This window comes from Quercus lobata, chromosome 5, assembly GCF_001633185.2.
Source record: "Quercus lobata isolate SW786 chromosome 5, ValleyOak3.0 Primary Assembly, whole genome shotgun sequence".
Taxonomy (NCBI): domain Eukaryota; kingdom Viridiplantae; phylum Streptophyta; class Magnoliopsida; order Fagales; family Fagaceae; genus Quercus; species Quercus lobata.
The window spans coordinates 33,641,817-33,774,401 of NC_044908.1; the positions used below are offsets into that span (position 1 = coordinate 33,641,817).

The following is a 132,585-nucleotide window of genomic DNA, read 5'->3' on the forward strand; positions in this document are numbered from 1 at the left end:
ACAAATCTTTAAGCATGCTAACCCAATTGTCATTATTTTCCTGCAATAATGAAAAGTTATACATTCAGTAGATACCACATTTAAAAATCAAGCTACAATGTTAATGACCAGTCACCAGAGCAGTCTTAGAAGATATGACAAATAAACCAAAAAAATTCACTAGCCACTAAAACATCTCCAGGTATTACTAATATCAATGCCTCCAATAACTTCCAAAATATGCAAATCAAGATATTTGTATTTAATTCTCTAAGATTAGTATTTGATTGCTGTTCTAAGAATCTTTTGCCTTTCCAATTTCGAATTTTTTATTTGAAACTATCAATCAAACACCAAAGACAAACGTCAAACATTGAAAAAATAATTAGAACTCAACTTCATCAAGGTGAACAGAGAAATCAATGTCCATTTGCTGTTAATTTTCCTTTGTACCTCTTCCACGTAAAACTCAAATGCTTCTCACTCTCTCTTCAAAACTGGATAGCCAGCTTCAAAGGGTACTATCAATAGTTACCAATTTACATTATCACCAACTACCTGCTACTCTACAAGGATCCCATCATCCTTAAGAAGCAATCGTACTATCAATAATTACAAAGAAAGCACTAGAACTAAATTATCACAAATAATGCCAGTGTTCCTCCCTACGTATATGATCAAAAATTATAAGTGGCCTTATATAACTAGCAATTATTTTTTATACATAAATGAATTTGATAAGATTAAGACATGGTGTTACTACAACACAGTGATCCACACACTTAGACAGTGAAGGGTTTGTTCTTTTCTTGCTTTTCCTACTGATGCGATGTCAAAATGGTTTCTTAGGAGTCTATCAGCTTTGTGGTTTATCAGACCAATTAACCAAAATTGGCGCCCAAATCAGAATCAACAAAGGAAAATTCTAACAAACCTCAAAATAACACAAACCTAGAAACTAGAATTGAAAACCCAAATCAAAACTAACCAAAGTAATAATAACACAGGCCCATTAACCAAAATTGACACCCAAATCAGAATCAACAAAGAAAAGCTCTACCAAACCTCAAAATAACACAAACCCAGCACTAGAATTGGAAACCCATATCAAAACTAACCAAAGCAATAATAACATAGACCCATTAACCAAAATTGACACCCAAGTCAGAGAAAAACTATACCAGCCTCAAAATAACACAAACCCAGCAACTAGAATTGAAAACCTATAATGAGATTTAGTTGATACATACCAACGAATCACTTTAGTTCCAGCCAACCAATATGTGAAAATAGAGTGAGAGAGAGAGAGAGTTCAGAGAGTTGGATTCGATAACTCAAACAACCTAAGCGAGAGAGAAGGAAAGAGAGAGAGAAAGAGAAGAAAAGAGAACGTCATAGGAAATCTAGGAGCTAGTGAGTTTTGGGGTTTTCTTGTGGGAGTTCTTAAGTCTGAAACAGGGGAAAAATAAAAGAGAAAAAGAAATAAACGGAGAGGTAAACTGCCGTTTCAGTGTTAAGTAAGTGGACAAGTGTTTAAATTTTAAAAGGGGTACCTAAGGTACTGCACCTAAGTTTTGCCCTATATATATATATATATATATATCTATGAACCATTGATTTCATGCATTCTATTATTATTAGTTATAACTAATCTATGAAATTTTCTAGTAAAACTAAATTCAAACTAAATACATTGGAGGGCAAATTCCTCTAATTCATGCAACCAACAAATGCCACTAGTTCAAAATTTATATTATCACTTACAAACCTAGTAGTTCCTAGGTGTATTTCTTGTATGATTTATGCTTTATATATATGTAGATTCTATAGTGTTAATTTCTATGTTTTATATGCTACTAAAGTCTCCATTTTCAATGTATCAAATTATCAATGCCTACGATTTTTATGTTAATGAAGATAGCTTTTCTTTAGTATCCTATTTGATATGGGAGATAAAATTATGGCCCATTAACATTTTAATTGAAGAAAAGTTTAAATTTCTAAGATTGTAATTATAATAAGGTGAAACTATGAAAAAAAATAGTAACTAATATACATTTTTGCTTTTGAAGAATATGGCTTTTTAATCATATACATGGTCACTCTCTTGGAATTTGAGCAAGAAGTAAAAGACTTCTTAGACTTGGAAATCTATAGATCTTTAATCAAATTACTTGATCAAACAAAAAGAAAAACTAAGAAATATAGAAGAGAGAAAGAGAGATAAGGAGAATGAGGAAAGAATCACATATATATGTAGATAAAGATGCCAGTTGTAATGGTGGTGTAGATGAGGAGATTGAGGCAAGAACCACATATATATGTAGATAAAGATGTTGGTTGTAATGGTGGTGTAATTTTTTGCTTTTGAAGAAGAAAAGTACAGGGGAAAAACAAATTTATTTCATTGTCAACAGCAAAGTAAGCAAAGTAAGCCAGAGTCCAGGAAATATATATATATATATATATTTTTTTTTTTAACGTAGGAGCAAAAATTTGAAACTTTTTAGAATTTTTATAAAATTAAATATTGTAAGAGTAGTGCTACTGACGCAAACTTTCACAAAAATTTTACAACAAAATCTTGGTGGCAAGTTGTTAAAGGTAGGTAAAAAGGTGATGTCAATTGTGGGAAACCTGTAAAATCTTGCCCCATAACTTTTATTGTGAAAATATTGTGAAAGTAGTATTAAGATGATTATATTCAAATTTATTTCAGTTGAGTTTAAATAAAATTTAGAATCAGGAGGTTCAAATTTTTGTTTTAAGGGGTCAAAACAAATTTTTTTTTAAAAAAAAATTGGTCAAGTCAGGGGTTCATTTGAACCCCCTAACCTGAACATAACACGGCCCTATTTATTCATTGTCATATTGGGGCTTTCTTAAAATTATCTAATTTAATTAAATTCATGCTTCAAGTAGTTGGGTCATGAGACCTTGACCTAAAATTGTCCACACCAATTTGATTTATTTTTGTTCAAAAGTGGCGGAAGGTGTCAACTAGGTAAGTTATAACTACAAGGTTTTAATCGATATTTTTATTAATTTAAGTAGTGGGGGTTTTCTTTTTTCTTTTTTAATGTTTTTCTTATGAGATTGATGGTTCTAATACGAATTTTAACTCCCTGATTACTGGCTTGAACTCTTAATTGAGCAGGGAGAAAGAAAATATGTGATTCATTTATGTTAAGCTTATTGGGTTGATCTATTATTGACAGTTTATTACTTTTAGTTTACAATGTCATTATTTTTCTTCCTTTTTGAAAATGTATGTCTTTAATAACTGATTATGATTATGATGAACTGACTCAATGCACAATTTCGGTAGGCAACTGCTTGAAGATTGATTCAGGAAGATGGCTTGCAAAATGCTGAAGGATGATGTGTTCAACAATATAAGAAGAAAATGGATGAATTTTTGTGTGAAAGAGTGTTAAGTTTTCTTCTCATGAACTTGTTTTTGGTTTTTCCATTTGACCATTCCGTCTTTTTGTTTTTCATTTTACTTTTTTTTTTCATTTTACTTTTTTGCCAGTCGTGAATTGTATTGTATTTGTTTGTGTTTTTTCTTCTCATGCAATCAGAATTTTCTTTTTCTTTTTCTTTTTGCTTTACTCACATATGACATTTGTTTTTATTTTTTTAGTTATTAAGATTATGTTTGGTAACTGTTTTTTCCCCATCATTTTCTATTTTAAAAAACAATTTTCTATTTTTAAGTCTAAAAAATTTGTTTGGTAACCCAAAATAGACTGAAAACAAAAATTGTTCTCAAAACTCAATTTGTGAAAAAAACTGAAAACATACAAAAGACTGTTTTCAATTTCAAAATTTCAAAATTTAATGAAAACTCACATTTAATTTAATAAATCTATCTTATTTAATGAGTTAGCATAAGAGTTCAAATCTTAGTCACAACATATTTTAATATTTTTTTATTTATTTTTTTCTTCAAAAAACTATCTTTTTAATTTTAACTAACCAAACATGTTTTTGATTTCAAAAATACAAGAAAATTGTTTTTTCTTTATATTTCCAAAAACAAGTTTTTGAAAATAGAAAATAAAAATTGTTACCAAGCATAACATAAGATTTTTTTTCATAATCTCATACATGACATGTTATATGATGATGATATTAAGAATATATTAATTGATAACTTGATGAAAAAAAAATACTATGTGACGAATACTTAAGAATATTTATTTTGTAATATATACACACACACATATATATATATATATATATATATATAATTTTCTCTATAATTCCAAAATCGTATGCAGATTAGACCAATACAAAAATATTTTGTTCCAATGGACATACCAAAACTTTCAGTGAAACAAAATTGACAACTTTAATAAGTAGTTATATAGTGGGAGATATGTGAGTAGTGCTCCCAATTAGTTAGTTTGTTAGAGTCTAAGTGATTACTGATTAGTTACTAGTTGGTCTCTACATTGGTCACGACATTGCAAAGAACTATTCTATAAGTACCTATAACTAGTGCAATGCTGGCATATAAGAAAATTAATCCAAATTTCCTTACCTTCTCTCTAAATTCTTTCCCTCATCTACTTTCAACATTCTTTGAGGGTGACTAAAACCAGTTCAATCTTAAGTATTTCATCTTCCATTGCCATCATTGTCTAAACACTTAACACCAAGGATGTCAATACCGTACCGGAGGCCGTACCGGTTTGGCTACCGGTACGATATATTTCGGATACCGGTCAACACCGGTGTACCGTTTCGGGTTTACCGCTATTTTTTATATTTATAAAAAAATATATATATATATATATATATATTATAATTGTAGGAGCTTAAGAATTCTTGCCTTTGGCTTTGACCAAACTAGTGGTACTCTTCATCCATTGGTTCATGCCTTATAAGGCATGAAGAGGAAAGCTTTCCTTCCAATGTGGGACAAGGGAATTCAAGCCAAAGGCAAGGTTAGGTCAAGCCAAAAATACCAAAGCCAAAGGCAAGAATTCTTAAGCTCCTACAATAATAAATATAAAAGTTTACCATAAAACATTTCCTCAATTCAAAACTAATTATTCATGGTTTTAAACTTTAGTATCAATTAAAAGGGAAAAAAAATAAAATAGAAAGCTTAAAAGTTACCATTGCATACTAAAAAAACAAATAATACTAATAAGTTAATGCAAATAAGTTACCATTCTTTCCTAACAAAAATTCAAAAATTACAAAACTTAAAAAAAAAAAAAAAAGAATTTCTGTACCGACCGGTATTGCCCGGTACGGCCGGTATTTTTACCGGTACGAAACGTAGGGGTTAACCGTACCGGATCACCAGCCGGTACGGTATATTCTGGCCGTACCGACCGGTACGGTACGGTATCAACAACACTGCTTAACACCTCAAATCGCCTAGAGTTATTGGTTTATATTTATTTGACTCTATGGGATCTACTCTATAGTCTAAGAGCATTCACATTTGTGGTACGAGAAAATTTAACTTTCAGCACCCAAAATAATTATTTTATTTATTTTAACATCTCATTTAATAATATACCATATTTCTCATTTCTTAATTTAACACATTACCTATTAAAATAATATAAACACCAATTGATAGAATATAAAATATAAACCCACAAAAATGTTGCCGCAACCACCACAACAACCACCGCAACTCTAATTAATTGCATTAAGTCATTGAGGATCAAGATCATAAGATAAATTTCAAACTGCTACAAAAAGAATTTTTGTGATTCAATGTGTCAAGCGATATAGTTAGAGATTGAAATTGAATTACACAAAATAAACTCAATTATGCTGTCTATCCAAGAAATTAATTTTGATATTCTAGATTATTCTTATAGCAAACCAACCCTCAATTGTGACTTGTATAAGAATGAAAAATTAGTCCTAATCTAGATGAGAGAAGGGGAGACTACCAAAACCCTTGAGAGAGAAATCTTGTAACCCCCACACCTTTATTCTTTCCAAATTGACTTGCCCTAGAAAGAAGATTCCATCCAAACCGTGGCTCATCCTTAAGTGTGTTGGATTGCTATTGGAAACCAAAAAGACAACCATCAAATCTTTTAGTGCCATTGAAGAGTTCAAGAGATCGAATTTACAGTTGGCAATCAACTTGAAAACCAGGAAGCTATTGAAGAGAAGCAATTGATGCAACATGTCGTAGCAGGAGCGAGGAGTTGTATCTTCGGATACAAGTACCTTACTCATATGGGAGGTTTTGTAAGTAGCATTGTATAACAACCATCTTTATTGTAGATTCGGCATGCTGGCGTGGTCTCAAAGTGTTTTCCCCGTAGCGGATTTTCTCTTCATCAACATATAGTTTGTTAACATGTGTGAGTTGTGGGTGTTAGCTGGTTTATTGCCTTATTCATCTTGATTATGAATTTGGTTAAATAACAATTTGAACTTTTTGGATAAGTAGATAAAAATCAGTAGTAAGTAGTGATAGTGGTCTAATCACGATTTTTCATTACCCTAAAGAAACTCATTAACATAACTCATAAGTAAATAATTTTTTTTTTTTTTTTATCAAAAAGCTAATCCAATGGTAATAGCACATGGGGAAGCGTTGGGGGATGTATGCACTTGCACCCAATGGTGGTATGGTTTGAAAAAGAAAATTGTTTCCCTCCAACACATTTTAGGATTTGTGAAAGTTGTTTCCCTCAGCCGTAAGAGGAATATACGCTTATCCTGGGCACATGGCACAATATATAAATTGTGCCCTCGACTAGGTATTTTGCATATTTAGAATTTTTTAGATAAAAAAATTTATTAACTATTTCTTTTAATAATTCAATAGTTGGGGCAAGGGGATTTGAACCAAGAGAAGTTTTTGTTGAAAATACTAAGAGATGCCAATTAATTGATTTACAAGGTTCTTGGCAATATATTAATTAACTTTAATTTGAATCTCCTTCTCAAAAAAAAAAAAAAAAAAAAAAAAAAAATTTAATTTGAATCTTAAGCATTTATGATCTTGAAGGTAAGCCTTCCCAAGATTCTAATGGAATTAATTACCACAATTTATCATCTACTGATTCTACCAAGTCTGTGCCAGGCCAACAACAAAGGGTGTTAATATTTGATAAGACTCGTGAACATGACACGAAGTAAGCAGGTCAATGTTTAGGTTTAATGGGTTGGTATTCGATTTGGGTCAACAAGAACAAACATGTTTAATAAGCAGGCCAATTCATGTTTGACATGTGAAACTAGCTTGAGCCAATCTAACCCATTTAATTAAATGTAAATTTTACTAATGTGCCCTTCAATATCTATGGTTGTAATTATATTTTAAATATTGCTGACATTATTTGATTTTTTTTTTTTGGTTGATAATTTGATAGTTACAATGGAAATGAGGGGATTTGAACAATAAATGTCTCCGTTAAAAACATCAAGAGATGTCAACTAATTGAGTTACAAGGCCCTTGACAATTTTGTTTGAAATCTAGTCGTATAAATTATACATTATATAAAATATGAGAATTGCTAACAGGTTAATACATGACTTATTCATTGAATGGATCGTGCTCATGCAAAGTCGTGTCAACCCTAACATGATTTGTTTATTAAATAGGTCATGTGAGTCATGTCATGTCAACCTATTTAATAAACATGTTGTGTAAAGATCGAGTGATTCTGACATGATTAATAAATTTATCATGTTTGTATTGACCTATAAAATCGAATACTCAAAAAATCCTCACATGTGAACAGGAATTGCAATCGTTACCAAAAAAAAAAAAAACAATAAAATTATGTGAAAAAGAGGGAGAAAATGGGCATTTGCCCCTTTCACCAAAACTTTTCAACAAAATGCCTCATATCTGAAACTAATTAGGGAAATGCCCATGTTTTGAAACTCGATTTTCTAAAAATTGAATTTCAATTTAAAACTCGATTTTTGGACAATCGAGTTATAGCAAACTGAAAAATTAAAAAAAAAAAAAAATCTGCAACTCGAGTTCCATGTAAAGTACTCTAGTTCCATGAACTCGAGTACCATGTGAAGTACTCGAGTTCATGGAACTCGAGTTCCTTGAAAAAATTCAAGTGGAACTCGAGTTCCATGAACTCGAGTATTTTACATGGTACTCGAGTTCATGAAACTTGAGTTCCAAAAAAAAAAAAAAAAAATTCCTAAGTCCATGTTTACTATAACTCAATGTTCCAAAAATCGAGTTTCAAAACAAAGGCATTTCCTTAAATAGTTTTAGACATAGGACATTTTGCTAAAAATTTTGTGAAAAATGGATAAAAGCCCATTTTGGCCTGAAAAAGACGAAGGTAAATTAGTTGATGAAAGGGAAAACAAATATTAGGAAATACTGACTTCTTCTTCTTACAAAATAAATATATAAATACAATTTCTTGTATACACACCTGTGAAATAATGACTAATCATGAATTCGAAAAGTTAAAAAATACTATTTTTTTTGGAAAAAAAATATATATATATATACTCATGACTGGACCGGCTCAAAACAGTTTATCATTATGTAGGGAAAGATTGTTGTTGCTATTTAATTTTCAGCAACTTGCGTTCACAAATGTAACTGATGATATAGATGGTTCAATTCCTTATTATCAAAAATAATTGGCCACTCAAATTCTTCCATATGAAATGAAGAAATCATATGGAAGAATTGAGCATCATAATTCATGGTGATTCAAATGATCATAAAGAAAAAGTAACCGAATACTTATCATTATATACCCACTATCCAAGTGAGAAAATGATTTTTTTCAATTCCCACCTAAAGTCTCTTTTTTTCCTCTATCAGATTCAATTATGCGCTCAGTAGAAAGGTCCTACACTATATGTTTGTTTGTCCGTTTTTATAGAATTTGAAGAAAATGGTCTCATGCTTTGGCCTCATCAAATTGAAAATTTGAAACTCGTCTTCTAGACCCACAATGTGCAAAAAAGCTTACCCACTTGCGTTTACTGTTAAACATACGGACCGACCTTTGTTTCCTTTTTGTCACACCTAACACTCTATGGTATGATTCTCCAAAAAAAAAAAAAAAAAAAAAAAACACTCTATGGTATGTGCAAACTTTAATCAAAACCCATGCATTCCTTGCTTAACACTAGAATATCTTCATGAATACATTTTCCAGTAAAATTGGCCAAACCTTTTCAAATTTTAATTTTTCAAGCAATTACAATCCCAAATTGTGAAATGCTAATTTTAAGAGACTAATGTGAAAGTACATGGCTTGAACATGTTCTGATGTCTAATATATAATTTTAATTTTGTTTTGAAATCACTTCTATTATTATTACTTTTTCCTTCTATGCCAAAACACACACGCTATGTACGGGTTGGCACCCACCACATACATAGGAGGGACCGCCCTTCACTATCTATGGCAAGGAAATAATATTTGATTGGTTATCAGAAATAGCAAAAGCAAAAAGAAGAGGATACTCCACCACTTAGCCTCCTGCTATGCCCTTAAAAGTCTAGTTTAGTCTCTCTCTCTCTCTCTCTGTGGAAAATACATTTCCAAAAATATTTTCACTGGATTAATTCTCTGTCCTCCCGACTAAATTCTCTCTCTTTCACTCTCATTTGCGATCATTATAATAACACATGTACACTAACTATTTTGACCATCTAATCTATAAAAAAGTGTGTTCGTAATAGTAAAAAGACATTACGTACACAATTAAGATACTTCTACCAAACCCATCATGGATAGAAACCTTGTTTAACTATAGGCAAATAATTGTTGCACATAAACTGTTACACAGTATTAAATTCACCTTATTTTTGAACTAAACTGTGATTTAAAATCATAATTTTAAACTATATAACCGTGACTTTAAGTCATATTTTTAGTTCAAAAATGAGTATATGTAAAACTTTTTTACGCATTAATTTATGTGTAATAAATACAACCCTTAATCATATTAAACAACAATTAAGTGAAGTGAAACCATCTTTTATGCATTAATTTGTGTGTAATAAATACAACCCTTAATCATATTAGACTAACTTTGATGTTGAAGTTGTCAGTTATACACGATAAATTATCAATAATCCAACTTTAACAAGTAATATTATATATGAGTTGCTTTATTGGTGATTGACTGATTGTCATGACTCATCTCTTTCACAATGTGCTTCTCCATTCATACTGGGAAATTGATCATTGTGGGATTAGAGCAACCATATCAGTTCGGGTAAATTTTTTGTCTATTTTACGAGAAAAATTTTACTTTTTCTATTTTACACATCCACTTTTACAAAACATCTATATCAGTTTATCTATTCTACATATCCATTCAATAAAATATTCATTCTTTTTACATTTTTTATTATTTCCTTCTCCTCCTCTCTAGAACCCTCTCACAGACCTAACACAAACCCAAAATCACCGACACCTAGCCATCAGCCACCCAACCACCACCATCAAACCTAGCCACCCACCCACCACCATCAACCCACAATCATCAACCACCATCACCCCACAGAAAATCCAAATAGAAATTCCAAACAGTAAATCCAAACCCCATAGAAAATCGAGACCCCTAAACCCCATCATCAACGACTCTCATTGTCTCGATCCTCGGCGAAGCTGGAGTTCGAGACCTCGGCGAAGCTGGAGTTCGAGACCTCGGCCCCACACAAAAACCCCATGGCACCGATGGAGGCGTTGGAGCTGTCCAAGTAGTAACGAGCTTCGCCCTCCATGTCCGATCAATTCTCCGTCACCGTCTCGTTTCCAAACGAATTGTTGGATCGGAGAGGCTAATTGGTGTTCCTAACTCACTCGCCAGCCAAACTCACCGATCGAACTCAATCCGTGGCGTGCGAGATCTCCGCCGAGCTATCGTCGTCTTCGTCTTCGAAGCCTGAGATTTTGAAGAAGAAGGAGAAGCTAATCGGCTTTGCAGAGTTGAGATGAGAGAAAAAAAGAGTTGTGATGAAATGAGAAAGAGAGAGTTGAGATGAGAGTCAGATGTAGGAGAGAGAAGAAATTATTAAAATAGTAAATACACGAGCTACATTGTGCACGGTCACTGTAGTATTTGTATAATTATACACAACTTTACACCTATTGATGTGGGTGTTTTTTTGGCCAAAATGTGTAAAAGTAATTGAACACTTATCATGACTTTTGCGTTTCCATAAAGAGTCTTATATATTTTCCCTTTCTGTAATTAATTTATTTCTTCCATATCAATCGACATTCTCTCCTACGATTATTTGCAGAGATCCTATTTAGATGTTTGGTGATAGTTTATATCTATTCCCATGTATGTGATCTATAAAAATTTATTTATTTAGGAATAAAATTTTCTTCCACATCAGGGAAAAACAATGACAGCCAAGTTCCTATAAAAAAAAATAAAAAATAATAATAACCAAATGAAGTTTCCTTAATTTAGAAAACTCAAATAACTATCCAAGTCATAATAAGAATTTGAGACAATTACGTACCCAGCAATCTTTACTTGACACAAATTCTATCAAGCCTTCTTCATTTCACAATAATTCCACCTTAATAAGAGGAAAATTTCCCTGAACAAGATAATCAGTCTCCATAAATAAATCCATGCTCTTGTGCACTTTATCAAACTAATTGCAAACTTGTAATAAATATTATCTTCTCATAAATTCCATTGATCTGCCGTACCAATATAATTATATAACTATCACACCAAATGTCATCCATCTTAATGAGCCAAGCTTTGATTAGACATTGTTGGGCCACAATCTAATCTTATTTGAAGTAAGATCTTTAACAAATAACTTTATCCTGTCCTCAAAAATATTATAATCAAAATTACCGTGCCAAGATCTCAAACTCATAAAAACATATTAATCACTAACAAAAGCACTAAGATTTACATGAAATCCCATTAGGAATAAATCTTAGAACCAACCTTTTGAACGAATTCATTATAATAATAAAATAAGTTACAAAATCTTCTCAATTTATTTTCAATTTTTAAGGTAGCATTAGATATGTTAAATATTAGCATTGATGTGTATATTATGTTGTATATGTTAGAGTAGATGCAGAAAAGGAAGTATAGAATAAGAACATTAGAACATGAGAGTTATGTGGTACAGCCTTGACGGCTTATATCCAAGGAGAAAACCCTTAAAAATTACATCTCTATTATATGAGAATGTAGTACGAAGTATGTATTACAATGAACCATAACATTAGTATATATAGTAGACTAAACTCTAGACTTCTAGTACAAGTAGGAGATGTGTCTTTTACAAAAAGTAGGTGGGCTTTGGCCTATTACATTGTTCTAATATGTTTAATATATTTCTAACAAAGTACAATATTACATCCTTTATAGGAATTAATGCAACTCTCTTGAGATCTATCTCGTTATATATTACAATTCTCTTTGCTTACAATAAACACATAAAAAAATTAAAAAGAGAAAAAAAAAAAAAGATGCTTGTAGAATTGTCTTTGCCATGATCGATAGAAAATGAATATGAGATATTGACAGCTTAATTCTCTTCGTGGAATTTTTGTTTTCTTTGGTCCAAGTTGTAGAACGATTAGTTCAATGAGAAAGAAAGTGGTAGAACTATTAGTTTGATAAGAAAGAGATGCCTAAGATCACAGAAAACATGTGGTAAACTATGACGGGGATCAAAGTAGACAGGTCAATTTGGATTATCGCTAGGTCGCCTGGTATATACCATTCAATCTCAATTATTTATGTAACTAGTCCTTATGATTGATGGCTATATTTATGTCTGTTTTCATTTCTTTACTTCCCCCTACGTTACGTTGTCTCTAGACCGTACAGTAGCTTCCGCTTTAGCACATTGGCAATTCTTGATAGACCGTACAGTAGCTAAGGTGCTAGTGTTTTTTGTTAACGAAATTGATATATTTCTACTAGTCAGCGATTCATGAATTTGTTTTGATTCTTTGTGATGAAGCCGAAACTTGACCTCGTCAGTATGCTCCTTGTTAGTATCGATGGACGATCTCTGGTACCTGCTATTAAGAAAAGAAAGAAAAGGGAGGCTTTCACCGGCATGATGCCAACTGAGAATACTCTGATGCTAAAGTTAGCTTATCAATTCTCAAAAGAAGTTTCTCACAATTATCTCTCTAATTTTTTTTATGTCCCTTTTACCTGGGTTGCATTCCCTTTTTATAGCTTACTTCGTGTTGGTGTAATTGTATCTGTTAATGCTCCTCTGGGCGTTTTTCTCCTGAAGGAAACGCGACATCAATTGACCTTGAAGATTGTATTTAAGACCTATCGGATGACCGTTAGGTCATCATTGCTTTTGTAACTGTTCCGACTCAATTATTTCTTGTCAATTGTCTTGATAGCATTTATTTACGCTTTCAATGTATGCAGACCTATCTTCATGTACACTGACGAGGTCTTGCCCCTGCACCCGTCCTTGACTTGGATGTAACTAAGGTCGTCTATTGCCTAGACGACCTAAGTTTAATACTCGTCAGTTGCCCCTCCATTCTGTGGTCGTCATGAACTTGGACGATCTCATAAATGTGATTAGACATGATGATTCGTATCTTCTCGGTTCCTAAAATTTTGGCTCTCATCTTAAATGCGAAAGGACTAGCCCCCAGGAAATGAACAAGTGTAGGTCTTTTGTTCGTGGCATGTGTGTAATTTCCTTGATTTTTGCTTGCCTTAATTCCATTTTTCCTTTTTAGAAAAATCATTCCTCTTCCTCTGCCCTATTTGTTTTGGACTTTAGAATGCTGAGAAATCTCCATACTTTGAATTTTCCTGGTAAGGCCTCTTTTCCATATGCTTTGATGGTTGGTTTTGAATTCGTTAGCCAAGAGTGCCCCTCAGTTTCATTCTTCTTTGCTAGGTTAGGGGTTTTCTTAGAATACTCTTTTGGTCGCTGTCCCCAAGCGGGTTTATTTGCGTCTCGTTTTTCTGCTTTTAGGCTCGTTTGCTTTTTCTCTATCCTTTGATTTGGCAATCTCTGATAAGACACCATTCTAAGATGGCTAGCATTGAGTATAAGGCAGACGACGTTAGGTCTAGTGAATTGGAGACGGGATTGTCTTCTAGTGCAAATTCTTTGAGTAGGGCAGTTGACACCACTGCTTCAAAGTTGCCTTCGTCTTCATCTTCATGCCCTTTGCATGCTTTTTTCTGAGTCTTGTTCCTTTAAAAAGAGTCACCTAAAGGGTTTTAGGAAAAGGTTTCAATTTCCTAAGGTTACCTCTATTAAATTACCTCGCTTGGGTGAGAAAGCTTGCAACTTTGCCCACGGGGAGGTGTGCTTTTACAAGGCTAACTTTCTGTGTGGCCTTCATTTCCCCGGCCATCCATTTATTACGCAACTTTTGAATGAATTTCAAATTTCCCCTGGTCAACTTGTCCCTAACACTTGGAGGATGATCATTAGTTGTGTGTCCATCTGGATGTTTGCTTGCGATGGGGAATTGATAACTTTGAATGAATTCTTATTTTTGTACCACTTGAAAGCTTCTACCCACTGTGGTTATTTTGGACTTTTACCTTGGGATAGGAAATCTAGGGTTGTTAGAGGTTTTCCTTCATCCTTTGGGAAACCCTGTCTGACGATTTATGGGGGGGAATTCCCAAGATTACTATGAAAATGGAAAGTCCTAGCACTTGATGCGTATTTCCATTATCCTTTTTTTGTCTCTATTTAACATCTTGATTACTTGTCTAACGAAGTTCTTCTTCTGACTCTTCACAACTCTTGATCGTCCTGACATGGAAGATAAACATTGCCACCGAGTTCGTGCTACCCTTGCCTATGCTTGTGAAATAGAGGATTTCGACGATTTCGTTGATCCTTGTCATCTATTCGACTGTTGTTTAGGTCCCGAACCTTCAAAGTATGTCTTGGAGAAAATCCGCCGAGAAGAGAAAAGTAAGATCATCCATCCTTCACTTCTTTTTTTTTTTTTTTTTTTTTTTTTTTTTTTTTGTCTAATTGGGAATTGCTTCTCTCTCTTTCTTTCCCCCCCTTTTTTTTAGCAGAAATGGCCACCAAATACAACAAAGACAAGTATGCCCGCATTAAAAACTTGAAAAACAAACCTCTAGCCAACTTGACTTCTGACTCGAAGAAAAGAAAGCTAAGTGACGAGAAAGCTGATACCGCTGCTCTTCCACCTGTTCATACCGCCCCTTCTTCTCCAACCCCGTCTCTGGAAGTGACTGCCTTTACCCCTCCACTTACTCATGCAAAAGGTAAAAGCAAAGTTGGGATAAGCGTATAGGATGACCCTGCTATAGCTTTGGGCCGCGCACACAACGTGATTACCAACGATGAACTGAAGGGTTTATCGTCCATTCCCTCCCATAAGCTTGTCAGTCGACATATCCATAAGTTGGTGCAGGTATGTAATTTTGTTCTTCCAACATCTCTTCTTGGATTTGTCTGTACGTGTGGGTGCACATATTGTCCTCCCTTATCTACTTGTTTCAATTAGGTCCTTAGGGAGTCATTGCGTATCACAATTGATTATTTGAACGTGGAGGAGAACGTCGTAGTGGCTACATCGAAAGCAGAATCCGTTGAGGTTGAATGCTCCTAGCTGAAGAAAGATCTAATTGCTGCCATGAATGAGAGGAATGATGCAAACCAGAAAATAAAGGAGCTTATTGAGGCCTTGCATGTAGAAAAGGCTCTAGTCGTTCAGAAGGATGAAGAGATTCAGGCTGCTCTCCTAAAGACTAATGAAGAGAGAGATAAGATCATCCAGAGGTTTAAGCAGTCGAAGGAATTTTCAAATCTTTAGTTCATGCAGTACTTTAAAGGGCTCGAGCTTCTATGCCGGTGGACAATGAAGCGCCACAGTTTGGCCATGGACTTTTCTGGTTTGGAATTTGAGAAGATTGACACGGAGATTATTGAAGATGAAGCAAAGGAGCAAGAAGAAGTTGAGTCTGGTGCCATGGAGAAGGAACCTGCTACGAACAAGGCTGTTGAAGGAAAAGATGTTGATGAATCTACCGTTCTTCCTTCATAAATTTTTTCTCCTTTTATTTTATTTTGAGAACAATGGGTTCCCATTTTTCAACAAACATTGGTTGCCTCCTCATTTTAAGGCTTTTATCTTGGACAACTCTTTTTTAACTTGTCACTCTGTTCATGCTATAACTTGATGCTTATCTTCATGAATTAAACTTTATCACCTAGTTTATGAGCTGGCCTTAGCTGAGTCTTTTGTTCTCGTAATTTAACTTCGCCATTCATATTGACGGAGTCTTTTTTGAGTTGGAATCTTTACTTCGTCATCTGTATTTGATGAAACTTTTATTCTTGTGATTTGAATTCAACATTTTTTATCACTTAACTTGGATTTTGACCTCATCTTTTATATTGACGAAGCCTTTATCCTTGTGATTTAAACTTGATGTTTTTATCACTTAACTTGGATTTTGATATCGTCATTTGTATTGATGAAGCCTTTATCCTTGTGATTTAAACTTATCATTTTTATCACATAAATTGGACTTTTAACCTCGTCATTTATATTGACGAAGCTTTTATCCTTGTGATTTAAACTTATCGTTTTTATCACGTAAATTGGATTTTTAACCTCGTCATTTATATTGACAAAGCCTTTATCCTTGTTTGTGATTTAAACTCGACGTTTTTATCACGTAAATTGGACTTTTAACCTCGTCATTTATATTGATGAAGCCTTTATCCTTGTTTGTGATTTAAACTTGACGTTTTTATCACGTAAATTGGACTTTTAACCTCATCATTTATATTGATGAAGCCTTTATCCTTGTTTGTGATTTAAACTTAACGTTTTTATCACTTGATCATTATTTGGACTCATCAAGGTTTCTATCATGACCTCTACGCTTTGGACTTTCCTTTTGAAATAAAATAGAATTTCTCCTTGGGGTGTTTGTCATGAAAAGAAATAGCTTCTGCTAATGCTTCGTCTATTTTATTCATCCTTGTTATAAAGAGGGGTTACAAGGGTAATACTTCTTGGAAACACAAAAGGTGCTGAAAATAAAGTACTGAAAAAAGGATAAATGCATAAAAACAATGAAATTGATGTCCCACTTATCTGTGGATGAATAAACAAGATGTTCCAAACCCTGGAACTTATTAGGGTTGAGAATCCGCTCCCTCATTGATAATACTTTTTAAGGTGCTCTACATTCCATGGACGAGGCAAAGGTTTCCCATTTGTGTCCTCTAAATAGTAGCTTCCTCTCCTTGAATAACGGATGACCTTGTATAGGCCTTCCCAATTGGGGCCCAATTTCCCTTCGTTTGGATCTTTGGTAGCCTGTGAAACTTTCCGTAGAAACATATCTCCAGGATTAAAGCACTTCAACTTGACCCTTTAGTTATAGTACTTCGTCATCCTCTCCTGATACAAGGCCATTCTTTGGGCTATGTCGTCTCTAACCTCGGGTAAATAATCCAGAGCTAGTTTGAGGCCCTCGTCATTACTTTGCTCATCATAACATACCCTTCTAAGGCTTGACATTCCAACTTCCACAGGAACTACTGCCTCAGTTCCAAACGCCATCTTAAAGGGCGTCTCGCCTGTTGGAGTCCTTATCGTCGTTCTGTAAGCCCACAACACTCCTGGGAGCTCATTAGGCCATGCCCCTTTTGCCCCCTCAAGTGTAACTTTGATCAATTTGAGCAAAGTCCGATTTGTGACTTCTATCTGGCCATTGCTTGTGGATGACCGGGTGAAGAATAGCAGTTCCTTATTCCCAGCTCCTTGTAGAAATCCCTAAACTTGTGGCTGTCAAACTGTCATCCACTGTTGGAGATGATGACTTGTGGAATTCCAAATCAACAAACAAGGTTTTTCCACATGAAGTGTTGTATCTTGGCCTCCGTTATAACTGCCAAATGTGTGCTTCCACCCACTTTGTGAAATAATCAATAGCAACGACTATAAATTTTACCTACTTCTTACCAGGGGGTAGGGAGCCCATTATGTCGATTCCTCACATGGAGAATGGCCATGGTGAGGTGTGTAAAGTTGTTATTTACAACTATGTGTTTTGTTGGCTTATATTCCATGCCAAATTTGATTGTAAATTTATTCAATCTTTTGTACCTTATATTTATTGTGGGATTTGATTGTAAGGGTTGTGTTATAGAGAAAGAGTGTGAAGACTCAAACAATTGAAGACTGAAGAGTTTTCACAGGTAGCTCACGACTAAGCATCTAGCGAATTGACTCATGTGACTTGCACATGCTGGAATACGAAGAGTCAGGCCAGGATGGAGACAGTTGTGTTTCACGAGTATCTCGTGGGTAAGGCCTTCCCGCGAGACACCCGCGAGACATTCTATTTTGCCAGAATATCCATTCTAATACACAATTTATGTGCCTACAGTATTTATACCCACATTACCCACAAATGTTAAGGAATGATTTTGAGAGAAAACCCTAGCCGAACACCTTGAGAGTTAGAGATCTTAATACCCACAATCCTCTACACATTTGCTTGTGGAATTTCCTCAACTCCTATCTCTCCATTTCCATACCATTGAGAGGTTGATAACTCAAACACTTACCACACCCTTTCAGAGTGTCAAGTGAAGTTTTGGTGTTGTTGGGAAGTATTGGAAGAAGCCAAGGATAGCAGATGCAACATGGAGCTTGTTGCGGGATTCGGAGAACTAGACAAGACACGGTTCCGAGAAGCCTTGTTGGAGTAGGAGCTTGGAGGGCTTAGGTACATCAGGTAGATTAGGCTTGGAAGGTCTCTTGCTAACCCATGTATTCCAACTAATTGTCTAGTGGATCGATTTCCGCTTGGAGGGCGGCAAAGAGGTTTTTAGCCGAGTTCTTCGGTTTCCTTTTCGATAACACATCGGTGTGTTATCTTGTATTTGCATCTTTCTTCCCTACTCTTTTACATTCAATTTTACTACTGTGTTGCTTTGATTATGGATTAGGTAGCTTGTTTGTTTATCCGCTCGCATTTTCACTATTTCGCACTTAGTATTAAGTTAGTGTAAAATCAATCGAGCCGTAACTTTAATTTGGGCGTCTAAACAGCTTTTGTGTTTTTAACACATTTTCGAGCATTCAATTGGTATCAGAGCAGGTACACTCGTTGTGGTTTAAATACCTGAGTGTGATCCTTGAACCTGTTTGAGATGGATCAGTCTTAATCTTTAAATGTTGCACCATATTTTGATGATAGTAATTATTCCTTTTGGAAAGTTTGAATGAGGGAATTCTTATGTTCAATTGAGATACTATTTGGGATGCAGTAGAAGTAGGATGGACTAGGTCGGAGGCCGCTAAATCCACTTAGGATAGAGCAGCACTTGCGGCAACTAACGCTAATAGTAAAGCTTTGAATTCAATTTTTTGTGGTGTTTCTCCAGATGAGTTTCACAGGATTTCTCACATAACAGTAGCCAAGGAAGCTTTGGAGATATTGGAGACCACCTATGAAGGAACAAAGAAAGTGAAGGACACAAAGCTATAGATGTCAACCACCAAATTTGAGGAGCTGAAAATGAGTGAGGACGAGTCATTTGACTCCTTCTATAGTAAGCTGAATGAAGTGGTTCTTGGCAAGTTCAACTTGGGTGAGAAAACGGAGGACTCAAAGACAGTGAGGAAAATCCTTCGATCATTGCCGAAGAGCTTCTGAGCAAAAGTCATAGCTATAAAGATTTGGATGAGATCAAAATCCAAGAGCTCATTGGATCTCTCCAAACGTATGAGCTGGGATTGCCTTCTCATAAGTCGAGTAAATCTCTTGCTCTTAAAACCATCATTGAAAGAATGGATGATTCCTCCGAAGAAGATGGAGTGGAGAAGGATGTAGCATTTCTTGCAAAGAACTTCAGAAAATTTCTGAAGATGAAGAACAGTGGGAAACCATTCAGCGGAGGGAAGTTTTCATTCTCCAAAGGTGATAGGAAGGAGTTTAAGAAGAAAGATGGAAAGGATTCACAATCTCCTCAAGGCATTGTGTGTTATGAATGCAATGGCCATGGACATCTCAAGAAGGAGTGTCCCAACTATCTAAGAGTGAAGGGTAAGGCGTATGCCACAACACTTAGTGATTCAGATTCTTCCAATTTTGATTTTGAAGAGAGCTATGATGGAGAAGGGAACTACTCCGCTTATATGACTATTGCTCATATGGAGTCCTCGGAGGACTTGAATTTGCTAGTGGAAGAGCTCGGTGAATATAGTGAAGTGGAGTCAATGGGAGTAGTAGAAGAATCTGATGCTGAAGAAGATGAAAGTGCAATTGTTCTTCAAGAAAACTACAATTCCGTACTTGAGAAGTTAGGAGAATATACAAGGGTGGCCAAGGCAATAGTTAAAAAGATGAAGAAGGTAGAAGAGGACTATAGAAGTCTCCTAGTACGATATAAGGAGGCCAAATGTGAAATAGAAACGCTGAATGAAGAGCTGACTGAAGCCTACTCAAAGATAAAATTCCTTGAGCTTGAGGTGGTTCAAGCCAATGCTAAAGTAGAGCGAGTCTCCTCCAAGAAGCTTGATGAAGTCCTCTCTCATCAAAAACCTTTCTTCGACAAAACCGGATTGGGATATATTGGAGAGAGTAGTTCGGCTGTCAATATATCCAAAGAAGTTAAGTTTGTGAAAGCCAAAGAACCAAAAGAAGTTGTCACTACTGTTGAGAAAGTAAAGGTGGAGAAAAATAGAAGCATGGCTAACCAATGAGTGTTGAATAAGCCTCGGAATCAATTAGTGGTCAGGTCTGAAGCCAAAGGGAAATCACTTCCAAAATCACAAAGAGGTCCAAGAATTCAACATTTCTATCATCATTGTGGACTTCAAGGACATACCAGACCAAATTGTCATAAGCTGAGGGCATTGAAGAGTGCAAGTGATCAAAGGTCAAAAGGACTTAGAAATGACAAAAGGACTTAGAAATGACAAAAGGAATTGGGCTGTTAAGCAATCAAAAGGTTGAGATGGTGATTCCGGTGTGATGGATATGATGAAAATGATTGATGCATTCACCACTTGTTTGGCAAGCTTCTCCAGCAGGTTTGAAGGTCACAACATTCGTACCCAATCCTATAGGGATATCACCCCAAACGCACGTGCTGTGTGGGTGAAAAGGGGTACTCATGCATAAGCATTACAACATGTCCATGCATTAATACTTTCGATGTTTAAGGACATATGTTCATGCATCACGACATGTATAATTTACTTTGTGTCATTTGCTTTTGGTTTATACCATGTTTCTTTTACAAGCTTTTGCTTTGTTCTTGTTTTTGTCGATCTTCTTTTCTTGTTCTGTTTTTGAGTGTATTCAAAAATTCAAAAACTCATAAAAATTGAAAAATCTTCAAAAAGTTTGATCACTTGTATTGTGTATATCACATATGAGTTTGGCTTAGTACCTTCGTACTAATGGTGTAGTGCATTTACGAGCTTAGCTTATTTTGTATGCACATCTATCTGTGTGGAAGAAATCTTGAAAACTATGTGTGATTGTTGTAAATAGATCTTCAATCTTGTCATGAATGATTGGTCAATAGTCTTGATGGTCTTGATACATGCATAGACTTGCGCCTATATCTCTTTCCACTTTATTTTTATGTTTTTGCAATAGAGCTCACCAAATGTAAATCTCAAAGTGAAAAAGGGATATTGAGCTGCAAAAGCCTGTTGCACATACTAGTATTTGACTAGGAAAAAGGGAAAGCAACTTTTGTTTTGAAATGTAAGGTGCTCAAAAAGCCAAAGGCTAATTCTCAATGTTGAAATATCAAAAATTTCAAGCACCGATCTCAAAAAGAGATGTATTATCCAAAAAGGATCAAATGTCATGATTTATGCAGAAGCTGTTAAGTGTAGTTGGAATGAGGTGTAATAAATAAGATGTGTAATAAGGGTTTGTATGTGTACAATAAGAGGGTGCTGGTGTTGGGGTGTAGAGCAGGCTGTGATGCAAGGCTGTGTAGGTTGGGATGCAGCAGTGATGCAGTAGCAGTGAGCAGTGATGCAACAGGAGTATACGTGCCTAAGGTTCACATGTGAGATACATTAGAGTTGGTTATTAACTGTGCAAATCAGTTAGAGTTAGTTAGGGACTGATGGGTCTTGACAGTTGTCTTAATGTTGTATAAGAGACTAGTGAGTTGTATATTGGACAACTAAGCAAATTGTATTCTTCAATGAAACTTTTTCTTTTCTTTTCTGTTATCTTCTCTCTCTATCTTGAAGGCCTAGCTGACCTCGAATCTAGCTACACATAAATCCACCAATGCAATCCTAACAAGTGGTATCAGAGCATCGTTCTTGTTGCCATGACTGAGACTTGTGCCGCTGCCATGAATACAGTGAATGAAGCTATTGCTTCTCTTCGAACTACCTCTGACCACCATAATAAGGACATCCAAGAAATACAAAAGATTCAGAGCATTCATACCAGAACTCTGAACGAAATGAATCAGAACATCAATGTGATCTTGCAAAAGCTTAATTCCATAGAGGGAAATCAACATTCACCTCAGAGAAATGTGCAACCGAATTCAATTCCCAATTCTTCAACCTTGTCACTCGCCAAATCTGTGAAGTTGGATTTTCCTCGATTTTCTGGTGTTGATTCGACCAGCTGGGTTTACAAGGCTAATCAGTATTTTGGTTACTATCAAACTCCAAGTGTAGAAAAACTAATGATAGCTTCTTTCCACATGGAATTGGAGGCATTGATATGGTTCCAAGAAGCAGAGGAAGTTGGGATATTTTCTGATTGGGAATCCATGGTGCAGGCTTTACATGAAAGATTTGGATCAACGGCTTATGATGATCCTATGGAGGTATTAACAAGGCTGAGGCAGACCACCACAGTAGCCTTGTATAAAGCAGAGTTTGAAGCAATATCAAACAGGATCAAAGGGCTTTCTCCAATGCACAAGCTAAGCTGCTTCTTGAGTGGGTTGAAAGATGAGATACGTTTGCCAGTAAGAATGCTTAGTCCTCAATCCTTGAATGCAGCATTTGGATTGGCTAAAATACAAGAAGAATATGTGATGAGTTGCAGAAGGAATATGAAGAATCAACAAGATTCAGGTAAGAACTCTATCTTAGGTTTGCCTAAAAGTAATGGTGTGGTAGAAACTAAGTCTAGTATACCCATTAAGAGAATAACTCCTGCACAGATGGATGAAAGGAGGAAAAATGGACTTTGTTACAATTGTGATGAGAAATGGGGGCCTGGACATAAATGTAGGAATGCTAGACTCTTTATTTTGGAAGGAATTGAATTGGTTCCTAATGGTGATAATTTTGGTGTGAGGATATCAGAATTGGATGAGGATGTGAATGGTGGGGTGGTTCATAAAATGGATAAGGGTGTTCAATCTAATCAGGATGAGGAGGTAGAGATTACTTTGTATGCTATTACAGGAACACCTACACCTGGCACAATGAGGGTGAAGGGAAGAGTAAATGGAGATAGGTTAGTGATTTTGATAGACACGGGTAGCACTCACAATTTTTTGGATGCATCCTGGATCAGTAGCTTACAACTAAGGGTAGATGTTACAAAGGTGTTGGAGGTCAAAGTAGCTAATGGTGAAATTGTTAAAACTCAAGGACTTTGTAGTGAGGTACCTGTGATAGTCCAAGGAGTGAAATTTTGTATCAACTTTCATGTTTTGGCATTAGGTGGCTGTGATGCAGTTTTAGGCACTCAATGGTTAAGTACCTTAGGTGAAATCCAATGGAATTTTAAGTTGTTGACTATGAGTTTTTGGTATAGGAATCAGCAGGTTTTGTTGCAAGGTCTAAACTCCAATTCAGATTCTTCTTTTGTGGATGGCAAGAAATTCTTCAATGCTTTAGTGAAGAGAGGGTTATTGTTAAAGATTGATGGGGTAGACTCAACTGATGTAGTAAGTAAACTTCCTGCTGAGGTGGAAACACTATTGCAAGAGTTTAGCCAAGTCTTTGAGACTCCTACTGAATTACCTCCACTGAGGGGTCATGAGCATTCTATTACCCTTAAGGAAGGTGCCCAGCCGGTATGCCAAAGGCCCTATAGATACCCATTTTATCAAAAAAATGAAATAGAAAAAATTGTGAAGGAGCTTCTGTCAGTTGGTTCAATTAGAGACAGCAATAGTCCATTTGCTTCACCTTTTTTGTTGGTTAGGAAAGCTGATGGCTCATGGAGAATGTGCATTGATTATAGGGCATTGAACTCTATCACTGTCAAGGATAAGTTTCCTATCCCTATTATTGATGAGTTGTTGGATGAATTGCATGGGGCTGTTATTTTCTCTAAGCTAGACTTGAGGTCTGGGTACCACCAAATCAGAATGAAGGATGAAGATATATCCAAGACAGCTTTTAGGACACATGAGGGTCACTATGAGTTCTTGGTAATGCCTTTTGGCTTAACCAATGCTCCTTCCACCTTCCAATCCTTAATGAATCAGGTATTTAAGCCTTTCTTAAGGAGATTTGTCCTAGTTTTCTTTGATGACATCTTGGTTTATAGCAAATCTGTGTTTGAACATGTCATCCACCTTAGGAATGTTTTAGAACTTTTGGCTACTCATCATTTATATGCTAAAAGGTCTAAATGTATGTTTGCTTGTTCAAAAGTGGAGTATTTGGGACATGTAATTACTGTTGAGGGAGTACACACAGACCCAAAAAAGGTGGCTGCTATGCAGCAGTAGGCTATTCCTAAAAATATCAAGTCTTTAAGGGGGTTTTTGGGTCTCATTGGCTATTACAGAAAGTTTGTTAAGGGGTATGGGACTATTGCAGCTCCTTTGACTGCTTTATTAAAGAAGGATTCTTTTTGTTGGTCCAAAGAAGCTGATTTGGCTTTTCAACAACTTAAAGAGGCTATGATTACCCCACCTGTCTTGGCTTTGCCAGATTTTGAGAAGCCTTTTGTGGTGGGGTGTGATGCTTCTGGGAGGGGAGTAGGTGATGTCTTGATGCAACAGGGAAGGGCTATTGCTTATCATAGCCAAGCACTTAAGGGAAAGAACTTGGCCTTGTCCACATATAAGAAGGAACTCTTAGCCTTGGTGATTGCTATGAAGAGATGGAGAGCTTATTTGGTGGGCAGACCCTTCACTATCAAGACTGATCAACAAAGCCTAAAGTACTTGCTGGAACAAAAAATTGGAACTCCTGCTCAACAGAAGTGGTTTACTAAGTTGTTGGGTTATAATTTTGTGGTGGAATATAAGAAGGGCAAGGATAATTTGGTAGCTGATGCTTTATCCAGGAAGGTTGAGTTTGAAGACACTGATATTGATGGTGAGGGGGGAGTTTTATGCATGATTTCATTTCCAACTCCTGCTTGGCTGACTGACCTCAAGGCTAGCTATGCCACTAACCAGCTAGTTCAGAGTATTTTTCAAGCTTCTCAATTGGGGAAGGAAGTTCCTAAGGGGTTCTCAATACAAAATGGACTTCTATTGCATAAAGGGAGAATTTATTTGGGGTCCTGTGATGCCTTAAAATATACTGTTCTGCAACAAGTCCATAATAGTCCTTTAGGGGGGCATTCCGGATTCCTTAAGACCTTGCATAGAGTGAAGAAGGATTTCTCTTGGCCTGGTTTGAGGGAAGATGTAAGGAAGCATGTGAGGGAATGTGATGTTTGCCAAAGACTAAAGGCTGAGACTTGTAATATAGCTGGTTTGTTGCAGCCCCTACCTGTACCTGAGAAGCCTTGGTTGGATGTGAGCATGGATTTTGTTGAGGGTCTTCCAAAGTCTCAGTCTAAGAATGTGGTTTTGGTTGTAGTGGATAGGCTGACTAAATTTGTTCATTTTGTTCCATTGTCACACCCTTATGCTGCTACTAAAGTAGCTACCCTATACCTGCATTATGTATTCAAGTTACATGGAATGCCAGCCTCAATTGTGAGTGACAGGGACCCTGTGTTTACCTCACACTTTTGGCAGGAATTGATGAGATTGCAGGGGGTGCAGCTAACCATGTCCACGGCTTACCACCCTCAATCAGATGGGTAGAATGAAGTGGTTAATAAGAGCTTGGAGCACTATTTGAGAGCATTTGCAGCTGACAGACCCCACTCTTGGGTTGACTGGCTTCCCTTGGTAGAATTTTGGTTCAATACCAATTTCCATACATCTACCAAATTAACCCCTTTTGAAGCCTTATTTGGTTATCCTCCTCCAAGGTTATTGGACTATATACCAGGCACTACTAAGGTTGAACGTGTGGAGGTGCATTTGAAGACCAAACAGCAGCTACTGACATTACTGAAGCAGAACTTAAGGGTAGCTTAGGAAAGAATGAAGGTCAATGCTGACAGGCATAGGACTGAAAGAAACTTTGCTGAGGGTGATTGGGTGTATTTAAGGCTACAACCTTACAAGCAAAGGTCATTGAGGCAGAGCAAGATGGGGAAATTGTCTCCTAGGTATTATGGACCCTTCCAAATCTTAAAAAAAATTGGTCAGGTGTCTTACAAGTTAGACTTACCATCAGATTCCAAGTTGCATTCCACGTTTCATGTTTCATGTCTAAAAGAAAAATTGAGTCAGCATGTGGCAACCATTCCTACTCTTCCAGCTGTAGATGCAGAGGGCATCTTGAATCCTGAACCCATTACTGTGTTGCAGGAGAGGTCCCATCAGTTGAGGAATAGGACTGTGACTTAAGTCTTAATTCAGTGGCAAGGGGAAGGTGTGGAAAATGCTACTTAGGAGAATTTATACCAGCTGCAGCAACAATATCCTCACCTTGTGGGCAAGCTGTTTTAATGGGGGGGGGGTATTGTTAAGTGTAGTTGGAATGAGGTGTAATAAATAAGATGTGTAATAAGGGTTTGTATGTGTACAATAAGAGGGTGCTGGTGTTGGGGTGCAGAGCAGGCTGTGACGCAAGGCTGTGTAGGTTGGGATGCAGCAGTGATGCAGGATGTAATGCAGCAGTGATGCAGCAGCAGTGAGCAGTGATGCAGTAGGAGTATACGTGCCTAAGGTTCACATGTGAGATACATTAGAGTTGGTTATTAACTGTGCAAATCAGTTAGAGTTAGTTAGGGACTGATGGGTCTTGATAGTTGTCTTAGTGTTGTATAAGAGACTAGTGAGTTGTATATTGGACAACTAAGCAAATTGTATTCTTCAATGAAACTTTTCCTTTTCTTTTCTGTTATCTTCTCTCTCTATCTTGGAGGCCTAGTTGACCTCGAATCCAGCTACACATAAATCCACCAATGCAATCCTAACAGAAGCCAAATGAAAAGCTTCTAAGATTTGTAATCAATTTGTGGGAGGTCATATATGTTCATTTCTATAATTGAGATAGACCACTTAACTTAGTGCTAGTTGTGTATGACTTGATTGAATTGATCATTGAAACTTCACTCTGGTCTAAAGACTATTTCACACTTGATACTCACCCACAACACACAAGACTTTGATTCATTTAATGCTTATCTCATTTGTGTGATTGTACATGTTCAAATGTGATGTGTATGCTCAAGTAATTACTGATCAAACCCAAAAAGATTTTTGAGTGTTTATTTGTTTTTGAAAGTGATTTTATACTTTCGTGTTTTTAGTTTTTGTTCAAAATGCATTTTTGTGTTTTTCTTCAAAAACTAGTTCAGAGGTTGTTTTACGAGAAGCTCGCGACTTAGAGATTCTCGCGAAAAGTGCTTAAGGGAAATAATTTTGTTGTCATTTCACATAGAGACTCTCGCTACTGTCTTGCGAGCATTTCACGACTAACAGCTTCTCACGAAATGTTTTTAGGCCAAAACTGTATTTTTCCAAATTCAGACAGAAGCTATCACGACTGTCTCACGACTGATTCACGACTTAAAGCTTCTTGCGAAAGGTTTTAAGCTTTAGTGGCCATTCTCGTAACTGTCTCACTATTGCCTAACCCGCGAAAAACATGTGTTTTCAATTTTTATGTAACAGATGTGACAGTTTTTCAAATACTTAGACTTTCCCTCACACTGCCTCTCTTCGAACCCTTCTCAACCCAAAATCAGTTTTCACTTAAACCCCATCATTTTCAAGCAAAAATCTCTGCAAAAACACTTCAAGGTATGTTTTTCTAAACATTGCTTTCATTTTTGTCTTAAATTTTGCAGATTTTAGCTTAGGGTTTTAAAAATTGGGGGTTTTTTTCGAAAAAGGGTTGGGGTTCTCAATTTTGTGAAATTTTTCCAAAATCTTTGATTAGGCTGAGTCCCATTTGGTATTTGTGTATCTATGTTGGCCCCATGTGGCAATTTAGCATGTATTGAGGCAAGTTTTCACCATGTTCATGCATTATTCATAATTGGATTGCATTGTTGCATGTTAAGTGTTTGACAGAATGTTCAAGTGACATTTCTGTGTTGAATTGGACTCAACTAAGTTCCAATGTTTGGTTTTAGCCTTAATTGATCATGTTTACCTTGTTTTGGTCATTGTTTATGTGTTTTTCACACTTTGCCCATTTTGTGCTTTAATGCCATGCCATGCCATGCACACACTAGGCACACTCCTAGGCCCCTCTGGGCACACCTCATGCATCTCATGCTGCATCCTTATGCATTAGCACATGCACAACTTCTTAAATTCATGCATTGTGTCTATGTTTAGCTGCTTATCTGTCTTAGCATGTTGTTTTGAGTTGGTTATGCTCTGTTTTTAGGTTGTTTTACCTTTGATTTGGACAAACTTGAATCTAATCAAGTTTTGTGTTCAGTTTTTGTGTTTTTGCACTTGTTTTTGTTCTCTGTTCCCTATGCAGATGTCTCTAACCAAACATTCTGCAACCAAGAAGTCATCCAAAGATGCACGCACTGATTTGGATAACTTCAAGTCTACTGAGGCCAATATAAAATACAATGACTGCTACAAGAGAGCAACCATTATTATGGAGAGGGTGGTCCAGCTAGAAACCCTTGAGGACACTTTCATTCCTGAGGTGTTCAAAGAAAGGACTTGGACCAAGCTATTGAACCCGGTTGGGGTTGTCTACTCAGAGATCATAAGAGAATTTTTCTCAAATGCTACTATGGAAGGAGACCATATAGATTGCTGGGTGAGGCATAAAGAATTTGTGATTACAAGGGATAGCATTCAAGAATTTTTGGAGATTCGTCCTCCCTCTCAGCCAATCTCAGTCCATTATGAAGATAGATTGGGATCGACTAAGGAGATGGTGAAACTACTTGGTGGTACATCAAAGAAATCATCCATGAATACAATCCCATTTTCACCGGAGATGAGGGCTTTGGCATATGTGATGATCCATAACTTGTACCCGGTCACCAACCTCACTATGTTGTCTGCTCCAAGGACAAGATTTTTGTTCAATTTGTTTACTCACAAGGAGATTGACATCTATGGTCACATCTTCTATATATTGAAGAAGAGCATTGAAAAGCAAAATTCCAGAACAATTATGCCTTTTCCCTCACTGATTATGGGACTACTTGCTAAGGCAAAGCTAAAACTTCTGAGTGGTCTCACTGTGGTTCAGAGGGACTATCCTATTGGTGCACACACAGTCACTAGGATCACAACTCACATCAAGGGCTTTAAAACAGGTGTGCATACGATACCACATGATCTTGTTGAGGACGAGGGTGGAGATACAGAGAAGGAGGTTGATAGATTCACTTCTGCTCTAGAGACTTCAGCATAACCATCCTCTTCTGCACCAACACGAGGACCAGACAGACTTGATCGCCTCCTGGATAAAGTGGATCAGATGTTTATCGTGCTTACCTCCCATGTGCAGCACACCGTGGACCAATTTGCCTATGTTCAGGGCCAGATCACTGCTTTGTCCTCACAGATTGATGATTTATCCATACCGCAAGGATCAGATTCAGAGTTCGATCATTTCTAGCCTCTTTGGCCATTCTGGTCAAAAAGGGGGAGAAATTTTAGAGGGGGAGCATAGGTTTAGGCTTAGAAACATTGGTTCACAGGTGGAATACCTTTGCTTATTTTAGTATTTATGATTGCTGGTTTATAGTTTTTACTTCTTTTGTTTAAAGCTTAAATACTCTGTTTTTAATTTCAATTTATATTCAAAATTTGTGTTTATCTCTATGCCTTGTAGCATTTCTTTTGTACTTTTAAGATATTGCTGATATGTCTTAAGTACCTCACTCTTGTACCCTAGTAGGACCTTGTATCCTAGATGCAAATACTTCGTGTATTTTGCATTGATTAAGTGTTGGACATGCAATTGATCCTTGGGATTGTTCTTAATTGCATTGCGTGTCCGGATGAGCATTACTTGCTAAATGTTCATTGTAGTCATTCTTTAATAATTGTTTTTGTATGATCAAGATATGCTTACATGTTTTATAGTGTTTACAAATTTGATCGCACTTTACTTGCTCATGTACGTACCTTGTGTTCAACTTGTCATAAGCTTAATAAAAGTTTTGTTTGTGTGCAAGTGTTTCAGGTATATACGTGCAAGTGCTTCACAACTTCTAGATTAGGTGTGAGTAAGTTTTGCCATTGTTCCCAAACTCACATTTAAGTCTAGAGTCTGTTTTAAGGGTTTTGTCACAGAATAGCCAAAGGAGGAGATTGTAAAGTTGTTATTTACAACTATGTGTTTTGTTGGCTTATATTTCGTGCCAAATTTGATTGTAAATTTATTCAATCTTTTGTACCCTCTATTTATTGTGGGGTTTGATTGTAAGGGTTGTGTGATAGAGAGAGAGCGTGTGAAGACTCAAGCAATTGAAGACTGAAGAGGTTTCATGGGTAGCTTGCGACTAAGCATCCCGCGAAGTGACTCATGTGACTTGCACATGCTGGAATGCGAAGAGTCAAGCTAGGATGGAGACAGCTGTGTATTGCTAGTATCTCACGGGTAAGGCCTTCTCGTGAGACACTCGCGAGACATTCTGTTTTGCCAGACTGTCCATTCTGATACACACTTTTTGTGCCTACACTATTTATACCCACATTACCCACAAATGTTAAGGAGTGCTTCTGAGAGAAAACCCTAGCCAAACACCTTGAGAGTTAGAGATTGTAATACCCACAATCCTCTACACATTTGCTTGTGGAATTTCCTCAACTCCTACCTCTCCATTTCCATACCATTGAGAGGTTGATAGCCCAAACACTTACCACACCCTTTCAGAGTGTCAAGTGAAGTTTTGGTGCTGCTGGGAAGCATTGAAAGAAGCCAAGGATGGCAAATGCAACATGGAGCTTGTTACGAGATCTAGAGAACTAGACAAGACACGGTTCTGAGAAGCCTTGTTGGAATAAGAGCTTGGAGTGCTTAGGTACATCGGATAGATTAGGCTTGGAAGGTCTCTTACTAACCCATGTATCCCAACTGATTGTCTAATGGATCAATTTCCACTTGGAGGGAGGCGAAGAGGTTTTTCTCTGAGTTCTTCGGTTTCCTCTTCGATAACACATCGGCGTGTTATCTTCTGTTTGTGAAAGTTCAATAAATGCATAAAACACTATGAACATTTAGACCCCTAATTTACAAATTACCAATTTATATTTAATATCAAACAATTAATGTGCGGAATATGAACATAAGCTTAATATAGAATAAATAAACAATCTAAACCAAATAAAATCACATCCACAGTAGAAATTAAATGGAAAAAATTAAGGGAAGAGAGAGGCAAATACAAGGACAACACAACGATGTGTTATCGAAGAGGAAACTGAAGCCCTCAACGTAAAACCTCTCCGCCGCCCTCCAAGCGGTAAATAATCTACTAAAGAATGTAGTTGGGATACATGAATAGTAGAAGACCCTCTAAGCCTAATCTACCCAATGTACCTAAGCCGTCCAAGCTCCTATTCCAACAAGGTTCCGTCAAACCTATTTCTTCTTTAACTTACCAGATTCCACTACTTGACCATAGCATCTACCAATATGAAATTGGTCCCTTCTTAACTGCTTCCCAAAGAACCAAACAGCCTTCTCATAGATATGGGTATGGTGAGAAAAGGTTTTGGTAATGTACCTTTCAAGGATTTAACAATGGAGAGGAAAAGAGTAGAGGAATTTGAAGAGTCTCTATGTGAAGATTATGGATAAGTCAATCTTGGTTTTCTCTAGGGTTTCTCTCTCAAAATTCTCTCTAGAAGCTCTCTACATTTCGTGGGTATAAAGGTCTATATATAGTAGGGTGAGAAGAAATGTGAAAAGTCAGTTTTTCCCAAATAGGGTGGTCTGGCGACTTGGCCTTGCGACTGGGCTGAGTCGCGAGTTCAAGCCGCGAGCTAATGGCCTGGCTAGCCTGGGACTTTTGTCTTATAGTGCAATAGCTGGCATGACTCTTTAGCTCCCCTACATGCTTCACACGTGTGCCAGCTTTGGTGGCTTGCCAGTCGTGAGTCACTTGCGAGTCTGGCCGCGAGTCTCAGCATCCTTGCACAATCTTGAGCATTTCTTCACACTCTCTCAGTCACTACCCTTACATGATTCCCACCTAAATATAGGGTTACTAATTGCTAAAATACAAGTAAATTTGGTACGGAATAAAGCCAACAAGATGGTTGATAAAATTCAAACTTACAATTTGCATCTTTCTTCCCTACTCTTTTACATTCCATTTTGCTGCTGTGTTGCTTTGATTATGGATTAGAGTAACTTGTTTGTTCATCCACTCACATTTACACTATTCCGCACTTAGTATTAAGTTAGTGTAAAATCAATCAAGTTGTAACTTTAATTTGGGGGTCTAAACAGCTCTTATGTTTTCAATGCATTTTCGAGCATTCAAGGTGATACTAGTCAAGTGCTCTATTGGGACATTTTGCATATTTCCAAACTGTTGGCACTTATCGTACCTCTAAACGACCTGAGCTGTATCTTTCTGCATAGTTAGCCAGAAATATCTTACATGAACAACTTGCCCAACGAGTGATCGTGGTCTAGAGTGATTTCCGCATACCCCTTCGTGGATTTCCCTTAGCACATACTCAGCATCTTCTGGATCGAGACACTTCAAGTAAGGTTGTGAGACTCCCCTCTTGTGAAGCTCGTCATTCAAGATGGTAAATCTAAATGTCCTAGCTTTGACTTTTCTGGCTTCTGCAGGATTTGCAAGGAGGTTACCATCCTTGATGTATGTGATTATTGGATCCACCCAGCTTTCTCCTAATTGGACGTAACTCATGCCAAACCCCTCAATGCTCGAGAGGCATTGCACTACAATGTGCAATCCAGGTCTTCATTCATTGGTGTCCGATGATGCCAGCTTAGCAAATTCGTCCGCTTCAGAATTTTCCTCCCAGGGTACCTGAGTAATCTTGACATCACCAAAGTTAGAAATTAACTGATTGGTCAATGCTAAGTACCTCTTCATCTTGTCCTCTTTGGCCTCGTATTCATTGCTCATCTGCCCTGTCACGAGTTTTGAATCAAAGTTCAGTTTCAAGTTTCTCACGCCTAGGGCTTTTGCAACCCTCAAGCCTGTCAAGAATGCTTCATACTCTACTTCATTATTCATTGCTAGGAACTGAAGCTTGACCCCATATCTGAGGACGTCTTTCTCAGGGGATAAAAGAATCATTCTTACTTCGCCTATGCCTGATGCTGATGACCTGTTTGTATACACTATCTAGTAATCTGTTTCTGGATCTTGATCGGCCATAGTGAATTCGGTCACAAAATCCGCCAATGCCTGGCCCTTAATCGCCGTTCTAGGCCGATAATCAACGTCGAATTGACTTAATTCCACTGCCCACTAGACCATTCTCTTTGTTGTGTCTGTTCTACCCATCGCCTTTTATAAAGGTTGGTCCATCATGACTAATATCGTGTATGCCTGAAAATAGGGACGAAGCTTCCTTGACGTGACAACTACGCAAAGGCTAACTTCTCTATTCTTGGGTATCTTGCTTCTATGCCCTAGAAAGCCTAACTAGTGTAATAAACTGGCTTTTGGATCCTGAGCTCTTCACGGATCAGTGCCGAGCTCACAGCTATTTGGGAAACGACTAAATATAGGAATAAATATTCTCCTACAATAGAAGAGCTTAGGAGGGGTGGTCTAGGTAGGTAGTCTTTGAGGGCCTAGAAGGCTTCTTCTCATTCATTCGTCCATTGGAAAGCTTGCTTCATTGTTTTGAAACATGGAAGGCATTTATCGGTGGCTCTAGAGATGAACTTGTTTAAAGCTGCGACTCGTCCCGTTAGCCTCTGTACTTCCTTCACATTTCTTGGGGAAGTCATGTCCAGTATAGCTTTGACTTTCTCCAGATTAGCCTCTATGCCTCGTTGTGAAACCATAAATCCCAAGAACTTGCTTGATGAGACCCCGAATACACATTTTGCTAGGTTTAACCTCATCTGATACTCCCTCAATTTATTAAAAGTCTCTTTGAGGTCATCCAAGTGTAATTATGCTTTCCTGCTCTTCACAAGCATGTCGTCCACATAGACTTCCATTCAGTCCAATCTGCTTGCTAAACATCTAATTCAACAACCACTGATAAGTCGTCCCTGCATTCTTCAGGCCAAATGGCATAACCTTGTAGCAGTATAACCCCTGGCTAGTAATAAAGGTTGTTTTCTCCTAGTCCTTCTCATTCATGCGGATTTGGTTGTAGCCTGAAAGTGCATCCATAAAGGTCAATAGCTCATGGCCTGCTGTTGAATCCACTAGCTGGTCAATCCTAGGAAGTAGAAAGCTATCCTTCGGGCAAGCATGATTGAGGTCTGTAAAGTCAACACACATGTGCCATTTCCCATTGGACTTCTTCACCATGACGATATTGGCTAGCCATTTAGGCTAGTATACTTCCCTAATGAACCCAGCTGTCAAAAGCTTCTCCACCTCTTCCACAATAGCTTTTTTCCTTTCAGGAGAAAAAACTCGTTGCTTGTGCTGGACGGGCTTTCTAGTAGGATCGACATTCAACTTGTGTTCTATCACTTTGTTGTCTATGCGTGGCATGTCTTCGTGAGTCCAGGCAAAAATATCCAGATTCTGCTTCAGGAACTTCACGATCTTGCCCTTCAGGTCTGAGTCAAGTCCTGCTCCCACCTTTGTTACTTTGGTAGCGTCTCCTTTTACTAGGCTCACATCTTCCAGCTCTTAAGTAGGTTTCCTTGGTTCTTCTTCCACCACCCAAGCATGGTTTTCTCTTGAAGCTAATATAGCTTGGTAACACTCTTTGGCCAAAAGCTGATCCCCGCATATTTGCCCTATCCCATATGGGGTTGGAAACTTCACTTTCAGGCAATAAGTTTACAGCCTTAAGCTAATTCAATGTAAGTCATTCCAGGATGACATTATAGAACGATGGACAATTGACGATCAGGAAATCAACCTAATTTGTTACATGGGCTGGATGTGTTCCAGCTGTGACGGACAATGAGACAATTCCTCTTAGATAAATTCTATCTTCACTGAAACTGACTAGTAGGGAATTGAAAGGTCTAAACTTCTTTAGATCCAACCTCAACTGTTGGTAGGCCATCATGTACATTATGTTTGTGGAACTTCCATTACCAACCAATACTCTTCTTATTTTGAAACCTTCAATCTCCAGCATAATGACGAGTGGATCATCGTGGGGTTGCTTAATCCCACTTGCATCTCATTCGAAAAATGTGATATCGTCATTCTCTAATCGTCGATACTTTGGAGATGGATGTTTGATGTGAACACTGTTGAGTTGCCTATAATAATTCTTCTTCAAAGACTTGTACGAGCCTCCTGACACAGGTCCCCATGTTATCATTTGGATTTCTCCCATGGCTTGCTTTGGATGATCTCGTCTGTCATCCTTGACATCGTCATGGGGTTTGTCATCAGCCTTTGCTCAGGGGTGGTGGTCCCTCTTGATGAACTTTTGGAGTTTTCCCCGTTGAATCAGTTCTTCTATTTGTTCTTTCAGATCGCGTCATTCACCTGTGTAATGGCCGTGATCCTTATGAAAACGGTAGTACTTCTTCGGGTCACGCTTCCTAAAGGACGTGCTTAACCACTTATGCCATTTTAGCCCTAGTTCATCCTTAATCTGCATCAGGATTTTGTCTGTAGGCATCACTAATGGGGTGAAGTTCATTTTCTTCTTCGAAGTGTTAGAACTGCTCTTGCTAGTTTTGGTCACTGAATATGAATCCTTACGATCCTTCTTTTTACCATAAGAGTCACCAAGTTCTTCCTTCTTCCTTTTTCTTGTTAGCCCTTGCGCAGTAAAGGCATCCTCTCTGTTCATATACTTCTGGGCTTTGAACAGGAGATTCGTCATAGAGGTTGGCAGCATCTTTCCCAACGAAAAGATGAGATCGAGGTTATTAAGCCCAGCTTGGAAGGTTGTCATTATCACATGGTCGTCAGCTTTGTTAATCTTCAACATGGCCTTATTGAAATGTTTTACATAATCCTTTAAGCTTTCCCCTTCTTGCTGCCTTATTGTTAACAAGTAAGAGATTGGCCTCTTTTGACACTGTCCTCCAATGAAATGGCGAATAAATGAGTTGCTGAGCTGTAAAAATTGCTATGGAAGATACTAGCAACTTACTAAACCACACCCTAGCAGCCCCTCTGAGGGTGGCAAGGAAAGATCTACAGATAAGTTCGTCCAGGGTCTATTGGAGGTTCAAGATAGTCTTGAAGCCCCCTATATGGTCAACAGGATCCTTCGTGCCATCATAGAACTCCAGTTATGGCAAACGAAACTTTGGAGGCAAAGTGTCATAACCTAAACTTGTACTTCAGGATTTAAAGCATGACTGGTATTTTAATATCAAGTTTACCTCAATACTATCATGAACCAACCTAAATTGAAGGTGCTTATCAAAAAATTGTTTCTTGAATTCCTACTTATTTTCTTGCATAAAAACCACAATATACAAAAAATGATAAAAACCTTGAACTTCATTTCGTGTGAACTGGGAAAGATTACCACTTGGTAGAAACTTAAGGTATTGTAAATATTACATAGCTAAACGTTTAGCAAAACTCTTATTACAAACCTAACCCCAAAGACATACAACTAGGGTTCAAAACAAACTAAGATACTGAATTATATTTGTGCTCAAGAATCAAGTATATCTTGATTCCTCCTATACAACAAAAGAGCTAAACTACTATACAACAAAAAACTAACTATACATTCTAACAAACGAGAATCAAGAAATCCTTGCCACCTCTAACACTCTCCCTGCTTTCAAGAAGAATCTGTGCACTAAAATATAATAGGGTGAGCTGCGAAACCCAGTAAGGTTTTAAGTTCCATGGGCCTTTAATAAGAATACATGTAAATCAAATACTTTATGGATAAGCTAGCTTGGATAAAATAACCTTCCTACTATTTATATTGTTCTGAAAATAACTTATGGACTTTCAGATAAAAATAGTTCATTTTCCTTTCATATAATAATAAAAGGACATAATAAGGAACTTAAATATAATTTAGTTTTCTTATCTTTGAAAAGACTGTAAAATACTTTATCATAAACTTCTCATCAGACTTATAACACATTCAACATACCTTTCTTATCATCGTACTTTTCTTAAAATTTCCAAATAGCTTACTAGCTCATTTATAATACATATTAGTTAATTCAATTGTAAGTCTGTCACAATTTTGGGAGGCTTCCAGCACAGAGTGACAGGCATCCAGCATTCCCCACAATGCTAGGTAATTCCGAAATCATATCATAATACATATTTTCAACCATGGGGGTAAGTTGATATCCTCCACAAGTTGGCTGTTACCAACAAGGGCGGGTACAACAAAACCAATCCCACTTATAATGGCCAAACAGAATCTCCATGGAAATACCGGTATTATAACCCCTACTAGCTTAGTTCAGATCATAACAATGGAATAACTGAAAACTATATTTTTCTGATAACTTTTGCTTTTACATAAATGTTTCACAACAGTAGCATATCCACTTCATTCTTAAATATTGTGTTCGTGATATGAACAATAGCATCGATATGCTAAAATTATTATGTACATAAAACTGAACAACTCACAAACACATATTTTACTTAAATCATACTTATATGTAATATCTCTAGTTAAAAGCTTTAATGCATAATACTTTTCTAAATAATCTTTCTACTTATCAAAAGCACATGTCACAAATCCCTTACCTAGAAACAGTAGACGCGAGAGAGTTGTACAAAAGGAGCTCAAGTGTCCGTGTTCTTGTTCTTGTCACCTAAATGAAAAATCAAAACTTATTACTGACCAACTTTTCCTAATATATAAACTTATACCTCAATTACAACCTAACTCTCAAACTCAAGAAAATCCTTACTTCCCATCACACAAGATTCCCCAAAGCACATGATACAATCATCAAACACATTATGTACCCAAACCATAGAGAAACCAAGGCATAAAATTTATATATGATCCAAACATACCAAAGGATAGTCATATTAAATTATAACTCAAAACATTCACCCTAGCTTCAAAATTAAATCCACAAAGTCAGAGTTATCCTACACTGTTTACTGCTCATTTCAGCAGCAAAAGCCCCATTTGTAAAATACAAATGGGCTGCCCACACACATCCAAATGTCATGAAAATTTGCAGAACTACTCCCCATATGTTCAGTATATACCATAAAAATTTCGGAGCCAAAGAATAAAACCATGATTTATTAAAAATCATACAAGACAATGTGTTCAAATCTGTCCTGACAGAAATTCATGCAACTAAGAAATTAAACCATTATTTTTATACTCATCCAAAAGCTGTGAGACCACTTCCATAACAACCATGTGTGTCTTAAAATTCATAAAAACTACTTCTAACATCCTAATTCACAGAATATGATTTAATACATATTTTTCTTTTTGCAAATACCAAATCTGTCACAGTGACAGCTTTAGCACATGTTCTTGCTAAAATCATCAACAATTAGCAATTGGCCTTCATTTCATTTGGTTATTTTTATACCTATACTACACATAATAAAATACCTTAATAAGCATCCAATAGACCACAATATCATCAACTTTCAAATTACTAAAACAGAATCACAAGTTCAGCTTCTAAAATCAGAACAGAGGATAAAGAACTGAAACTCAAGCAAATCATTACGCCATTAAAATACCCATAACAGAAAATAAACATATATACTTACCCACAACTGAAGCTAGACTTTAATAAGAGTTTGATTTCTTATTATAGAGAGATATCTATGATTTTTTGGTGAAAGAGTGAGGGCTGATGGTGAGATGGTGCTGTCGTGTAAGAAGGGAAGAAGAAAGAAGAAAAGAAAGAAGCAAATGAAAGATGAATAAAGATGTTTCTGGTTTAGCAAAGAAGATAAGGCAAATTGACTTTGGGGTGGGGGGATACGTGTAATGCTAGGGAAAGAAAATATCACACACCCTTTTTCATTTTTTGGCATTTATACTTTTCACCCCCTTATAAGCTTATATTTCTAGAAAGGCCCAAATAATAATATAACTTCACATATAAGCCCTTACCTTTATAAACTTCTTACCTTAAGGGGACTTTTTTTTTTTTTTTTCCATTTATACTGGGACCTGAAGCCGCGTTTACCAAAACGCAACTCTAGACATGGGCTCAAGCTGCATTTAATAAACGTGACTACAGGAAATCATTTAAAAATATTTATATATATCGACTGGGCCTATAGAAAACGCAGCCATAAGCCTTCACAATGAATGCCGTTGGAAAGCGTTTAAATGCGGCTACATATATAGGATATAGCTGCATTACTAGCAACGCGGCTCAAGTTCTAAAGCTTTAGCCGCATTTATATGAAACACGACTATAAGGTGGCTATATAGCCACGTTTTTTTATAAATGCAGCTAAAAAAAAAAAAACGCGGCTATAGGCCGCCTTTTTTGTAGTAGATATGCTACTTTGAAATTAATCCTAAATTTCACTATTTAAGAGAACCAAAGAATTTAGAATTTGGTTTTTGAAATTATACTAGTTTTTAAGAGCATGTGAATATCTATAACTTATTTTAGGAAATGACATGTGAAGTGCATGGATATAATATAACTTTATAGTACATTTTAAAGGAATTAAGGACATATGAAGTCAAGTGTGATTTACCTCAAATTTTTTTTTATAAAAAGAGATCAATTTAAATTGAATCCCATGTAAATTCTCGGGCAAAATAGACAATAAAGTAAACAGTTTTTTTGGGGGGGGGGGGGGAAGAGGAATTTTCCTGACTTGATTGTGTGGTCCATCCATGGTTTTAAAAACCGGACCAAAAACCAGGTACCAGTTCGTCTGGTAAAACTGCCCAAGGTCCGGTTCATTGATCGGTTCGGTTTTTAAAACCAAGGGTCCATCAGCTTAATGAAGATTTTTTTTGAAAAAGAAAAATTTGTTTTTGGAAAATGAGGGTTTTAATAAAAATATCATGATTTTTTTTTGAGGGATTAAAAAAAAAAAATAAATAAAACTCATGAACTTTTTGTGGAAAAATTTCCTAAAGGGATTTTAATAAAAATTTCATGAGGTTTGGATGGAAAATTTCCCTTAGTGATTTTTACTAGAAAATCTATAGGGGTTTTGAAAATGAGACTTTATGGATCTATTTTTTGGAAAGCTCTTTTGAAAACAATGGAAACACTTTTTTCTTCTGGTGGAAACCATTTTGGAAAAAAAAAATTGAAATCACTTTTTTTTGAAAATTTTATTGAAATTATTGCAAACAATGCTTAGGGTTATAAATTTACAATGTTAGCTAGCAAGCATGTGAAAACTTTTTATTTAAGGACAAGTATATATATATAACCGCATGAACAGTAGTAATATAATCCCAACAGCATTATGTTCTCCAAATAGTACAAGCATAGATTTAATGAAATATACATCACCATGTTCATATAGTCATATTATTCAATTACATGCTTCAAGGACAAAATACATGAGGTAGACATCAAAATGGGTAAGGACAGAATGTAGATTGGCCATGCAACAATGAAGCCATGCAAGAGTAGGTAGATGTGAGATTTCAAGCATAAATTTAAGCAAGCATCATCAAGTTATATCCATGTAATCAAACATCAATCATCAATCATGTGATTTAACCAATAATCAAAGGAATTGAAATGGGTGTACTACTTATCAAAAAGGGGTAAAGCATATAAAGCAAAGTAGGATAAAAACATAGCATTATGAACATATTCATTGTACAGCGGCATTGCTTGATCTCCTCTATAAGGAGATTCAAGCTTTAAATTCCTTTCTTCTTCTTTTTTGGTAACAATTGAATTATGATTTCATATAAAAAAATATATAAATAATCACAAAATTGAGTTTCCTGCCAAAGATGGTACTGTTGTTGCAACTAAAGTCCCCATATAGCACACGGAGATGTTTCTCAAAAAAAGAGAGCACACGAAGATAACAACCAAAAAACCAAAGAGAAAATCCGTTATACTATTTTTTTGATGAGTACCCCACAACTAATTTTTGCACTCTCATTTCTTTTCTTTTTTTTTCAATTCATTTATTCATCTAAAATTTTTGGATGAATTGCAAACTACATCCCTAAAGTTTGGAAGTGTTTAGATTTTACATACTAAAATTTTAGAATTTGGATTTTACCCCCTAAATTTTGAACTAACCACATCCCATGTTGGGTTTTATTTTTTTTTTTTTTAAACCTATAACCCACAATTTTTTTTTTTTTTTTTTTTTTTAAGAAACAAACATTAGATAGAGGGAATGTGATTTATAAGTTCTAATACAAAGATGTTTTCTTTTTTGATAAGTAATAAGATATATTGATATCAAAAAGGAAACATCCTAGTACACAGGGAGTGAACAAGGGGACAAGAAATCAAAAACAAAAATTGCAAGAATCTAGGAAAACAAAAAAAGAAGGGAAAGATTTGTTTTGCAAAGCAAACAACCAATCCAACAAAAGTCATGACAATAGGAACAATTGCAACTATAATAATCATGATAATAAACATTAGATTCAAAAGTTGAACCATTATATATATAACCCTTAATCAACAGAATTCCTAATCATTCTCAAATTACAATCAAATCAAATCCCATGATATGAGATTAAAAGAAAAAGACTTCAATTTCCATATGTATCCAAATATTAGAAATTTAAGGCCTATTATGGAAAATTCCCAATCTAGAAAAAATCCTATTTAATTAAAAGTGACATTTGAAATTGGCATCATCATCAGACACCAGTTTCCAAGCCATATATGATATATCATCAAGTGAGAGTTCCAAGGAATCGCATAATTTGAGAAAACAACACTTGTACTTGTAAGTCTAAAAATCACTTAATTTAGGGTAAATAAGCCGTTAACAATAGATTAACTTGAAATTAATACAAAATTTACTTTCACCTTGCAAATTATTGTTCCAAACCAGTGATTAAGGACCTGAACTCCCTATTCAAAAAAAAGGACTTGAACTCCATATCAGAACCCTCAATTTCACAAAAAAAAAAAAAAACAAAAAAAAAAAACATTGAAAACCCAAAATGGCCTAACTACCAATCCCACTACCGAACTACTAACAAAACTTTTCTTAACTTTACCCTTTTTTTTTTTTTTTTTTTTTGTCACTTGACCCTATTATGCCCAACTACCAGTCAACAAAGAACAAACAAACAGTCAAACAAATATTCTCTAATCTGAGTAATCTCTACAAACTCTACTCTCTCTCTCTATCTCTCTTATCTGTATAATAAAAGAGAGAGAGAGAGTCACAAACACAAAGCGACAAAGAGTCACAAAGCCAAAAAGCCAAAAAAAAAAACACCACAGGCAACACAAATTCAATTCACAATCACCAACATCAATTCATCACTCATTAGTAAAAACACAAACACCACAAGTCCACAAGCATAGATTGTTAGATTCTGAGATTCACAAACATTTTATTAGGTTTTGAAGGAAAGGATAGATTACATACCTGTGAACTGTGAAGGCTGGAACAACGAAGCTGGGTTGGGTAGATCGAGCAATCGGTGGCAGTGGCAAGATGGGTCTCGCGTGGGCGACGGCGACAGCTGAGACTCTCGCGTGATGATGGTGGCGTCGGTGTGGGTATTGGGTAGCAAGATGGGTCTCACAAGCGTGGGCGTGAGCGGCAGTGTCATGGCTTGGGTCTCTCTCTCTGACTCTGAGTACTCTATCTCACTATCTCGCCCCTCACTTTCCTAAGTTTCCTTTCTTTTTTCCTTCATTTTTCACTCTCTCGATTAGGTTTTGCCATTTTGGACTGCTGAGTTTTCTCTTTCTTTTTTCTTTTCTTTTTTTTGATTTACATGGGTCATGGGCTCTTGCCTCCTGGGCCGGCCGGCTGGGCTAGGAATTCATGATTTTTGGGAGGGGGCCCGAGCTTTGTTTCTTTTTTTTTTTTTTGGGAAAACTTTAACTTCCTAAAATTTTTCTTTTTGGGCCTGGGCTCCCTTAGGCCCCCACCTGGGTCCGTCTAAGTCTGTACCTCAATCTGTATCATGGAAGGAAAGGCAGAAAGGGTAATGCAGGACGGTATATTCTCTTTAGGCTTGGCAGGTTATTCAAACTTGCTTTTTCTGCCAATTTGTCTCCTATCTATTATTTCCACTAATAATAGATAAGGGGGGTAGGGGGGCATGGCCTTTCTACCTTTTGAAAATTGTTACTTAGGGTGCTATTATATATATATATATATATATATATATATAATGTTGAGCTTAAAAGTTATGATTATGCCAAGTGATCTTACCAAAATATAGAATTTTTTTTTTTAATTTTAATAAAATATAGATATAATTTTTCTTCTCCGATAATTTCTAAGTTGATAAAAATATAAATTTGATTATAATCCAAATTTTATTTTAATTTGGTTACAATCCAAATTCTTCATCTAATCCTTTTATTCCTTTATTACAAAATCTTAATTAAAAATAATTAAAAAAAAAAAAAAAACAACAACAACAACATACTTGATACTACATGTGCAGAAATTTTTTCAGATTTTTATAAAAAAATAGATATAATTTTTCTTCTCCGATAATTTCTAAGTTGATAAATAGAGATATTTTTTATGTTCTTATATTTTTGTTCTATAATTATTGTAAGGACTAAAATTGTATTGATCCCAAAACCGAATTGGGCTCAAACGATAACGGCCCAAACAATAAATTTGTAGAGCGTGGATAGAAGAGCTAGATTTATCCCAAAAGAAAAATGATTTAAACTTAACGATTCAAGATGATGTGACACAAACAAGATTATCGAATTTTTCCTCGGAACAAACGAAGTTATTATATTTGATATGGTTGTCTTCAAGAAGTAAATTGTATATGAGCTTCCGTCACGCTTTCAGTGCATTCTTCCTGGATATATACTACAATCTTCAAGTCATCCTTACCACACACGTGAATGTTAGATTAAGGGGACTCCTTCCTGTCCCATCCAACACTTCTTGGGATCATTAACCAGTAGTTCTAAGGCAGTTTGATCACAGTTCAGGCATCATTTCCACATTAATGCAGCCAGAAAGTTGGTTGAAAGGAATTAATGCGGAGGCTGCAGCCTTTGAAGATATTTGTCGGCATTTTTACTCTTATCCCTAGTCCAATGTCCTACCCTTAGCTGTGACGTAACCCCGTACTAAGTCCGTGATGATTCGCCCAAACATGCTTAACTGCGGAGTTCCGATGGGATCCGGTGCATTAGTGTTGGTATGATCGCACCTATCAGCATAAGCGCATTAAATTCTTATAAAGGATCCGAATACAGCGACGCACTCTAACCTCGGGCTGGTGCAACCCGAGCGGATTTCGAGATTGCCGCCACCAAAATTAGCACCCAAAACGAGATCGGCGATTCATATTTTTCGCCTGGGGCAAACTAGGCCTACGAAGCGACCATTGGTGGACCGAAGCAAATGATATCCCTAACGAAAAAAAAGAATCCGAAGAAAAATAGAGGGGTGCAACACGAGGACTTCCCAGGAGGTCACCCATCCTAGTACTACTCTCACCCAAACACACTTAACTGCGGAGTTCTGATGGGATCCGGTGCATTAGTGTTGGTATGATCGCACCTATCAGCATAAGCACGTTAAATTCTTATGAAGGATCCGAATGCAGCGACGCACTTTAACCCGAGGGGATTTTGAGATCGTCGCCACCGAAATTAGCACCAAAAAGGAGATCGGCGGTTGGTATTTTTCGCCTGAGGAAGACTAAGCCTACGAAGCGAGCGTTGGTGGACCGACGCAAACGATAAGCCCAACGGCAAAAATGAATCCAAAGAAAAAGAGAGGGGTGCAACACGAGGATTTCCCACGAGGTCACCCATCCTACTACTACTCTCGCCCAAACACGCTTAACTGCGGAGTTCTGATTCGATCTGGTGCATTAGTGTTGGTATGATCGCACCGATCAACATAAGCGCATTATATACTTATAAAGGATCTGAATGCAGCGACGCACTCTAACCTCGGGGTGGTGCAACCCGAGGGGATTTGGAGATCGCCGCCACCGAAATTAGCACCCAAAACGAGATCGGCGGCGAGTATTTTTCGCCAGGGGCAGACTAAGCCTACGAAGCGAGCGTTGGTGGACCGCGCAAATGATAAGCCCAACGGCAAAAAAGAATCCGATGAAAAAGAGAGCGGTGTAACACGAGGACTTCCCAGGAGGTCACCCATCCTAGTACTACTCTCACCCAAACACGCTTAACTGCGGAGTTCTGATGGGATCCGGTGCATTAGTGTTGGTATGATCGCACCTATCGACATAAGCGCGTTAAATTCTTATGAAGGATCCGAATGCAGCGACGCACTTTAACCCGCAAAAATGAATCCAAAGAAAAAGAGAGGGGTGCAACACGAGGATTTCCCCCGAGGTCACCCATCCTACTACTACTCTCGCCCAAACACGCTTAACTGCGGAGTTCTGATTCGATCTGGTGCATTAGTGTTGGTATGATCGCACCGATCAGCATAAGCGCAATAAATACTAATAAAGGATTTGAATGCAGCGACGCACTCTAACCCCGGGGTGGTGCAACCCGAGGAGATTTGGAGATCGCTGCCACCGAAATTAGCACCCAAAACGAGATCGGCGACTCGTATTTTTCGCCAGGGGCAGACTAAGCCTATGAAGCGAGCTTTGGTGGACCGACGCAAATGATAAGCCCAACGGCAAAAAAGAATCCGATGAAAAAGAGAACGGTGTAACACGAGGACTTCCCAGGAGGTCACCCATCCTAGTACTACTCTCGCCCAAACACGCTTAACTGCGGAGTTCTAATGGGATCCAGTGCATTAGTGTTGTTTTGATCGCGCCCATCAACATAAGCGCATTAAATTCTTATAAACGATCCGAATGCAGCGACGCACTCTAACCCAGGGTGGTACAACCCGAGGGGATTTCGAGATCGACGCCACCGAAATTAGCACCCAAAACGAGATTGGCGGCTTGTATTTTTTGCCTGGGGTAGACTAAGCCTATGAAGCGAGCGTTGGTGGACCGACGCAAATGATAAGCCTAATGGCAAAAAAGAATCTGAAGAAAAAGAGAGCGTTGCAGCACGAGGACATCCCAGGAGGCCACCCATCCTAGTATTACTCTTGCCCAAACACACTTAACTACGAAATTCTGATGGGATCCGGCGCATTAGTGTTGGTATGATCGCACCCATTAGCATAAGTGCGTTAAAGTCTTATAAAGGATCCGAATGCGACGACGCAATCTAACCCCGGTGTGGTGCAACCCGAGGGGATTTCGAGATCGCAGCCACCGAAATTAGCACCTAAAAAGAAATCGGCGGCACGTATTTTTCGCCTGGGGTAGACTAAGCCTACGAAGCGACCGTTGGTGGACCAACGTAAACAATAAGCCCAACGGCAAAAAAGAATTCGAAGAAAAAGAGAGGGGTGCAACACGAGGACTTCCCAGGAGGTCACCCATCCTAGTACTACTCTCGCCCAAACACGCTTAACTGCGGAGTTCTAATCGGATCCGGTGCTTTAGTGTTGGTGTGATCACACCCATCAGCATAAGCGCGTCAAATTCTTATAAAGGAAACGAATGCATCAACGCACTTTAACCCCGGCGTGGTGCAACCTGAGGGGATTTCGAGATTGCCGCCACCGATATTAGCACCCAGAACGAGATTAGTGGCTCGTATTTTTCGCCTAGGGCAGACTAAGCCTACGAAGCGAGCGTTGGTGGACCGATGCAAACGACAAGCCCAACGGCAAAAAAGAATCCGAAGAAAAAGAGAGGGGTGCAACACGAGGACTTCCCAGGAGGTCACCAATCCTAGGACAACACTCACCCAAACACGCTTAACTACGAAATTCTGATGGGATCCGGTGCATTAGTGTTGGTATGATCACACCCATCAACACAAGCGCGTTAAACTCTTATAAAGGATCCGAATGTGGCGCCGCACTCTAACCCCGGGGTGGTGCAACCCGAGGGGATTTCGAGATCGCAGCCACCGAAATTGGTACCCAAAACGAGATCGGCGGCTCGTATTTTTCGCCTGGGGCAGACTAAGCCTACGAAGCGACTGTTGGTGGATCGACACAAACGATAAGACCAACGGCAAAAAAAGAAAGCGAAGAAAAAGAGAGGGGTGCAACACGAGGACTTCCTAGGAGGTCACCCATTCTAGTACAACTCTCGCCCAAACACGCTTAACTACAGAATTCTGATGGGATCCGGTGCATTAGTGTTGGTATGATCTCGCCCATCAGCATAAGCGCATTAAATTCTTATGAAGGATCCGAATGCAGTGATGCACACTAACCAAAAGGGATTTAGAGATTGCAGCCACCGAAATTAGCACTCAAAACGAGATCGACGGCTCGTATTTTTCGCCTGGGGCGGACTAAGCCAACGAAGCGAGCGTTGGTGGACCGACGCAAACGATATATCTAACACAAAAAAGAATCCGAAGAAAAAAGTGGGGTGCAACACGAGGACATCCCAGGAGGTCACCCATCCTAGTACTACTCTCGCCCAAACACAGTTAACTACGAAATTCTGATGGGATCCAGTGCATTAGTGTTGGCATGATCGCACCCATCAGCATAAGCGCGTTAAACTCTTGTAAAGGATCCGAATGCGACGACGCACTCTAACCCCGTGGTGGTGCAACCTGAGGGGATTTCGAGATTGCCGCAACCGATATTAGCACCCAGAACGAGATCGGTGGCTCGTATTTTTCGCCTAGGGCAAACTAAGCCTACGAAGCGAGCGTTGTTGGACCGATGCAAACGATAAGCCCAACGGCAAAAAAGAATCCGAAGAAAAAGTGAGGGGTGTAACCCGAGGACTTCCCAGGAGGTCACCCATCTTAGTACTACTCTCGCCGAAACACGCTTAACTACCGAGTTCTAATGGGATCCAGTGCATTAGTGTTGGTGTGATCGCACCCATTAGCATAAGCGCGTTAAATTTTGATAAAGGATCTGAATGCATCGCCGCAGTCTAACCACGGGGTGGCGGAACCCGAGGGGATTTCGAGATTGCCGCCACCGATATTAACACCCAAAACGAGATCGGCTGCTCGTATTTTTCACCTGGGGCAGACAAAGCCTACGAAGCGAGCGTTGGTGGAACGACGCAAACGATAAGCCAAACGGCAAAAAAGAGTCTGAAGAAAAAGAGAGGGGTGCAACACAAGGACTTCCCAGTAGGTCACCCATCCTAGTACTAATCCCGCCCAAACACGCTGAACTGCAGAGTTCTGAACGGATCTGGTGCATTAGTGTTGGAATGATCGCACCTATCAGCATAAGTGCGTTAACTACATATTAGGGATCTGAATGCGGCGACGCACTCTAACCCCGGGGTGGAGCAACCCGAGGGGATTTCGAGATCGCCACCAATGAAATTAGCACCCAAAATGAGATCGGTGGCTCGTATTTTTCGCCTAGGGCAGACTAAGCCTACGAAGTGAGCGTTGGTGGACCGATGGAAACGATAAAACCAACAGCAAAAAAGAATCCTAAGAAATAGAGAAGGGTGCAACATGAGGAATTCCCAGTAGGTCAACCATCCTAGTACTACTCTCGCCCAAACACGCTTAACAGCAGAGTTCTGATGGGATTCGGTGCATTAGTGTTGGTATGATCGCACCCATTAGCGTAAACGCGTTAAATTCTTATGAAGGATCTGAATGCAGCGATGCACTCTAACCAGATGGGATTTCGAGGTCGCTACCACCGATATTATCACCTAAACGAGATATATGCACTTGCATTTTTCTCCTGGGGAAGACTAAGCCTACAAAGCGAGCGTTGGTGGACCGACGCAAACGATAAACCCAAGGGCAAAAAAGAATCTGAAGAAAAAGAGTGGGGTGCAACACGAGGACTCCCCAGGAGGTCACCCATCCTAGTACTAATCCCACCTGAACACGCTTAATTGCGGAGTTCTGATGGGATCCGGTGCATTAGTGTTGGTATGATCGCACCCATCAGCATAAGCGCGTTAAATTCTTATGAAGGATCCGAATGCAGCAATGCACCCTAACCCGAGGGGATTTCGAGATTGCTGCCACCGGTATTATCACCGAAAACGAGATCGGAGGCTCGTATTTTTCACCTGGGGAAGACTAAGCCTACGAAGCGAGCGTTGGTGGACCGACGCAAATGATAAGCCCAGCGGCAAAAAAGAATCCGAAGAAAAGGAGAGGGGTGAACACGAGGACTTCCCAGTAGGTCACCCATCCTAGTTGTAATCCCGCCCAAACACGCTTAACTGCAGAGTTCTGAACGGATCCGGTGCATTAGTGTTGGTATGATCGCACCCATCAGCATAAGCGCCTTAAATTCTTATGAAGGATCCGAGTGCAGCGATGCACTCTAACCCGAAGGGATTTCGAGATCGCTGCCACCGATATTAGCACCCAAAACGAGATCGGCGGCTCGTATTTTTCTCCTGGGGCAGACAAAGCCTACGAAGCGAGCGTTGGTGGATCGACGCAAACGATAAGCCCAACGGCAAAAAAGAATCTGAAGAAAAAGAGAGGGGTGCAACACGAGGACTTCCCAGTAGGTCACCCATCCTAGTACTAATCCTGCCCAAACATGCTTAACTGCAGACTTCTGAATGGATCCAGTGCATTAGTGTTGGAATGATCGCACCTATCAGCATAAGTGCGTTAACTACATATTAGGGATCTGAATGCGGCGACGCACTCTAACCCCGGGGTGGAGCAACCCGAGGGGATTTCGAGATCGCCACCAATGAAATTAGCACCCAAAATGAGATCGGTGGCTCGTATTTTTCGCCTAGGGCAGACTAAGCCTACGAAGTGAGCGTTGGTGGACCGATGGAAACGATAAAACCAACAGCAAAAAAGAATCCTAAGAAATAGAGAAGGGTGCAACATGAGGAATTCCCAGTAGGTCAACCATCCTAGTACTACTCTCGCCCAAACACGCTTAACAGCAGAGTTCTGATGGGATTCGGTGCATTAGTGTTGGTATGATCGCACCCATTAGCATAAACGCGTTAAATTCTTATGAAGGATCTGAATGCAGCGATGCACTCTAACCAGATGGGATTTCGAGGTCGCTACCACCGATATTATCACCTAAAACGAGATATATGCACTCACATTTTTCTCCTGGGGAAGACTAAGCCTACAAAGCGAGCGTTGGTGGACCGACGCAAACGATAAACCCAAGGGCAAAAAAGAATCTGAAGAAAAAGAGTGGGGTGCAACACGAGGACTCCCCAGGAGGTCACCCATCCTAGTACTAATCCCACCTGAACACGCTTAATTGCGGAGTTCTGATGGGATCCGGTGCATTAGTGTTGGTATGATCGCACCCATCAGCATAAGCGCGTTAAATTCTTATGAAGGATCCGAATGCAGCAATGCACCCTAACCCGAGGGGATTTCGAGATTGCTGCCACCGGTATTATCACCGAAAACGAGATCGGTGGCTCGTATTTTTCACCTGGGGAAGACTAAGCCTACGAAGCGAGCGCTGGTGGACCGACGCAAATGATAAGCCCAGCGGCAAAAAAGAATCCGAAGAAAAGGAGAGGGGTGAAGACGAGGACTTCCCAGTAGGTCACCCATCCTAGTTGTAATCCCGCCCAAACACGCTTAACTGCAGAGTTCTGAACGGATCCGGTGCATTAGTGTTGGTATGATCGCACCCATCAGCATAAGCGCCTTAAATTCTTATGAAGGATCCGAATGCAGCGATGCACTCTAACCCGAAGGGATTTCGAGATCGCTGCCACCGATATTAGCACCCAAAACGAGATCGGCGGCTCGTATTTTTCTCCTGGGGCAGACAAAGCCTACGAAGCGAGCGTTGGTGGATCGACGCAAACGATAAGCCCAACGGCAAAAAAGAATCTGAAGAAAAAGAGAGGGGTGCAACACGAGGACTTCCCAGTAGGTCACCCATCCTAGTACTAATCCTGCCCAAACATGCTTAACTGCAGACTTCTGAATGGATCCAGTGCATTAGTGTTGGAATGATCGCACCTATCAGCATAAGCGCGTTAACTACATATTAAGGATCTGAATGCGGCGACGCACTCTAACCCCGGGGTGGAGCAAACTGAGGGGATTTCGAGATCACCACCATTGAAATTAGCACCCAAAACGAGATCGGCGGCTCGTATTTTTCGCCTGGGGCAGACTAGGCCTACGAAGCGAGCGTTGGTGGACCGATGGAAAAGATAAAACCAACAGCAAAAAAGAATCCTAAGAAATAGAGAGGGGTGCAACACGAGGAATTCCCAGTAGGTCAACCATCCTAGTACTACTCTCGCCAAAACACGCTTAACTGAGGAGTTCTGATGGGATCCGGTGCATTAATGTTGGTATAATCGCACCCATTAGCATAAGCGCGTTAAATTCTTATGAAGGATCTGAATGCAGCGATGCACTCTAACCAGATGGGATTTCGAGGTCGCTGCCACAGATATTATCACCTAAAACGAGATATATGCACTCGCATTTTTCTCCTGGGGAAGACTAAGCCTACGAAGCGAGTGTTGGTGGACCGACGCAAACGATAAACCCAAGGGCAAAAAAGAATCTGAAGAAAAAGAGTGGGGTGCAACATGAGGACTCCCTAGGAGGTCACCCATCCTAGTACTAATCCCACCCAAACACGCTTAATTGCGGAGTTTTGATGGGATTCGGTGCATTAGTGTTGGTATGATCGGACCCATCAGCATAAGCGCGTTAAATTCTTATGAAGGATCCAAATGTAGCGATGCACTCTAATCCGAGGGGATTTCGAGATCGCTGCCACTGGTATTATCACTCAAAACGAGATCGGAGGCTCGTATTTTTCGCCTGGGGAAGACTAAGCCAACGAAGCGAGCGTTGGTGGACCAACGCAAATGATAAGCCCAGCGGCAAAAAAGAATCCGAAGAAAAGGAGAGGGGTGAACACGAGGACCTCGCAGTAGGTCACCCATCCTAGTTGTAATCCCGCCCAAACACTCTTAACTGTAGAGTTCTGAACGGATCCGGTGCATTAGTGTTGGTATGATCGCACCCATCAGCATAAGCGCGTTAAATTCTTATGAAGGATCCGAATGCAGCGATGCACTCTAACTCGAAGGGATTTCGAGATCGCTGCCACCGATATTAGCACCCAAAACGAGATCGGGGGCTCGTATTTTTCTCCTGGGGCAGACAAAGCCTACGAAGCGAGCGTTGGTGGACCAACAAAAACGATAAGCCCAACGGCAAAAAAGAATCCGAAGAAAAAGAGAGGGGTGCAACACGAGGAGTTCCCAGTAGGTCACCCATCCTAGTACTAATCCCGCCCAAACACGCTTAACTATAGAGTTCTGAACGGATCTGGTGCATTAGTGTTGGAATGATCGCACCTATCAGCATAAGCGAGTTAACTACATATAAAAGATCTGAATGCAGCAACTCACTCTAACCCCGGGGTGGAGCAACCCGAGGGGATTTCGAGAAAGCCACCAATGAAATTAGCACCCAAAACGTGATCGGCAGCTCGTATTTTTCGTTTGGGCCAGACTAAGTCTACGAAGCGAGCGTTGGTGGACCGGTGCAAACGATAAGCCCAACAGCAAAAAAGAATCTGAAGAAATAGAGAGGGGTGCAACACGAGGAATTTCCAGGAGGTCAACCATCCTAGTATTACTCTCGCCCAAACACGCTTAACTGCGGAGTTCTGATGGGATCCTGTGCATTAGTGTTGGTATGATCGCACCCATCAGCATAAGCGCGTTAAATTCTTATGAAGGATCCGAATGCAGCAATGCACTCTAACCCGAGGGGATTTTGAGATCGTTGCCACCGATATTATCGCCCAAAATGAGATATACGCACTCGTACTTTTCGCATGGGGAAGACTAAGCCTACGAAGCAAGCGTTGGTGGACCGACGCAAACATTAAACCCAAGGGCAAAAAAGAATCCAAAGAAAAAGAGTGGGGTGCAACACGAGGACTCCCCAGGAGGTCACCCATCCTAGTATTAATCCCACCCAAACACGCTTAACTGCGGAGTTCTGATGGGATCCGATGCATTAGTGTTGGTATGATCGCACCTATCAGCAAAAGCGCGTTAAATTCTTATGAAGGATCCGAATACAGTGATGCACTCTAACCCGAGGGGATTTTGAGATCGTTGCCACCAATATTATCACCCAAAAGGAGATCGGCGGCTCGTATTTTTCGCCAGGGGCAGACTAAGCCTACGAAGCGAGCGTTAGTGGAACGACGCAAATGATAAGTCCAATGGCAAAAAAGAATTCGATGAAAAAGAGAGCGGTGCAACCCGAGGACATCCCAGGAGGTCACCCATCCTAGCACTACTCTCGCCCAAACACGCTTAACTGCGGAGTTCTAATGGGATCCGGTGCATTAGTGTTGTTATGATCGCGCCAATCAGCATAAGCGAGTTAAATTCCTATAAAGGATCTGAATGCATCGATGCACTCTACCCCCGGGGTCGTGCAACTTGAGGGGATTTCGAGATTGCCGCCACTGAAATTAGCACCCAAAACGAGATCGACGACTCTAATTTTTCGCCTGGAGCAGACAAAGCCTACGAAGCGAGCGTTAGTGGACCGTCGCAAACGATAAGCCCAATAGCGAAAAAGAATCCGATGAAAAAGAGAGGGGTGCAACATGAGGACTTCCATGGAGGTCACCATCCTAGTACTACTCTCGCCCAAAAACGCTTAAATGCGGAGTTCTAGTAGGATCTGGTGCATTAGTGTTGGTATGATCGCACCGATCAGCATAAGCGCGTTAAATTCATGTAAAGGATCCGAATGCAGACACGCACTCCAACCTCGGGGTGGTGCAACCCGAGGGGATTTGGAGATCGCCGCCACTGAAATTAGCACAAAAAACGAGATCGGCGGCTCTTATTTTTCTCCTGGAGCAGACAAAGCCTACGAAGCGAGCGTTGGTGTACCGTCGCAAACGATAAGCCCAATAGCAAAAAAGAATCCAAAGAAAAAGCGAGGGGTGCAACACGAGGACTTCCCAGGAGGTCGCCAATCCTAGTACTACTCTCGCCAAAACACGCTTCACTGCGGAATTCTGATGGGATCTGGTGCATTAGTATTGGTATGATCGCACCCATCAACATAAGCGCGCTAAATTCTTAGGAAGGATCTGAATGCAGCAATGCACTCTAACCCGAGGGGATTTCGAGATTGCCGCCACTGAAATTAGCACTCAAAACGAGATCGGCGGCTCGTATTTTTTGCCTGGGGTGGACTAAGCCAACGAAGCGAGCGTTGGTGGACCGACGCAAACGATAAGCCCAACGCCAAAAATGAATCCAAAGAAAAAGAGAGGGGTGCAACACGAGGACTTCCAAGGAGGTCGCCAATCCTAGTACTACTCTCGCCCAAACATGCTTAACTACGGAATTCTGATGGGATCCGGTGCATTAGTATTGGTATGATCACACCAATAAGCACAAGCGCGTTAAATTCTTATAAAGGATCCGAATGCGGCGCTGCACTCTAACCCCCGGGCGGTGCAACCTGAGGGGATTTCTAGATCGCCACCACCGAAATTTGCAGCCAAAACGAGATCGGCGGCTCGTATGTTTCGCCTGGGGCTGATAACGCCTATGAAGCAAGCATTGGTAGACCGACGCAAACGATACGTCCAAGAACATAAAAGAATCTGAACAAAAAGAGTGGGGTGGAACACGAGGACTTCCCATGAGGTCTCCCATCATAGTTCTACTCCCGCCAAAAGACGCTTAACTGTGGAGTTCTAGTGGGATCCGATGCGTTAGTGTTGTTATGATCGCACCCATCAGCATAAGCGGGTTATATTTTGATAAAGGATCCGAATGCATCGACGCACTCTAACCCTGCGGTGGTGCAATCTGACGGGATTTCGAGTTTGCCGCAACCAATATTAACACCCAGAACAAGATCGGCGGCTCGCATTTTTCGCCTGGGGCAGACAAGGCTACGAAGCGAGCTTTGGTGGACCGACGCAAACGATAAGCCCAACGGCAAAAAAGAATCCGATGAAAAAGAGATGGGTGCAACACGAGGACTACCCAGGAGATTACCCATCCTAGTACAACTCTTGCCCAAACACGCTTAACTGTGGAGTTCCAACGGGATCCGGTACATTAGTGTTGGTATGATTGCACCCATCAGCATAAGCGCGTTAAATTCTTATAAAGGATCCGAATGCAGCGACGCACTCTAACCCCCGGGTGGTGCAACCCGAGGGGATTTCTAGATCGCCACCACTGAAATTAGAAGCCAAAATGAGATCGGCGGCTCGTATTTCTCACCTGGGGCTGACTAAGCCTATGAAGCGAGGTTTGGTGGACCGACGCAAACGATAAGCCCAACGACATAAAAGAATCCGAAGAAAAAGAGTGGGGTGGAACACGAGGACTTCCCAGGAGGTCACCAATCCTAGTACTACTCTCGCCCAAACACGCTTAACTACGGAATTCTGATGGGATCTGGTGCATTAGTGTTGGTATGATCACACCCATCAGCACAAGCGTGTTAAATTTTTATAAAGGATCCGAACCCGGCGCCGCACTCTAACCCCGGGGTGGTGAAACCCGAAGGGATTTCGAGATCGCAGCCACCGAAATTGGCACCCAAAACGAGATCGGCGGCTCGTATTTTTCGCCTGGGGCAAACTAAGCCTACGAAGCGACTGTTGGTGGACCGACGTAAACGATAAGCCCAGTGGCAAAAAAGAAAGCAAAGAAAAAGAGAGGGGTGCAACACAAGGACTTCCCAGGATGTCACCCATCCTAGCATAACTCTTGCCCAAAAACACTTAACTGCAGCGTTCCGACGGGATCCGATGCATTAGTGTTGGCATGATTTCACCCATCAGCATAAGCGCGTTAAATTCTTATAAAAGATCCGAATGCAGCGACGCACTCTAATCCCCGGGCGGTGCAACCTGAGGGGATTTCTAGATCGCCACCACCGAAATTTGCAGCCAAAACGAGATCGGCGGCTCGTATTTTTCGCCTGGGGCTGATAAAGCCTATGAAGCGAGCATTGGTGGACCGACGCAAACGATACGTCCAAGAACATAAAAGAATCTGAAGAAAAAGAGTGGGGTGGAACACGAGGACTTCCCACGAGGTCTCCCATCATAGTTCTACTACCGCCAAAAGACGCTTAACTGCGGAGTTCTAGTGGGATCCGATGCGTTAGTGTTGTTATGATCGCACCCATCAGCATAAGCGGGTTATATTCTGATAAAGGATCCGAATGCATCGACGCACTATAACCCTGCGGTGGTGCAACCCGACGGGATTTCGAGTTTGCCGCAACCAATATTAACACCCAGAACAAGATCGGTGACTCGCATTTTTCGCCTGGGGCAGACAAGGCCTACGAAGCGAGCTTTGGTGGACCGACGCAAACGATAAGCCCAACGGCAAAAAAGAATCAGATGAAAAAGAGATGGGTGCAACACGAGGACTACCCAGGAGGTTACCCATCCTAGTACAACTCTTGCCCAAACACGCTTAACTGTGGAGTTCCGACGGGATCCGGTACATTAGTGTTGGTATGATTGCACCCATCAGCATAAGCGCGTTAAATTCTTATAAAGGATCCGAATGCAGCGACGCACTCTAACCCCCGGGTGGTGCAACCCGAGGGGATTTCTAGATTGCCACCACTGAAATTAGAAGCCAAAATGAGATCGGCGGCTCGTATTTCTCACCTGGGGCTGACTAAGCCTATGAAGCGAGGTTTGGTGGACCGACGCAAACGATAAGCCCAACGACATAAAAGAATCCGAAGAAAAAGAGTGGGGTGGAACACGAGGACTTCCCAAGAGGTCACCAATCCTAGTACTACTCTCGCCCAAACACGCTTAACTACGAAATTCTGATGGGATCTGGTGCATTAGTGTTGGTATGATCACACCCATCAGCACAAGCGTGTTAAATTTTTATAAAAGATTTGAACCCGGCGCCGCACTCTAACCCCGGGGTGGTGAAACCCGAAGGGATTTCGAGATCGCAGCCACCGAAATTGGCACCCAAAACGAGATCGGCGGCTCGTATTTTTCGCCTGGGGCAAACTAAGCCTACGAAGCGACTATTGGTGGATCGACGCAAACGATAAGCCCAGTGGTAAAAAAGAAAGCAAAGAAAAAGAGAGGGGTGCAACACGAGGACTTCCCAGGATGTCACCCATCCTAGCATAACTCTTGCCCAAAAACGCTTAACTGCAGCGTTCCGACGGGATCCGATGCATTAGTGTTGGCATGATTTCACCCATCAGCATAAGCGCGTTAAATTCTTATAAAGGATCCGAATGCAGCGACGCACTCTAATCCCCGGGCGGTGCAACCTGAGGGGATTTCTAGATCACCGCCACCGAAATTTGCAGCCAAAACGAGATCGGCGGCTCGTATTTTTCGCCTGGGGCTGATAAAGCCTATGAAGCGAGCATTGGTGGACCGACGCAAACGATACGTCCAAGAACATAAAAGAATCTAAAGAAAAAGAGTGGGGTGGAACACGAGGACTTCCCATGAGGTCTCCCATCATAGTTCTACTACCGCCAAAAGACGCTTAACTGCGGAGTTTTAGTGGGATCCGATGCGTTAGTGTTGTTATGATCGCACCCATCAGCATAAGCGGGTTATATTCTGATAAAGGATCCGAATGCATCGACGCACTCTAACCCTGTGGTGGTGCAACCCGACGGGATTTCGAGTTTGCCGCAACCAATATTAGCACCCCAAACAAGAACGGCGGCTCTTATTTGTCGCCTGGGGTAGACTAAGCCTGTGAAGTGAGCGTTGGTGGACCGACGCAAACGATAAGCCCAACGGCAAAAAAGAATCCGATGAAAAAGAGATGGGTGCAACACGAGGACTTCCCAGGAGGTTACCCATCCTAGTACAACTCTTGCCCAAACACGCTTAACTGCGAAGTTCTAATGGGATCCGATGCGTTAGTGTTGGTATGATCGCAGCCATCGGAATTAGTGCGTTAAATTCTTATAAAGGATCCGAATGCAGCGACGCATTCTAAAGCTGGGGTGGTGCAACCCGAGGGGATTTCGAGATCGCCGCCACCGATATTATCACCCAAAACGAGATCGGCGGCTCATATTTTTCGCCAGGGGCAGACTAAGCCTACGAAGCGAGTGTTGGGGGACCGACGCAAACGATAAACCCAACGGCAAAAAAGAATCCGAAGAAAAACAGAGGGGTGCAATACAAGGACTTCCCAGGAGGTCACCCATCCTAGTACTACTCCCGCCGAAAGATGCTTAACTGCGGAGTTTTAGTGGGATCCAATGCGTAAGTGTTGGTATGATCGCACCTATCAGCATAAGCGGGTTATATTCAGATAAAGCATCCGACTGCATCGACGCACTCTAACCCCGGGGTGGTGCAACCCGACGGGATTTCGAGTTTGCCGCAACCAATATTAACACCCAGAACGGGAACGGCGGCTCACATTTTTCGCCTAGGACAGACAAGGCCTACGAAGCGAGATTTGGGGGACCGACGCAAACGATAAGCCCAACGGCAAAAACGAATCCGATTAAAAAGAGATGGGTGCAACACGAGGACTACCCAGGAGGTTACCCATCCTAGTACAACTCTTGCCCAAACACGCTTAATTGTGGAGTTCCGACGGGATCCGGTGCATTAGTGTTGGTATGATTGCACCCATCAGCATAAGCGCGTTAAATTCTTATAAAGGATCCAAATGCAGTGACGCACTCCAACCCCCGGGTGGTGCAACCCGAGGGGATTTCAAGATCGCCGCCACTGAAATTAGAAGCCAAAACGAGATCGGTGGCTCGTATTTCTCGCCTGGGGTTAACTAAGCCTATGAAGCGAGCATTGGTGGACTGACGCAAACGATAAGCCCTACGACATGTAAGAATCCGAAGAAAAATAGTGGGGTGGAACACGAGGACTTCCCAGGAGGTCACCCATCCTAGTACTACTCCTGCCCAAAGACGCTTAACTGCGGAGTTTTAGTGGGATCTGATGCGTAAGTGTTGGTATGATCCCACCTATCAGCATAAGCAGGTTATATTCAGATAAAGGATCCGAATGCATCGACGCACTCTAACCCCGGGGTGGTGCAACCCGACGGGATTTCGAGTTTGCCGCAACCAATATTAACACCCAGATCGAGATCGGTGGCTCACATTTTTCGCCTAGGGCAGACAAGGCCTACGAAGCGAGCTTTGGGGGACCGATGCAAACGATAAGCCCAACGGCAAAAAAGAATCCGATTAAAAAGAGATGAGTGCAACACGAGGACTACCAGGAGGTTACCCATCCTAGTACAACTCTTGCCCAAGCATGCTTAACTGTGGAGTTCCGACGGGATCCGGTACATTAGTGTTGGTATGATTGCACCGATCAGCATAAGCGCGTTAAATTCTTATAAAGGATCCGAATGAGGCGACGCACTCTAACCCCCGGGTGGTGCAACCCGAGGGGATTTCTAGACCGCCGCCACTGAAATTAGAAGCCAAAACGAGATCGGCAGCTCGAATTTCTCACCTGGGGCTGACTAAGCCAATGAAGCGAGCATTGGTGGACCAACGCAAACGATAAGCCCAACGGCAAAAAAGAATCCGAAGAAAAAGAGAGGGGTGCAACATGAGGACTTCCCAGGAGGTCGCCAATCCTAGTACTACTCTCGCCCAAACACGCTTAACTACGGAATTCTGATGGGATCCGGTGCATTACTGTTAGTATGATCACACCTATCAGCACAAGCGCGTTAAATTCTTATAATGGATTCGAATGCGGCGCCACACGCTAAGCCCGGGGTGGTGCAACCCGAGGGGATTTCGAGATCGCAGCCACCGAAATTGGCACCCAAAACGAGATCGGGGGCTCGTATTTTCCGCCTGGGGCAAACTAAGCCAACGAAGCCACTGTTGGTGGACCGACGTGAACGATAAGCCCAACGGAAAAGAAGAAAGCAAAGAAAAAGAGAGGGGTGCGACACGAGGTCGGTGGCCCAAAACGAGATCGGTGGCTCGCATTTTTCGCTTGGGGCAAACAAGGCCTACGAAGCGAGTTTTGGTGGACCGACGCAAACGATAAGCCTAACGGCAAAAAAGAATCTGGTGAAAAAGAGATGGGTGCAACACGAGGACTTCCCAGGAGGTTACCCAGCCTAGTACAACTCTTGCTCAAACACGCTTAACTGCAGAGTTCCGACGAGATCTGGTACAATAGTGTCGGTATGATTGCACCCATCAGCATAAGCGCGTTAAATTCTTACAAAGGATCCGAATGCAGCGACGCACTCTAACCCCCACGTGGCGCAACCCGAGGGGATTTCTAGATCGCCGCATCCGAAATTAGAAGCCAAAACGAGATCGGCAGCTTGTATTTTACGCTTGGGGCTGACTAATCCCACGAAACGAGCATTGGTGGACCGACGCAAACGATAAGCCGAACGACAAAAAAGAATCCGAAGAAAAAGAGTGGGGTGGAACACGAGGACTTCCCAGGAGGTCACCCATCTTAGTACTAATCCCGCCCAAACACGCTTAACTGCAGAGTTCTGATTGGATTCGGTGCATTAGTATTGGAATGATGGCACCTATCAGCATAAGCGCGTTCAGTACATAAAAAGGATCTGAATGTAGTGACGGACTCTAACCCCGGGGAGGATGAACCCGAGTGGATTTCGAGATCGCCACCAATGAAATTAGCACCCAAAACGAGATCGGCGGCTCGTACTTTTTGCCTGGGGCAGACTAAGCCTACGAAGCGAGTGTTGGTGGACCGATGCAAACGATAAGCCCAAGGGCAAAACAGAATCCGAAGAATAAGAGTGGGGTGCAACACGAGGACTTCCCAGGAGGACACCCATCCTAGTACTAATCCCGCCCAAACACGCTTAACTGCGGAGTTCTGATGGGATCTAATGCATTAATGTTGGTATGATCGCACGCATCAACATTAGCAAGTTAAATTCCTATAAAGGATCCGAATGCATCGACGCACTCTAACCCCGGGGTGGTGCAACCCAAGGGGATTTTGAGATTGCCGCCACTGAAATTAGCACCCAAAACGAGATCGGTGGCTCTTATTTTTAGCCTGGAGCAGACTAAGCCTACGAAGCGAGCGTTGGTGGACTGTTGCAAACGATAAGCCCAATAACAAAAAGGAATCCGATGAAAATGAGAGGGGTGCAACATGAGGACTTCCCAGGGTGTCACCCATCCTACTACTACTCACGACCAAACACGCTTAACTGCGGAGTTCTGATGGGATCCGGTGCATTAGTGTTGGTATGATCGCACCCATCGGCATAAGCGCGTGAAATTCTTATAAAGGATCCGAATGCAATGACGCATTCTAACCCAGGGTGGTCCAACGTGAGGGGATTTCGAGATCACTGCCACCGATATTACCACCCAAAACGAGATCGGCGGCTCGTATTTTTCGCCAGGGGCAGACTAAGCCTATGAAGTGAGCGTTGGGGGACCGACGCAAACGATAAGCCCAACGGCAAAAAAGAATCCGAAGAAAAAGAAAGGGGTGCAACAAGAGTACTTCCCAGGATGTCACCCATCCTACTACTAATCTCGTCCAAACACGCTTTACTGCGGAGTTCTGATGGGATCCGGTGCATTAGTGTTGGTATGATCGCACCAATCAGCATAAGCGGTTAAATTCTAATAAAGGATCTGAATGCAGCGACGCACTCTAACCCCGGGGTGGTGCAACCCGAGGGGATTTCGAGATCGTAGATATCAAAATTAGCACCCAAAATGAGATCGGGGGCTCGTATTTTTTGCCAGGGGTAGACTAAGCCTACGAAGCGAGTGTTGGTGGACCGATGCAAACGATAAGCCCAGGGGCAAAACAGAATCCGAAGAATAAGAGTGGGGTGCAACACGAGGACTTCCCAAGAGGTCACCCATCCTAGTACTTAGCCCGCCCAAACACGCTTAACTGCGGAGTTCTGATGGGATCTACTGTATTAGTGTTGGTATGATCGCACCCATCAGCATTAGCAAGTTAAATTCCTATAAAGGAGCCGAATGCATCGACGCACTCTAACCCCGGGGCGATGCAACCCGAGGGGATTTCGAGATTGCCGCCACTGAAATTAGCACCCAAAACGAGATCGGTGGCTCTTATTTTTCGCCTGAAGCAGACTAAGCCTAGGAAGCGAGTGTTGGTGTACTGTCGCAAACGATAAGCCCTATAGCAAAAAAGAATCCGATGAAAAAGAGAGGGGTGCCACATGAGGACTTCCCAGGATGTCACCCATCCTAGTACTACTCTCGCCCGAACACGCTTAACTGCGGAGTGCTGATGGGATCCGGTGCATTAGTGTTGGTATGATCGCACCCATCGAAATAAGCGCGTTAAATTCTTATAATGGATCCGAATGCAGCGACGCATTCTAACCCCGGGGTGGTGCTACCCGAGGGGATTTCGAGATCGCCGCCACCGATATTATCACCCAAAAGGAGATCGGCGGCTCGTATTTTTCGCCTGGGGCAAACTAAGCCTATGAAGTGAGCGTTGGGGGACCGACGCAAATGATAAGCCCAATGGCAAAAAAGAATCCGAAGAAAAAGAGAGGGGTGCAACACGAGTACTTCCCAGGATGTCACCCATCCTACTACTAACCTCGCCCAAACACGCTTAACTGCGGAGTTCTGATGGGATCCGGTGCATTAGTGTTGGTATGATCGTACCCATCGAAATAAGCGCGTTAAATTCTTATACTGGATCCAAATGCAGCGACGCATTCTAACCCTGGGGTGGTGCAACCCGAGGGGATTTCAAGATCGCCGCCACCGATATTATCACCCAAAAGGAGATCGGCGGCTCGTATTTTTCGCCAGGGGCAGACTAAGCCTATGAAGTGAGCGTTGGGGGACTGACGCAAACGATAAGCCCAATGGCAAAAAAGAATCCGAAGAAAAAGAGATGGGTGCAACAGGAGTACTTCCCAGGATGTCACCCATCCTACTACTAATCTTGCCCAAACATGCTTATCTGCGGAGTTCTAATGGGATCCTGTGCATTAGTGTTGGTATGATCGCACCAATCAGCTTAAGCGCGTTAAATTCTTATAAAGGATCTGAATGCAGCGACGCACTCTAACCCCGGGGTGGTGCAACCCGAGTGGATTTCGAGATCGTAGCCATCAAAATTAGCACCCAAAATGAGATCGGCGGCTCGTATTTTTCGCCAGGGTTAGACTAAGCCTACAAAGCGAGAGTTGGTGGACTGACGCAAATGATAAGCCCAACGGTAAAAAAGAATCCGATGAAAAAGAGAGCAGTGCAACACGAGGACTTCCCAGGAGGTCACCAATTCTAGTACTACTCTCGCCCAAACATGCTTAACAGCGGAGTTCTAATGGGATCTTGTGCATTAGTGTTGGTATGATCGCACCCATCAGCATAAGTGCGTTAAATTCATGTAAAGGATCCGAATGTAGTGACGCACTCTTACCTCGGGGTGGTGCAACCCGAGGGGATTTGGAGATCGCCGCCACCGAAATTAGCACCCACAATGAGATCGGCGGCACGTATTTTTTGCCTAGGGCAGACCAAGCCTACGAAGTGAGCGTTGGTGTACCGACGCAAATGATAAGCACAACGACAAAAAAGAATCTGAAGAAAAAGAGTGGGGTGCAACTCGAGGACTTCCTAGGAGGTCACCCATCCTAGTACTACTCTCGCCAAAAAACGCTTAACTTCGGAGTTCTAATGGGATCCGGTGCATTAGTGTTGTTATGATCGCGCCTATCAGCATAAGCGGATTAAATTCTTATAAAGGATCCGAATGCATCGACGCACTCCAACACCGGGGTGGTGCAACCCGAGGGGATTTCGAGATTGCCGCCACTGAAATTAGCACCCAAAACGTGATCGGTGGCTCTCATTTTTCGCATGGAGCAAACTAATCCTACGAAGCGAGCGTTGGTGGACCGTCGCAAACGATTAGCCCAATAGCAAAAAAAATCCGACGAAAAAGAGAGGGGTGCAACACGAGGACTTCCCAGGAGGTTACCCATCCTAATACTAATCTCGCCCAAACACGCTTAACTGCGGAGTTCTGATGGGATCCGGTGCGTTAGTGTTGGTATGATCGCACCAATCAGCATAAGCGCGTTAAATTCTTATGAAGGATCTGAATGCAGCGACGCACTCTAACCCCGGGGTGGTGCAACCCGAGGGGATTTCGAGATCATAGCCATCAAAATTAGCACCCAAAATGAGATCGGCGGCTCATATTTTTCGCCAGGGGTAGACTAAGCCTACGAAGAAACAGTTGGTGGACCGACGCAAATGATAAGCCCAATGGCAAAAAAGAATTCGATGAAAAAGGGAGCAGTGCAACACGAGGACTTCCTAGTAGGTCACCTATTCTAGCACTACTCTCGTCCAAATACGCTTAATTGCGGAGTTCAGATTGGATCTGGTGCATTAGTGTTGGTATGATCGCACCCATCAGCATAAGTGCGTTAAATTCATTTAAAGGATCCGAATGTAGTGACGCACTCTAACCTCGGGGTGGTGCAACCCGAGGGGATTTGGAGATCGCCGCCACCGAAATTAGCACCCAAAATGAGATCGGCGGCTCGTATTTTTTGCCTGGGGCAGACCAAGCCTACGAAGTGAGCGTTGGTGTACTGACGCAAACGATAAGCACAACGACAAAAAAGAATCTGTAGAAAAAGAGTGGGGTGCAACACGAGGACTTCCTAGGAGGTCACCCATCCTTGTACTACTCTCGGAAAACACGCTTAACTGCGGAGTTCTAAAGGGATCCGATGCGTTAATGTTGGTATGATCGCAGCCATCGACATAAGTGCGTTAAATTCTTATAAAGGATCCGAATGCTGCGACGCACTCAAACCCTGAGATGGTGCAACCCGAGGGGATTTCGAGATCGCTGCCACTGATATTATCACCCAAATCGGCAGCTCGTATTTTTCGCCTGGGGAAGACTAACCTTACGAAGCGAGCATTGGTGGACCGACGTAAACGATAAGGCAAATGGCAAAAAAGAATCCAAAGAAAAAGAGTGGGGTGCAACACGAGGACTTCCTAGGAGGTCACCCATCCTAGTACTAATCCCGCCCAAACACGCTTAACTGCAGAGTTCTGATTGGATCCGGTGCATTAGTATTGGAATGATCGCACCTATCAGCATAAGCGCATTCAGTACATAAAAAGGATCTGAATGTAGTGACGGACTCTAACCCCGGGGAGGATGAACCCGAGTGGATTTCGAGATCGCCACCAATGAAATTTGCACCCAAAACGAGATCGGCGGCTCGTACTTTTTGCCTAGGGCAGACTAAGCCTACGAAGCGAGTGTTGGTGGACCGATGCAAACGATAAGCCCAAGGGCAAAACAGAATCCGAAGAATAAGAGTGGGGTGCAACACGAGGACTTCCCAGGAGGACACCCATCCTAATACTAATCCCGCCCAAACACGCTTAACTGCGGAGTTCTGTTGGGATCTAATGCATTAATGTTGGTATGATCGCACACATCAACATTAGCAAGTTAAATTCCTATAAAGGATCCGAATGCATCGACGCACTCTAACCCCGGGGTGGTGCAACCCAAGGGGATTTTGAGATTGCCGCCACTGAAATTAGCACCCAAAACGAGATCGGTGGCTCTTATTTTTAGCCTGGAGCAGACTAAGCCTACGAAGCGAGCGTTGGTGGACTGTTACAAACGATAAGCCCAATAGCAAAAAGGAATCCGATGAAAATGAGAGGGGTGCAACATGAGGACTTCCCAGGGTGTCACCCATCCTACTACTACTCACGACCAAACACGCTTAACTGCGGAGTTCTGATGGGATCCGGTGCATTAGTGTTGGTATGATCGCACCCATCGGCATAAGCGCGTGAAATTCTTATAAAGGATCCGAATGCAATGACGCATTCTAACCCAGGGGTGGTCCAACGCGAGGGGATTTCGAGTTCACTGCCACCGATATTACCACCCAAAACGAGATCGGCGGCTCGTATTTTTCGCCAGGGGCAGACTAAGCCTATGAAGTGAGCGTTGGGGGACCGACGCAAACGATAAGCCCAACGGCAAAAAAGAATCCGAAGAAAAAGAAAGGGGTGCAACAAGAGTACTTCCCAGGATGTCACCCATCCTACTACTAATCTCGTCCAAACACGCTTTACTGCGGAGTTCTGATGGGATCCGGTGCATTAGTGTTGGTATGATCGCACCAATCAGCATAAGCGGTTAAATTCTAATAAAGGATCTGAATGCAGCGACGCACTCTAACCCCGGGGTGGTGCAACCCGAGGGGATTTCGAGATCGTAGATATCAAAATTAGCACCCAAAATGAGATCGGGGGCTCGTATTTTTTGCCAGGGGTAGACTAAGCCTACGAAGCGAGTGTTGGTGGACCGATGCAAACGATAAGCCCAGGGGCAAAATAGAATCCGAAGAATAAGAGTGGGGTGCAACACGAGGACTTCCCAAGAGGTCACCCATCCTAGTACTTAGCCCGCCCAAACACGCTTAACTGCGGAGTTCTGATGGGATCTACTGTATTAGTGTTGGTATGATCGCACCCACCAGCATTAGCAAGTTAAATTCCTATAAAGGAGCCGAATGCATCGACGCACTCTAACCCCGGGGCGGTGCAACCCGAGGGGATTTCGAGATTGCCGCCACTGAAATTAGCACCCAAAACGAGATCGGTGGCTCTTATTTTTCGCCTGAAGCAGACTAAGCCTAGGAAGCGAGTGTTGGTGTACTGTCGCAAACGATAAGCCCTATAGCAAAAAAGAATCCGATGAAAAAGAGAGGGGTGCCACATGAGGACTTCCCAGGATGTCACCTATCCTAGTACTACTCTCGCCCGAACACGCTTAACTGCGGAGTTCTGATGGGATCCGGTGCATTAGTGTTGGTATGATCGCACCCATCGAAATAAGCGCGTTAAATTCTTATAATGGATCTGAATGCAGCGACGCATTCTAACCCCGGGGTGGTGCAACCCGAGGGGATATCGAGATCGCCGCCACCGATATTATCACCCAAAAGGAGATCGGCGGCTCGTATTTTTCGCCAGGGGCAAACTAAGCCTATGAAGTGAGCGTTGGGGGACCGACGCAAATGATAAGCCCAATGGCAAAAAAGAATCCGAAGAAAAAGAGAGGGGTGCAACACGAGTACTTCCCAGGATGTCACCCATCTGACTACTAATCTCGCCCAAACACGCTTAACTGCGGAGTTCTGATGGGATCCGGTGCATTAGTGTTGGTATGATCGTACCCATCGAAATAAGCGCGTTAAATTCTTATACTGGATCCAAATGCAGCGACGCATTCTAACCCTGGGGTGGTGCAACCCGAGGGGATTTCAAGATCGCCGCCACCGATATTATCACCCAAAAGGAGATCGGCGGCTCGTATTTTTCGCCAGGGGCAGACTAAGCCTATGAAGTGAGCGTTGGGGGACTGACGCAAACGATAAGCCCAATGGCAAAAAAGAATCCGAAGAAAAAGAGATGGGTGCAACAGGAGTACTTCCCAGGATGTCACCCATCCTACTACTAATCTTGCCCAAACACGCTTAACTGCGGAGTTCTAATGGGATCCTGTGCATTAGTGTTGGTATGATCGCACCAATCAGCTTAAGCGCGTTAAATTCTTATAAAGGATCTGAATGCAGCGACGCACTCTAACCCCGGGGTGGTGCAACCCGAGTGGATTTCGAGATCGTAGCCATCAAAATTAGCACCCAAAATGAGATCGGCGGCTCATATTTTTCGCCAGGGTTAGACTAAGCCTACAAAGCGAGAGTTGGTGGACTGACGCAAATGATAAGCCCAACAGCAAAAAAGAATCCGATGAAAAAGAGAGCAGTGCAACACGAGGACTTCCCAGGAGGTCACCATTTCTAGTACTACTCTCGCCCAAACATGCTTAACAGCGGAGTTCTAATGGGATCTGGTGCATTAGTGTTGGTATGATCGCACCCATCAGCATAAGTGCGTTAAATTCATGTAAAGGATCCGAATGTAGTGACGCACTCTTACCTCGGGGTGGTGCAACCCGAGGGGATTTGGAGATCGCCGCCACCGAAATTAGCACCCACAATGAGATCGGCGGCACGTATTTTTCGCCTAGGGCAGACCAAGCCTACGAAGTGAGCGTTGGTGTACCGACGCAAATGATAAGCACAACGACAAAAAAGAATCTGAAGAAAAAGAGTGGGGTGCAACTCGAGGACTTCCTAGGAGGTCACCCATCCTAGTACTACTCTCGCCAAAACACGCTTAACTTCGGAGTTCTAATGGGATCCGGTGCATTAGTGTTGTTATGATCGCGCCTATCAGCATAAGCGGATTAAATTCTTATAAAGGATCCGAATGCATCGACGCACTCCAACACCGGGGTGGTGCAACCCGAGGGGATTTCGAGATTGCCGCCACTGAAATTATCACCCAAAACGTGATCGGTGGCTCTCATTTTTCGCATGGAGCAAACTAATCCTACGAAGCGAGCGTTGGTGGACCGTCGCAAACGATTAGCCCAATAGCAAAAAAAATCCGACGAAAAAGAGAGGGGTGCAACACGAGGACTTCCCAGGAGGTTACCCATCCTAATACTAATCTCGCCCAAACACGCTTAACTGCGGAATTCTGATGGGATCCGGTGCATTAGTGTTGGTATGATCGCACCAATCAGCATAAGCGCGTTAAATTCTTATGAAGGATCTGAATGCAGCGACGCACTCTAACCCCGAGGTGGTGCAACCCGAGGGGATTTCGAGATCATAGCCATCAAAATTAGCACCCAAAATGAGATCGGCGGCTCATATTTTTCGCCAGGGGTAGACTAAGCCTACGAAGAAACAGTTGGTGGACCGACGCAAATGATAAGCCCAATGGCAAAAAAGAATTCGATGAAAAAGGGAGCAGTGCAACACGAGGACTTCCCAGTAGGTCACCTATTCTAGTACTACTCTCGTCCAAATACGCTTAATTGCGGAGTTCAGATGGGATCTGGTGCATTAGTGTTGGTATGATCGCACCCATCAGCATAAGCGCGTTAAATTCATTTAAAGGATCCGAATGTAGTGACGCACTCTAACCTCGGGGTGGTGCAACCCGAGGGGATTTGGAGATCGCCGCCACCGAAATTAGCACCCAAAATGAGATCGGCGGCTCGTATTTTTTGCCTGGGGCAGACCAAGCCTATGAAGTGAGCGTTGGTGTACTGACGCAAACGATAAGCACAACGACAAAAAAGAATCTGTAGAAAAAGAGTGGGGTGCAACACGAGGACTTCCTAGGAGGTCACCCATCCTTGTACTACTCTCGGAAAACACGCTTAACTGCGGAGTTCTAAAGGGATCCGATGCGTTAATGTTGGTATGATCGCAGCCATCGACATAAGTGCGTTAAATTCTTATAAAGGATCCGAATGCTGCGACGCACTCAAACCCCGAGATGGTGCAACCCGAGGGGATTTCGAGATCGCTGCCACTGATATTATCACCCAAATCGGCAGCTCGTATTTTTCGCCTGGGGAAGACTAACCTTACGAAGCGAGCATTGGTGGACCGACGTAAACGATAAGGCAAACGGCAAAAAAGAATCCAAAGAAAAAGAGTGGGGTGCAACACGAGGACTTCCTAGGAGGTCACCCATCCTAGTACTAATCCCGCCCAAACACGCTTAACTGCAGAGTTCTGATTGGATCCGGTGCATTAGTATTGGAATGATCGCACCTATCAGCATAAGCGCGTTCAGTACATATAAAGGATCTGAATGCAGCGATGCACTCTAACCCCGGGGAGGACGAACCCTAGTGGATTTCGAGATCGCCACCAATGAACTTAGCATCCAAAACGAGATCAGCGGCTCGTACTTTTCGCCTGGAGCAGACTAAGCATACGAAGCGTGCGTTGGTGGACCGATGCAAACGATAAGCCCAAGGGCAAAACAGAATCCGAAGAATAAGAGTGGGGTGCAACACGAGGACTTCCTAGGAGGCCACCCATCCTAGTACTAATCCCGCCCAAACACGCTTAACTGCGGAGTTCTGATGGGATCTAGTGCATTGGTGCTGGTATGATTGCACCCATCAGCATTAGCAAGTTAAATTCCTATAAAGGATCCGAATGCATCGACGCACTCTAACCCTGGGGTGGTGCAACCCGAGGGGATTTCGAGATTGCCGCCACTGAAATTAGCACCCAAAACAAGATCGGTGGCTCTTATTTTTCGCCTGGAGCAGACTAAGCCTACGAAGCGAGCGTTGGTGGACTGTCGCAAACAATAAACCTAATAGGAAAAAAGAATCCGATGAAAAAGAGAGGGGTGCAACATGAGTACTTCCCAGGATGTCACCCATCCTACTACTAATCTCGCCTAAACACGCTTAACTGCGGAGTTCTAATGGGAGCCGGTGCATTAGTGTTGGTATGATCGCACCAATCAGCATAAGCACGTTAAATTCTTATAAAGGATCTGAATGTAGCGACGCACTCTAACCCTGGGGTGGCGCAACCCGAGGGGATTTCGAGATCGTAGCCATCAAAATTTGCACCCAAAATGAGATCGGCGGCTTGTATTTTTTGCCAGGGGTAGACAAAGCCTACGAAGCGAGAGTTGGTGGACCGACGCAAATGATAAGCCCAACGGCAAAAGGGAATCCGATGAAAAAGAGAGCAGAGCAACACGAGGACTTCCCAGGAGGTCACCCATTCTAGTACTACTCTCGCCCAAACACGCTTAACTGCGGAGTTCTGATGGGAGGTGCATTAGTGTTGGTATGATCGCACCCATCAGCATAAGCGCGTTAAATTCATGTAAAGGATCCGAATGTAGTGACGCACACTAACCTCGGGGTGGGGCAACCCGAGGGGATTTGGAGATCGCCGCCACCGAAATTAGCACCCAAAATGAGATCGGCGGCTCGTATTTTTCGCCTGGGGCAAACCAAGCCTACAAAGTGAGCGTTGGTGTACCGACGCAAACGATGAGCACAACGACAAAAAAGAATCCGAAGAAAAAGAGTGGGGCGCAACACGAGGATTTCCTAGGAGGTCACCCATCCTAGTACTACTCTCGCCAAAACACGTTTAACTGCGGAGTTCTAATGGGATCCGGTGCATTAGTGTTGTTGTGATCGCACCCATCAGCATAAGCAGATTAAATTCTTATAAAGGATACGAATGCATTGACGCACTCCAACCCTGGGGTGATGCAACCTGAGGGGATTTCGAGATTGCCGCCACTGAAATTAGCACTCAAAACAAGATCGGTGGCTCTTATTTTTTGCCTGGAGCAGACTAAGCCTACGAAGCGAGTGTTGGTGGACCGTCGCAAACGATTAGCCCAATAGCAAAAAAATCCGATGAAAGGGAGAGGGGTGCAACATGAGGACTTCCCAGGAGGTTACCCATCCTAGTACTACTCTCGCGATAACACGCTTAACTGTGGAGTTCTGATGGAATCTGGGGCATTAGTGTTGGTATGATCGCACCCATCATCATAAGCAAGTCAAATTCCCATAAAGGATTCGAATGCATCAACCCACTCTAACCCCCGGGTGGTGCAACGCGAGGAGATTTAGAGATTGCCGCAACTGAAATTAGCGCCCAAAACAAGATCGGTGGCTCTTATTTTTCACCTGGAGCAGACTAGGCCTACGAAGCGAGCGTTGGTGGACTGTCGCAAACGATAAGCCCAATAGCAGAAAAGAATCCGATGAAAAAGTGTGGGGTGCAACATGAGGACTTCCCAGGAGGTCACCCATCCTAGTACTACTCTCGCCTAAACACGCTTAACTGCGGAGTTCTGATGGGATCTGGTGCATTAGTGTTGGTATGATCGCACCCATCAGCATAAGCGCGTTAAATTCTTATAAAGGATCCGAATGTACCGACGCATTCTAAGCCCGGGGTGGTGCAACCCGAGGGGATTTTGAGATTGCCGCGACCGATATTAGCACTCAAAACGAGATCGGCGGCTTGTATTTTTCGCCTGGGGCAGACAAAGCCTACGAAGCGAGCGTTGGTGGACCGACGCAAATGATATGCCCAAAGGCAAAAATGAATCCAAAGAAAAGAGAGGGGTGCAACACAAGGACTTCCCAAGAGGTCACCCATCCTAGTACTACTCTCGCCCAAACACGCTTCACTTCGGAGTACTAATGGGATCCGGTACATTACTGTTGGTGTGATCGCACCCATCAGCATAAGCGCGTTAAATTTTGATAAAGGATCCGAATGCATCGACGCACTCTAACCCCGGGGTGGTGCAACCCGACGGGATTTCAAGATTGTCGCAACCGATATTAGCAGCCAAAACGAGATCGTTGGCTCGCTTTTTTCGCTTGGGGCAGACAAGGCCTACGAAGCGAGCTTTGGTGGACCGACACAAACGATAAGCCCAACGACAAAAAAGAATCCGATGAAAAAGAGATGGGTGCACCAAGAGGACTGCACAGGAGGTTACCCATCCTAGTACAACTCTTGCCAAAACACGCTTAACAGCAGAGTTTCGACGTGATCCGGTACATTAGTGTTGGTATGATTGCACCCATCTGCATAAGCGCGTTAAATTCTTATAAAGGATCCGAATGCAGCGACGCACTCTAACCCCGGGATGGTGCAACCCGAGGGGATTTCGAGATCGCTGTCACCGATATTATCACCCAAAACGACATCGGCGGCTCGTATTTTTCACCTGGGGAAGACTAAGCCTACGAAGCGAGCGTTGGTGGACCGACTCAAACGATAAGCCAAACGACAAAAAAGAATCCAAAGAAAAAGAGTGGGGTGCAACACGAGGACTTCCCAAGAGGTCACCCATCCTAGTCGTAATCCCGCCCAAACACGCTTAACTGCAGAGTTTTGATTGGATCCGATGCATTAGTAATGGAATGATCGCACCTATCAGCATATGCGTGTTCAGTACATATAAAGGATCCGAATGCAGCTACGCACTCTAACCCCGGGGTGGACAAACTCGTGGGGATTTTGAGATCGCCACCAATGAAATTAGCACCCAAAATGAGATCGGCGGCTCATACTTTTCGCCTGGGGCAGACTAAGCCTACGAAGCGAGCGTTGTTGGACCGATGCAAACGATAAGCCAAAGGGAAAAAAAGAATCCGAAGAAAAAGACTGGGGTGCAACACGAGGACTTCCCAGGAGGTCACCCATCCTAGTACTAATCCCGCCCAAACACGCTTAACTGCGGAGTTCTTATGGGATCTAGTGCATTAGTGTTGGTATGATCGAATTAAATCCCTATAAAGGTTCCGAATGCAGCGACGCATTCTAACCCTGGGGTGGTGCAACCCGAGGGGATTTCAAGATCGCCGCCACCGATATTATCACCCAAAACGAGATCGACGGCTCGAATTTTTCGCCAGGGGCAGACTAAGCCTACGAAGTGAGCGTTGGGGGACCGACGCAAACGATAAGCCCAACGGCAAAAAAGAATCCGAAGAAAAAGAGAGGGGTGCAACACGAGGACTTCGCAGGAGGTCACCCATCCTACTACTAATCTCGCCTAAACACGCGTAACTGCAGAGTTCTGATGGGATCCGGTGCATTAGTGTTGGTATGATCGCACCAATCAGCATAAGCGCGTTAAATTCTTATAGAGGATCTGAATGCATCGACGCACTCTAACCCCGAGGTTTTGCAACCCGAAGGGATTTTGAGATCGCAGCCATCAAAATTAGAACCCGAAACGAGATCGGTGGATTGTATTTCTCGCTAGGGGTAGACTAAACCTACGAAGCGAGCGTTGGTGGACTGACGCACATGATAAGCCCAACGGCAAAAAAGAATCCGATGAAAAAGAGAGCGGTGCAATACGAGGACTTCCCAGAAGGTCACCCATCCTTGTACTACTCTCGCCCAAACACGCTTAACTGCGGTGTTCTGGTGGGATCTGGTGCATTAGTGTTGGTATGATCGCACCCATCAGCATAAGCGCTTTAAATTCATGTATAGGATCCGAATGCAGTGACGCACTCTAACCTCGGGGTGGTGCAACCCGAGGGGATTTGAAGATCGCCGCCACCGAAATTAGCACCCAAAACGAGATCGGTGGCTCGTATTTTTCGCCTGGGGTAGACCAAGCCTACGAAGCGAGCGTTGGTGGACCGACGCAAACGATAAGCCCAACGGCAAAAAAGAATTCGAAGAAAAAGCGAGCGTTGCAGCACAAGGACTTCCAGGGAGGTCACCCATCCTAGTACTACTCTCGACCAAAGACGCTTAACTGCGGAGTTCTAATGGGATCCGATGCGTTAGAGTTGGTATGATCGCACCCATCAGCATAAGCGCGTTAAATTCTTATAAAGGATCCGGATGCAGCGACGCATTTTAACCCCGGGGTGGTGCAACCCAAGGGGATTACGAGATCGCCGCCATCAAAATTAGCACCCAAAACGAGATTGGCGGCTCGTATTTTTCGCCTGGGGCAGACAAAGCCTACGAAGTGAGTGTTGGTGGACCGACGCAAATGATAAGCACAACGGCAAAAAAGAATCTGAAGAAAAAGCGAGCGTTGCAGCACGAGGACTTCCGTGGAGGTCACCCATCCTAGTACTAATCTCGACCAAAGACGCTTAACTGCGGAGTTCTAATGGGATCCGATGCGTTAGTGTTGGTATGATCGCACCCATCGGCATAAGTGTGTTAAATTCTTATAAAGGATCCGAATGCAGCGAGCACCCTAGCCTCGGGATGGTGAAACCCGAGGTGATTTCGAGATCGCTGCCACCGATATTATCAACCAAAACGACATCGGCGGCTCGTATTTTTCGTCTGGGGAAGACTAAGCCTACGAACCGAACGTTGGTGGACCGACGTAAACGATAAGCCCAACGGCAAAAAAGAATATGAAGAAAAAGAGAAGGGTGCAACACAAGGTCTTCCTAAGAGGTCAGCCATCCTAGCACCACTCTCGCCTAAACCCGCTTTACTACGGAGTTCTAATGGGATCCGATGCATTAGTGTTGGTGTGATTGCACTCATCAGCATAAGCGCGTTAAATTCTAATGAGAGATTCGTATGCATCGTCGCACTCTAACCCCGGGGTGGTGCAACTCGAGGGGATTTCGAGATTGCCGCGACCGATATTAGCACTCAAAACGAGATCGGCGGCTCGTATTTTTCGCCTGGGGTAGACAAAGCCTACGAAGCGAGCGTTGGTGGACCAACGCAAACTATATGCCCAAAGGCAAAAAAGAATTCGAAGAAAAAGAGAGGGGTGCAACACAAGGACTTCCCAGGAGGCCACCCATCCTAGTACTACTCTCGCACAAACACGCTTCACTTCGGAGTTCTAATGGGATCCGGAGCATTAGTGTTGGTGTGATCGCACCAATCAGCATAAGCGCGTTAAATTCTGATAAAGGATCCGAATGTATCGACGCACTCTAACCCCGGGGTGGTGCAACCCGACGGGATTTCGAGATTGCCGCAACCGATATTAGCACCCAAAACGAGATCGGTGGCTCGCTTTTTCCGCCTTGGGCAGACAAGGCCTACAAAGCGAGCTTTGGAGGACCGACGCAAACGATAAGCCCAACGGCAAAAAAGAATCCGATGAAAAAGAGATGGGTGGACCACGAGGACTGCCCAGGAGGTTACCCATCCTAGTACAACTCTTGCCAAAACATGCTTAACTGCAAAGTTCCGACGGGATCCGGTACATTAGTGTTGGTATGATTGCACCCATCAGTATAAGCGCGTTAAATTCTTATAAAGGATCCGAACTCAACGACGCACTCTAATCCCCAGGTGGTACAACCTAAAGGGATTTCTAGATCGCCGCCACCGAAATTAGAAGCCAAAACGAGATCGGTGGCTCGTATTTTTCGCCTGGGGCTGACTAAGCCTACAAAGCGAGCATTGGTAGACCGACGCAAACGATAAGCCGAACAACATAAAAGAATCCGAAGAAAAAGAGTGGGGTGGAACACGAGGACTTCCCAGGAGTTCACCCATCCTAGTACTACTCCCGGCCAAAGAAGTTGAACTGCGGAGTTCCAGTGGGATCCGATGCGTTAGTGTTGGTATGATCGCAGCCATCAGCATATGCAGGATAAATTCTTATAAAGGATCCGAACGCAGCGATGCACTCTAACCCCGGGATGGTGCAAGCCGAAGGGATTTCGAGATCGTTGTCACCAATATTATCACCCAAAACGACATCGGCGGCTTGTATTTTTCACCTGGGGAAGACTAGGCATATGAAGCGAGTGTTGGTGGACCGACGCAAACGATTAGCCAAACGGCAAAAAAGAATCCAAAGAAAAAGAGTGGGGTGCAACACGAGCACTTCCCAGGAGGTCACCCATCCTAGTACTAATCCCGCCCAAACACACTTAACTGCAGAGTTTTGATTGGATCCAGTGCATTAGTAATGGAATGATCGCACCTATCAGCATATGCGTGTTTAGTACATATAAAGGATTCGAATGCAGCGACGCACCCTAACCCCAGGGTGGACAAACCCGAGGGGATTTCGAGATCGCCACCAATGAAATTAGCACCCAAACCGAGATCGGCGGCTCGTACTTTTCGCCTGGGGTAGACTAGGCCTACGAAGCGAGCGCTGGTGGACCGATGCAAACGATAAGCCCAATGGCAAAAAAGAATCCGAAGAAAAAGAGTGGGGTGCAACACGAGGACTTCCCAGGAGGTCACCCATCCAAGTACTAATCCTGCCCAAACACGCTTAACTGCGGAGTTCTGATGGGATCTAGTGCATTAGTGTTGGTATGATCGCACCTATCAGCATAAGTAAGTAAAATTCCTGTAAAAGACCCGAATGCATCGACGCACTCTAACACCGGGGTGGTGCAACCAGAGGGGATTTCGAGATTGCCGCCACTGAAATTAGCACCCAAAACGAGATCGGTTGCTCTTATTTTTCGCCAGGAGCAGACTAAGCCTACGAAGCGAGCGTTGGTGGGCTGTCGCAAACGATAAGCCCAATAGCAAAAAAGAATCCTATGAGAAAGAGAGGGGTGCAACATAAAGACTTCCTAGGAGGTCACCCATCCTAGTATTGCTCTCGCCCAAACATGCTTAACTGCGGAGTTCTGATCGGATCTGGTGCATTAGTGTTGGTATGATCGCACCCATCGAAATAAGCGCGTTAAATTCTTATAAATGATCCGAATGCAGTGACGCATTCTAACCCGAGGGTGGTGCAACCCAAGGGGATTTCGAGAACGCCGCCACCGATATTATCACCCAAAACGAGATCGGCGGCTCGAATTTTTCGCCAGGGGCAGACAAAGCCTACGAAGTGAGTGTTGGGGGACCAACGCAAATGATAAGCCCAACGGAAAAAAAGAATCCGAAGAAAAAGAGAGGGGTGCAACACGAGGACTTCCCAGGAGGTCACCCATCCTACTACTAATCTCGCCCAAACACGCTTAACTACAGAGTTCTAATGGGTTCCGGTGCATTAGTGTTGGTATGATCGCACCAATCAGCATAAGCGCGTTAAATTCTTATAAAGGATCTGTATGCAGCGACGCACTCTAACCCCGGGGTGGTGCAACCCGAGGGGATTTCGAGATCGTAGCCATCAAAATTAGCACCCGAAACGAGATCGGCGGCTCGTATTTTTCGCCAGGGGTAGACTAAACCTACGAAGCGAGCGTTGGTGGACCGACGCACATGATAAGCCCAACGGCAAAAAAGAATCCTTTGAAAAAGAGAGCGGTGCAACACGAGGACTTCCCAGGAGGTCACCCATCCTTGTACTACTCTCGCCCAAACACGACGTCAAAAAAGAATCCGAAGAAAAAGAGTGGGGTGCAACACGAGAACTTCCCAGGAGGTCACCTATCTTAGTACTACTCTCGCCCAAACACGCTTAACTGCGGAGTTCTAATGGGATCCGGTGCATTAGTGTTGTTATGATCGCGCACATCAGCGTAAGTGAGTTAAATTCCTATAAAGGATCCGAATGCATCGACACACTCTATCCCCGGGGTGGAGCAACCCGAGGGGATTTCGAAATTGCCTCCACTGAAATTAGCATCCAAAATGAGATTGGTGGCTCTTATTTTTCGCCCGGAGTAGACTAAGCCTACGAAGCGAGCGTGGGTGGACCGTCGCAAACGATAAGCTCAATAGCAAAACAGAATCCGATGAAAAAGCTAGGGGTGCAGCATGAGGACTTCCCAACAGGTCACCCATCCTAGTACTACTCTCACCCAAACATGCTTAACAGCGGAGTTCTGATGGGATCTGGTGCACTAGTGTTGGTATGACCGCACCCATCAGCATAATCGCGTTAAATTCATGTAAAGGATCCGAATGCAATGACGCACTCTCACCTCGGGGTGGTGCAACCTGAGGGGATTTGGAGATCGTCAGCACCGAAATTAGCACCTAAAACGAGATCGGCGGCTCGTATTTTTCGCCTGGGGTAGACCAAGCCTACGAAGCGAGCGTTGGTGTACCGACGCAAACGATAAGCCCAACGACTAAAAAGAATCCGAAGAAAAAGAGTGGGGAGCAACACGAGGACTTCCCAGGAGGTCACCATTCCTAGTACAACTCTCACCCAAACACGCTTAACTACGGAATTCTAATGGGTTCCGGTGCATTATTGTTGGTATGATCGCACCCATCAGCATAAGCGCGTTAAATTCTTATAAAGGATCCGAATGCGACGACGCAGTCTAACACCGGTGTGGTGCAACCAGAGGGGATTCCGAGATCGCAGCCGCCGAAATTAGCACCAAAACGAGATCGGCGGCACGTATTTTTCGCCTGGGGCAGATTTAGCCTACGAAGCGACCGTTGGTGGACCAACGTAAACAATAAGCCCAACGGTAAAAAAGAATTCGAAGAAAAAGAGAGGGGTGCAACACGAGGTCTTCCCAAGAGGTCACCCATCCCAGTACTACTCTCGCCAAAACACGCTTAACTGCGGAGTTCTAATGGTATCCGGTGCTTTAGTGTTGGTGTGATTCCACCCATCAACATAAGCGCTTCAAATTCATATAAAGGATACGAATGCATCGACGAACTCTAACCCCTAGGTGGTGCAACCTAAGGGGATTTTGGGATTGCCGCCACTGAAATTGGCACCCAAAACGAGGTCGGTGGCTTGTATTTTCCGCCTTGAGCAAACTAAGCCTTCGAAGCGACTGTTGGTGGACCGACGCAAACGATAAGCCCAACGGCAAAATAGAAAGCATAGAAAAAGAGAGGGGTGCAACACGAGGACTTCCCAGGAGGTCACCCATCCTAGTACAACTCTCGCCCAAACACGCTTAACTACGGAATTCTGATGGGATCCGGTGCATTAGTGTTGGTATGATCGCACCCATCAATATAAGCGCGTTAAATTCTTATGAAGGATCTGTATACAGCGATGCACTCTAACCCGAGTGGATTTTGAGATTGCCGCCACTGAAATTAGCACTCAAAACGAGATCGGCGGCTCGTATTTTTTGCCTGGAGCGGACTAAGCCAACGAAGCGAGCGTTAGTGGACCGACGCAAACGATAAGCCCAACAACAAAAGTGAATCCGTAGAAAAAAGTGGGGTGCAACACAAGGACATCCCAGTAGGTCACCCATCGTAGTACTACTCTCGCCCAAACACGCTTAACTGCGGAGTTCTGATGGGATCCGGTGCATTATTGTTGGTATGATCACACCCATCGGCATGAGCGCGTTAAATTCCTGTAAAGGATCCGAGTGCAGCGACGCACACTAGCCCCAGGATGGTGCAACCCGAGGGGATTTCGAGATCGTCGCCACCGAAATTAGCACCCAAAATGAGATCGGCGTCTCATATTTTTCGCCTGGGGAAGAATAATCCTACGAAGTGAGCGTTGGTGGACTGACACAAACGATAAACCCAATGGCAAGAACGACTCCGTAGAAAAGGTGAGGGGTGCCGCACGAGGACCTCTAGGAGGTCAGCCATCCCAGTACTACTCTCGCCCAAACACACTTAACTGCAGAATTCTGATGGGATCCGGCGCATTAGTGTTGGTATGATTGCACCCATCAGTATAAATGCATTAAATTCTTATAAAGGATCCGAATGCAGCGACGTACTGTAAGCCCGGGGTGGTGCAACCCGAGGGGATTTCGAGATCGCCACCACCGATATTATCACCCAAAACGAGATCGGTAGCTCGTATTTTTCGCTTGGGGCCGACTAAGCCTACGAAGCGAGCGTTGGTGGACCGACGCAAACAATAAGCCCAACAGCAAAAAAGAATCCGTAGAAAAAGAGAGGGGTGCAAGACCAGGACTTCCTAGGAGGTCACCCATCCTAGTACTACTCTCGCCCAAACACGCATAACTGTGGAATTCTAATGGGATCCGGTTTATTAGTGTTGGTATGATCGCACCTGTCAGCATAAGCGCGTTAAATTCTGATAAAGGATCCGAATGCAGCGATGCACTCAAACGCCGGGGTGGTGCAACCCGAGGGGATTTTAAGATCACCGCCACCGATATTATCACCCAAAACGAGATTGGGGGCACGTATTTTTCTCTTGGGCAGACTAAGCCGACGATGCGAGCATTGGTGGACCGACGCAAACGATAAGCCCAAAGGCAAAAAAGAATCTGAAGAAAAAGAGTGGGGTGCAACACGAGAACTTCCCAGGAGGTCACCCATCCTAGTACTACTCTCGCCCAAACACGCTTAACTGCGGAGTTATAACGGGATCCGGTGCATTAGTGTTGGTATGATTGCACCCATCAGCATAACCACGTTAAATTCTTATAAAGGATCCAAATGCATCGATGCACTCTAACCCCTGGGTGGTGCAACCCGAGGGCATTTCGAGATTGCCGCCACCGAAATTAGCACCCCAAACGAGATTGGCGGCTCTTATTTGTAGCTTGGAGCAGACTAAGCCTTCGAAGCGAGCGTTGGTGGACCGACGCAAACGATAAGCCCAATGGCAAAAAAGAATCCGGTGAAAAAGAGAGGGGTGCAACACGAGGACTTCGCAGGAGGTCACCCATCCTAGTACTACTCTCTACCAAAGACGCTTAACTGCGGAGTTCTAATGGGATCCGGTGCATTTGTGTTGGTATGATCGCACCTATCAGCATAAGCGCGTTAAGTACATGTAAAGGATCCGAATGCAGCGACGCACTCTAACCTCGGGGTGGAGAAACCCGAGGGGATTTCGAGATCACCATAAATGAAATTAGCACCTAAAACGAGATTGGCGGCTCGTACTTTTCTCCTGGGGCAAACTAAGCCTACGAAGCGAGTGTTGGTGGACCGATGCAAACAATAAGCCCAAGGGCAAAAAAGAATCCGAAGAAAAAGATTGGGGTGCAACACGTGGACTTCCCAGGAGGTCACCCATCCTAGTACTAATCCCGCCCAAACACGCTTAACTGCGGAGTTCTGATGGGACCCAGTGCATTAGTGTTGGTATGATCGCACGCATCAGCATAAGCGAGTTAAATTCTCATAAAGGATCCGAATGCGACGACGCAGTCTAACCCCGGTGTGGTGCAACCAGAGGGGATTCTGAGATCGCAGCCGCTGAAATTAGCACCAAAACGAGATCGGCGGCACGTATTTTTCGCCTGGGGAAGACTTAGCCTACAAAGCGACTGTTGGTGGACCAACGTAAACAATAAGCCCAACGGCAAAAAATAATTCAAAGAAAAAAAGAGGGGTGCAACACGAGGTCTTCCCAAGAGGTCACCCATCAGTACTACTCTCGCCAAAACACGCTTAACTGCGGAGTTCTAATGGTATCCGGTGCTTTGGTGTTGGGGTGAACGCACCCTTCAGCATAAGCGCGTGAAATTCTTATAAAGGATACGAATGGATCGACGCACTCTAACCCCGAGGTGGTTCAACTTGAGGGAATTTCGAGATTGCCGCCACCGAAATTGGCACCCAAAACGAGATCGACGGCTCATATTTTTCGCCTGGGGCAAACGAAGCCTACGAAGCGACTGTTGGTGGACCGACGCAAACGATAAGCCCAACGGCAAAAAAGAAAGCAAAGAAAAAGAGAGGGGTGCAATACAAGGACTTCCCAGGAGGTCACCCATCCTAGTACAACTCTCGCCCAAACACGCTTAACTACGGAATTCTTAAGGGATCCGGTGCATTAGTGTTGGTATGATCGCACCCATCAACATAAGCGCGTTAAATTCTTATGAAGGATCCGAATGCAGCGATGCACTCTAACTTGAAGGGATTTTGAGATTGCCGCCACCGAAATTAGCACTCAAAACGAGATCGGCGGCTCGTAATTTTTGCCTGGGGCGGACTAAGCCAACGAAGCGAGCGTTCGTGGACCGACGCAAACGATAAGCCCAACAACAAAAAGGAATCCGTAGAAAAAAGTGGGGTGCAACACGAGGACATCCCAGTAGGTCACCCATCCTAGTACTACTCTCGCCCAAACACGCTTAACTACGGAGTTCTAACGGGATCCGGTGCATTAGTGTTGTTATGATCGCGCACATCAGCGTAAGCGAGTTAAATTCTTATAAGGGATCCGAATGCTTCGACGCGCTCTAACCCCGGGGTGGTGCAACCCGAGGGGATTTAGAGATTGCCGCCACTGAAATTAGCACCCAAAACTAGATTGGTGGCTTTAATTTTTCGCCTGGAGTAGACTAAGCCTACGAAGCGAGCATGGGTGGACCGTCGCAAACGATAAGCGCAATAGCAAATAAGAATCCGATGAAAAAAGAGGGGTGCAACATGAGGACTTCCCAACAGGTCACCCATCCTAGTACTACTCTCGCCCAAACATGCTTAACTGCGGAGTTCTTATGGGATCTGGTGCACTAGTGTTGGTATGACCGCACCCATCAGCATAAGCGCATTAAATTCATGTAAAGGATCCGAATGCAGTGACGCACTCTCACCTCGGGGTGGAGCAACCCGAGGGGATTTGGAGATCGCCGCCACCGAAATTAGCACCCAAAACGAGATCGGCGGCTCGTATTTTTCGCCTGGAGTAGACCAAGCCTACGAAGCAAGCGTTGGTGTACCGAAGCAAATGATAAGCCCCACGACTAAAAAGAATCCGAAGAAAAAGAGTGGGGTGCAACACGAGGACTTCCCAGAAGGTCACCCTTCCTAGTACAACTCTCACCCAAACACGCTTAACTACGGAATTCTGATGGGATCCGGTGCATAAGTGTTGGTATGATCGCACCCATCAGCATAAGCGCGTTAAATTCTCATAAAGGATCCGAATTCAACGACGCAGTCTAACCCCGGTGTGGTGCAACCAGAGGGGATTCTGAGATCGCAGCCGCCGAAATTAGCACCAAAACGAGATCGGCGGCATGTATTTTTCGCCTGGGGAAGACTTAGCCAACGAAGCGACTGTTGGTGGACCAACGTAAACCATATTCCCAACGTCAAAAAAGAATTCGAAGAAAAAGAGAGGGGTGCAACACGAGGTCTTCCTAAGAGGTCACCCATCCCAGTACTACTCTCGCCAAAACACGCTTAACTGCGGAGTTCTAACGGTATCCGGTGCTTTAGTGTTGGGGTGATCGCACCCATCAGCATAAGCGCGTGAAATTCTTATAAAGGATACGAATGCATTGACGCACTCTAACCCCGAGGTGGTTCAACCTGAGGGGATTTCGAGATTACCGCCACCGAAATTGTAACCCAAAACGAGATCGGCGGCTCGTATTTTTCGCCTTGGGCAAACTAAGCCTACGAAGCGACTGTTGGTGGACCGACGCAAACGATAAGCCCAACGGCAAAAAAGAAAGCAAAGAAAAAGAGAGGGGTGCAACACAAGGACTTCCCAAGAGGTCACCCATCCTAGTACAACTCTCGCCCAAACACACTTAACTACGGAATTCTGATGGGATCCGGCGCATTAGTGTTGGTATGATCGCACCCATCAACATAAGCGCATTAAATTCTTATGAAGGATCCGAATGCAGCGATGCACTCTAACTCGAGGGGATTTTGAGATTGCCGCCACCGAAATTAGCACTCAAAACGAGATTGGCAGCACATATTTTTGGCCTGGGGCGGACTAAGCCAACGAAGCAAGCGTTCGTGGACCGACGCAAACGATAAGCCCAACAACAAAAAAGAATCCGTAGAAAAAAGTGGGGTGCAACACGAGGACATCCCATTAGGTCACCCATCCTAGTACTACTCTCACCCAAACACGCTTAACTGCGGAGTTCTGATGGGATCCGGTGCATTATTGTTGGTATGATCACACCTATTGGCATGAGCGCGTTAAATTCTTGTAAAGGATCCGAATGTAGCGACGCACTCTAACCCCAGGTTGGTGCAACCCGAGGGGATTTCAAGATCCCCGCCATCGAAATTAGCACCCAAAATGAGATTGGCGGCTCGTATTTTTCGCCTGGGGAAGAATAAGCCTACGAAGTGAGCATTGGTGGACCGACGCAAACGATAAGCCCAATGGCAAAAACGACTCCGAAGAAAAAGTGAGGGGCGCCGCACGAGGACCTTCTAGGAGGTCAGCCATACCAATACAACTCTCGTCCAAACACGCTTAACTACAGAATTCTGATGGGATCCGGTGCATTAGTGTAGGCATTATTGCACCCATCAGCATAAGCACGTTAAATTCTTATAAAGGATCCGAATGCAGCGACGTACTGTAAGCTCGGGGTGGTGCAACACGAGGGGATTTCGAGATCGCCACCACCGATATTATCACCCAAAACGAGAACGGTAGCTCGTATTTTTCGCTTGGGGCCGACTAAGCCTACGAAGCGAGCGTTGGTGGACCAACACAAACGATAAGCCCAACGGCAAAAAAGAATCCGATGAAAAAGAGAGGAGTGCAACACCAAGACTTCCCAGGAGGTCACCCATCCTAGTACTACTCTCGCCAAAACACGCATAACTGCGGAATTCTAATGGGATCCGATGCATTAGTGTTGGTATGATTGCATCTATCAGCATAAGCGCGTTAAATTCTTATAAAGGATCCGAATGTAGCGACGCACTCAAACCCCGGGGTGGTGCAACCCGAGGGGATTTTGAGATCACCGCCATCGATATTATTACGCAAAACGAGATTGGGGGCACGTATTTTTCTCCTGGGCAGACTAAGCTGACGATGCGGGCATTGGTGGACCGACGCAAACGATAAGCCCAACAGCAAAAAGGAATCCGAAGAAAAAGAGAGGAGTGCAACACCAGGACTTCCCAGGAGGTCACCCATCGTAGTACTACTCTCGCCAAAACACGCATAACTGCGGAATTCTAATGGGATCCGGTGCATTAGTGTTGGTATGATTGCACCTATCAGCATAAGCGCGTTAAATTCTTATGAAGGATCCGAATGCAGCGACGCACTCAAACCCCGGGGTGGTGCAACCCGAGGGGATTTTGAGATCACTGCCACCGATATTATCACCTAAAACGAGATTGGGGGCACGTATTTTTCTCCTGGGCAGACTAAGCTGACGATGCGAGCGTTGGTGGACCGACGCAAACGATAAGCCCAACGGCAAAAAGGAATCCTAAGAAAAAGAGAGGGGTGCAACACGAGGACTTCCCTGTAGGTCACCCATCCTAGTACTACTCTAGCCCAAACACGCTTAACTACGGAGTTCTAATGGGATCCGGTGCATTAGTGTTGGTGTGATCGCACCCATCAACATAAGCGCATTAAATTCTGATAAAGGATCCGAACGCATCGACACAGTCTAAGCTCGGGGTGGCACAACTCAAGGGGATTTCGAGATTGCCGCCACGATATTAGCACCCAAAACGAGATCGGCGGCTCGTATTTTTCTCCTGGGGCAGACAAAGCCTACGAAGTAAGCGTTGGTGAACCGAAGCAAACGATAAGCCCAACGGCAAAAAAGAATCCGAGGAAAAAGAGGGGTGCAACACAAGGACTTCCCAGTAGGTCACCCATCCTAGTACTAATCCCGCCCAAACACGCTTAACTGCAGAGTTCTGAACGGATCCGGTGCATTAGTGTTGGAATGATCACACCTATCAGCATAAGCGCGTTAACTAAATATAAAGGATCTGAATGCAGCGACGCACTCTAAACCTAGGGTGGAGCAAATCGAGGGGATTTCGAGATTGCCACCAATGAAATTAGCGCCCAAAACGAGATCGGCGACTCGTATTTTTCGCCTGGGGCAGACTAAGCCTACGAAGCGAGCGTTGGTGGACCGATGCAAACGATAAGCCTAACAGAAAAAAGAATCTGAAGAAATAGAGTCGGGTGCAAGACGAGGAATTCCTAGGAGGTAAACCATCCTAGTACTACACACGCCCAAACACGCTGAGCTGCGGAGTTCTGATGGGATCCGGTGCATTAGTGTTGGTACGATCGCACCCATCAGCATAAGCGCATTAAATTCTTATGAAGGATCCGAATGCAGCGATGCACTCTAACCCGAGAGGATTTCGAGATCGTTGCCCCCGATATTATCACCCAAAAACGAGATCGGCGGCTCGTATTTTTCGCATGGGGAAGACTAAGCCTACGAAGCGAGCATTGGTGGACCGACGCAAACGATAAGCCCAAGGGCAAAAAAGAATCCGAAGAAAAAGAGTGGGGTGCAACACGAGGACTCCCCAGAAGGTCACCCATCCTAGTACTACTCTCGCCCAAATACGCTTCACTACGAAGTTCTAATGGGATCTGGTGCATTAGTGTTGATGTGATCGCACGCATCAGTATAAGCGCGTTAAATTCTGATAAAGGATCCGAATGCATCAACGCACTCTAACCCCGGGGTGGTGCAACCTGAGGGGATTTCGAGATTGCCGTCATCGATATTAGCACCCAAAACGAGATCGGCGGCTCGTATTTTTCGCCTGGGCTAGACAAAGCCTACAAAGTGAGCGTTGGTGGACCGACGCAAACGATATGCCCAACGGCAAAAAAGAATCCGAAGAAAAAGAGAGGGGTGCAACACAAGGACTTACCAGGAGGTCACCCATCCTAGTACTACTCTCGCCCAAATACGCTTCACTATGGAGTTCTAATGGGATTCGGTGCATTAATGTTGGTGTGATTGCACCTATCAGCATAAGTGCGTTAAATTCTAATAAAGGATCCGAATGCATCGATGCACTCTAAACCTGGGGTGGTGCAACCTGACGGGATTTCGAGATTGCCGTAACCGATATTAGCACCCAAAAAGAGATCGGAGGCTCGCAATTTTCGCCTAGGGCAGACAAGGCCTACGAAGCGAGCTTTGGTGGACTGGCGCAAACTATAAGCCCAATGGCAAAAAAGAATCCGAAGAAAAGGAGATGGGTGCAACACGAGGACTTCCCAGGCGGTTACCCATCCTAGTACAACTCTTGCCCAAACACGTTTAACTGTAGGGTTCCGACTTGATCCGGTGCATTAGTGTTGGTATGATTGTACCCATCAGCATAACCACGTTAAATTCTGATAAAGGATCTAAATGCATCGACGCATTCTAACCCTCGGGTGGTGCAACCCGAGGGGATTTCTAGATCGCCACCACCGAAATTAGCAGCCAAAACGAGAACGACGTTTCGTATTTTTCGCCTGGGGCTGACTAAGCCTACGAACTGAGCATTGATGGACCGACGCAAACGATAAGCCAAATGGCAAAAAAGAATCCGGTGAAAAAGAGAGGGGTGCAACACGAGGACTTTGCAGGAGGTCACCCATCCTAGTACTACTCTCTATCAAAGATGCTTAACTGCGGAGTTCTAATGGGATCCGGTGCATTAGTGTTGGTATGATCGCACCTATCAGCATAAGCGCGTTAAGTACATATAAAGGATCCGAATGCAGCGACGCACTCTAACCCCGGGGTGGAGAAACCCGAGGGGATTTCGAGATCGCCATAAATGAAATTAGCACCTAAAACGAGATCGGCGGCTCGTACTTTTCTCCTGGGGCAGACTAAGCTTACGAAGTGAGCGTTAGTGGACCAATGCAAACGATAAGCCCAAGGGCAAAAAAGAATCCGAAGAAAAAGTGTGGGGTGGAACACGAGGACTTCCTAGGAGGTCACCCATCCTAGTACAAGTCCCGCCCAAAGACGCTTCACTACGGAGTTCTAATGGGATCCGGTGCATTAGTGTTGGTATGATTGCACCCATCAGCATAACCACGTTAAATTCTTATAAAGGATCCGAATGCATCGACGCACTCTAACCCCTGGGTGGTGCAACCCGAGGGGATTTTGAGATTGCCGCCACCGAAATTAGCACCCCAAATGAGATCGGTGGCTTTTATTTATCGCTTGGAGCAGACTAAGCCTACAAAGCGAGCGTTGGTGGACTGACGCAAGCGATAAGCCAAATGGCAAAAAAGAATCCGGTGAAAAAGAGAGGGGTGCAACACGAGGACTTCGCAGGAGGTCACCCATCCCAGTACTACTCTCTACCAAAGACGCTTAACTGCGGAATTCTAATGGGATCCGGTGCATTAGTGTTGGTATGATCACACCTATCAGCATAAGCACGGTAAGTACATATAAAGGATCAGAATGCAGCGACACTCTAACCCCGGGGTGGAGAAACCCGAGGGGATTTCGAGATTGCCATAAATGAAATTAGCACCTAAAACGAGATCGGCGGCTTGTACTTTTCTCCTGGGGCAGACTAAGCTTACGAAGCGAGCGTTAGTGGACCGATGCAAACGATAAGCCCAAGGGCAAAAAAGAATTCGAAGAAAAAGAGTGGGGTGCAACACGAGGACTTCCCAGGAGGTCACCCATCCTAGTACTAATCCCGCCCAAACACGCTTAACTGCGGAGTTCTGATGGGATCAAGTGCATTAGTGTTGATATGATAGCACGCATCAGTATAGGCGAGTTAAATTCTTATAAAGGATCTGTATGCATGGACCCACTCTAACCCCAGGGTGCTGCAACCCGAGGGGATTTCGAGATTGCCGCCACTGAAATTGGCACCCAAAACGAGATCGGCAGCCCTTATTTTTCGCCTGGGGAAGACTAAGCCTACGAAGCGAGCGTTGGTCGACCGATGCAAACGATAAGCCCAAAGGCAAAAAAGAATCCGGAAAAAAGGAGTGGGGTGCAACACGAGGACTTCCCAGGAGGTCACCTCTCCTAGTACTACTCTCGACCAAAGACGCTTAGCTGCGGAGTTCTAATGGGATCCGGTGCGTTAGAGTTGGTATGATCGTAGCCATCGACATAAGGATCCGAATGCAGCGACGCACTCTAACGCCGAGATGGTGCAACCCAAGGGGATTTCGAGATCGCTGCCACCGATATTATCACCAAAAACGACATCGACGGCTCGTATTTTTCACCTGGGGAAGACTAAGCCTACGAAGCGAGCATTGGTGGGCCGACGCAAACGATAAGCCTAACGACAAAAAAGAATCTGAAGAACAAGAGTGGGGTGCAACATGTGGACTTCCCAGGAGGTCACCCATCCTAGTACTACTCTCGCCTAAACACGCTTAACTACGAAGTTCTGATGGGACCTAGTGCATTAGTGTTGGTATGATCGCACGCATCAGCATAAGCGAGTTAAATTTTTATAAAGGATCCGAATGCAAGGACGCACTCTAACCCTGGGGTGGTGCAACCCGATGGGATTTCGAGATTGCCGCCACTGGAACTGGCACCTAAATCGAGATCGGCGGCACTTATTTTTCGCCTGGAGCAGACTAAGCCTACGAAGCGAGCGTTGGTGGACCAACACAAACGATAAGCCAAATAGCAAAAAAGAATCCGTTGAAAAAGAGAGTGGTGCAACATGAGGACATCCCAGGAGGTCACCCATCCAAGTAATACTCTCGCCAAAACACGCTTAACTGCGGAGTTCTAATGGGATCCGGTGCATTAGTGTTGGTATGATCGCACGCATCAGCATAAGCGAGTTAAATTTTTATAAAGGATCTGAATGCAAGGGCGCACTCTAACCCTGGGGTGGTGCAACTCGATGGGATTTCGAGATTGCCGCCACTGAAATTGGCACCCAAAACGAGATCAGCGACTCGTATTTTTCGCCTGGGGCAGGCCAAGCCTACGAAGCGAGCATTGGTGGGCCGACGCAAACGATAAGCCCAACGACAAAAAAGAATCTGAAGAACAAGAGTGGGGTGCAACACGAGGACGTCCCAGGAAGTCACCCATCCTAGAACTACTCTCGTCCAAACACGCTTAACTACAGAGTTCTGATGGGATCCGGTGCGTTAGTGTTGGTATGATCGTACCCATCAGCATAACCGCGTTAAATACTAATAACGGATCCAAATGCAGTGACGCACTCTAACCCGAGGGGATTTCTAGATCGTCACCACCGAAATTAGCATGCAAAACGAGATCGGCGGCTCGTATTTTACGCCTGGGGAAGGCTAAGCCTACGAAGCGTGCGTTGGTGGACCGACCCAACCGATAAGCCCAACGGCAAAAATGAATCCGAAGAAAAAGAGAGGGGTGCAACACAAGGACTTCCTAGGAGGTCATCCATCCTAGTTCTACTCTCGCCCAAGCACGCTTAACTACGGAGTTCTAATGGGATCCGGTGCATTAGTGTTGGTGTAATCGCAACCATCAGCATAAGCGCGTGAAATTCTAATAAAGGATCAGAATGCATCGGAGCACTCTAACCCCGGGGTGGTGTAACCTGAGGAGATTTTGAGATTGCCGCCACCGATATTAGCACCCAAAACGTGATCGGGGGCTCTTATTTTTCGCTTGGGGCAGACAAAGCCTACGAAGCAAGCATTAGTGGACCGACGCAAACGATGAGCCCAACGGCAAAAAAGAATCTGAAGAAAAAGAGAGGGGTGCAGCACGAGGACTTCACAGGAGGTCACCCATCCAAGTACTACTCTTGCCCAAAAAAGCTTAACTGTGGAGTTCTAATGGGATCCGGTGCATTAGTGTTGGTGTGATCACACCCATCAGCACAAGTGCGTCGAATTCTGATAAGGGATCCGAATGCAGTGACGCACTCTAACCCCGAGGTGGTGCAACCCGAGGGGATTTCGAGATCGTAGCCACCGAAATTAGCACCCTAAACGAGATCAGCGGCTCGTATTTTTCGCCTGGGGCAGACCAAGCCTACGAAGCGAGCATTGGGGGGCCGACACAAACGATAAGCCCAACGACAAAAATGAATCTGAAGAACAAGAGTAGGGTGCAACACGAGGACTTCCCAAGGGGTCACCCATCCTAGTACTTCTCTCGCCCAAACACGCTTAACTACGGAGTTTTGATGGGATCCGGTGCGTTAGTGTTGGTATGATCGTACCCATCATCATAAGCGCGTTAAATACTAAAAAAGGATCCGAATGCAGCGACGCACTCTAACCCGTGGGGATTTCTAGATCGTCGCCACCGAAATTAACACGCAAAACGAGATCGATGGCTCGTATTTTTCGCGAGGGGCAGGCTAAGCCTACAAAGCTAGCGTTGGTGGACTGATGCAACCGATAAGCCCAACGGCAAAAAAGAATCCGAAGAAAAAGAGAGGGGTGCAACACAAGGACTTCCCAAGAGGTCACCCATCCTAGTACTACTCTTGCCCAAACACGCTTAACTGCGGAATTCTAACGGGATCCAGTGCATTAGTGTTGGTGTGATCGCAACCATCAGCATAAGTGCGTTAAATTCTAATAAAGGATCTGAATGCATCGGAGCACTCTAACCCCGAGATGGTGTAACCCGAGGGGATTTTGAGATCGCTGCCTCCGATATTATCACCCAAAACGACATCGGCGGCTCGTATTTTTCACCTGGGGAAGACTAAGCCTACGAAGCGAGCATTGGTGGGCCGACGCAAACGATAAGCCTAACGACAAAAAAGAATCCGAAGAAAAAGATTTGGTGAGCTTAGAAGTACCTTTTTAACCTCTGGGACGTGTAGATGATTACTAGGCAGGCTTTTTCTATTTTGGGGTACATGGTCTCGGTGTCCTTGAGTGTCCTGCTTACGTAATAAATAGGCTGCTCATTCCCTTGGTCATCTTCCTGTGCTAGCAAAGCTCCTATTGCCTGGGAATTTGATGCCAAGTATAACAATAGAGGTCGCCCATGTACTGGTGCCTGGAGGGTGGGCAAATGATTCATGATATACTGGATTCTTTGGAAAACCTCCTATTGTTTCGTTCCCCAGATAAAATCAGTTCCCTTTTTCAATAGTTTAGATAAACCTGTTGTAACTGAGGCCAACCCAGGCACAAATCTCCTAATATAGGAAACCCTTCTTAGGAAAATTTTGAGCTCCCTCACAGTAGTTGATCTTCTCATCGTGGTGATGGCTGTGGCCTTGGCTGGATCTACACTTATGCCTCTGCTATGTACTAGGAACCCAAGGAACTTTCCAGTAGACACCCCAAAGGCACATTTCATGGGGTTCATGCATAATTTGTACTTCCTGCATCTTTCAAAAACTTGCTCAAGCACTTGGAAATGTCCTGACCTAGTCTTTGATTTGACCACAATGTCATCTACATAATCTTCCATCTCCTCATGTATCATGTCATGGAAAATGGCTGTCATGGTTCGCTAGTACGTAACCCCCGCATTTTTTAGGCCAAAGGGCATTATAGTGTAGTAAAAATTCTCGATTAGGGTTCTGAATGCCATTTTCTCTACATCTTTGGCAGCCATGCAAATTTGGTTGTACCCACTGTACCCATCCATAAATAAGAACATTGAGCTTCCTGCAATAGAATCTACAAGGAGGTTGATGTTGGGCAGGGGGAACTCATCTTTTGGGCACGCCTTATTCAGGTTGCGGAAGTCCACACAGCAACGAATCTAACCATTTTTCTTCTTCACAGGTACAATGTTGGAAAGCCATTTTAGGTGTTGGATAGATTTGATAAAACCAGCTGTTAGTAGTTTCTTGACTTCCTGAACTATCTGAGCTTCTACCTCGGTGTGAAAGACCCTAGCCGGTTGAACTACTAGCCTCATTCCTAGGTCCACATTAAGAGAATGAACTACCAATCCCGGGTCTAAATCAGGCATTTCATCATAGCTTCACGCGAACATATCTCTGTATTTTTGAAGTAAAGCTACCAATTGTTTCCTTTCTTGTGTCATCAGTTGACTGCTAATAAAGACAGGCTTCCGGGATCCCAGCTTGGTTTCCAAATTTATTTCCTTTAATTCTTCCTCAGGTTGAATTTGGGCTTTCTTGACTGGTTCTTCTGGGATTTCTTCTTGGGCCATCATGTAATTTGGTGGTCCGAGACCTTTCTGCATGATGCATTCAGGTCCCGTGCACCTTCATAAGCAATAGATTAACCTCCCTTCGGGTTCTCGCACCACCATGCATTCCCGGGATCCTGAAGAGCTGAGCTCCTTTTTTTGCCTTTTTTCTTTCCAAAAGGTTTTTAAGGTCACGGGTGCCCCTTCCTCTTTCTTCTTCTTCTAGGATAGGTGCCCCTAGAGTACCTAGGGCCGAGCTCTCATCATCTGGCTCTAACTCATCATAAAACTTTGTTTCTATAAAGTTTACTTCTCCTTGGTTGAAAGGGTTATGGTTGGTAGGGATCCTCACGGGCCTCCCATTCAGTCTCCCTTTAATGCATTGATGAAATGTAGATGGAATAAGGTGGTGTTTATGGAGCCATGGGCGTCCCAACAACACATGGTAAGATACTTTTGCATTAATCACGTGAAACCTTGTCAGGGCTACTATCGGCCCTACCATTAAGACTAGCTGTACATATCCTACTGTTGATTCCACCAACCCCCCAAATCCTATTATCTCCATGGGAGCCCTCAGGATCCTTCTGTCAACCAGGCCCACGGCTTCCAAGGTACTCAAGGCTATGAGGCTGAGTGATGCCCCTGTGTCCACCAGTGCTCTTCTAATTTGGATGCCATTTAAGGTGGCCATTAGATAAAGGGGCCTACGGTGGTCCGGGTGTTCAATCTCCATGTCTTCGTCGGTGAAGGTTATTGCATTGGTTGTCTCCAGGAAAGCTCGACTAGCATGTGACTCTGCTGTGAAGCATTCTATTCTTGAATCTGTTGCTATGCTTATGAGAGACTCTGTGGCCACCCTTCTTGCTTCTAGTCCAAATCCCAGTTGGTTGAATAATGACCTGAACTTGGGATTCTTTTGGAGGGTCCTGATTGTGCTTGGGTGGAAGGATCTTTCTGATTCTCCTGCTTCTGCCGGGTTCCCATGGATTACTGCTGCTACCATCCCTTTCCCTTTATGGTTGGGCAAGGGGTTCCTTTGCACTTCTGGCTCCTTCTGAGTGAGTTCTAGGGTTCCTTCCCTTAGTTTTTTGTGAAAGAGTTTGCGAAGGGTCCAGTAATCCTTGGTGGAATGCTTGACATAGTTATGGATCCTACAAAACAAAGGGTTCTTCCTTTCTTCTTCATTTGGCGGCCTGGACACAGTAAATGGCTTAACAACTCCATCTCCTATCTATTTATCTAAGACATGGTTGATCTCCTCAGCTGTACATGGTATCATCAGTGGTTCCTCGAACACCTTCCCATCTGGCCTCTTCCTTTTCTCTCCTACTAAAGCTTTCATAGCTTGGGACACCGGCATCCTTTTTGTCCTCATAGTTTGTGCTGTCCTCCTGGTTCTCTGTAACAGGTCAGCAAAATGAGTGATACATAGATTTTCGAGGTTGAGCCTGTAATCAAAAAGCATATTAGCTATACAGGTTTCCACGAGCTCCTTCTCTTCGTGGTCCCTATAGCAATCTAGGGACACATCTTTAAATATTTCAATGAACTGTACGGGATCCTCTCCAGGTCTCTGCCTCTCCATCTGAAGGTTCTAGAAAGTGATCTTATCCTCACCGGGGTAATATTTGGCACAGAATCTTTCCATCATTTCATCCCAGGTTTTGATAGACCCGGGTCTCAGCATTGTGTACCAAGTGTATGTTCTATCCACTAAGGATTTAGCAAATTCCCTTAGACATATTTCTCTATCTCCTACATATGGGCCCATAGTGTGAATGAACCTACTCACATGTTCCACAGCACTTCCATTTCTTCCATCGAAAGGATGGAGCTTTGGGGGTTCGTACCCCTTGGGGTACGTTTGCCGAGGAGTTCTGGGGGGAACGGGGGATCCTGAGAGAATTGCTTAGGGATCCCTGAGAGTTTTTCCCTTTCTTGCTCCAGGAGGGCACTAACAACTGCCAGTGTTAAGCATTAGGGGTTGGCTCTCCCTCCCACTGCTGACCCTCCTTCTAGTTGCATTTTGTCTTGGTTACCAGCAGGGGGAACATTATCCCTGATTTCTTGTGTCCTGCCTTCTTTGAGAAGGCGAACTTCTTGCTCTAGATCCTTCAACATTGTTGTCATCTGAGCCATGAGGTCTGGTTCCTGCCTTGTGTGCCTTTGTCTCGACACAACCTCCTGCTCCACCAAGGGTACCTCGCCTCTCTGTCTGGAGGCTACCTCGTTTTCTCCCATAGGCTCGGAGGCCGTAGGTGGCACATTAGTTCCTTTGCTGTTTCTTTGTCTTGGAGGCATACTTTGCGAAGGGATTGCTTCTTCCCTTTTCTTTTCCTAGTCCCCAATGGAGTTGCCAAAATGTGAGAGTGCCTTTTTTTCGTAACACTCAAGCCCAAGGATCCAAGGATCCCGGGTCGAATAGTTGTGGTTTAGGGGACCAGGCTTTGATTCACTGTAGCTAACAGGCTGTTTAAGAATCAAATAATGCACAGGGTATGCTTCCTACAATACATGTAACTAACAACAAGGATATTTGCATTGAACGACAAATATAAAACACAACAATGTAAATACAGAGAACGAAAGCACGAAGTAACGTTTTAAGGATCCTTAGAGCAGTGGAAAATATTTCATTAATTTTTCCTTTATTAATGTTACAATACGTGATACAAGGTTCAAGCAAGTTCAAAAATTACAGACTTAGATGGCTATCTCAGCCTCTAAGACTTGCAAAAGTTTGATTCTTTTTGAATCCGAGTATGTGAATTAGTGGCTTTTCTGGGATACAGGGAAGTAGTGTTATTAACTTTTCCTGAGTTTTCTCTTCTTTACATAATTAATCAATAGCTCTTTTACTCCTAAAATCTCTACCTTTCTTCGCAACCTTTCCCTCCCTTTTATAGCGATACTCTGGAATCACAAGTTAGCAGGTTCTATTCCCTGTTTTCTCATCCTTTTCTTCCTTTGGTTTCGGTTCCTTTGAAAGTCCATGGCCGGCTACCCATTTTGGGGTATGCTGAGACCATGCCTTTCTCGATTCCACCATTTGGCAGTTCTCCCCTTTTTCTTTTTTTCCCAACCAGGCGGAATCCCATTCTACCGGTTTGAAAGTCGTCCGTTGCCATTCCCTTTTTTATACTTCTCGGTTTTGGTTCCCCGAGGTGCTCCCCACTTGCATCATGACAGGTCGCTAATTCTTCCTTCTTTTCTTGCTGGGTTGTTTGGCGCTTGTGGCTTCTCCTCTGTTTCTCGTGTTCCTTTTTTCTTTTTGTCCTTTTCTTTCGAACTGTCTCAATCTTCCTTTGACTGTGTTTATGCGCCTGGGAGGATTCGCGCCTCTTGGTAGTCGTTGAGGATCCTGGCTATTTCTTCTTTAATCTCTTGACGTGGGTTTCTCTTCCTTCTTGATGCTTCTTTTTTTTTGGGCTTCAAGCCTCTTGGGCCTGCTGTTTCTTCTTTTTCGTGGTCCCCTTGCATCTGCTTCCTTGATCTTGGCTTATTTTCTTTTGGGCTTGGCTCACTTCTTTGGGCTTGGGCATTGTGATCTCTTATTTTAGACCTCAACAAACCTCATCAATGACCAAGCTCCAAGCACATCAACACGACCTGATCTGCTAAACTGCCTTAAACTCAAACAACAGCGACGGTGAGATTGGAGATTGGATCAAAGATTGCTTGGCTTGCCTCGTCGCCTCAACCCTCGTCCCTCGAGTCCTCGCCTTGACGTGCTGCCATGGCGCCTTCAAGCTTCAAGGTATTTCAATTCTTTGCTTCTCTCTCTTTTTCTCTATCAGTCTATCTCATCTAAATCTTACATCTTTGGCTTTGCTAATTGCTATGCTCTGAACCGAATCCTCTAATCTAAGAGTGACTGAGTGAGAGTGTAGCTCTCTCTTTCTTTCTCTCTAAACTAAATGAGATTCTCTTTATCTCTTTGTTTCTCTGTTTCTCTATGTCTAAATGTCTAATTACCTTTACTTTATAACTTTATTTGACATTTTGACTTTATTGGTTTGTGAGTTTGTCATTTTTTGTATTGTGAACTTTGTGTGTTGTGTATGTTCTATATGTTTAATATTTTATGGAATGTTGATTGGCTCTTGTGACTCTTATCTGTTGAGTGGGCAGTGGATGGGGGCCATGGGGTGGGACATTTGAATTGGGGAAGTGGACAAGTAGGGGTAGTAAAGGCTGAAGGCATGTAGATGTAGTTTAAAAGAAAAAATAAAATAAAATTATGTTAGGCACTAGGCACTGTGTTGAGCTGTGTATAATGCACATAGGGTGTGCTAGACTACTAGTAGTCAGTAAAGAAAAATAATGAAGCAACTAAATAACAATAATTAATAATTTAATTAACTAATACATTATAAAAGACAAAAAATTAAATTATGTTAGGCAATGGGTTGAGCTGTGGATAATGCATAGTGGGGTGTGTGTTAGATTGTTAGTAGTCAGTAAAGAAAAATAATGAAACAACTAAAAAACAATAATTAATAATTTTATTAATATTTCAAATGAATTTATAGTTTATTTTTTATTATTTTGCTAGAATTATGGACAAATATTTGATAAGAAAACCACGTATCCAAAATTCATCTCCTGTGCAAGATTCAATTCCTTTGCAAGATTCATCTTCATCTTCTGAATGAATTCATGTTGACTTTAACTTAGAAAATCTTCCTTAAGATCCTGGGTTACAAGAAAAGATATCATCTTATCATCCTAATAATCATGATGAAATAAGAAGATTTTATTTACAAAAAGGCCCTTGTCTACCTATTCTCCAAAACATTACCTTCTAACAAATTTTTATGGAAAACCCCATCGATTTAGATTAGAATGATATGTAAATAGAAACTAGTTGGAATATAGTATAGAAAAGGATGTAGTATTTTGTTTTTATTGCTACCTATTTGGGAAAGATGTTGGCAAGCAAAAAGGAGGAAAGACTTTTATAACGAAGGGATTCAAACTTTGGAATCAGAAAGAGAAGTTACTATCCCATGTTGGAGGAGTTAATAGTGCTCATAACCAAGCTATCAAGAAGAGTGAAGATCTAATGAAGGAAAAACAGCACATTCAAAGTGTTTTGGTTAAGTAATCAAATCAAGATAAAATTGAATATCGGGTTCAATTAAATGCAATAGTTGATTGCATAAGATTCCTTTTATGCCGGGGATTAGCTTTTTGTGGTCACATTGAATCTCAATGTTCAAGTGATAAAGGAAATTTTCTTGAACTTCTACAATGTTTGGCGGATCACAATGAATTTATCAATGAAGTGTTGCAAAAAGCTCCGAAAATTGCAAGCTTACTCACCATGAAATACAAAAAGACATTGTGAATGCAATTGCACATGAAACATCCAAAGCCATTATCAGGGATCTTGACAATGGGTTCTTTTCAATATTAGTTGATGAGTCACGTGATATCTTAGTGAAAGAGCAAATGACCCTTGTTCTTCATTATGTGAGCAAAAAAGGAATTATTATAAAGTGATTCCTTGGTATTGTACATGTAGCAAGTACCACCGCTTTGTCACTCAAATATGCTATTGAATGTTTACTTTATGAACATAATTTGAGTTTATCGAAACTACGTAGGCAAGGTTATGGCAGGGCTAGTAATATGCAAAGTGATATCAATGGTCTCACAACTTTAATTTTGAAAGAGAATAAGTCAGCAATTTATGTCCATTGTTTTGCTCATCAACTTCAATTGACTCTTGTTACTGTTGCTAAAAATCACATTAATATTGCTTAATTTTTTTATGTGGTTAGTAATTTAGTAACTGTTGTTGGAGGCTTTTGTAAGAGACAAGATGCTCTTTGAGATGCACAATTTGCCAAAATGAAAGAAGAATTAGAGAATGGTGTACATAGAAGTGGGCAAGGTTTGAATCAAGAGACAAATCTTAAACATCCTGGTGATACACATTGGGGATCATTTTATGGGACTATTCTCAACTTGATTTTGATGTTCTCTGTTGTTATTGATGTACTTAAGATTATTGAAGAAGATGGCCTCTCCGACCAAAAAGTTGAAGCTCGATCTATTATGAGGTCAATTTTATCTTTTGAATTTGTCTTTGCTCTGCACTTGATGAAAAACATTTTAGGGATCACAAATGAGTTGTCAATAGCATTGCCAAAAGAAAAAAAATCAAGATATAGTAAATGCTATGGATCTTGTTAAAGATCTAAGCAACGATTGCAAGTGATAAGAGATGATGAATGAATATTTTTATTGACTGAAGTATCTTCATTTTGTACCACACATGATATTCCTATCTTGAACATGGATGAAATATTTATAGTTAGTAGAAGGCTGCGACGCAACACCCAACAAAGTATAGATTTACATCATTATCGTGTTAAGCTATTTTACACAGTCTTAGATTTGCAACTTCAAGAGCTTAACAACTGTTTTTCAGAGGCGAATACCGATTTGCTACTTTGTATATCTTGCTTGAATCCAAGCAATTCATTTGTAGATTTTGATAAGGAAAAGTTGATACGTCTAGCAAAGTTCTATCCATCTGATTTTCTTGGGATAGATATCTTGGCACTTAGCTCTCAATTTCAGAATTACATTTTTGATATGCGCATCAATGACTTGTTTTTAGAGCTTCAAGGTGTTGGTGAACTTGCTGAAAAGTTAGTGAAGATAGGGAAGCATGAGACTTATCCATTAGTTTATTTGCTTGTGAAGTTAGTTTTGACCCTTCTTGTCGCTATTGCAATAGTAGAAAGAAGTTTTTTTACAATGAAATATATAAAGAATGAACTACGCAATCGAATGGGAGAACAGTGGATGAATGATTGCTTAGTTGTATATATTGAAAGAGATGTAGCTTGTAGAATTGATAATGAGAATATCATTCAACAATTTCAAAATATGAAAACTCATAGAAGGCAATTGTAAACTTTATGTATTTGCATGCTTTTTTAATTGTTGTTGTTGTCAATATATGAATTTCTCTTTTTATTAGATTGTGTAATTTATACTCCTTAAGGAACACCCTGAGAAAAATTCTTGGAGCCGCCACTAATACATATCTACCCTTAAACAAAAGAAAGCCAAACCACACATGCAACAAACCCTAGCATATGAAACCCTATCATGCCATTCATCTCAAACAAAGTCAGCAATAAACCAAGGCAGCAACTTAATCATGACATTCACAAAATTATATAAAGCATGTAATTGGAATTAAAAGACATAAAGCAAATATTCAAACAAAATACATCATTAAATGCATGTTTATACCAATGCATGACTTACCTTTACTTACCTCACAACAACTCAACACCTATGACATCATGTATGAGCATGTGAATGTATGTGCATAGCATCTTAAACAAGAAAACCCTAATCTAACAAGTTAGAAGCAAACAAGCAAACAAAACATGTGAAACAAGAACTCAAATATAGATATGTATGTAAAAAGGACTTAAACAGGGGCAATATATGTGAAACAAGAAAACCTAACAAAGTAGAAATCCAAATTAGGGTTTTTGGGAAAATGCCTACATACACAAACAGAGGCCTGCGTATGCAGGCCAAATCCCATGTATGCAAGATTTGACTTGCGTACGCAGGGTTGTTCAAAAACCCTAACCTAGAAACACGAAATAGACATACAGAGCAGAAACAAAAACCCTAATTCTAATTCCCTAGCATGCTTATAAACGTCAAACAAACATAAAGCTAAGCTGAACAGGCATATATAAACATAACTAAACAAGAAAAATAGATTAAAGTGACAAAAGAAATACAAAAAAGAAAAGAAAGCTAGAATGAATACCTGAAAGCGAAAAGCTCCTAGGCTTTATTTTTTACCATTCCCCTTAGTTAAATCTATCATAGTCAATAAACACGTGATTAGAAAACTTTAAACTCAAAGAATTGGAGAAGAAAAGGTCCGAATCAGATAAAAAATGACTTGAGGGTGTTTTGTGAAAAACACTCTTTTGATTCACTATTTTCTCATGAATCTTAGGTTTTCCCTTAAGATTTTCTCCATCTTGAAAATGTATCATGTAAGGCTTCATATAGTGGAAAAAATGGGGTTTGAAACAACTCCCAGACAATGTGGGATTCATTCCAAATCTTAGCCATTATTGCAGAAAACTTGCATTTTTTATATCTTTGAAACCCTGGCTGCGTATGTGAGACTATGCTTGTGTACGCATGCTTTGGTCCACGTACACAGGCTGCTACCCACTTACATGGGCCAAAGAACTCTTTGGTCATTTATTTCCAAAAATAAATTTGTGTGTATTCAAAAAGTTATATTTTCCATTTTAACACTCCTCAAGTCTATTTGATATCTGATTGGGCTCTAAACTGGCCTTGGGCCTTAGTCTTTGGGCATCATTGGGGAATGGGAGCCCGAGTCGTAGGGGGTATAAAATGCAGTGTCTACAGATGCCCCTTTTTTGATTCGTGAGCTTTGCTAACAGAATCAAAAGAATAAGAGACAAAACATTTTGTTTCAACATATGGCTCGAGCCCAACCCACACATATGATACACATCAAGCATACATGGGGCGGGGTGAAACTCCAGAGAGTTGCATGGGATTTGCATGTCTGAAGTGCCACATTTGTTGCTTGAGAAATGAGCAACGACAGGCACACTATTCCAAAACCTGTTTTACCACTTGCAAGCAAATGGCGAGTAACTCACTATCCTAGAGTCACTTAAAAAGAAAAAGAAAACAATAAGGGTGATTTTATATGCTAACCCAAAAAACAACAAAAGGATACAATCTCTGTGATGTCCATCTGAGCCTCCTGCCTCAAGCTTCTTCAGGTGACTCATTCCTCTTGTCTTATTCATTTCTTTCTTTACCTTCTTTGGTGAGGCTCTTGCCTTAGGTTGACCTTGGTCTCTTTCTCTATCTCTACCTTTTTCTACTGTGCCTACATTTTCAATTCCCGAAGGATATATGCATGGGCAGTGTTGATCATTGGATCCATTGGGGGTGGTGGAAAACTTGCTGAGGAGTAGGTATGCATGGGGAGGAATCTTCTGCCTCTTCCATGACTTACTTGGGGATGCGAAACTCACTAAGGTGTAGTAGAAAAGGACTTGTTGAGAAGTGGTGTAACTTTTGTAGATGTGTGACCCACTGGGGAAGAATCTTCTACTTCCTTCATGGTATGTTGAGGACTTTGAGGAAGAATCTTTTGCTTCCTCACTGGGGATACTTTAGGTGTCTTTGATACATTAGGGAAATGGTATGCTGAGGACTTTAAGGAAGAGTCTTTTGCTTCCTCACTGGGGATACTTTAGGTGTATTTGATACATTAGGGAAGAATCTTCTACTTCCTCACTGGGGATTGTTTAAATATGCTTTGATCCATCAAGTAAGAATCTTCTACCTCCTCCATAGGGATGCTATTCTAGACATGCTTGATCCATTAGGGAAGAATCTTCTGCTTCCTTACTGGGGATAGTGTTCTTGATATGCTTATGTGATCTGTTGAAAATGGTTTCAGGATGTACAGGCTTTATTTGGGGGACGAGTCTTCTACTTCCTTAACTTCTCACTAGGGGGTGCTTGTTGGCTTTGTGCCTAATTGGGACAATTTTGAGATTATTATTATTATTATTTACTATTCATAACTCTTTAATTTCTTCTTTTTTCTATAAAAACCTTTATCTTCTCTCTTTTCTTCACACCCTTCGATTCTCTCATTCTCCTAAAACTCCCTCATTCTCTCATTTTCTCTCTAGACTCTCTTCATCTCCTCTAATGGCACCCAAGGCCAAGTAGACTTCCTACATCCTTTCCTCTAATGCCTTTCTCCTTACCTGCTGAGATTGCTGGAGCCTCTTACATTGACATACCGACCAGAGGATCACATCCCCATGGCTAAATCTATAAGGTTTTCAAACTTTTCTCATTTTCAAGTTTCTCTTTCATCTTATGTTTTGATGTGCTTTTAGCCATGTAAATGCTTGGGTTTTGTTGTGAGATGGGTTTAGATGAAAACCTGACACATTAGGAGTGGTAGGAACATGTTTAGGATTGATTTTGGATGATACATGCTTGAAAATGTCGAAGAAACTTTCTTGTCTATGCTTCTGTGTGCGTGGGCTCGAGCCTATGTACATAGCTTGGACTTATGCGTACACAGGTCTGTTCTTAAGGCTTTCCATATGTGAGGATAGGCTTGCATATTTGGGGTCTTGTCTGCGTGCATGGGCCTTGACTTGCATACGTGAGATGCTTAGCAGAGGCCCTACCCTGCTCATTTTCACTTCCCTTTCAACTGTTTCACTTCTATATGCAATCCTAACATCCCGTTTTGTCATTTTTGCATTCGAACATCACTGCATCCTTCCTTTTATCTTCACTCTTACAGTGACAACATCATTTTTCATCGTTTTTGCCTGAATCAATAATTTCATATTATCTTTTTCTTTTACAGTTTTCATCCCCTACTGCTAGTAGAGGAAGTACCAACAAGGTGGTGAAGGGGTATAACCTCCTCGTTCTCGAAACGAGGGCTTACATTTATGAAGCGGGCTTTAAGCTTAACCTTGGCCTTCTGTTGAAAAGGTCCACAAGTGCCACCTTGGTACAATGTATCATCAAGTAGTGATGGGATACTACTCATACCTTCCACGTTGTTAAGTGGGAGATGATGGTGACTACTTATGACTTCTACCACATGACCGGCCTAGCTTCAGAGGGGCCATCATTAGTTTGGACAACGTGTTGGGCATCCAACTGGGTCTTGACATGTTAGGGAGGAAGTACTCCATTGAGACCATCTGCTACTTCGACTTGGTGTCGAATTATAGGCTTCTCCCATAAAGGACTACGAAGGAGCGTGTTCGGATGGCTAGGGCTTTCCTCTTTCACTTGTTAGGAGCTTATTTCTTCAGTAATGGTGGGCAAACGGTGTCCTTAAGGTGGCTGACCCTCTTTCAAGATTTTGTAGAGGCACAGAGGGCCAACTAGGGGCAAGCATGTCTTGCCTATCTTTACTCTACCCTCGACATTCTTAGCCGGGGCACCTTGCGGCAACTTGTGGGGCCTTGGAAGCTCCTTGAGGTTAGTTTTCTCTCCAATTCTTGTATTTCCATTTGTAGCTTGTAGTTTTGCAAATTGTCATCTTGCAAACTATTATCTTGCATCTAACCTGTGGCTTATGCTTCTTTTTACAATGGTGGATTATTAGGTACGGCCTCATAACTCCCGACGCCAATCTAAATTTGAAGGATTTCTCTCAATTAAGGGCCCACCTTATTGGGTTAACTTCAGATGAGGTAAGTTTAAGAGTTCTAGATTTCATGCTTCTTCATGCATTTCCCCTAAGATACTCTTCTTCTAACCTTGTATCATTGTAGGCCAACTAGATCCCAGGGGCCGGCTAGCCCCTTCTGGCTTCTCTTGATCTGGAAGTCGCTGCCATCATTGCTTCGGAGATTACCCGGCCCTTGGAAGGAATGGGTTTGAGGGCACTCTACTTGGCGGAGAGGATGCGGTGTTAATTGGTGGGTAGAGATGAACCACAGATTTCGATGGACCATCCGGAGTTCATGCTTACCCTACACTCTGTGACCGATGCCGAGTACAACTCGTGGGGGAATGGAATTCCCTATGTCGAGCGGCTCATAGATGGATAGGATTATGAGGAATTCAACATTACCTGCCTCATGCCTTCCCTTACTGCTTAGATATATGCTCAATCTCTTCTTCTTCTTTTCTTTTTCCTTTACCATATCTGTCATGGCTTCTAATGGTGGAAAACTATAGTAGAAGGAGCTTGTTGCCGGTGAGCCCATTGACCCTCTACATCTCCCCTGGATGGTTTATGCTTACGGTCCTGATAGCTTTGCTTGGGAGCGTGCCATGGCCCGTAATACCAATGTTATGGGATACCATTTTCCTCTAAATACCTGGGCAGTGAGTTCTTCTTTCCCTTTGTTCTTTTTTTCTTCTCACTACCTCTTTTTTGGGTCACTAACCCTTCTTTCTTTGAACTATAGCCGACCATTCAAGAGCATGAGGAGTTGGTATGATTGGCTGAGAATCTCAAGATGGAGGTGACCAAGTATTCAAGGAGCTTGTTCGGTCCTAGAGGGGTAGCTCACCCAGGTGGTGGTGATGATGATGATGATGGTGGTGAGGAGGAGGATTCGGAGGCGACCCCTAGCTATCAACCAAGGAAGCGATGACACCATTGATTACTTACAATCAAGACACTTTTTTTATTTTATTTATTTACTTTAGCAAAAATTTGGATTCATTTTAAGACAAAAGGTTATACTTAAGATCATCTTTTTACATTTATGCTTTCAATCGGGACTAGTACTTAATTTACAAGATATATGATTAAGTATGTTTCCACACAATGTTGCTTTTTTTATGCTTGAAATCTTGTACTTTGAATGATTCTTTAGGTTGTAGGAACCCTATGGATGCCTTGGAGTGGAAAAACCATGCTTAAAATAGGGAAGAATGAGTTTCTACCAAGCGTTGTGCGTACGTGGGGATGGGCATGTGTACTTAGCTTTGACTTCGCATATGCAGGTTGACCTTGCGTACGTGGACTGCGAATTAGAGGAAACCCTAACCGCCCTAATTATATGTAAAAGTAGCCATTTATGTCCCAAAACCCTCACCAATGTATTTTCAACTCAGAAAGCACTTTTCCAAGGTCCCCCGATGGTAAAAAACTCCCCACTTAATGTCTTGACTTGGATTAGGTCCTAATTTCAAGGACTTCATCGCCCCCTATGGTCTTTCTTGTGTCTTTCCATACCATCAAATAAGGGTGGATGAGCCTCTTCTTCATGCTGCTGTCAACTATTGGGTCCCTACTCAGTATGTTTTCTACTTTAATTGAGTAGAGCTATGCCTTGCTATCGAAGAATTTGGTGCCATCATAGGTGAACCGGAGAATGACAATCTCATCTTCCATAGCATGGGTGGGGATCTCCCATCCTTGCTGCAAGTTGTGTTGGGCATCCTTTTTGCTACGGCAAATAGGTGGTGCATTTTTGGCAAACTCAACCTTAGCTTGGTTTTTGCACATTTTTCTGGCTCGACCCTTCTCGTGGGTGAGAGGCCACATTCATACTTTCTTCATGCCTTTTGCTTATGTGCCCCTGCAAGGTACTTCTTGGTCCAAAGGTCATATTGTGTGGACCTCTGGATGTGCATGGTGGTCTATCAGTTAAAGAGAGGTAACCTGGTAGGCTTGATCTTGACGACAACCCTCAATGGTTTGGATGCCTTTCATAGGAAGGAAGCAAGCTTCTTTGCGGGAAATCCTCTTCTTCCTTAGATATAATCCCTTTTACTCTAACTTATCTAAGTGCAGAACAAGAGTAAATGAAGCGCAATAAACCAGAACTACTCTCTAAGGCATAAGCATATACAATGAAAAATAAAAGTAAAGCTTAAAGAGTAAGGAAAGAGAGATGCAAATACAAGATAAAACCAAGATGTATTATTGAAGAGGAAATTGAAGAACTCGACGAAAAACCTCTCTGGGACCCTCCAAGTTGAAATCGATCTACTAGTGAATAAGTTGGAGTATACGAATATCAAAAAGACCCTCCAAGCCTAATCTACCCAATGTACTTGAGCCTTCTAAACTCCAATTACCAATGGACTTCTTGGAGTCTTGTCTTCATTAGTTATCCAAATCTCGTAACATTGCCCGATTGCATCCGTCAAGCCTCAACGGCTTCTTTTGGCAAATCCCAAATGCTTCTTAAGCTCCAAAACACTCTCTACACTTTGAATAGGTGTGGGTTGTGTTTGGGTACAAATCTCCTCTCAAGGTATAACAATGGGAGAGGAGAAGGAGAAAAGACTACAAATGAATTCTTTATTGAAGATGAGTAGCTCTCTCTTTAAAAGGTGGGTGTGTTGTAGAAACCTCTCTAGGGTTTTCTTTTGAATAGCCTCTTTTTTACTTTTGTGGGTAATGAGAGTATATATAGTATAAGTGAAGGGTAGGAAAATCACACTTTATTTTTGCCAAACAAAGAGTTTAGAGGGTACCTTGAGTGATGGCCTTTCTTGCGAAGTACTTGCGAAATGACAAGCTAACATGACTCTTTAGCTTCCAATCATATGCTTCACAGTGGCCTTTTCACGGGTACCTTTACTCTCGAGATAGTCTTGAAACTACACTAATCTTCATTGCATACTTGATTCTTCACCAACTTAATGCTAAACCCAATACAATAAAATCCCACAAAATACAAGGAAATAATTTATTGCAATTACAAAACTTTTTGTTATGGAATAAAGGCAACATAAAACATAGTTGTAAATCACAACTTTATAGGCTTGACATAGCCCAAATAAAATAAAATTAAAAAAAAAAAAAAAAAAAGGACTCACCACAGACACACAAGTAGCCACATCGATGGTTGCATTGTTGGGGTTTATGCCCTAAAATCCAATTTATTGGCATGTCACAAATAATTAAATTGTTTAATTATATGAGACTATTTACAAATGAACTAATGGGACATTATCTTAGTCCATGAGATGCACAGTATGTGATTTATGTTATTTAGTCACAGAAGATATAAATTACAAGTTTTTTGTAAACTCAGAATTTTAGTTTGTAGTCAATGATGAAATTGGGCATTTCATCTGCGAAGACTATAACATATCAACTAAGATGATTTGTCTTGATCATGGAAGTGGAGACTTCTAATTGATATGTTGATATGTTTTAAGAGTTAAGACATATTGAACTGGACCGTTGTGAGATTTATTATTCTCCTAATGACTGTCAAATGAATAATAAATCTCATAACTTCTATTTACATCAACTCTAAATCCTGAGAGAATAATGGACATGATCATGAGGTGTGAGTTGCTTTGATATATCAGAAGTGAGATCTATAAGACACGATTAAAACCTCAGTATGTTAGGCAGCCGCATTTACTGTTGATGGAATATATATTCTCAAGATGGAATTCATAATCTCTTAACGGAGATATAAAATATTCCCTTGAAATAAGTTTAATGAGTTTGGTTATTTAGAGTGTTGGGCCCAACCACTTTAGTAAAGAGTTACTAAAGTATATATTTATGAAATTGGATTTCATAAATATATGATGAATAACATAAAGGATTAAACTGAGTACTCAAGGATTAAGATGTAGTAATCTTCAAAGAGGTAGTCAACATTCATGACTTTGTATTATTACGAATATTTTAATGAAGGGGTTGCATGTATAATAAAGTCTTGGGATATAATTTATTAATAAGGCCTAGAGTGCAATTATATTCTTATAATGGTATTGAATATAATTAATAGTAACTTTGGACTTATCAAGAGTTGACAGAAAAGCCCAAGATCCATTAGAGCTAGAGTCTTATTTGTTCCCTTTTGGTTTCATTCCAGGCCACATACTAAAACCCAATTGGAATGGCCTAAAAGGTTAGCCCAATTAGATAATCAGTTATATATGATAGTCCAAAAAAGAATTGACCCCTTGTGATAAATTAATTGATTAATTAGCCAAATTTATTAATTAATCAAATTAACATGCAAAGCGCGTGATAGCACAAACAAATCACCAATAACTAATTATGCAGCGGAAAAAAAACAACACGGTAATTTGTTTATGAATGGGGAAAACCTAACGGCAAAAACTTCACTGGGTGATTTTCAGGTCACCACTCTCGAAATTCCACTATTATCAAAACAAGCGGTTACAAGTAAAGGAATCTCAGTACCTTATACCAACCTACATTTGAATCCTTACCCCAATACCCAATTGGACTTGTTCTATAGTGACAATTTCTTTTTTCAATGCACGGCTCCCAAGTACGTGACTAACCAATGCGCGAATCCCAGTACCCGACTTCAATTACCAACTAAAGAAGGTTGTTGGCTGCAAAGTTCTTTAATTCATCCCAATGATGAAGATCAAGAAAATGCTTGGTCATAAAACCCTACAGTGCACATACACAGTAATTTCTTCACAAGAATGATGAAATAGGGCAAAACTTTGTCTCTGGTTACAAATTACTTGAACAAATTTTGCTCAACACTTGTGCAACTTATGTACACTTTGACAGCCCTTAAAATAATCATTTTATATGTCTAGGGTTAGAAGAAAAGAAGGCCCAAATACATAATCACGGATTAGAGTCAAAACAGAACTGAAATTCTGTTTTTCATAAAGATTGACAGATAGCTGTCTATCGAGGTGCTGTCGAGCAGTTGTCAAGTCTCGGGGCTAGAACAGCTTCATAAGCTCGATGGATAGCTAGCTGTCGAGATAGCTTTCGAGCTTTAATGAACAACAATTTGTCAACTTGAATCTTAGACAGACTTGCATGTCTTCAACACTTGATCTTGAAATACAGTTTCTTGAAGTATTAAGCATATCCTAAATCTACCCACATACAAGTAAAGTGCGTTTTGTCAAAGGATAAGCCAATTACATAAAATAGTAACATATATTCCTAACAAGTGAATCACATATGTTCTAATAATCTCCCCCTTTGGCAATCCGTGATAAAACTACAACAAACAAATGAGATATGAGAGAAGTCATAAATCACTCAACTCATATTCACTTGTTAAATACAATAAAATCTATTCTAAAACAAACTCTTAAAAAATTTACAAGAAGAGAGTTTATGGCAAGTAGACCTTGACAACCTGTATTTCTGAAACACTTTAAATAAAACTCATCAAAGCATCTTTGGGTGAAACAAAAATAATAGATTGTATACACGTAATAAGAAGCATGTGCATAAAGAGAGAAAAGAAACAATACATGTAAGGATAGGTGAAAAAAACATACACTTGTATATATATAAAGAAGATAAGTACAATGTATGTGAAAAATGGTCACAAGACCCATGTACAAGAATGAATGTATCTAAAATAGAGAAAAGAAAAAGATATACGTAATCCTTGCTACATCCCTCAGATATCATCACTCCCCTTAACAAAATGTCCTATACTAACTCTTCCACTAAGAATGACTACTCTCATATACAAAACTACTCTCCCTTTTTGTCACGAGTGACAAAGGGTAAGAGTATCAAGTAGATATCTCATCGGTAGAACTAACATCTCCATCATCATCATCTGAAGCATCATCATCATCACCATCATCATCATCATCATCATCATCCTCAGACTCAGAAGCCACAGGAGGAGGTGGTGGAGCAGAAGCCTTAGGAGCAAAACCACCCATGGTCACCTGTCGCCGTGCAATACGACCGACACGAACATTCACTTGATATAACTTCGTAGATAGTGTATCAAGGCGAGCATCCATGCGCTGCAGCTGCACCATGATGTCTCCTAGAGTCACATCGCCCAAAGAAAAAGAGGGAGCAGATGTGGATGGAGCAAAATGAGATGAAGTATAACAGGAGGGAGGAGCTGCTGAATCCGACTGCCGAGACCGAAACTGCGCCTCGCTACATTTAATGGTAGCATAGTCTATGGCACACATGACAAGAAAATGGTCGGAAGAGGGAAAAGGAATAGGAAAATGGCATAGAATCCGCGTGATAGCCGAAGGGAAAATGAGCTTATCACGGGTAGCCGTATCCCTATACACATCTAAGATAGAAAAAATGAAATGTGAAGGAAAATCTATAGTGAGGTGCTCTAATAAAGAAAGCAAAAATTGAGCTTGAGGCTCTGTGATGGAGTTATAGTGAGATAGTGGGTGCAAAACAAAAGTCATAACCATGTTTATGAATCTAGGACTTTTAGCAAAAGGCCAACATGGTGTGAACTGACGATCACCCCTAATCTGCGAGACGCTCACAGAAAGCAGAAATCATCTCGTCTTTGAACACAGTCCGCAAACTTTCACAACCAAGGTAGTCAGGATGCTCTACCCTCGGAACATGAAGCACATCCGCAACAAGCTGCGGTGTGACTACAATGCGCGTACCTCGAAAGCAAGTAGAAAAGAGAGGTAATAAAAAATCGAAACCATGTATGTTGGAGTAAAACTCCTAGATCAGCACGGTCGAACAAGTGACCGGGACATTACACAGTGACTCTCATCCCCGACTGTGAATGACAGTGGGAAGGTCAGTGTTGGCGAAGTCTGCCAAAATGACTCAATGTTCCGAATGAACATCTCGTCGAGAAAAGTTCTCTGAGAAGTCCTTTCGGGCATCCTCATCACGGAACTGAATATGAGAAGGAGAAGGATCAGAAGAAGATGATGCCCTAGAACGCAAAGGGTTCTGGGACAGAGCTGACTTGCGCTTAGGTGTCATAGACAAGACTAACATAAACAAAAAGAGAGGGAAATAAAGAGAGACAATCAAAAAAGTCCCAAAGCAATTCAAATATAACAAGTATATTGAAAAGAGAGTACGTATTCATGAGGAATGCATGAACATGTGATATGGAAAAGAAATTGCATCATGGGCTTAGCCCAATCGAATCCTACTAGCACACAATCAATTGCACACATCTAAAATGCATGATAATATTGTTATTATGCTAATGTGATGCAATGCATGAGATTTTAAACTCATCTATATATATATAAAACCGAAGCCTTCGGATCTCCCACAATTTTCCACGTCATCACTATTTTCTTTTTCTTTTTCTTTTTCTTTTTCTTTTTATTTTATATTCTTTTTATTTTTGGTTTTATATCTTATCAAGTATTACAATATTTTAGTTTAAATAAAAAAATATTAGATATATGTTTCAAAAGCTTGAAAATTCTATTTCAACTAAAATTCTATAACAAAAATTTTCACAAATATAAACTTCTGCCAAGGTTAAAACCCTTCATACTCACTCAAATTTTCACAAAGAAAACACACGTATAAAATTGAAGCCATAGTAGGAAGCAAGTTGATTCTTCAATGAGAGCAAATCCTGTAGTACAAAGGCCACCTAATCGCTTTTAGTTTTGAACTCGATTGTCTTATTAACAACAAAGTCTATGAATTGCAGTGATGGACAGTCGTCCACAAATAACATCCACGCAAGGGCTTGATGTTCTTCTTAATTATCTCATATAATTCTAGGAATTATTTTATTTAATATTTTTTGGAATTAATATATTTAGATGGTTGGCATAGTAGACAACGTAAAAAAAAATTTTTGTCATTTATGTTGCCTTCTGCATAACCCTAAATCAATGTTGAAAGGTTGTGTTTTACAACCATCTGATCTTGGTAACCAAACCCTACACCTTTGATTGTTTATGATTATTTTTATTCATTGTTTGTAGTTTAAACCCATTAAAACTTATTGCTTGATGGTATTTCATGGTTTTTTTTTCCCTTTACTTTTTCTTTTAGGGTTGCTAGGAACACAACCTAACATGTGATTTTTTTTCATTGTTTAAAGTTTAGACCCATTAAAATTTAAAACTTATTACTTTATAGGTTCATGTACTTTTTTCTTCTTATTTTTCTCTTTTGAATAGTCATATATTTTTGGCATTTTGGAAGTTTTCACATCTGAATTTTTGTGTTAGTTTTTGCAATATTTGAACATGTTTAGCAAGTTTCAAAAACTATACCATGTATTATTCTTTTGAAGGTAATCAATTTTTCTTTTATATTTCTCAATTATAAAATCATATATATATATATATATATATATAGTTTTGTTTCAATAATTTATAGGATTTAAATCTTATGATTCCTTAATATTTTTTGGCCTTTTGGAAGCTTTAACATCTGACTTTTTGAGTTATATTTTTGTAATATCTAAAACTATTTGGAAAATTTCAATGATTATAACTTTGAATTATTATTTTGAGTGTAACAAATTTTTCTCTTATATTTCTCTGTTGTGTAGTCACACACACATATATATTTTTATAATTTTTAAGCTCTTAATCTTTTGATTCTTTTCAATAGTTATAGGTTTATAGTCATGAACTATTCTTTAATATTTTTTGTAAGTCATTGCACGTTCAAACAATGACTTCTTTATCAAATTGTAACACAAATTGAAGTTATACAAGAGCAATTCATGCAATAATGTAGTTTCTTAATCAATTTAAAATTTTATAAAATGATTTTAGTTTACCACACAAATAGGTAGGTTCCCGTGCATAGCACGGGTTAGTGACTAGTTTAATCAAAAGCCCATCCCAAAATTTTAACAATAACTCATCAATTTTGAAAAACCCCAAAAAATTTCAAAAACCCCAAAACCTAGGTCTAAATGCATGAAATGCATGATGAATGAGAGAAAAAGAACACATACCCAGTGATTTGAAGCAAGGAAAGGCCGAAAATCACGTGGGCTGAAGGTTTAGAGGGAGAAGAAAGTGTTTGGGAGGAGAATAGGAGCGGATAGATAGAGAGAGATCGAGAAAAAGAGAACAGGATCGAGATAACCCAATATATAGAGTTTCAATAATTCTCGACAGATAGAGGTGTCAAGAGGTGTCGAGACAAGTGTCGAGGATTTTGCCGTCGACAAATACAGGTGTCGAGAAAGTGTCGAGGTACAGAAACATTAGACACAGGAGATGAGGCTCGATCGATCTACCAGGTGTCAAGGAGCTATTGAGGATCCAGGAACTTTCTCGTTCAATCCACTAGCTGTCAAGGATCTGTCGAGATTGCGATAAGAAAAGACCTTAAGAGCTCGACAAATAGCCAGGTATCGAGGAGGTATCGAGAAGGTGTGGAGATTGCTTAAAAATCATTTTTCAAGAAGGGAAAAACACAGATATGAATGCAATTAAGCATGCAACTCAACTAAAGATCCAAACAACATTTTGAATTCTCAAAATCATCTCTCAACAACAATTTTAAGCACAATGATCCCAAAAACACACACACACACACTAAACTAGTCTAACTAATTTTATATTTCAAAAACAAGTTAAGACAATTTAGTGAGCATACATTAACACATGTAAAATCTTGTGATGGTCAAATTACATTATACCTGCACATGTATCAAAAGTAGCAAAGAATGTTGCGTGTTGTGTTTGAAAAACATCGCAAGATTGCATAAGTGTATACATGTTATGATGATTTGAGATATGAGAAAATCACTTTAACTCACACACAATCATAACTGTTTGGTGGGGACTATCACCTTCGAGATACATCTTATAACTCCCACATCTCCTAAAATACACGCTTGCAGCCATATTTAAAGCATTTTGATCTTTTTGCTTTTCATTTTCTTTGCATATTTTATTTAAGCAAATCATGCATGGGCATATAAAAGAGAGAAAAGAAATACCTAATGATGGTAAGCATTTGACATTCCAATTTTGCTATGCCGAAGCATATAAGTGTCATATTATGATTGACGGGCAATAGTGGTGAGATGATTATTTATGCCTTTCTCTTAGGATTTTCTAGTCCTTTCTATCAAAAAGAGTGTTACGAGTGTTAAATATAAGAGATAACTTAATCTTACTCATCACAAACAAGAGCCACAAAGCTTGCTTAGTTGTGCATAGAGATGCTCATCTAAGCTACAAGAGATACAAAGTTTAGAAAAACTTTGTTTCAATGGTCATCCAAAGTACACAAGTACCAATGTACATATAACACACACTATTTTTGTATTTTTCTGATTTTTTTCCAATTTTTTTTAATATTAAAAACAAAATAATCAAAACTAAAAACAAACAAAAACATGTTAAACAATGCAAAGTATAAAAACTAGACTGACTCAAAACTTGAAATCAAAACACATAAGTAATGCACACACAAAAACAAGAAGAGAGAGAAAGAGAGAGAGAGAGAGAAAAGTGATAGAATCATTTAGAGCCCTTTTTCCTTCCACACCCTGGAAGAACCTTTCCTTTGATTAAACCCTTGAACCGGCAGTGAGGGGGAAGACTTAAAACCGTTTAAGTTCGAAAGGAACATAAGGGCTTTGAGAAGATCTCTAAGGGGAGTAAGAGAGGATTGAAGCTAATTCTGGCTTCCAGATGCTATCATGTTGTTACTTTGTTGAGTGGCAAGCCACTTATAGCAATTTGGTCGAGTATGACTGGCAACTCTACAATGATGACAGAGATGCTACTTCTTTTGTTTAGGCTTTTGAGAGTTAGCCTTCTTACCCTAGGGTTCTTAACTTCCTTCTTATCTTGATTAGGGGGTGCTCCTACGATAGATTTTTCCTTGTCTAAGTTCTCACTAGTTAAAACAGTTTTAACATTATTGTTCTCAATTTCAACATTATTGCTAGCAGGAACAAAAATAGTAGTACTAGTAGAAGCAGTATTAGAGGAAGAGAAACTATACCCTAAACCTGTTCGATCAGAAGTAGATTTCTAAAGACTGAGCATCTCATCAAGCTTTACACTTGAAGTCCTCTCCAATTGAGCTCTGACTTGAAACAGCTCTGCTTCAAGCTTTTTGGTCTTCTCAACCAAGAAATTGTTCTTGTACCTCAGTGCTCCAATGGTCTAATTAGCCTCATCAAACTTTGTGGACAGCTCTTCACGATCAAGTTCCATATCACTGAGCTTTTTGGTGGTCAACCTGTAAAGATTCTCATGTTTCTTAAAAAGCTTGTATAATTTCTCATAGGCTGTATGGATATCATCTTGATCATCCATCTTCTCAAACTTGGTTTCCACCAATTCCTCTTCTTCAACCACATCTTCAACAATCCCATCAGTAGGATTAACAGTAGCAGTGAAGGCATTCAAGATTCTGTCATCCTCATTGTCAGAATCATCCTTAGGCTCAGTGTTGCTCAACGTTGCAATAAGTGCCTTACTCTTCCCAATGCTCTTAAGATACGTAGGACACTCTTGTTTCATGTGACCGAAACCTTGACACCCAAAGCACTTAGGCCTTATAGGAACAGTGTACTGATTGCCATCCTTTGCATCCTTCTTCCCTTTCCATTGGCATTCTTCATAAACTTCTTGAACTGCCTAGTGATGTAGGACTTCATCTTAGAATCTTCACAATTTGAAGACTCATCTATCTCACTACTCTTGGCCTTCAGTGCCATGCTCTTACCTTTACCTGTCTTGCCAATCCTAGTCAACCATAGCTTGTAGGTCTGTAGATTTCCAACCAAATCTGTCAAAGGAATCTTGTCAATGTCCTTTGATTCCTCGATTGCCGTAATCTTAGCATGGAATCTCTCAGGTAAAGATCTGAGCACCTTTCTCACAATCTTGGGTTCAGGAATGGTTTTCCCAAGATTGAAAGCTGAGTTCACTATGTCCTTGAGCTTGGCATAGAACTCATCGAACGACTCATCCTCCTCCATCTTAATCTCTTCAAAGCTTGTAGTGAGCCTCTGAAATTTTGAATCCTTAACAGCCTTTATTCCCTCATAGGTTGTCTAAAGGATGGTTCATGCTTCCTTAGCAGTTTCAATGGATGATATCTTCTTGAACTCCTCATTGGTGACCGCACTAAATAAGGCATTCAACGCTCTGCTGTTGAAGTTTGCCGCCTTGATCTCGACATCATCCTAGTCGGCTGGCGCTTCTTTCGGCTTGGTCCAGCCTATCTCAACAGCTTGCTACACTTTCTTATCTAAAGATTGCAAGAAAACTCTCATGTGTACTTTCTAGTATGCATAGTTAGTGCCATCAAATAAAGGAGGTATGATTAACGACTGTCCTCTATCCATGACAAACAGGGGTCAATGGATCAACATAGCAAAGATTAAACCCTAATCAGAGTGTACTCGCTCAAATACCACTTGATAGGCCAAAAACGAATTGACCCCTTGTGATAAATTAATTAATTAATTAGCCCAGTTTATCAATTAATCAAATTAACATGCAAAGCGCGTGGTAGCACACACAAATCACCAATAAACTAATTATGCAGTGGAAAATAAATAACATGGTAATTTGTTTACAAATAGGGAAAACCTAATGGCAAAAACCCCACTGGGTGATTTTCAGGTCACCACTCTCGAAATTTCACTATTATCAAAACAAGTGGTTACAAGTAAAAGAATCCAAGTATCTTATACCAACCTACAGTTGAACCCTTACCCCAATGCCCAATTGGATTTGTTCTGTAGTGACAATTTCCCATTTCAATGCACAGCTCCCAAGTACGTGACTAACCAATATGCGGATCTCAGTACGCGACTTCAATCACCAACTAAAGAAGGTTGCTGGCTGCAAAGTTCTTTAGTTCATCTCAACGATGAAGATCAAGAAGATGCTTGGTCACAAAACCCTACGGTGCATGTACACAGCAACTTCTTCACAAGAATGATGAACTAAGGCAAAACTTTGTCTTCGGTTACAAATTACTTGAGCAGACTTTGCTCAATACTTGTGCAACTTGTGTATACTTTGACAACTCTTAAAATAATTCTTTTATATGTCTAGGGTTAGAAGAAAAGAAGGCCCAAATACATAATCACGAATTAGAGTCAAAATAGAACTGGAATTCTGTTTTTCATAAAGCTCAATAGATAGCTATCTGTCGAGCAGCTATCGAGTGTTGAGGCTGGAACAGCTTCTTAAGCTCGATGGATAGCTCGCTATCGAGATAGTTGTTGAGTTTTAATGAACGACACTTCTTCAACTTGAATCTTGGACAAATTTGCATGTCTTCAACACTTGATCTTGAAACACAGTTACTTGAAGTATTAAACACATCCTAAATATATCCAAATACAAGTAAACTGCGTTTTGTCAAAGGATAAGCTAATTACATAAAATAGTGATATATGTTCTAAACAAGTGAATCACATATGTCCTAACAATATATAAGGAGAGAAACATATAGAATGTCATAAATGGTTTTTATTTAAGATCATGTAAGGAATGAAATAGTGTATGTGAGTGTTGGATACTCTTTTACTCTTTCCTTGGAAACTGATTGAGAGACCACACTTCTTGGGCATTAAGTGGAATTGGAGTGAAGATTAAAAGTTTCCTCAAGTTTTGGTTTTGAATTTCACCACACTAAGGTATGCTTTCTATTCTTTGTTTCAGAATTCAAGATTTTATGTTATTTCTCATGAATGAAGTAGATCCATGTTTGTTGCTTCTGCTGTGTGTTTTGTATGAGATGCAAAACTAGATTTTCCAACACGCATGACGCATTTGTGCGTGTCGGGTATGGGTGTGGCGATCTTGGAGCTGCACCTATGATACCTAGGGGAAGGCAAAGGTTGGAATTCAACTTTTCAGGAGAGAAGCTCAAATAGATATATGCTTAGATTAAGGGTGAGTTTGATTCAACTTTTTGAAGTTGAGCTTTTTTTTTAAAGTTGAGTTTTTAAAAAGTGCATAATGAAAAAGTTCTTTTTCAAAAAATTGAGTATTTGGTAAAAACTGTTAAAAAATGCTTTTTGAAAAAGCTGAGTGTTTGGCTAGCACTTATAAAAGTGGCAGTTTGAGGGGTAAATTACCAAAAATGACAATGTATATATAAGGAAGTTTATTTCATACTTAAATCAATATTGTGAAATTATTTTTTTCTCACTAATATTAGCTAATAATAAACTACCACTTAAGATTTATTGTGAAAGTATTGTAAAAATATTATGATAGCATTTCTCAATTTTAATTTCTTATTCTTTATTTTATTTTTTTTCCTTATTTTTTTTCTTTTCATTTGTATTTCCTTTTTTTTTTAGATGGAGATCTCTCGGCCACTAATTCTAAGCCTCACTTATCAACCACAAACCACTTTCTTTGACCCTATTAGGACAATAAAATAACACTTCTTTGTCCACCCAAAACCACAAAGCCACCTCTATTTTTTTTTTTTTTTTTGCTCTACTTTCTTAGCTGACATTGTGTTAAGCACTCAACCCCAAGAAGAAAACCCATCTAAGTTTTCACTCACTTCCATAAGTTTTCTTCATCTTGGTCTATTTCTTTAGCTGAATCACGAACTGGGTCTTCCTTGTTTACTCAACTAACCTCACAAGGTGTGTGCTTTTCTTCAACTCTTATTTTTTTGTGTAGTTTAATGTGGTTTTATGAGTCTTGTACCATGATATTATTGCTTTTTTTAGCAGAGTTTTGGGTCCTTTTGACAAAAGGCAAGAGAGACTTTTACCACGGAGAGGGCAGAGTAGAGAGAAGAGTGAGAGGCATGAGGGAGTTGGATTTGCGCAGAGCAAAGAGATGAGATGAGATGAGAGGAATAAGGCACTATGCGTGAGACTCTGAAGACAATACCATCCTTTATTGAAAGGCAATTTGGTAATTGCCAACTCACCCCTAACAGATATTTCAAACGCCCACGAACTTTTAACAAAATGGACCATCAGAGCTCCAATTATCAAACGTGCGTTCTCTTCACAAATATAAAATGCAAGTTTTTCCAAAAAGTTGCATTTTATACTAACCAAACACTATTTTTGGGCTGACTTTTTTGAAAACGCAACTTTTGGGCTTCAAAAGTTGAAACAAACGGGTACTAAGTTATAGTAGAATTTCTATATATCTTATATAAAAAAAATAAAAAAATAAAAAATAAATAAACTATTTACCTATCAAATGATTGAATTTAATTAAAGAAACTAGGAGCAACACAAAAAATTTGAATCTAAGCTTTATCCCTATAACAAAATAAAATAAATAAATAAAAAATTTCAAACAAATAAATTTTCAAAAATAAGGAAGATACAATGTTTAATCATAGGTGTTGATCAAACGGATAATACAAATTTGACAAGCATTAATTTATTTCACAAAACTATATTACTTCATATTCTAATGCACCCTTCCATGCAAATGGTGTTCCAATCCAATCTAAATTGAATCTCTTGACCCTTTACAAGAGTAGGCAACGTATCTAACAAAGTTTTGCAATCAAGAAGCTTTTCACCTTCAATCCCAGCAATACTCTTGATCTTTGCACCTTTAAAATGATGTCGCCAACAACAAGAAAAGTCCCTATCTTCTTTATCCAATATATCTTCACACAGCACCTAGAGTTCAAGTAAATTAGAGACAACTAATTAGTTCCAGCAAGTGTAATTATATTAAGACAAAGTTGACATTTTCTTAATCAACCTCATTGCTTAATCAAAATATTTGTATAAAGCACCACATATGACATGACTCAAATAACACTAAAAGGGGGCCAATAACCCACTTCTGGCTCTAAGCCCATTTAACATCTCTAGATAAAGTCGCATATGTGACATGTCTCCTCCAAACCAAGAACATTAAAAAATGTTTTTGCAAGAACATTAAAAAACCATCCAAAGCAGAGTTCTGTAATGCAAATTGGGCATCTACTTCATTGTCTTCAGAGAGGCAAGTGTTAACTACTTGCAACTTGTATGCTTCTTGTGGCAACTGATTGCACAATTGTTTGGTTTCTTCATATGGAATTAAAATGCTCATTCATCAAATTATTCATTTAAAAAAAAGGAATTATGCAGGGTAAAAGCTGTGCGTATTTCAAAATCATTGATAAAATTTTGAATTGTTTAACTTTTAGTTATTTCAGACTACCTGATAGTTTTTTAAAAATGGATAAAACTCCCTATCTACTTATGATACTGTGTATTAATAGAAGATCAAAAGTTTGTCAAAACTTCAGCATAGGAATCACATGAGGCTTGAGTGCTAGAATTCTAGAATATCATGGTCTTAAAATAAAAATAAAGTAAAATAATATAGGAATATAATGAGAGTATCATTCACAGATCATTATACATTTATTTGTATACTTCCATATAAATCTTTAATACTTAGTACCTTCTAAGAAAATTTCCTATCTACTAAAGTTTTTTAAGGCAAAATTTTATTCCAGCTGGACAAATTTATCGTACTATAAATACTCTCTAATTATCCCTAATCTTTTAAGCATGTTTAAACAAATCTTTAAATTTGAAAACAGATAATGTAAATGTACACACCATGTGTCTCAAAGCTACTGCCTCTTGCAGGGATATTTTATTTTGGGACAGACCTATTTGAGAGGTTTAAGTCTCAAATCCCCACGCTTTTTAGCTTGTCAGGTTGTGGCAAATAAGTAAAAAGTACAAATAATTTAACAAATTAATAATAATATTTACATTTTTCATCCTATTTGTGCACAACCAAACCACTGCAAATCTTTTTCTCAAAAAAAAAAAAAAAACCACTGCTAATCTACATCATAATTGCCTTCTGCTAAAAAAACACCGACCATATTTGACTTGAAATTTTCAAAGGTTCTTGGGGGATAGAAATCATGAAAATATTTTATCAAGTACTAACTTCACCAACCTTTTTTTATAGTTGACGGAAACTAACACTAGTTACGGGTCATCAATGGGCTGGATCGACCCGGTTAGGCCCATTTTTACTTTGTCCTTGGGCACAATAAACTGGACATGGAGGGCTATTAAAATCATTCACAAAATGCAACCAGACAAACACACTACTTTATTACTTTACTGAAATGCAAATGATTTTATGAATCCTAATTGTTCGACATTAGAAAGGATAGGTTTCTCAAAATCAGAAACCACATTTCCCACATATTTTAATTATCTGTATCATTGTATAAAGTTCATCACCTAACATGCAACAGATGATATAATTAATTAGAGGCACCCTAAAATCTTCTAGTAGAAGAAAAATCATACCTTTATGCACTTCTTCCCGGACTCCAAACCTGTTGGCAATGACAATTGTTTTGGACGACAACTCCAAAGCAAGCCATCTATAAGACTTCCACAATCTATTGACAGTGCCGACATCCGTACCTCTAGCATCATAAGTTCAAGTTCGAATGACGGAGGAAGTGTAATTCCTCTCAAATCTTCAAGATTAAATGTAACCTATAATTCAATGAAAAGTAAAAAAATGTTTCAGAATACAAAAGGTGAAAATGAAAAATATGAAAAGACGTTAAAGAAAGAAAATAGGTGAAAAAATAGATATATTTGCATTAGTGGACATACCTCTTCACAAATGACTATTAGCTTCAAAACTTTTCTTTGATTTGACATTGCTAGAAATTCCCTCAACTTAAGGAACCAAAGAGTGTCAACAATATTATATAATACAAAAGTAAGCTCAAAAGGACATGGAGCATTCTTTGGAAAAATCATAGGAAATACATTCTCTAGACTGAAGTATTTGAATGATGACAGATTTGGACTATCAATTTCAAGCTCCAACAGCTTTTCGCATGTTTCAAATGTTAACATTCTAAGCCTTTGTGCAGAAATCTTGACCCTTTCCAACATGATGCAGCCACTAACCTCCAAAGTTTCAAGGTGGGGGAATCTAGAAATATTGAAGTGAAGATTTTGGTCTGTAATTCTCAAATCTGTCAAGTATAATTCTTTCAAATTTTGGCATGCAGTGATGTCCAATAGACATTGGCGTTCGCGTGAATAATTAAAGCTGAAATGTTGAAGATTTGCTGCTTCAACTTTGATGTTCTCAACTTCTTGTTCGAGAGGAGTCACCTCAACCTTGCAAAGTTTAGAAAGTTTGGAGATCTCCAAATTTTTCAATCCGTGACATCCTACAATAAGAAAATCTGTGATAAAAGGGCAACAACGAATGATATCTTGGATAATCTCTTCGCTCACACAAAGATACCCAAGCACCAACTTCTGTAGGGAATAAAATTTCACAGCACTCCAAGTACATGGTTGCTCTAACTTACAACCATTTGTTGATTTTGCAACAAATATTGTTCTAGGAAAAGTATACCATGAATTCACTTCAGTTCTCACTTGAAAACCTATCTCCCGGGCATCATGTTCGAAGGCCAACTCTATCCATTTATCAACCAATGAAGCCAACTTGAAGTCAACAAGTGTCATGTGAAGTTCAAATTTCTGCATCTTCAAATTATGATCGTGAAATCTACTTAAAGATGTATCCACATTATTCATGAACTTTTCAACTCTTTTTTTATTATCTAGACTCGTATCGGGCATGATATTGCCCTTACCAAGAGCTTGATCAAAATCCAAAATCGGAAATGAAGACCATACACAATTCCATTTCTTGGACAAGAGACAAATCTTAGTTGCCTCTTTTCGGGGTAGGAAGGACAAGATGTGATGCAAGATAAATTCAGGCAAATCGGATGTTCGATCCACGACATCAATCTTTTCGTCCATCATGTGTCTCTCTATGCTCAGCAATTTTCTACCTTCTGCTTTTACAAGGATTTTCAAAAAGCAAATATAATTAAAAAGAAGCCCGATGGTACAAATGTAATCAAAATGTTTATAGTTTATCTAAAACAAACGCCTCAGAAATCAAACACATGTCATATATCACTATAGGTATAAAATTTAGTAACTTAAAGGTTAGTGAACTGAAGTAGAATTTTTTGATAAATTTGTTTCAAGCAGTATTATAAAAAAAATCCAAAATTTTAATGCAAAAATCCCACAAATGAACAAGATATTCATTAAAAGATAATGAAATAATACAAAAAGAAGATAACAATGAAAATAAACACAATGATATTCAAACATGTAATATAAAAATTCTTAATTATATAAAAAGACTAGATTTTTTTTTTTCCCAATGCTTATATTTATTATTATTGATTCAATAAAAAAGCTAAAAAAAATTACAAAATGCTATTTAAGATCGATTATGTCAAAAAAAGATTCTGTGGATAAACCATATTATAAATTTTAAATGAGATTTTAGATTTTAGTAAAACTTAAATAAAATAAAATAAAATAAAAATCTGAATTAGAAATTTTGAATTTAAATATACAAAAATGTCTCAAATTCAGAAATTGTTTACGAATGAATAATATGAAACAAGCAAGGCTATTCGCTCCCCTACCTGTACCTGCTACATGTTAAAGTTCATAAAAAATTAAACTTCTTTAATCTCAAATACTAGTAATAATAAAAATTGATCTCTTTTCGTCTAAACCTTGAATAATAATTTTTTTTTTTTTTTTGTGTAAATATAAATCAATGACAGATGTTGATGAAACATTATTGTTTATGAAACCTAACATAGTTTTCATCAAAATAAATCGAATAGGTTGTATCAATTGCTACAAACATGTCGTAAATTAAACGACCAAAAAATATTAACCGACAAAAGAAAAAGAAAGAATTACCTATTGATCTTCTCATTCAGCAAAAAAAATAGTAATCTTCTATCTCAGACTCTGTTTCGACTCTCTTCTGCACCACACCAATTCTACGACGTCATATTTATATTTATATATAGATGTCTGCAAAATCATACCCGTGGTCTCTACGCGGAATCCTAGTCCAAAATGACTTTTAAATCCTTTTGACAGAAGAAAGAAAGGACTTCTACTCCCAAAGAAAGTAGGAAACAGCAAAAGCAGAAACCTAATATAGTGTGCGTTTGTTTGGACTTTTTGAAGCCCAAAACGCGCATAAATAAAAAAGTGGACAAGAAAATGTGTTTGGTTGAGTCCAAAACGTAATTTTTTAAAAAAAGTTACGTTTTGGGCTCGGGCAAAATGCAAGTCCGAAATGCGCTGGATTTATGGACCTCTGAGGTCCATAAATCAAGGGTGAGTTTGGTCCAATATCCCAAATATATTTTAGAGAAATTTTCTACAATGCGAGCCTCAAAGCACGCGGTAACTTGGAAGCATTTTTTTATTTTTTTTGTTTCATAAAAAGTTTAAAATAAATTTTTGTTTTTTGAAAACGTGAGTTTAGATAGTTGGATTATTTCAAATACTTGAATGGATTGTGTTCCTATTTTATAGACAATATTTTAGTGCAATTGAGACATGTATTTTTATCTGATTATCTTCTTCTTTTTTTCTTTTTTCTTTTTTCTTTTTTCTTTTTTTTTTTTAAGCCTAGTTTTATCATTATCTTGATTTTAAGGGTATTTTTGAACTAACAAAATATCCGCACATGTGATGAGATTTATTATTTTATTATTTTGAGTTTAATATAATTTTTTAATTTGAATTTATCTATTATTAATGAGATTATATCAGAAATGATTTTTATAAAACTAAAATTTAGAATTTGAAATTGAGTAAATTGTTGAGTTTAATATATGCAAGTGTGCTTATTTTCAGTAAAAAAATTTCTCATAGTTTTTTTTTTTTTTTTGGATTTTTTTGAATTACAATTTTAACACATAAGATAGGACACCATCACCAATTAATATCTAATTTTTTTAAATATCTAATTTTAGTATTTTTATGTAATTTTTTTTATTTTAGGTTTAGGTTATTTATTTCCTTCTTTTTATGTGTTTTTTATATTGTTTAGTCAAATTAGGGTTTTATATGCTTTCGTAGCCGCCTTAGGGTTTCTAGTTGTCCTACGTTTTGTTTTTACTATTTGAACGCATTATAACCTCCAAAGGCAATTCAATTTTCAGACTATTATTAGTAATAAAATTGCAGAGTTTCTCTCAAACTTTTCTCTAGTGAATTCTTGTTTACTAACAAAAATTATTACAATTGTTTCAAAATATAAAATTTTAAAAAAGTTAAAATTGACAAAATCTAATTAAGATCAATTATGTTTAGCAAAATTTAAATACAAAAACGCAATTAATAATTTTAAATATTTGGCTCTCCAAGCCAACTAGACAAAATTGACCGTGGTGGGTTCTAAAAAAATTGACTAATTGTTCCCCTACGTATCTTGACAATGAGATACCAACAAATTCTTATGAAACATTAGTCTTTATCCTCAACGTATAATAAGTTGAATGTGTAGTCAACAGCAAACGAAATTACTACAAACATTTTGCAAATGACAAAATTTAACTACAAATTTGGTTGTAGCCTAACCTTATTCGATAAAATAAATATTACTATATATTTTGAAAATCTAACATTGAATTGCATATTCTTTACACTCATAATATATGATGATGCTGAAAAATTAACAGTAAGCTACACGGTCATCACATGCTCGAAACAACACCTGCACAACACAAAAAAGAGAAGACCTCGTAGAGAGAACAGTGTGGTACTAGCCAAATACTTTCCGAAGGTCAAATTAGAATTTCTCACAATTCTGGAGTGCCAGAGTAGGTAAATTATGCGTACTTTGATTAATGAGGGTATTGGGGTTTTTATAGTAGTAGAGGGTTGACATCTTTTCCTTGCTGTGTAAAAGTCTTTTCTTTATAGGAATCCTTACAAAGCGTATATTGTGGAATCCTTTCCTTGTAGGAGTCCTTTTGATTAGCACTAAATGTGAAGCGTAAGGTATTTCCTTATATATGCAAATGTGGAGATCAAGCTTGTCAGGGTCGTCAGCTCTACTTGATTCTTCAGCTTTCTCGTCGTCAGCCATCCATACCCTTTTCCTAAGGTCATCCTATCAACTCTGAGGTGCGCTACGTGATTTTCTTAATGTCGTCACCTCCAATGGATCCCGACGAGTTTAATTGGGGTGTTACTTTATACCTTTTCAAGTGCGAATACTATTACTACAATTTTTCCCTTTATCAGCAGCCCCCTACTCCATATCCTCGTCAGCTTAAACTGATGGGTTATGGAGTTAGACTTTTATTGCTAATCTTCTTCTTGGCCAGGAGAGAGAAAAAATCATTTATGGGTGACTCCTCGAACAGCCATCATTAAATGCTCGGGCATGTGGCGCATTTTGGTTGGTTCCGCTTCTAGACGAAGGCGTCGCTTCGTCTTCTGTGCACTTTCCCCCTATATATAACTCGCCTCCTCCCCTTATTTCTCCTATTTTATCCTTGCTGATTTCTGGAGAGAAAGCTTGTCACTTTTACTCCATCGATTTGTTGACTCCATCACTTGTGCTGCTATTGTCGCTTTCGAAACCATTACTTCAAAAGATAGACTTGTAAGTTCTTTTCTCCTTTTCCTTGTACGTATGTTTTTTATTCTAATTGATTAACTCCCTAGTAAGGCTGTCATCTTAGGTTCTTAGAATGAATCCGTCTCTTGTAAGTAGTCAGATGTCAAGCGAAGCGACGGGTGAGAAGTCGTCAGTCCGCGAAGGAGCGGGCTACAACGAGGTATTCGGTTTAGGTCATGAGACCGAGGGTTCTTCCTGGTCGTTAGAAAGGGAAATGTTAGCCCAATCTCCTGACGAGAAAGTTGAAAGTTATGGAGGGAAAGGTGAGGAAGAAATAGTAAGTAAGGAGGGTGAAGTTGAGGAGGGAGAAGAGGAGAGGGATAGTGATAGAGACGGAGATGAAGGTGACAAGGAATCCAGTGAGGGAACTTTAGGAAGTCCTAGAGGCAACCATCCCTTCGTCCTTCCTGAGGATTAGGCTGTCAATAAGTTTCTACCAAAAATGAGTAACAGGGTCTTTAAGGAGTTGCGTACCCGTTACCAAATCCCAGACCATATCCTAATCCGTTTTCTTAGAAAAAACGAACAATGCTATATAGGGAGGACTACAGACGTCGGTATGTATGACGCCATATTTGTTGCGGGGCTTAGACTACCATTGACTGCTTTGCACTGTCAATTGGCTGATTTTATGGGGTTGTCCGTTAGCCAAATCGCTTTGAATGCCTGGAGGATCTTTATAGGTGCTGAGATCTTATAAGGTCGTTTGAGTGGAGGGAACCGTCAGCTTTTGTTGGACGAGTTCTTCTACTGCTACAGACCCCAGCACATCGTCTCTTCTAAGGGGACATATCATTTTGCCGCCAAAGAGAAGGACTTGAGACTAGTGTTTGATATGCTAGACTCTAACAGAAACTGGAAAAGTAGATACTTTTTTGTCAAGGGGACGGATTGGGTGTGTCATTAGGAAGAATGGGAGATGATGCCCTGTGGTTACTTTGACAACACTTGGGCTTTTATCAAGGATTCAAGTTAATCCCATCTGCTCTTCTTCCTTTGTTGGTTCATTCCAAGCTTTTAACACCGTCTGTTCTCCTTGTTTTCAACTAGCATTCACCCTCATATTACAGAGGAGCAAGAAGACTTTATTCGTTGGGTAACAGAAATTCCTTTGGACAAGCGGAAGTGTCGAGATCTCATCACGCTTGACACTTTGCACGCTTATTGCAGGGTCTTGTGCCAACACCAAAAGCTCTTAAATTGGATGAATACTCTCGTCTTCGTAAGTAGATTTCCTACCATCCCCGTCACTTTTATTCTTACCGTATGCTTTTCCAACGTACGTTTGTTGTCTTTTTGTAGAAACGGAGGTGACTAGACAAAGAGTGAGGGTAGTTGCTGCCAGTAAAAAAGAAGAAGAAAGGAAGGCTAAGGAGGGGGCCTCCTCATCAGCCCCCAAGGCCGTTGCTAAGGGCTCGGCCAAAAGGAAGGTTGATGGGAAGGACGACCGTCCTCCCAAGAAGGCAGCAGTCACCCTTGGAGAGGAACACCTCAAGAAGTCTCCTCCCAAGTCGAGTCGGGGCGTGGGCAAGGGAGTGATGACTTCTTCCGGTCCCGTCATTGAGGGACCCTGTCGCCTTCTGACCCAAAATGATTACGCCATCAAAGGAGTGGAGTCCTTCATAAAGTCGACGGACATAGAGCCTTGCGATTAGCTAGGAACGGAGGACTTAGGGGCATCGGCTCTTTTTGACCTCACTCGGATAGGTTTACTTTCTTAGCTAATTATATCTCGTCTCTTTCCATCCATTGACTAATGACTATATCCTTTTCAGGCTTTGGTGCATGTTAAGGCACTTCAAGACAGGTGTGTTGCCAAAGAGGGGTTGTCACCAAGGTTAGGAAGAGTAATAAAAATTTACTGGATGCGTAGGAGCAGTATAAGGATGCTCTCCATACTCTAAATAGTGAGCTAAAGGAGTTTAAAGAGAAGTTGAAGGAGGCAGGTCATTAGAAGGAGACATTGCAGGAAGAGTTGTCGACCTTGCGCGGGAAGGTGGAGAAGGCTAGGGCCAACGCTATTACGAAATTCAAGGCGTCTCAATCATTCGTTGACTCCTATACTGAGTATTATGGTACTAGGTTTGAGGACTGCCTTAAATAGGTCACGTCCTCCTTCCCAAACTTGGATCTATCTGGGATTACCATGGATGCCCCCATTTCGTCGACCCCTGCTGGTGACGCCATCGTTGATGAGAGTGACGACTCTACTGAACCAGATCTCCCTTCCAAGGATGATGGCATCATCCTTGCTCAACCTGTTCTGAATCCTCCCGTCACCACTTCCAACCCATCCATTGAGCTCTTAGACGTGGAGAACCCTTCTGCTCAAGATAAAGACAATAAGACCCCAAATGGCACTTCTGCTATTCAGCCATAGCCTTTATTCTTTGCAACCTTTATATTTCATTTAATTTTCAAACAATGTTTAAATGCCCTAGCATTTTTTGGGCTTCATTTGCAAAGACTTTATTTTATATATGGTATCTTATACTCTTTGCTTTTAACATCGTGTAGTTTTTTACTAGTTGACATTTGTATGCTTGTATGCTATTTTCACAAGTTGAATACGAACCCATCTTCCTTACACGATAGGCTTATCATCTAAGGATGTCTACTTTGTAGACTTGACCTCGTTTCTTGGCTTTTTACTGAGTCCATCAGCTTGGTTAGGTCCGTCTACTTTCGTGCATAATTATGGACTTGTCTACTTAGTTATAGGTCCGTACACTATTTTGTAGATTTATAATCATAATTTGTTCTACTAGAAAGAACTTTCCCATTTTAAGGATTGAAAGATCCGTCTACTTTATAACCTAGTCAACTTTCATGGATGTCTGACTTATGGACTTGGGAAACTCATCCACTGTTAAGTAATGATTTTTTCCTAAGGCCGTCAGCTTCAATGACCATTTTTAAGTAATGGCAATTTTATGAAGCCGTCAACTTTAATGATTTTGTCCACTTTATTAAGTAATGGATTTCATTCATTGAACCCGTCCCCTTTATGAACTTTAGTTTGTCCCTTTTGTGGGTTTTTATTGAACTTGTCCGCTTTATGGACATGATGAACTCATCCACTTGGTGGACAATATGCTCGTCCGCTTTATGGTCTTGATAATATTTCATCCGTCTAGGATGAAGTCGTCCACTTTATGGTCTTTAATAAGCTCGTCCACTTTATGGACAATAAGCTCGTCTACTTTATGGACTTGATAATATTTCATCCTTCTGGGATGAAGTCTTCCACCTTATGGACTTTGATAAACTCGTCCGCTTTTAGGGACAATAAGCTCGTCTGCTTTTAGGGACAAGATAGCATTTCATCCTTCTGGGATGAGGTCATCCACTCTATGGATTGCATTTAGGGTCGTCTACTTCGTGGACTATTTTTTGTAGATAAACACTTTAGCCATATTTGAATAAACTCCTCTTATTATAATAAACCACGCATTCTTAGAAAAAGTAGTTTTTAGAAAGAAGAAGACCTACCCTTTAGGCTTAAAAAGAGTTATCGTAACAAAATCTAAAAATAGAAAAACTGAAGAATGTAGCTAATTTTAACTAAGGTATGCTAAAAATAAGGGGGTGCCTCTCTTCATGCCATCCTCTTTACTAGTAGTACTTTCGCAGGTGTTCAGTGTTCTATGGGTGGTGTAGCTTCCATCCATCCATCGTCTCCAGGTGGTAGGTGCCCTTCCTCTACCATGACGTGATTTGGTAGGGTACTTCCCAATTGGGGCTAAGCTTTCCTTGGGTTGGGTCTCTAGCAGCGTCCATTACCTTTCTCAAAACGAGATCTTCGACCTGATAATCTCTGTATTGGACTTGGGAGTTGTAGTGCTTAGCCATGCGGTCCTGGTACTGCGCGAGCCTTTGTTTTGATGTCGCCCTGACTTCGTCAATTAAATCAAGCTATAGACGCATAGCTTCATCATTTCTTCTTTCATCATGGTTGTCCACCATGTAGCTTGTGAGACCGACTTCGGCTAGAATGATTGCTTCACTTCTGTACGTTAGCTAAAATGGTGTTTCGCCTGTGGGCATCCTCGTCGTTGTCCTATAGGCCATAGCATGCTTGGCAACTCTTCAAGCCATATGCTCTTTGCCCCCTTGAGTCAAGTCTTGATAATTTTAAGCAAGGTTCGGTTCGTGATTTCAACCTGTCCGTTTGCTTGAGGGTGGGTAGGGAAGGAGTAGTGATTTCTGATTCCTAACTGCATGCAAAAATCCTGAAAAGAGTCATTGTCGAATTGTTTCCCATTGTCCGAGACTAAGACTCTAGGAATCCCAAACCTACATATGATGGATTTCCAAATGAAGCTTCTCACGTTTTTCTCCGTAATGGTGACCAAGGCTTCAGCTTCCACCCATTTCGTGAAGTAGTATGTGCCTACTATCAGGAACTTCAGCTGTCGCACCGCTATTGGGAACGGCCTAATGATGTCTAAACCCCACTGAGCGAACGGCCATAAAACTGTCATAGGGGTCAATTCTTCGGACGGTTGTATTATGATATTACTGAATCTTTGGCATTTGTCGTAGGCTTTGACATAAGTTTGAGCATCTTTTTACATGGTGGGCCAATAGTACCTCGCTTGAATTGTCAACGATCGTGACCCTGAGTGATTTCTGCAAATCCCTTCATGGACTTCTCTCATGACGTAGTCCACTTCCTCGGGACCCAAACACCTTAGGTATGGGTAGGAGAAGCCTCTCTTGTATAGGACGTCCTTCATCAAAATGAACCGCACAGCTTAGACCTTCAGCTTTTGTGCAGCCTCCCTTCTGTCTGGTAAGACGCCATTTTTCAAGTAAGAGATCAACGGCGTGGTCCAATTGCTTTTGGAACCTATCTCCTACACATCGATGGTATCTATTAGTGGAGAAAACTGAACAAAAGAGAGTATGTTATCAAGGGTAGTCATATGTTCGGCTGAAGCTGCTTTGGCAAGGCGGTCGGCTTGGTCGTTCTCTCCTCTTGGCCTTCAGCTCGTCTACCCTTCTCCTTACTTGATCCAAATATCTCTTCATTCTTTCTCCTCTGCATTCATAATCCCCGTTTACTTGGTTAGTGATGATCTAAGAGTCGCAGTAAAGAATAACTCTTATGGCTCCTACTACTTTGGCGAGATCAAGCCCTGCCACTAAAATTTCATACTTTGCTTTATTGTTAGTGGTAGGTAAGTCGAGGCAAACCATACATTTGATTAGGTCCCCTTCGAGAGAGAGAAGTATGACACCTACACCCCCGGCCTGCGTGTTGGACGTCTCGTCTGTATGTATACTCCATTGCGGATATTCATCTGCCCCCTTGT

At 41.3% G+C, this 132,585-nt stretch overlaps 1 protein-coding gene, 1 long non-coding RNA gene, 88 other non-coding genes and 46 pseudogenes across 91 annotated transcripts; all 136 read right to left on the bottom strand.

Annotated features, from left to right (window-relative positions):
* Nucleotides 1–10,280: 10,280 nt before the first annotated feature.
* Nucleotides 10,281–43,148, bottom strand: LOC115989411. Of its 2 annotated transcripts, none has more exons than XR_004091916.1 (4): nt 42,860–43,148; nt 38,060–38,127; nt 11,457–11,537; nt 10,281–10,867 (listed from the first exon to the last, which is right to left on the bottom strand). It is a non-coding gene; the product is annotated as an uncharacterized LOC115989411 (long non-coding RNA). The 2 variants fall into 2 exon arrangements; XR_004091915.1 differs by lacking the exon at nt 42,860–43,148 and adding an exon at nt 39,062–39,219.
* A 1,718-nt stretch (nt 43,149–44,866) lies between these two features.
* On the bottom strand, nt 44,867–44,985 carry LOC115993466. Its single transcript, XR_004093001.1, has one exon. It is a non-coding gene; the product is annotated as a 5S ribosomal RNA (ribosomal RNA).
* Nucleotides 44,986–45,203: 218 nt separating this feature from the next.
* On the bottom strand, nt 45,204–45,322 carry LOC115993224. Its single transcript, XR_004092848.1, has one exon. It is a non-coding gene; the product is annotated as a 5S ribosomal RNA (ribosomal RNA).
* A 233-nt stretch (nt 45,323–45,555) lies between these two features.
* LOC115993169 lies at nt 45,556–45,674 on the bottom strand. Its single transcript, XR_004092797.1, has one exon. It is a non-coding gene; the product is annotated as a 5S ribosomal RNA (ribosomal RNA).
* Nucleotides 45,675–45,761: 87 nt separating this feature from the next.
* LOC115993262 lies at nt 45,762–45,880 on the bottom strand. The gene has a single exon (XR_004092884.1). It is a non-coding gene; the product is annotated as a 5S ribosomal RNA (ribosomal RNA).
* Nucleotides 45,881–46,114: 234 nt separating this feature from the next.
* LOC115993264 lies at nt 46,115–46,233 on the bottom strand. Its single transcript, XR_004092886.1, has one exon. It is a non-coding gene; the product is annotated as a 5S ribosomal RNA (ribosomal RNA).
* A 233-nt stretch (nt 46,234–46,466) lies between these two features.
* LOC115993344 lies at nt 46,467–46,585 on the bottom strand (annotated as a pseudogene).
* Nucleotides 46,586–46,819: 234 nt separating this feature from the next.
* LOC115993470 lies at nt 46,820–46,938 on the bottom strand. The gene has a single exon (XR_004093005.1). It is a non-coding gene; the product is annotated as a 5S ribosomal RNA (ribosomal RNA).
* A 234-nt stretch (nt 46,939–47,172) lies between these two features.
* LOC115993294 lies at nt 47,173–47,291 on the bottom strand. The gene has a single exon (XR_004092914.1). It is a non-coding gene; the product is annotated as a 5S ribosomal RNA (ribosomal RNA).
* A 235-nt stretch (nt 47,292–47,526) lies between these two features.
* LOC115993248 lies at nt 47,527–47,645 on the bottom strand. The gene has a single exon (XR_004092871.1). It is a non-coding gene; the product is annotated as a 5S ribosomal RNA (ribosomal RNA).
* A 216-nt stretch (nt 47,646–47,861) lies between these two features.
* On the bottom strand, nt 47,862–47,980 carry LOC115993246. The gene has a single exon (XR_004092869.1). It is a non-coding gene; the product is annotated as a 5S ribosomal RNA (ribosomal RNA).
* Nucleotides 47,981–48,214: 234 nt separating this feature from the next.
* On the bottom strand, nt 48,215–48,333 carry LOC115993283. Its single transcript, XR_004092904.1, has one exon. It is a non-coding gene; the product is annotated as a 5S ribosomal RNA (ribosomal RNA).
* A 234-nt stretch (nt 48,334–48,567) lies between these two features.
* LOC115993274 lies at nt 48,568–48,686 on the bottom strand. The gene has a single exon (XR_004092895.1). It is a non-coding gene; the product is annotated as a 5S ribosomal RNA (ribosomal RNA).
* Nucleotides 48,687–48,920: 234 nt separating this feature from the next.
* Nucleotides 48,921–49,039, bottom strand: LOC115993257. Its single transcript, XR_004092879.1, has one exon. It is a non-coding gene; the product is annotated as a 5S ribosomal RNA (ribosomal RNA).
* Nucleotides 49,040–49,257: 218 nt separating this feature from the next.
* LOC115993213 lies at nt 49,258–49,376 on the bottom strand. Its single transcript, XR_004092838.1, has one exon. It is a non-coding gene; the product is annotated as a 5S ribosomal RNA (ribosomal RNA).
* Nucleotides 49,377–49,594: 218 nt separating this feature from the next.
* On the bottom strand, nt 49,595–49,712 carry LOC115993342 (annotated as a pseudogene).
* A 218-nt stretch (nt 49,713–49,930) lies between these two features.
* LOC115993339 lies at nt 49,931–50,049 on the bottom strand (annotated as a pseudogene).
* A 234-nt stretch (nt 50,050–50,283) lies between these two features.
* On the bottom strand, nt 50,284–50,402 carry LOC115993258. The gene has a single exon (XR_004092880.1). It is a non-coding gene; the product is annotated as a 5S ribosomal RNA (ribosomal RNA).
* A 219-nt stretch (nt 50,403–50,621) lies between these two features.
* On the bottom strand, nt 50,622–50,740 carry LOC115993215. Its single transcript, XR_004092840.1, has one exon. It is a non-coding gene; the product is annotated as a 5S ribosomal RNA (ribosomal RNA).
* A 216-nt stretch (nt 50,741–50,956) lies between these two features.
* LOC115993348 lies at nt 50,957–51,076 on the bottom strand (annotated as a pseudogene).
* Nucleotides 51,077–51,294: 218 nt separating this feature from the next.
* LOC115993340 lies at nt 51,295–51,413 on the bottom strand (annotated as a pseudogene).
* A 234-nt stretch (nt 51,414–51,647) lies between these two features.
* On the bottom strand, nt 51,648–51,766 carry LOC115993219. Its single transcript, XR_004092844.1, has one exon. It is a non-coding gene; the product is annotated as a 5S ribosomal RNA (ribosomal RNA).
* A 219-nt stretch (nt 51,767–51,985) lies between these two features.
* LOC115993314 lies at nt 51,986–52,104 on the bottom strand (annotated as a pseudogene).
* Nucleotides 52,105–52,322: 218 nt separating this feature from the next.
* On the bottom strand, nt 52,323–52,440 carry LOC115993361 (annotated as a pseudogene).
* Nucleotides 52,441–52,658: 218 nt separating this feature from the next.
* LOC115993244 lies at nt 52,659–52,777 on the bottom strand. The gene has a single exon (XR_004092867.1). It is a non-coding gene; the product is annotated as a 5S ribosomal RNA (ribosomal RNA).
* A 234-nt stretch (nt 52,778–53,011) lies between these two features.
* On the bottom strand, nt 53,012–53,130 carry LOC115993193. Its single transcript, XR_004092820.1, has one exon. It is a non-coding gene; the product is annotated as a 5S ribosomal RNA (ribosomal RNA).
* Nucleotides 53,131–53,349: 219 nt separating this feature from the next.
* On the bottom strand, nt 53,350–53,468 carry LOC115993218. The gene has a single exon (XR_004092843.1). It is a non-coding gene; the product is annotated as a 5S ribosomal RNA (ribosomal RNA).
* A 218-nt stretch (nt 53,469–53,686) lies between these two features.
* LOC115993277 lies at nt 53,687–53,805 on the bottom strand. Its single transcript, XR_004092898.1, has one exon. It is a non-coding gene; the product is annotated as a 5S ribosomal RNA (ribosomal RNA).
* Nucleotides 53,806–54,039: 234 nt separating this feature from the next.
* On the bottom strand, nt 54,040–54,157 carry LOC115993363 (annotated as a pseudogene).
* Nucleotides 54,158–54,391: 234 nt separating this feature from the next.
* Nucleotides 54,392–54,510, bottom strand: LOC115993263. The gene has a single exon (XR_004092885.1). It is a non-coding gene; the product is annotated as a 5S ribosomal RNA (ribosomal RNA).
* Nucleotides 54,511–54,728: 218 nt separating this feature from the next.
* LOC115993265 lies at nt 54,729–54,847 on the bottom strand. The gene has a single exon (XR_004092887.1). It is a non-coding gene; the product is annotated as a 5S ribosomal RNA (ribosomal RNA).
* Nucleotides 54,848–55,081: 234 nt separating this feature from the next.
* On the bottom strand, nt 55,082–55,200 carry LOC115993365 (annotated as a pseudogene).
* Nucleotides 55,201–55,433: 233 nt separating this feature from the next.
* LOC115993284 lies at nt 55,434–55,552 on the bottom strand. Its single transcript, XR_004092905.1, has one exon. It is a non-coding gene; the product is annotated as a 5S ribosomal RNA (ribosomal RNA).
* A 234-nt stretch (nt 55,553–55,786) lies between these two features.
* On the bottom strand, nt 55,787–55,905 carry LOC115993210. Its single transcript, XR_004092835.1, has one exon. It is a non-coding gene; the product is annotated as a 5S ribosomal RNA (ribosomal RNA).
* A 234-nt stretch (nt 55,906–56,139) lies between these two features.
* Nucleotides 56,140–56,258, bottom strand: LOC115993372 (annotated as a pseudogene).
* Nucleotides 56,259–56,492: 234 nt separating this feature from the next.
* Nucleotides 56,493–56,611, bottom strand: LOC115993370 (annotated as a pseudogene).
* Nucleotides 56,612–56,845: 234 nt separating this feature from the next.
* On the bottom strand, nt 56,846–56,964 carry LOC115993245. The gene has a single exon (XR_004092868.1). It is a non-coding gene; the product is annotated as a 5S ribosomal RNA (ribosomal RNA).
* A 234-nt stretch (nt 56,965–57,198) lies between these two features.
* Nucleotides 57,199–57,317, bottom strand: LOC115993256. Its single transcript, XR_004092878.1, has one exon. It is a non-coding gene; the product is annotated as a 5S ribosomal RNA (ribosomal RNA).
* Nucleotides 57,318–57,551: 234 nt separating this feature from the next.
* On the bottom strand, nt 57,552–57,670 carry LOC115993373 (annotated as a pseudogene).
* A 587-nt stretch (nt 57,671–58,257) lies between these two features.
* LOC115993232 lies at nt 58,258–58,376 on the bottom strand. Its single transcript, XR_004092856.1, has one exon. It is a non-coding gene; the product is annotated as a 5S ribosomal RNA (ribosomal RNA).
* Nucleotides 58,377–58,610: 234 nt separating this feature from the next.
* On the bottom strand, nt 58,611–58,729 carry LOC115993345 (annotated as a pseudogene).
* Nucleotides 58,730–58,963: 234 nt separating this feature from the next.
* Nucleotides 58,964–59,082, bottom strand: LOC115993269. The gene has a single exon (XR_004092891.1). It is a non-coding gene; the product is annotated as a 5S ribosomal RNA (ribosomal RNA).
* A 234-nt stretch (nt 59,083–59,316) lies between these two features.
* LOC115993328 lies at nt 59,317–59,435 on the bottom strand (annotated as a pseudogene).
* Nucleotides 59,436–59,669: 234 nt separating this feature from the next.
* LOC115993351 lies at nt 59,670–59,787 on the bottom strand (annotated as a pseudogene).
* A 234-nt stretch (nt 59,788–60,021) lies between these two features.
* Nucleotides 60,022–60,140, bottom strand: LOC115993300 (annotated as a pseudogene).
* A 379-nt stretch (nt 60,141–60,519) lies between these two features.
* On the bottom strand, nt 60,520–60,638 carry LOC115993288. The gene has a single exon (XR_004092908.1). It is a non-coding gene; the product is annotated as a 5S ribosomal RNA (ribosomal RNA).
* A 234-nt stretch (nt 60,639–60,872) lies between these two features.
* Nucleotides 60,873–60,991, bottom strand: LOC115993336 (annotated as a pseudogene).
* A 234-nt stretch (nt 60,992–61,225) lies between these two features.
* LOC115993204 lies at nt 61,226–61,344 on the bottom strand. The gene has a single exon (XR_004092830.1). It is a non-coding gene; the product is annotated as a 5S ribosomal RNA (ribosomal RNA).
* A 234-nt stretch (nt 61,345–61,578) lies between these two features.
* On the bottom strand, nt 61,579–61,697 carry LOC115993221. Its single transcript, XR_004092846.1, has one exon. It is a non-coding gene; the product is annotated as a 5S ribosomal RNA (ribosomal RNA).
* A 233-nt stretch (nt 61,698–61,930) lies between these two features.
* On the bottom strand, nt 61,931–62,049 carry LOC115993281. The gene has a single exon (XR_004092902.1). It is a non-coding gene; the product is annotated as a 5S ribosomal RNA (ribosomal RNA).
* A 233-nt stretch (nt 62,050–62,282) lies between these two features.
* Nucleotides 62,283–62,401, bottom strand: LOC115993195. Its single transcript, XR_004092822.1, has one exon. It is a non-coding gene; the product is annotated as a 5S ribosomal RNA (ribosomal RNA).
* Nucleotides 62,402–62,635: 234 nt separating this feature from the next.
* On the bottom strand, nt 62,636–62,754 carry LOC115993229. Its single transcript, XR_004092853.1, has one exon. It is a non-coding gene; the product is annotated as a 5S ribosomal RNA (ribosomal RNA).
* Nucleotides 62,755–62,988: 234 nt separating this feature from the next.
* On the bottom strand, nt 62,989–63,107 carry LOC115993205. Its single transcript, XR_004092831.1, has one exon. It is a non-coding gene; the product is annotated as a 5S ribosomal RNA (ribosomal RNA).
* Nucleotides 63,108–63,341: 234 nt separating this feature from the next.
* LOC115993353 lies at nt 63,342–63,460 on the bottom strand (annotated as a pseudogene).
* A 234-nt stretch (nt 63,461–63,694) lies between these two features.
* On the bottom strand, nt 63,695–63,813 carry LOC115993304 (annotated as a pseudogene).
* Nucleotides 63,814–64,047: 234 nt separating this feature from the next.
* Nucleotides 64,048–64,166, bottom strand: LOC115993291. Its single transcript, XR_004092911.1, has one exon. It is a non-coding gene; the product is annotated as a 5S ribosomal RNA (ribosomal RNA).
* A 233-nt stretch (nt 64,167–64,399) lies between these two features.
* Nucleotides 64,400–64,518, bottom strand: LOC115993469. The gene has a single exon (XR_004093004.1). It is a non-coding gene; the product is annotated as a 5S ribosomal RNA (ribosomal RNA).
* Nucleotides 64,519–64,752: 234 nt separating this feature from the next.
* LOC115993352 lies at nt 64,753–64,871 on the bottom strand (annotated as a pseudogene).
* Nucleotides 64,872–65,105: 234 nt separating this feature from the next.
* LOC115993356 lies at nt 65,106–65,223 on the bottom strand (annotated as a pseudogene).
* A 228-nt stretch (nt 65,224–65,451) lies between these two features.
* Nucleotides 65,452–65,570, bottom strand: LOC115993211. Its single transcript, XR_004092836.1, has one exon. It is a non-coding gene; the product is annotated as a 5S ribosomal RNA (ribosomal RNA).
* A 234-nt stretch (nt 65,571–65,804) lies between these two features.
* LOC115993260 lies at nt 65,805–65,923 on the bottom strand. The gene has a single exon (XR_004092882.1). It is a non-coding gene; the product is annotated as a 5S ribosomal RNA (ribosomal RNA).
* Nucleotides 65,924–66,157: 234 nt separating this feature from the next.
* LOC115993223 lies at nt 66,158–66,276 on the bottom strand. Its single transcript, XR_004092847.1, has one exon. It is a non-coding gene; the product is annotated as a 5S ribosomal RNA (ribosomal RNA).
* Nucleotides 66,277–66,510: 234 nt separating this feature from the next.
* LOC115993282 lies at nt 66,511–66,629 on the bottom strand. The gene has a single exon (XR_004092903.1). It is a non-coding gene; the product is annotated as a 5S ribosomal RNA (ribosomal RNA).
* A 233-nt stretch (nt 66,630–66,862) lies between these two features.
* Nucleotides 66,863–66,981, bottom strand: LOC115993196. Its single transcript, XR_004092823.1, has one exon. It is a non-coding gene; the product is annotated as a 5S ribosomal RNA (ribosomal RNA).
* A 234-nt stretch (nt 66,982–67,215) lies between these two features.
* LOC115993197 lies at nt 67,216–67,334 on the bottom strand. Its single transcript, XR_004092824.1, has one exon. It is a non-coding gene; the product is annotated as a 5S ribosomal RNA (ribosomal RNA).
* Nucleotides 67,335–67,568: 234 nt separating this feature from the next.
* Nucleotides 67,569–67,687, bottom strand: LOC115993227. The gene has a single exon (XR_004092851.1). It is a non-coding gene; the product is annotated as a 5S ribosomal RNA (ribosomal RNA).
* Nucleotides 67,688–67,921: 234 nt separating this feature from the next.
* On the bottom strand, nt 67,922–68,040 carry LOC115993330 (annotated as a pseudogene).
* A 234-nt stretch (nt 68,041–68,274) lies between these two features.
* On the bottom strand, nt 68,275–68,393 carry LOC115993295. The gene has a single exon (XR_004092915.1). It is a non-coding gene; the product is annotated as a 5S ribosomal RNA (ribosomal RNA).
* A 234-nt stretch (nt 68,394–68,627) lies between these two features.
* On the bottom strand, nt 68,628–68,746 carry LOC115993247. Its single transcript, XR_004092870.1, has one exon. It is a non-coding gene; the product is annotated as a 5S ribosomal RNA (ribosomal RNA).
* Nucleotides 68,747–68,979: 233 nt separating this feature from the next.
* On the bottom strand, nt 68,980–69,098 carry LOC115993173. The gene has a single exon (XR_004092801.1). It is a non-coding gene; the product is annotated as a 5S ribosomal RNA (ribosomal RNA).
* A 234-nt stretch (nt 69,099–69,332) lies between these two features.
* Nucleotides 69,333–69,451, bottom strand: LOC115993292. The gene has a single exon (XR_004092912.1). It is a non-coding gene; the product is annotated as a 5S ribosomal RNA (ribosomal RNA).
* A 234-nt stretch (nt 69,452–69,685) lies between these two features.
* LOC115993357 lies at nt 69,686–69,803 on the bottom strand (annotated as a pseudogene).
* Nucleotides 69,804–70,031: 228 nt separating this feature from the next.
* LOC115993212 lies at nt 70,032–70,150 on the bottom strand. Its single transcript, XR_004092837.1, has one exon. It is a non-coding gene; the product is annotated as a 5S ribosomal RNA (ribosomal RNA).
* A 234-nt stretch (nt 70,151–70,384) lies between these two features.
* On the bottom strand, nt 70,385–70,503 carry LOC115993192. The gene has a single exon (XR_004092819.1). It is a non-coding gene; the product is annotated as a 5S ribosomal RNA (ribosomal RNA).
* A 234-nt stretch (nt 70,504–70,737) lies between these two features.
* On the bottom strand, nt 70,738–70,856 carry LOC115993326 (annotated as a pseudogene).
* Nucleotides 70,857–71,090: 234 nt separating this feature from the next.
* LOC115993296 lies at nt 71,091–71,206 on the bottom strand. Its single transcript, XR_004092916.1, has one exon. It is a non-coding gene; the product is annotated as a 5S ribosomal RNA (ribosomal RNA).
* A 234-nt stretch (nt 71,207–71,440) lies between these two features.
* Nucleotides 71,441–71,559, bottom strand: LOC115993233. Its single transcript, XR_004092857.1, has one exon. It is a non-coding gene; the product is annotated as a 5S ribosomal RNA (ribosomal RNA).
* A 232-nt stretch (nt 71,560–71,791) lies between these two features.
* On the bottom strand, nt 71,792–71,910 carry LOC115993324 (annotated as a pseudogene).
* A 234-nt stretch (nt 71,911–72,144) lies between these two features.
* LOC115993176 lies at nt 72,145–72,263 on the bottom strand. Its single transcript, XR_004092804.1, has one exon. It is a non-coding gene; the product is annotated as a 5S ribosomal RNA (ribosomal RNA).
* A 233-nt stretch (nt 72,264–72,496) lies between these two features.
* On the bottom strand, nt 72,497–72,615 carry LOC115993198. Its single transcript, XR_004092825.1, has one exon. It is a non-coding gene; the product is annotated as a 5S ribosomal RNA (ribosomal RNA).
* Nucleotides 72,616–72,849: 234 nt separating this feature from the next.
* LOC115993377 lies at nt 72,850–72,968 on the bottom strand (annotated as a pseudogene).
* A 234-nt stretch (nt 72,969–73,202) lies between these two features.
* Nucleotides 73,203–73,321, bottom strand: LOC115993359 (annotated as a pseudogene).
* A 234-nt stretch (nt 73,322–73,555) lies between these two features.
* Nucleotides 73,556–73,674, bottom strand: LOC115993259. Its single transcript, XR_004092881.1, has one exon. It is a non-coding gene; the product is annotated as a 5S ribosomal RNA (ribosomal RNA).
* A 216-nt stretch (nt 73,675–73,890) lies between these two features.
* Nucleotides 73,891–74,009, bottom strand: LOC115993236. Its single transcript, XR_004092860.1, has one exon. It is a non-coding gene; the product is annotated as a 5S ribosomal RNA (ribosomal RNA).
* Nucleotides 74,010–74,243: 234 nt separating this feature from the next.
* Nucleotides 74,244–74,362, bottom strand: LOC115993239. Its single transcript, XR_004092862.1, has one exon. It is a non-coding gene; the product is annotated as a 5S ribosomal RNA (ribosomal RNA).
* Nucleotides 74,363–74,596: 234 nt separating this feature from the next.
* Nucleotides 74,597–74,715, bottom strand: LOC115993334 (annotated as a pseudogene).
* A 234-nt stretch (nt 74,716–74,949) lies between these two features.
* Nucleotides 74,950–75,068, bottom strand: LOC115993310 (annotated as a pseudogene).
* Nucleotides 75,069–75,301: 233 nt separating this feature from the next.
* On the bottom strand, nt 75,302–75,420 carry LOC115993350 (annotated as a pseudogene).
* A 234-nt stretch (nt 75,421–75,654) lies between these two features.
* Nucleotides 75,655–75,773, bottom strand: LOC115993209. The gene has a single exon (XR_004092834.1). It is a non-coding gene; the product is annotated as a 5S ribosomal RNA (ribosomal RNA).
* Nucleotides 75,774–76,007: 234 nt separating this feature from the next.
* On the bottom strand, nt 76,008–76,126 carry LOC115993367 (annotated as a pseudogene).
* Nucleotides 76,127–76,360: 234 nt separating this feature from the next.
* LOC115993371 lies at nt 76,361–76,479 on the bottom strand (annotated as a pseudogene).
* Nucleotides 76,480–76,713: 234 nt separating this feature from the next.
* Nucleotides 76,714–76,832, bottom strand: LOC115993315 (annotated as a pseudogene).
* A 234-nt stretch (nt 76,833–77,066) lies between these two features.
* On the bottom strand, nt 77,067–77,185 carry LOC115993181. Its single transcript, XR_004092809.1, has one exon. It is a non-coding gene; the product is annotated as a 5S ribosomal RNA (ribosomal RNA).
* A 234-nt stretch (nt 77,186–77,419) lies between these two features.
* Nucleotides 77,420–77,538, bottom strand: LOC115993311 (annotated as a pseudogene).
* A 234-nt stretch (nt 77,539–77,772) lies between these two features.
* On the bottom strand, nt 77,773–77,891 carry LOC115993182. Its single transcript, XR_004092810.1, has one exon. It is a non-coding gene; the product is annotated as a 5S ribosomal RNA (ribosomal RNA).
* A 327-nt stretch (nt 77,892–78,218) lies between these two features.
* Nucleotides 78,219–78,337, bottom strand: LOC115993199. Its single transcript, XR_004092826.1, has one exon. It is a non-coding gene; the product is annotated as a 5S ribosomal RNA (ribosomal RNA).
* Nucleotides 78,338–78,571: 234 nt separating this feature from the next.
* LOC115993203 lies at nt 78,572–78,690 on the bottom strand. Its single transcript, XR_004092829.1, has one exon. It is a non-coding gene; the product is annotated as a 5S ribosomal RNA (ribosomal RNA).
* Nucleotides 78,691–78,924: 234 nt separating this feature from the next.
* LOC115993312 lies at nt 78,925–79,043 on the bottom strand (annotated as a pseudogene).
* Nucleotides 79,044–79,276: 233 nt separating this feature from the next.
* On the bottom strand, nt 79,277–79,395 carry LOC115993217. The gene has a single exon (XR_004092842.1). It is a non-coding gene; the product is annotated as a 5S ribosomal RNA (ribosomal RNA).
* A 234-nt stretch (nt 79,396–79,629) lies between these two features.
* On the bottom strand, nt 79,630–79,748 carry LOC115993456. The gene has a single exon (XR_004092991.1). It is a non-coding gene; the product is annotated as a 5S ribosomal RNA (ribosomal RNA).
* A 217-nt stretch (nt 79,749–79,965) lies between these two features.
* Nucleotides 79,966–80,084, bottom strand: LOC115993194. The gene has a single exon (XR_004092821.1). It is a non-coding gene; the product is annotated as a 5S ribosomal RNA (ribosomal RNA).
* A 234-nt stretch (nt 80,085–80,318) lies between these two features.
* Nucleotides 80,319–80,436, bottom strand: LOC115993329 (annotated as a pseudogene).
* Nucleotides 80,437–80,670: 234 nt separating this feature from the next.
* Nucleotides 80,671–80,789, bottom strand: LOC115993317 (annotated as a pseudogene).
* Nucleotides 80,790–81,022: 233 nt separating this feature from the next.
* LOC115993471 lies at nt 81,023–81,141 on the bottom strand. Its single transcript, XR_004093006.1, has one exon. It is a non-coding gene; the product is annotated as a 5S ribosomal RNA (ribosomal RNA).
* A 234-nt stretch (nt 81,142–81,375) lies between these two features.
* Nucleotides 81,376–81,494, bottom strand: LOC115993251. The gene has a single exon (XR_004092874.1). It is a non-coding gene; the product is annotated as a 5S ribosomal RNA (ribosomal RNA).
* A 234-nt stretch (nt 81,495–81,728) lies between these two features.
* Nucleotides 81,729–81,847, bottom strand: LOC115993164. Its single transcript, XR_004092792.1, has one exon. It is a non-coding gene; the product is annotated as a 5S ribosomal RNA (ribosomal RNA).
* Nucleotides 81,848–82,080: 233 nt separating this feature from the next.
* On the bottom strand, nt 82,081–82,197 carry LOC115993325 (annotated as a pseudogene).
* A 234-nt stretch (nt 82,198–82,431) lies between these two features.
* LOC115993177 lies at nt 82,432–82,550 on the bottom strand. Its single transcript, XR_004092805.1, has one exon. It is a non-coding gene; the product is annotated as a 5S ribosomal RNA (ribosomal RNA).
* Nucleotides 82,551–82,767: 217 nt separating this feature from the next.
* On the bottom strand, nt 82,768–82,886 carry LOC115993243. The gene has a single exon (XR_004092866.1). It is a non-coding gene; the product is annotated as a 5S ribosomal RNA (ribosomal RNA).
* Nucleotides 82,887–83,119: 233 nt separating this feature from the next.
* LOC115993235 lies at nt 83,120–83,238 on the bottom strand. Its single transcript, XR_004092859.1, has one exon. It is a non-coding gene; the product is annotated as a 5S ribosomal RNA (ribosomal RNA).
* Nucleotides 83,239–83,472: 234 nt separating this feature from the next.
* LOC115993188 lies at nt 83,473–83,591 on the bottom strand. The gene has a single exon (XR_004092816.1). It is a non-coding gene; the product is annotated as a 5S ribosomal RNA (ribosomal RNA).
* A 233-nt stretch (nt 83,592–83,824) lies between these two features.
* On the bottom strand, nt 83,825–83,943 carry LOC115993252. The gene has a single exon (XR_004092875.1). It is a non-coding gene; the product is annotated as a 5S ribosomal RNA (ribosomal RNA).
* Nucleotides 83,944–84,177: 234 nt separating this feature from the next.
* On the bottom strand, nt 84,178–84,296 carry LOC115993171. Its single transcript, XR_004092799.1, has one exon. It is a non-coding gene; the product is annotated as a 5S ribosomal RNA (ribosomal RNA).
* Nucleotides 84,297–84,513: 217 nt separating this feature from the next.
* Nucleotides 84,514–84,632, bottom strand: LOC115993228. Its single transcript, XR_004092852.1, has one exon. It is a non-coding gene; the product is annotated as a 5S ribosomal RNA (ribosomal RNA).
* A 234-nt stretch (nt 84,633–84,866) lies between these two features.
* LOC115993358 lies at nt 84,867–84,985 on the bottom strand (annotated as a pseudogene).
* A 234-nt stretch (nt 84,986–85,219) lies between these two features.
* LOC115993332 lies at nt 85,220–85,338 on the bottom strand (annotated as a pseudogene).
* Nucleotides 85,339–85,571: 233 nt separating this feature from the next.
* LOC115993275 lies at nt 85,572–85,690 on the bottom strand. The gene has a single exon (XR_004092896.1). It is a non-coding gene; the product is annotated as a 5S ribosomal RNA (ribosomal RNA).
* A 233-nt stretch (nt 85,691–85,923) lies between these two features.
* Nucleotides 85,924–86,042, bottom strand: LOC115993179. Its single transcript, XR_004092807.1, has one exon. It is a non-coding gene; the product is annotated as a 5S ribosomal RNA (ribosomal RNA).
* Nucleotides 86,043–86,273: 231 nt separating this feature from the next.
* Nucleotides 86,274–86,392, bottom strand: LOC115993255. The gene has a single exon (XR_004092877.1). It is a non-coding gene; the product is annotated as a 5S ribosomal RNA (ribosomal RNA).
* Nucleotides 86,393–86,625: 233 nt separating this feature from the next.
* Nucleotides 86,626–86,744, bottom strand: LOC115993272. Its single transcript, XR_004092893.1, has one exon. It is a non-coding gene; the product is annotated as a 5S ribosomal RNA (ribosomal RNA).
* Nucleotides 86,745–86,963: 219 nt separating this feature from the next.
* On the bottom strand, nt 86,964–87,082 carry LOC115993305 (annotated as a pseudogene).
* Nucleotides 87,083–87,316: 234 nt separating this feature from the next.
* Nucleotides 87,317–87,435, bottom strand: LOC115993316 (annotated as a pseudogene).
* Nucleotides 87,436–87,669: 234 nt separating this feature from the next.
* Nucleotides 87,670–87,788, bottom strand: LOC115993354 (annotated as a pseudogene).
* A 234-nt stretch (nt 87,789–88,022) lies between these two features.
* On the bottom strand, nt 88,023–88,141 carry LOC115993335 (annotated as a pseudogene).
* A 234-nt stretch (nt 88,142–88,375) lies between these two features.
* Nucleotides 88,376–88,494, bottom strand: LOC115993240. The gene has a single exon (XR_004092863.1). It is a non-coding gene; the product is annotated as a 5S ribosomal RNA (ribosomal RNA).
* Nucleotides 88,495–88,728: 234 nt separating this feature from the next.
* LOC115993289 lies at nt 88,729–88,847 on the bottom strand. Its single transcript, XR_004092909.1, has one exon. It is a non-coding gene; the product is annotated as a 5S ribosomal RNA (ribosomal RNA).
* A 232-nt stretch (nt 88,848–89,079) lies between these two features.
* Nucleotides 89,080–89,198, bottom strand: LOC115993208. The gene has a single exon (XR_004092833.1). It is a non-coding gene; the product is annotated as a 5S ribosomal RNA (ribosomal RNA).
* A 234-nt stretch (nt 89,199–89,432) lies between these two features.
* Nucleotides 89,433–89,551, bottom strand: LOC115993321 (annotated as a pseudogene).
* A 214-nt stretch (nt 89,552–89,765) lies between these two features.
* On the bottom strand, nt 89,766–89,884 carry LOC115993276. Its single transcript, XR_004092897.1, has one exon. It is a non-coding gene; the product is annotated as a 5S ribosomal RNA (ribosomal RNA).
* Nucleotides 89,885–90,118: 234 nt separating this feature from the next.
* On the bottom strand, nt 90,119–90,237 carry LOC115993308 (annotated as a pseudogene).
* Nucleotides 90,238–90,471: 234 nt separating this feature from the next.
* Nucleotides 90,472–90,590, bottom strand: LOC115993267. Its single transcript, XR_004092889.1, has one exon. It is a non-coding gene; the product is annotated as a 5S ribosomal RNA (ribosomal RNA).
* Nucleotides 90,591–90,808: 218 nt separating this feature from the next.
* Nucleotides 90,809–90,927, bottom strand: LOC115993287. Its single transcript, XR_004092907.1, has one exon. It is a non-coding gene; the product is annotated as a 5S ribosomal RNA (ribosomal RNA).
* Nucleotides 90,928–91,161: 234 nt separating this feature from the next.
* Nucleotides 91,162–91,280, bottom strand: LOC115993293. Its single transcript, XR_004092913.1, has one exon. It is a non-coding gene; the product is annotated as a 5S ribosomal RNA (ribosomal RNA).
* Nucleotides 91,281–91,514: 234 nt separating this feature from the next.
* Nucleotides 91,515–91,633, bottom strand: LOC115993186. The gene has a single exon (XR_004092814.1). It is a non-coding gene; the product is annotated as a 5S ribosomal RNA (ribosomal RNA).
* A 218-nt stretch (nt 91,634–91,851) lies between these two features.
* LOC115993191 lies at nt 91,852–91,970 on the bottom strand. The gene has a single exon (XR_004092818.1). It is a non-coding gene; the product is annotated as a 5S ribosomal RNA (ribosomal RNA).
* A 28,140-nt stretch (nt 91,971–120,110) lies between these two features.
* LOC115989307 (F-box/LRR-repeat protein At5g02910-like) lies at nt 120,111–124,733 on the bottom strand. The gene is made up of 4 exons (XM_031112980.1): nt 124,540–124,733; nt 122,389–123,602; nt 122,071–122,265; nt 120,111–120,417 (listed from the first exon to the last, which is right to left on the bottom strand). The coding sequence occupies exons 1-4, from the start codon at nt 124,553–124,555 to the stop codon at nt 120,193–120,195; spliced, it is 1,650 nt and encodes a 549-aa protein (XP_030968840.1). The 5' UTR covers nt 124,556–124,733; the 3' UTR covers nt 120,111–120,192.
* Between the last annotated feature and the right edge of the window lie 7,852 nt (nt 124,734–132,585).

What these genes read in the sequence shown, in the direction of transcription:
- LOC115989307 (XM_031112980.1), bottom strand. An exon ending in TAATAGTCATTTGTGAAGAG is followed by an intron (nt 122,266 to 122,388) that starts GTATGTCCACTA and finishes ATTGAATTATAG; the next exon opens with GTTACATTTAATCTTGAAGA. An exon ending in CCGGGAAGAAGTGCATAAAG is followed by an intron (nt 120,418 to 122,070) that starts GTATGATTTTTC and finishes CTTGAACTCTAG; the next exon opens with GTGCTGTGTGAAGATATATT.